Below are 121,896 nucleotides of genomic sequence, written 5' to 3'. Positions count from 1 at the left end.
CCCCAGCCGTGCCACGCCATCCCAGCCATGCCGTGCCGTGCCATGCCATGCCCCCCCGCCGTGCTCCCCAGCCAAGCCATACCGTGCTGAGCCGAGCCGTGCCGAGCCGAGCCGTGCCGTGCCGAGCCGTGCCAAGCCGAGCCGTGCCGTGCCGTGCCGTGCCGAGCCGAGCCGCGCCGTGCCGTGCCGAGCCGTGCCGAGCCGTGCCGTGCCGAGCCGTGCCGAGCCCCCCAGCCATGCCGTGCCCCCCAGCCGTGCCAAGCCATGCTATGCCCCCTGGCCGCGCCGTGCCATGCCCCGCCCCCCAGCGGTGTCATGCCCCGCCTCGCCCCGCCCCGCCGCCATTTCGCGGGCTGCGGGCGGGCAGACGCGGGCCTAGCCCAAGCCCCGCCCCGGAGCGCGCGCCGGCAGCTGACCCGGAAGCACTCAGCAGGCGCCTCCCGTCCCTGCCGGAGCGGTAAGATGGCGGCGGTCTCCGTGCTGCAGGCGCCGAGCGGCGGCTTCAGCTTCGACAACTGTTCCCGGTGAGGCGCGAGGGGAACGCGGGGGCTGGGCCCGGGCGGCAGCGGGGCGCGGGGGGCGCGGCCGGGGCGGCCCCCGCCCGGCCCCACTTCCCGCCCTGTGTTGCAGGAACTCGCTGCTGGAGGCCGAGCTCGGGCAGAAGGGACAGCGGCTGCCCGCCGCCCGCAAGACGGGCACCACCATCGCCGGCGTCGTCTTCAAGGTGAGGCGGGCGCCGGACGCGTCCCTCTGGCGCTTGGCGGCGGAGAGGAGGCCGGGGCGGACGGCTCCTCCGCCCCCGGGCCGAGCCGGGTCGGACTGGGGGCTTGGTCGCCCCTCGCTCCTGGGCTGGGCCCCGGGGAAGGGCCTCGCCGGGAAGCGGCGGCCCGGCCCGGCCCGGCCCGGCTCGGCGCGGCGGGTGGCGGTGGCTCAGCGGTGCTGAGTCACGCCCGGGGCCCTGCGGGCCGGCTCCGGCGATGACCCAGGCCCTGCAGCCGGTCTCCCCGTCGGTGCCGGGAAGGTCCCCTTTGGAGGTGGAGGCTTTGGGAATAATTCTCCCTTTCTCTAGGATGGCATTGTCCTCGGAGCAGATACGAGAGCAACTGAAGGAATGGTTGTTGCTGACAAGAACTGTTCAAAAATACACTTTATTTCCCCTAACATCTAGTAAGTACTGGAATTATTTATTGTGTAATGGTATTGGTAATAGTATTGGGACTTCTAGCCATGTCCTTTGCTAACAGCAAGTATTAAGATGTACTTTAAAATTGTAATTTATTAGCAAGACTTGGGGATTTTTTGGTGTTTCATTTACACTTAAATAGGCTATCTTGTTTCAAGTATTGATTGTATGAGAACTTAATTTCCTCAATTTTACAATGAGAACATTTCTACTTGTGGGGTGAAGCATGGAGTTCTTTGTTTTCCCTGTCGTCCCCACCTTTTCTTAACTTGTGCATAATATTTTCCAGTTGCTGCGGTGCCGGAACAGCTGCAGATACTGATATGACAACTCAGCTGATCTCTTCCAATCTGGAGCTTCATTCACTATCCACTGGACGACTTCCAAGAGTTGTCACAGCTAATCGAATGCTAAAGCAAATGCTTTTCAGGTAACTAATTTCTTGTTTATTAGCAATGCTGTTAAAACCGCCAGATAATATCTAAGCTCCTGTGAAGGAGCATCCTTCCTTGGCTTACGTAACCTTCGTAATAAGACTTCTAGAAAGATTTAATAATTGCTTTTTGCTTCATAGGCTTTTGAACTGATAAGGAGTGGAAATCAAGTCTATGGTGTTTTAGAGAATTGATGCTATAGTAGTACAGTGTTGCTAGTGTTTATACGGCAAAAACAGGAGGCCAGTAGTTTAATGAACTGTTGATCACACCTGTGAAAACTGAGGTGTATCTGTGGCAAGTCGGCTGGACCAGTAATGATCTTGTAATGTGCAAGCTTGTAAAATTGAGACTTGCAATAGAACCACTACCTCAAAATGCATTTTATTTTCAAAAGAATAAAGTGTTTAACCATTTGAAGCCCACAGCTGTTAATATTGAACTCTGCTGGTTGTATAGTGAGATAGGCAAGTAAAATGGTTGGAAGTTGTACTGCAGTTATCTTAAGACTGTATTTGATCGCTTTACTGATTGCAGGCTGTTAATATATGGCAGCTGAACTTCCTAACTAGCAGCATGACATAGAACATGCCCTTAGACTGAGGGCATACTCTCTAAACTTAAGTATTCTAGCACTGGCTTTTGTAGAAGTAAAAAATGCTGTTGAAAGAGAAGAAAAGAACGAAACGCATGTATTAGATTAGTGTTCAAGCTATTGGAAAGCCTTCAGGAAGGTGAAATAAAGCGATGAAAAGAAAATGCTTTGTGCAACCGAGTGACCTAGAGAAATTAGTCATTCAGCTCAGTGGCCTAATGCTGTATGGATGGACAGTTTGCCTTTTCTTAAGTGTGTCACAAAACAATAAATTAAAAAGTTAAAGCAGCTGAGAACATCTCGTGGGGAAAATGAAGGAATACACTTTCTTTGAAGTATCTATTTAGACACGTAATTGCGAATACAGGAATTTCATTTAAGGCTTGAAAACTAATCTGAATTCTCTCCCTGTTAGCACAAATGTATCATCCAGCCTGCTTGCTTGTTCTGCTTGACACTGAAATACACCATGTTTTAGTAAATTTCTTAATTTAAAATGTTGGTTACTGATAGTGAAAGTGGTCTTTCTATTAGAGATGTGTACCGGGTATAATTATGGAAAAGTTCTCAAATGCATGTGTTGTGTTAAAAAGAACGACAGGTTTATTGTGGACCTTCAGATTCACATATAAACTTTGCTCCTAGGTATCAAGGCTACATTGGTGCTGCCCTGGTTTTAGGGGGAGTAGATGTCACGGGGCCTCACCTTTACAGCATATATCCCCACGGATCGACTGACAAACTGCCTTATGTTACCATGGGTAAGTGATACTCCCTCAGTATTGTAACACAATTGCCTGGTAAAAAGTGTGAACGTCTCAAATTATTATTTAAAATATGTTTTAACTTAAATTCCATTGTTTGCTGTGAGCTGTACAGACCTCAGACTTGAAAGATAAAGTTGAACCCATATTTGTAAGGCAGGTGTGCTGTTCTGTTTTAAAACTTGAAAATCATGGGCTATTATATGACTTAATCTAAGCTACCAAAAATCTGGTAATAGGAAAGTTGCTGTGTGTGTTCCCCAGCATACCTTAAAGCAAGAATGTTGTGGGACTCCCAAAAACTTGCTATAAAAAAAAAATCCTTAGAAATTGGTTTGCAGATAGTCCTTAACTCTTGGTTCATATAAAGTCTTACTTGGGGAATTACATTCTGCCTGAAGTTTTTTCTGTGGCTTCATTAGGGGAAAGGTGGACCTTGCTTCTCCTTTGGGACTGTTGTACTTCTGTATTTCTTACTATGTGGCAGCTGTATTTTACTCAAGAAGGTGCTTAATTGTAGTGAAGCAACACCTGGTTTAATTACTACATACAATAATTGGTCTTTACTGTCTGGAGCTTCTCAGTAAAGAAGTTTCAATTCTGTCTGTTGTTGGGGTCAGCTTGGTGTTAGTAGCCCACCATCAGGTTAAGTGTTAGTACCCCAACTCTTCTGTCTAGGTAACATTTTCTGTAATAACAATTTGAGCTATATGTATGTACACAGAATTGTACATCTCGTTCAGTTTCCTTTTAGGGAATATGATAACATTGAGAGCTGAAACAACAGATTTTTTGCATGTTTTTTCTGGCATTTAGGTACTACCTTGTCAAGACCAGTGACAAAAGCACTGTTTAGGACGTATTGTGAAATATAAGGGTGGTAGATATATTCTTGTTGTCTTTTCAACTATAAACAAGGATATAGGATAACTTGGAAATAAGTACTTTGTGGTAGCAGAATTCAAATCATAAGCAGCTATTCTGGAGTGCCTTGTGTTTCTCACTTTAAAAGGAGAAATGTTGCTCCATTATTTCCTGGTTCTACAGAAGAAAGTGAAGAATACCTACAGGAGAGAATTAAACTTTTGAACTCAGTGCTGCTTTGCAGTAGCAATAATTTCAAGTTGTGAAATGGCTCTTGAGCATATACCCATTTACCTGTGACCTTGCTAAACATCCCAATTTGAGGCCTCCTATGAGTATCTTTAGGAAGTCACTGTATTACAGACTACAAAATCTGCATTCGTCTCTAATCTTGATTTGTGAGTTTAACTTGTCATTCCTCCTATGTCTTCTAACTATCTTTGTCCATGTCCTCTAGATAAAATTGCTTCTTTAGACATCTTGTTCTGTCCCTTAATTATTGAGGGATGCTTGGAGAGTCCCTGTGGTAAGAATCCTGAAGTAATAAGCTATGAGAAGCTTTGAGACTTGCGGGAGAGCCTTAGTGATCACAATCATCCTCTTATTTTTTTTTTGAGAAGGGAAATAACACATGCATTGCTGAAGGGAAGGACACGCACATCTTGAAATATTACAGAACTTGCCCGGTCTTTGGCAAAGGGGGTGTTTTCAATAGTAGTGTCAAGCTTGTTTGATTAGTTCTGGATTCTTTTGTGATTTTTATAGACAATAATCTGGGACTAAAGGGTAAAAAATGGTAAGAGATCTCACTGAGACACTGGTAAGAGATTAAACTAGTCCCTTCTTTTTATCTGTGGCTTTTAAGGTTAATGCCCTACTGAGATAATCATATATCTGCGAAAAGTAAAATTTCAAACATAGCCAGGGTTGCAATTACCTTTGCTCTCTGATCGCTCAAGAAGAGACTATCATTTCAGGCTTGTGTTTCGTTTTGAATACTTGGATGACTGAAAGCTTGGTTTTGGTAGAGATATAGAAGTATAATGGAGAGTCCAAATAAATATATCAGGAAAGAAAATTGATCTGAAACTGAAGGGTGTCAGATCAGTAAATTGGATTCAGCCGATGTCTGATGCAGTTTTTCTGCCAATGCTGTGATGGGAATATGTAACTTTAATTTTAGATAATCTCTTTCTGTTCATGGCTGGCATCTCTATATAAAACACCTACTTACTGTATGCTTGGAAATGTTAAAGGTTTGTTTTTTTCCCCTCTGGATCCTTGCACTACTGAAACAGTGCAGCTGTTGAACTGAATCATCTGGTTAACTGTAACAAGAACTGTGATTAACTTGCAGTTTCTGCAGAGGTGGTATTGGACCAATAGATGGTGCCATTACCTTAGCAACTGGCAAATGATGTACTTGGCAAATAAAATCCATGTAGTGGTCATGTGATGTCATTGTTTAGCCTTTGATATAAAAAAGTAAACGTCTGATTATTATAATTGCCTTATACCCAATATTGTAGTTAGCTGTAAAACTATAACTCGATAGCTGCTATTAGTTGATTGCCTGAATAAAGTCAGTTTGTTACGTACACGTTTACTTTTGTGCGTATGTTTTAAAAGCTTTAAAATGCAGCATTTCTGAAAATCCTGGCTACTCCTCTTTCCCTCCTCAAACAGCACAGTAGCAGAATAAGCTCAAGCAAGTAGGAAGTGGAATACCAATGGGTTAAGTTTATTGTAGCTTAAACTTTGATTTGCTGTGAGCTGCACCGGGTCTGTCTGGTGATTACATGTTACTTTTGTCCATGCTGTCAAACAAAGCCCTTCTCGGCATAAATGTCCTTTACCTTCCTACACCCAGTACACTGATGCTTCCTGCAGTGACTAGGATTTATTTTAGTAAAAAGATTTGCTTATGCATATAAATGGAAGAGAGAACTGAGACAGCAGAAAAGGTAACAAAGGTCAAATTGGAGATAGTAGTTGGAATTCTATTTTGATCTTAGACTACTGTATTACTTGGGTTTTTTTTCCCCCAGATGTTCTAAGGGCAGTTTATTAAATCAGAGTAGGTATTTTTGGCTGGTTAATTTCTGAAAATTCAGTATTAAATAGGACAGGTTGTTGAGGTGTTGGGTTTTGTTTGTTTTATTTAGCTGGAGTCTGTTTGTGGATGGACGGAGTGGTGTCCTCCCTTCCAAGGGAGATTTAAAAGATACTCGGTGCTTACTCAGGAGTGAAAACATCAAATTAAACTGTTTGTGCTGACAAAGGACAAAATTGGATTTCAGCAAACGATGCAAGATTGTCTGATTGCTTGGCTTGTCTACGAAAGCTTCTGGCCAAGATGTATAATGAAATGCATGCATAAAATTAAAGCACTTGAAGTCTGTAGTTCAGCTTTCGGAAACAGTAAGTATGTTCCAGTTGTCTCTAGTGGCTAAGGCTAGTCCCCTGGTACCAGTGTTGCTTCATATTCATAAATCAGCTCTTCATGCATTGGCAATGTCGTCCTGCAGAGCAAGCACTAGCGCTGCTGAGACTCAGCCCCTCAGCCAGGAACTGGGGTGAAAAATGATCCCAATCGATGGGGCTGTGGAGATCACCGAATTTTTACCTGGAATGAACAGCAAATTGAATAACAATGAGTGCGTGTGAATAAATGCCCTGTCAGGGAGCTCTGACACTGATGGATTAGGAAGTGCTAAATGGTACTCTCTCAAGGCTCTGCGCATCCTCCAGCGTGGCAGGCTGAGGTAGCAAACAGGTCCTTGGGTGATGAAAATGGACTGTGCTTAGCAATAAGAAGTTGTCATCAGTGAGTGTTCTGCTAAAAAGATCCAGTTCATCTCTTTTAGAAAAGCTACTGCAGTTGCAAAACACATTGGAAATTATTGTTGGCTGGAGTTTTTGCTATGTATCAATAATTTTCTTTCACTTTAAATCTATACTGAAGTGGTACAACTCCTCCAGTAAAGACCGAATGGGATTTTAAAAGTGAGTTTATTATAGTTTAGTTTAGAAATTTTTTAAAGTAACTTGGTTGTTTCATAAGTTTTCACAACTGATGTTTCTTAAAGAAAAGATAAAATCTCTTAGGGTCTCAGCTTCCCTGGTTCATGCTCATTATCAGACTGAAAAGCATTTGCCTCAGAATACAGCTCTGCATCTCAGTTTCTTTAGTTCTTTATAATTGGTTTGGCAATCGATACTTTTATATATTTAGGTGCTAGATTAATACTTCCTGAATGTTTTTTTTTCTGGAGTGTAGCTTACTGAAAAGATCTGCAAAACAAATTCTTAGGAATTGATATGGCATTTTTTCTTGATGATTTTGTTTCCAAGGTGGTTGAAGTGTAACCATTCATAGCAGTTAGTGTTTTTTAAAACTCTAGCTGAAAGGTTCTCCCCCGCCGGTGTTATATAATACAAATACATGGTGACTTTACCGGTTATACTTTGTTTTAATTATCTTTATTGCTCATGCACAGAACAGTTGTAACCTTCAAACATTTTAAAAAAAATTTCCAACAAAGAAAAGTTCCTATTTCTGCATTGGTTGTGTGTTGTCAAGATTTCAAACCAAAGTTATCTATCTGAGATAAATATCTGGTTTGGTATTTGCATCTGAGGTCAGTTAAAGACACTATTTAATGATGCATTATTTCGCAGCTTTCCTGATTGTTTTAATAGATTTGAGGTTGAGCTGCTGCATCTTAGCACTGTTGAATCCTAACTGGTAGCAACTTAAATCAGTTATCGTGTGTTTGAGGTGGGAGCATCTATCCCTAATTAATGGATGATGTTTTGCAGTGTTTGGATTTTACCCTTCTCCAGGCATTATGTTTGGGAATTGTTAGCTTGTTTCTACATAGAAGCAAAGTGTGCTTGTTAAAAATGAATTATTGGTGGGCACTGAACACATGGACAAGAGAACAGCTGTTTCCCCACATACAAACACGTTCTCCATAGACCCTTAATATCTGAGTTTTCTGTGCTTTTATAGGTACTGCAATAAGAAAACCATACTTCCAATGTTTACTTAAGTTCGCAGATTTTATTGCCAGCTCTCCTGTTACAATGCGTAGCTTTCACAAGTCGGTTGGTCTACTTGGAACATTGTGGGGTTGTTTGGATCGCATGTGGAATTTGACAAGTAGAGGGAAGTCGGTGTAATTGGATAGTGAAGTTCACAACTGTGCTCGTGAGCAACTGTCCACTGCTGGTTTTCTGTATTTCTGCAGGGATGGCCAAGGGGGGTGGTTTCAGCCCACCAGCAGCGCAAATAGGGGGAGTGAGGGGTTTTCTTAGTTAATGTGCTATGGCGAATATATGCAAATCATTAGTATCTTCCAAAACAGTTTATATTGCTGTTGTCAAACAGCAGATGATTTGTTTTGATGCAGGAACTCAGAAGTATACAGCTATTTGTGTTTCTAAAAACACAGTGATTACATCTGGTACTAGTAAGAGTAAAGAATTTTCATTGTGCTATTTAAGATTACAAAAATCTGTTCTTTCCGAGAATGCTTAGCTGTGCTGTGAGCCTTTTGCCGAGGCACTTTTTTAAAATGCGAGCTTATAAACCTTACATTTAGGATTTATAAGCAGTAGAGGAGAAAACCCTGAGTTTAGTAAGCTTTTCCAGCTTTACTTCCTGTTGTTAGAACCTCGTTGGGATTGTGCATTTTAGATGTAAAAGTCTATATGTAGGTTTAAATTAAGACTTTCAACAACTCTGAAAACTCACATTATAGAACTGTCTGTGTGTATTTATAGCTGATATTAAATTTGGCATTTATTTGCATCTTGGTAATATAGCTAGATAAATAATTAACAGTACAATTCTTTGTTTAAGGATTTCATGTAATGTAACATAGGGTTCCTTCCCCTCTTCCCCTGCCTTTGTCCTTTTTCTTTCATACAAGTCTGCACAGTTCTTGCCCTTAGGTACTTTTGGGAACTTTTTTTAAAAAGGACCTGGCAGAATGAATCCAGTCTGAGCCATGTATGAGGTTATTGCAATATTTGCATGATTGATAGTGTTTTTGTCAGTAAAAGTTTTGAGAAATTAAGACTTCTTCTTAGCTCAGTAGCTTTAATGTAGTATTTTCTGTCAAACATTACGTTTTATACTTTCATTCTTGCATGTTTTTTAGTCTTTATACTCTAATTTCTTTCAGAGAACCCTTACCCAAGGGTAAGATTTTCTAGGTTTGAGGCTTCCCATGCCGCTTATGGTAGGCCGCATTTGAGTGTCATAAGAATGTGGTCTTGGTCTGAGACTGTATCTTGGCTTTTTTTCCCCCTCATTAGAAATGTTCCTATGCCATTCCACAGTGAGAATTATTTTATGGTTCAAGTCCTGTATTTGCTTTGGGACACACCTTATCTTGACCTTTTTTGAAGGATGAGTAAAATTGCTTTTATTTGTGATTTGTTCTGTGATATCAGCTGTTTGTATCAGCAGTTCATTTCTGCTATTAGTTGCTTAAAAAAAAATCTTCTTTATTCCCAGTTTCAGCATTTAAAAAAATGGAGTCATGTATTGCTCCAAGGTATAAATGAATAGTCATTGCCTGTAATACAAGTACACACTTAGAGTGTCCTACTGCTTTTAGATGTGATGTATTTGGTACTGTAAAGGTAATGATCCTCAACCACAGCAATATTCTGTAACAGGAATATCTGTCATATTCATTGGGATTACCATGTTCATTGATTTGTGTCTGTAAATCTGCTGTTTCTACCCTTTAAATTTGATCTATAATTGGACCTCCTTAAATGGTTCAGATAAGGTAGTCTGTATTTTCTCCACAGTGTCACTGTCAGCTTCTCCTTTTTCATTATACATTCAGCAGACTTGATAAAATCAGCAGGACACCTCATTTGAAACTGTTTAATCGCTGCCTTTTTCTTTCACTAAACCATTGAGGTGGTCAAGCGATATACACAAATCATTTTAAATAGAAAATATGGCTTTCTCTGTGACCCAGCTAAACAGATAGCGGTATGCAAAACAAGTTAAAAAGTAATAACTGCCAGAAAATCTTCTAATTGGAGTAAAAAATTGCAGGTAACTTTATTCACTCCCCAAAAGTAGCGCGCTCTGAAATATGGTTAGGGCCACAGACAGACACGATATCTTCCTGAAGGCTCACTCTTTGTGAACAGAGCAAGTTTGCTGTTTCAAATAGTATCATACTGCTTTTCGTGTTCATTTACGGGAAGCACAAAACCGCTGCAGTTACAGTGCTTTGGGTAGAGATGGCTTCTGTTCTGTTGCTACACTTGCGCTGCGTCCTTTAAGAGAAGTAATGTTAAACTCGTGTTTTCATATCTGTCACTTTGTCTATTCAGCTGTTATTGTTCAGTGTAAAAATAATGGCACAACGTAAATGCATAATAAACTCTCTTAAAGTAGGTATGGGAAATAACCTGGTGGCAGCAGCCATTACCCTATTCACTACCCGTTGCTAGTTTACTCATCCCTGTGTGTGAAGGTGACTGTGCCAGGGCAGCTCGTTAAAGCAATCTATTCATTCCGAGTGTCTCAGTATTAAGTGACAAACCCTCTAATGTGGCCAGGCACGTAAGCGGGACAGGAGACGTGGGGTAGGAATTACAAACTGTGGCATTCAGTTAACTCTCTTTTTCTAACCTCATTTTCATATCTTAGTGTTCAAAATAGTAAAAAGAAAAAGGCTGTCGGAAGGGGGACCGTGACAAACCTGTGTACATGATTAAATGAGGAGCTGGACTCAGAGGGTAGGCACTCTAGAGTGTATGTAGTAAGCTAAGGTAGGCTTCGGTCTGGTGTGTGCTGGTGCTGTTTGTTATCTTGTTCTTTAAAAAAATACTCTATCTAAAGACACTGGCTAAATAAGTGTCCTAATTTTGTTACCATAGGTTCTGGATCATTAGCCGCTATGGCGGTATTTGAGGATAAATACAAACCGGACATGGAGGTAAGAATTTTTTTTTTAAGCTAAGAATTTTTTTAAAGCTGAGCATTTCTTCCCTTAGTAATTCTTGTGATCTTAAGAATTTAAGAGGTTTGAAGCTTTAAAAAAGTTAAATCTGCTGTAGTTTCCCTGCACTTAAAATGTACTAATGTCAGCTTACTGCAAAGCTGTAAAAGTTGATGGGTAAAATAAATTTAAAGAAATACAGCTTCTTGCAAATTCCTGTAGGGAAACACTTGTGTGATTTGAATGTAAGTGAAAGCTTTAAAAACGTACAACTTGCTGATTACAGTTGACTTCAGGAATTGGACGGCCCTTGCATAGTCAGTACTGCTGTTTTTCCCTCAGTAGTCAGTCCTTCTTTCTCTGTCTTGAAAAGAGAACACGTGGTGATGAAAGCAACAAAAAAATGTTCAAGTAGCGTGTGGAACCAATTACATTTCCAGTTCAGAATGTTCAGAACTAGTAACTGCACTCTTCGTATTTAATTAAAAGCTGATTATCAGAAGATTTATAAGGTTGTGAGTTGTTTTGCTGATGAACTTGATAACATAGAAAAATGTTTGGTTGCTCATTAGGGAGAATCATTAAGGAGAGCTGAAAGCTGGAGTGTCATGATTAAGGTCAGAATAAGTTATTGAGTTATTTTTTAATGAATGTATGCAGCGCATTATTGTTGTATTATCTATAGTATTCCTTAAACTTAGTTCAGTGCCTGGTAAACTGAAGAGTGAAAAATCCAGCTATCTGCAAACGGACTATTGATGAAAATAAAACCAAAACGATTAAAGGGCTTTCTGTGACCATACTCTGTGAAATGCCTCAGTAGTGTCAAGCCCTCATTTAAACCATGTTAATCTCTTCAGACTTTCTGTGAATGCCCCTTCTCATTCCAATTGATTAATAATTTCACAGTAAAGAAAAAACTGAGAATTGAACCCGATACTAAGTTGGGATCATTGCAGCCTAAAATGCAGATGGAACAAATCTTACAGCAGTTTACTATCACTGAATAACATGGAAAAGGCAAAAGTTGATTTACTTCAGAAAAGGTCTTCAGATGATCCTCATCTTTGTACTGCAGCTTCCGTGGGTCATTTCTTCCCCTTCAAATGTTGGTGTGACTGCAGTATATTTTCAGGTGATGATCCTGTAAGTCCACTGAGTTCCTCTCTAAATCTTAAATTTAATTAATTGACTTTAAAGTGATGTCATACCCTGTTACATCTTCTGAGTTAGTAACGTGCAGTTTTCCAATTACTCCTGGAACTGGCTGCTTTTTCTGTCAGTATATGTCACGTAGTCGTAGGTGTGCAAAATCATGTAAATGCAGCAAGATCAGGATTCTTGTTCTGCAACGTTTTGGGCAGTATCTGAGGACACTGGGCTTCTGGCCTCCAGTAATTTATAAATGCTATCAGAAACATTGGAATATATTTTTTTAGTAGGCACTCTAGTTTCTTCTGTAACTAGCATTACACTAGGTGGCTGATGGAAAAAACCACTAGATAGAGGTAGACTCTATTTTTTTTCCTCTCCCCTCATGCTGCTGTAAGAATGACAGAGTCTCTCTTTCCAGCTTCTTGTGTGACTGTGCACTTGGCATGTGTGCTATTCATACTGAAAGATGGAATACAAATCCTTGGAATCGACAGCCGCGGCATCACAGTCCGCTTTCAAAGCTACAAATGTCAGAGCTGTGCTATAAAACGCAAAATTTCATCATATTCTCAGCTAGATTTCAAGCTTGTGTTTTAATTCGTTCTTTGCAAGAGCAACCAAAAAAGGTACCAAAAATTGGTAGATCTCCAACCTTTCCTATTTAGAAAGGTCATCCTAATTAAATTGTCTTCATACACAACCATAAATGGCAGCAGATAGTCACTGTTGTAATAAGCATGTAGAAATGCAGCCTACCAGTTTCTTGAAATAGATACTTAGAACTTTGTGGCTTGGGTGCACCTTAACTCTTCTTTTGTTTTTACACAATTGTTATCTAGTAACAATTTAGTAACGGTGTGAACTAAACCAGCAAGGTTTAAGGTGACAAAGCTCAACTATACTCTTAAACACTTCATCTTCTGTTGTGGTTCCCAGCTTAAAATATTTACCTTTTAAAGTCAGATGTGGTTTGTTTTTTTTTTCCCAGTAAAGTAACAAAATAACAAATGATCTTTCTATTGAAATGAAAACAAACTAAATCCGAAGAACACTGTATTCTATGTAAAATTTGCTATGAAATGGCAATGGTGATAAACTCAAAATTCCTGGAGGTTAATTCAATAAAATGGGTAGAGGATTAATATTTTTCTGTCAAGATCAATACTGCTTTCTTTTGCACCAATTGTCAGAATATCTTGCTAGGGCTACTGGAGAGAAGTGGTGTGCTTCAAGACTATCACATCACAGAAAAATGATTCAAAGGCAAACTGTCCTGCACCCTCTGGTATCGACTTGCAAATTAGCATCTGGAATGTAATTAAACAAGCTTAATGAAAGTAGCAGCTGAATACTACTGGAAAAGACAATCAGCTTTTTTGCCTCTGATATATATTCTGTACTATTGAAGCTGATCACCAAACGCATCGTGTGAGCACAGTTAAAAAAATTAGCATTTATTTGAAGAATAGGAACTGTTTTTCATTCTGTTATGCTTTTGGCATGCACTGGTGTCCCATGAGAGCCATGCCACAGCAGATAGTGCACAATATTTATAAATCCATGACAGGCAATAATAGCAACTTGAAAAATTCTTTTGCTAGAATTTCAAGTTGAGAGCTGCCAAAAGCTGAGAGGATCAAATCTGCAGTGGCAGCTGCTGTGCCCTACAGTTAGAATCGCAGACTTTGAAGATGCTCAACTAAAAAAAAAAAGAAAAAAAAGACTGCAGGCTTAGCCAATTTTTGCAGGTTTCTAGAGCTCTGGCTCTCTGCCTTTTGAAGATGAGTTGCTGAAGCTTCTACCACTGCCTGAGGCATGCTAACACCAGCAGGATGTGTTTTTTTTCCATAGACTTAGTGTGTCTTCAGATTTAAGTAGCACATGCTTTATCAATGCCAACTGTGATGGTCCTTTCCCTGGTTGCAATGCCGGGAGATGATCTTTACCCAACATCCTTCAGAGAAACTGCTAAGATAGATGGTGACGTACATGAGTGCCACTTCTGCAGTCTGATTTATGGAGGCATGTTTCATTATGAAGCAAGTGCTGGCCTCTAGAGGAACCATTATAGATTGCTGAAGATGTGAACACTTTCAGCCCTGAAGGCCTGTAGATGCTTCAAAAATGTAATGCCAAGCACCTAACTACTGTGGAACAATATTAATCTGTCATATGGGCAGCTATAGATCTACTTTAAAAAACATAAGTGGAAGAACAGCACATCTAATAGTGTTTTGAGCTTGGATCTTTCATTGCAGCCAATTCTTCTTTCGACAGAGTTTCAATAGAGTAGCCACACGATTTTTAAACCTTTCAGTCAAATTTTGCAAATGCATTCATGCCGTCTGGTGTTAAACAAGAGTAAAGAAATACTCTGAGTCAGTGGATATGGAAACCATCACGATCTGGGAAAAAAGTCTACAGTATTAAATGCTGGAATTCTGGGTTTATCTACACTGTGGTGGTTGAATTCCTAGGGAGGATGGGGGGCAGTATTATATATTTTATTCCCATTATTTGGCTTCTGTTGTTTGAAAAGTAGAAGCTTTTTGTCTGTAGAAGAATTACTTGATGTACATCGAGGCTGTGCTGTAGCCCTCAGTTTCAGTTCAAGCTTCAGTTTAAGCAAGGGAATGTGCTGCTTTTAACTTTGTTTCTCTTCTGTATTTCACCAAAACAGCCAGGTCTAATAAAAGGAGGATCCAAAAGGCAGAGAATCGGTAGAAGCCACAGAAAGCAGAACTATTGCAGGGAAAGGAAAGTTAATCTTTGTGATGAGTTCAGGGGCATGAAATAGGTGGAAAAAAATGGAAGGAGGTAGCCTGGCGGATACTTAATAGCCATCTCTAAAATAGATCACCCCAAAAATGTGAGGTTATTTTTACAGTCACTTATTATACCACTTCTTTTAGTGTGGCGGGAAATCAAGCGGTGCTGAATGAAAACAAAAAGGCTGTGGAGGGGTAGGAACAGATTAAAAAGACGATGGGGGCTGTTCTGACTATATTCCACTTGGAGCACCGGCACTTACCCTCCTGCAGCAGCTATGCTGTCTGAAAAACTGTGTCTTGCTCTCCTACCAGAGACTTAAGCTCCTTCACCTGTTGGCCAGGTTTGCTTTGGTGATCGTTCACAGTGATTACTTTTGCTAACTTGCTGGTTTTGACAGACATGGGTTAGGGAGCAGCCTTACCAGCAATTGTTACTTTATGGGCGGACTTGGGTAATCCTCTGTGAAAGGAGAGGAGATGGGCAGACAGGAGGAGTTGGAGGTGGTAACCTTTTTCAGCTGATAGTTGCAGCTGTCAGAGTAGGTGTGTTCACAAAGAATTATAGGAAGGAAGAGGACTGGAAGCTGCAAAATGTGTGGACTCAGGCTGGTCCACGGTTTTGTTTCTGGCTTTGCCACTCATTTTTGAGGTCCTTCAGAGCAGCCCCATATCCGCAGAGTGAAGAAGCTGAGGCATAAAGAACGCTGTTCTCTGGATGCTCGTTGTGTGCTGAGGGTCTTTGCTGTATCAAAGTGGAGAGTAGCCTAAATTCAGCTTTCACTGTGTCCCTCTTATTGCAGCAAAAAATACATCAGGCATAGTATAAAATATTACAAAAACATGTCACTTTCTTCCGTTTTTAACAGGTGACGTACAAATCATTCAAATGTTTCTGTGCTCGTATTTCCTACTGTCCCCTCAATATGATGGTGGTATTTTTGTTTATTAACTACTGACAATAATACTGAGATATTTTTGGAAACTGCCAAAACTCTCTAATCTTCAACAATAGTTGTCTCATCAGTCTTACTTAGCCTGCATCTGTGTGGTTCGAGGCTCAAGAGTGATGACAAGCTGCATATGAATTCTGTATTCATTAGTGATGGTGATCAAAATGCCTGTGTCCCCGCCACAGGGCTCAGGTGTGGAAGTCTGCAGGCTAATCCCACCAGCTGACATTCGGAGGCTTAATGACTCTGTAGGAAGGTGACCACTTGCTGGGAGGTTTGTCGGCTGAACTCAGACAGCAGACAATAGAGATCAAGCCAGACTATCAGAGTTAAGCTGGAGAGCCTGCCTGAGATACTTGAACCCCTGTTGGTGTCAAACACAGAGATTAAGTAAATGGGGAGGAAAAAAAATCTGATTCTGTGAACAGAAATAAGAACTTAGTATTTATGTGCTCTGTGTATCTGTTTATTTCATTACCCGGTGACAATAACTGAGACTGTTAGTGGCATATCTTCACTGCCTTTTCTGACAGAGCTCATGGCGATACAGATTTCATGTTTTCCTTACATACCCGTGCTATTGTTTCCTTCAGAGGCTTGAATTTCCATGGGTAAATATCAGGTGTTAGTGCAGACTGTCATCCAGAAAAATAAAGGCTTATCATCCTGTCTCTTATTTTTAGATTAGATTAAGATTATTCAGTAGGAACCTGGTTTCTGCTGGACGCATTGGACACTTGGTCCCATTCTCATCTTCTTTCACAGAATTGTGCCTTGGATTGATTTCCTCTGCGGAACTCATGTTAAACAGGAAATACGAGGCTGATTTAAAATGTGCTGGCTAGACGTGCTCTGGAGTGGCTAGGATTACTGGAGGAGTGTGTGGAGGTGTGCTTTTTGAGTACAGCAAGGCACAATTTCTGTGCAGAAATTGGGTGGGAAACTGCCAACAGTATCGTTTTGAGCTACCAGTGATACCCAGTAGCATCATCTTCTGGTTTTCTATTTACAGGCTGTGTCAAGGGAAATAAATGTTACCTGAGTTTAAATTGGGCCTTGCTGCGTGACAAAGAGCAACGATTTCTTCACCTTTATAAAAGTAACGCTTAAACTTTATATGTAATAATGTAGTCAAGCTAGTTGGAACCACGGCTCCGTGTTAAGATATCATTTCACTGCCCAGGGTGGATGTAGGACAGGTAATTATTTCTGATGCACTTCTCAGGAGCAGGTGTTCCACTTCCAGTTGTTTCAGTTTGTGCATCTCCCATAACTGCAAGACACGGGCAAAGCGTACTGGAAAAAGCCTCGGGTGGCACGAAGCGCCAGCGCTGCTCCTGCGCCGAGGGCTGCGGCGGCACGGCGCGGTTTGGGCCCGAGCAGGGAAGAGCGACAGGGTGCGAGGCGGTGGGTGGGAGCCAGCCGGGGCTGCGAGGGGAGGGTCCCTCCACTCCGGCCAGTGAGCTGTATGGAGCGCTGTGGTGTGTTAGGGAGGAAGGATCACCAGAGGGGCCAGGACTTCTTGTTCCGAGTAAAATGTTGATCTTCATTCCCTTCCATCCTTTTTTCAGAGGTGAGTTAGTCATATGAAGAGAGATTTTCGTTATTTGAAGCCACACCTGTTATTGCTGGGCGTTCATTTTTTTGGTATGCAGGAATATATAGTAATTTTGTCATCTTTTGGATGGTTTACGTTTCTGGCTGCTCCCTGGTGGCCAAGGTGCAGTAGGTTGCAGCACGGTAATGCCGCTGTACAGCAAATTGAGGATTTTGCACTGTCAGAGCAGAACTTGTAGCCTGGCAGAATTCACAGCTCTGTTACTGTTGAGTGAGTTAATTTTATTTTGAGAATCAGCTCCCTTAAAAACCCACGAACTTCACCCAGCCATATGAAGTGATGGGTTAAATGAATTTTCATATTTCTTCTCCATTCAGACTATGGCAATAGCATTAAAAGAAATCCCGCGATTGTGAGAGGAGCTTGTAATTTAATTCTGTACCATTGGAAATACGTATTGTACTGGTCCTCATGTAAGGAATGACATATAGGAATTAATGTTATTGAATAGTAGTTCCGAAGCGCATAAGTTTCTTGCCTTGGCAGGTAATTTGGCATAAATTGTTAATGTAAATCCAGGTTAGTGGGGAAGACATTATTTTACTAAAAAAGATAAACTGCTGATTAATTCAGTATAGAACTCAATTACAAATTGAAAGTGTCTCTGCGGGACACCAGTACCCTAAAGACAGCAGATGTTGAATTGATACTCCAGCATATTTCACACTGGTATGAAATATTAACATGGTTTATTGTACTTGTGTGGTGTACGATATTGGAAAGGGGGAGGCGGTGAGGAGTCTGGGCTTGCAGGCATCCACCATCGGAACATGGAGAAACTGTAATCCCTGAGAAAAATAATTAGGGACTAAGATGCATTTTATTTGAAAAGGTCTTAGCAGAAAACTGTTAGAAAAATAAACATTTACTAACGTATTATTCACAACAAAAGTGACATCAAATGCGGCACGGAACTACCTGATCTGTGATCTATTAAGGAACGAATGCAGGCGCGTTTGTGTGGAGACTCGAATTGCTGCGTCCCAACGAGACTGCTGGGGCATCGCTACGCGCTTGGCACCCTCGGCGAGATTTCCTGCCCGTGCCGTGTTTGTGCTGAAGATGGCTACTTCCTCACAAGGCTCGTTTCTCTGTATTTTTGTGTAATGTAGGCAGCGCGCTAACCCTGGTGTGTTCATATCCAGGAAGTTGGGTTTTTGTCTTCTAATGTACCGCAGCGGTGACGGTGGCACAGGCAGGCTTTGCATTTGAGAAGGTACCAAGTGGTGAACAGGCTTGGGCGTACAGCGGCGCAAGGAGATACAGGAATGTAAGCAACTGAAACTGCTCTGTGCTGCTTCCCCCCCCCTTTCTTTTAAATAGAAGTCCGGCTTTGAAAGCTTCAGGGAAGTTAGGATTTAGACAAATGTGTTTAAAGTTCCCATTCCAAACAGAGGCATGTTCCACAGCATTTGAACAGGATGTATTCTGGAGAGAAAACTCTGATCATATTTAACAGTCCGTGAGTCTGTGACACTGTTTGTGCAAATACTGAGTCATCCACTTGCCTTCCTGCAAGTGAACGAAAGTAATGTTTCGGAATTTGAAGCATTTCAGTTTCTTATTAAATAAGGCTGTGGAAACAGAACTGGAAAATAGCATGGTACGTGTTATCTAGATTTAAAATAACTCAGTTGTTTAACACACAAAGTAATAGAGTTATTTCACTTCCCCCCCTTCTGTTTTGCTTGAGAGACTACTCAATTTCTGTTTATCTTAATCGTTAAGTGTTCCGTAGAACTAAATAAACCTGTATATGATACTGGAGGGTGTATTTTTCTTTAGATTTAAGCTTTTTCTTTAGAGCATACACAATTCCAAAGTAGCATATGGTTGAAATTCAGCAGAACAGAGGCAATGCCATCTTTATACCTATTACAGGACATAGTTTGAGTTCCAGATATCTTTAGATATCTTAATTTTTCTATTGTGTGCTGGGAATATTCTGAAAATTTCTACCCATTCTTCTTTATGCACAAACTGGTGGTTGTTCCCTGGACCCATCGTTGTGTTTTACAGCTCCGGGTCTCCCAGATGCTGCTAATCTTACCGAGTCTGATTTTTCACAGCCCTTGCCTTTGGTGTGGTCGTTGCTTTAATTCTTTCTACTTGTAACTTCTATCTTGTAAACGTTTCTTTGTGCTGTGGTCACTGGGCATGTCAGTTCAATCCTGTTTGTGTGATTGGCAATCCTGATCCCACATATTCATTACACGTATCTATTTTAAATTCCTGCTTTGCATTGCTTGGACTGTTACATCTCAGCGTTCTGCTCCTACCTTTTGTGACTTCAGAGCACAAACAAAAGATGGTGGGGGAAGAGCTAGAAAGACTGGCTACCTTTAAATTTCATTCACCAGATCAGAGATGAAAGAAAAGCAGAATATTTTGATTGTAGCATATGTCTATTAAAAAAAAAATAATGAAACAAGGCATGCCATTCGCCTGCTCACGAGGTACTACTTGAAATGCATCCTTTTTTTGGTGAAGACTTGTAAACCGGAGTGCTTTAAGTGACGTGTGCCAGCCCCTTTCCAGCTTCAAAGGGTAGCCGAAACAAATTCATTCTCACTAATGGAGTCTTTTCAACCTCCCCTTACAAGAAAAACACAAAGTACTTTGCTTCTCAGTTTTGTTACCTCTTTGGACTTAGCCAGCAGATTTGAGCATTGCTTCCAGTCAGATATTGATCTCTACCACAGCTTCTCCCGACAGGCGGACTTACATGTCCTCTCGCATGTTGTAGTCTGCTGATTGCTCTTCCAAAGTCTAATTATGCTTCTGTAGGTGCTGATGTCCTTCAAGAGGTATCACTTTCCTAGCCCCAAATTCCCAACACTCCTTTATAGATTTATTTTTCTGATTACCACCGTGTCTTTCCTGAAGCTTCTGATTCCCCCTCCTTCTCTTCCCACGCGAGTCTTGTGGATTTTTGCTTTAAGTAGGATCTACTTCTTAATTATAGAACTTGAACAAATGTCATTCTGTTTTAACACAGTTGTGATAAATATTTGAAGTTTATTTTTACAGAAATTACTACACACTGTCATATTAATCCTATACTAATATTCATTATATTGGTATATGAATGAATGCAATATATTTCAAATTCTTGGTAAGACTTCTTACTGGAGACCTGCGTTGTCTCTCGTATATCCAACAGGGTACTGGTGACCTGCAGAAGGTATTTCACTTTCGTAAGAATTAAAAAAAAAATAATAATCCTCTCTACAGTTTTTAGATCTGGAAAAGACATCTCCTGTGTAACTTCGCAAGCAAGATAAAAACTGTTGAGGAAATGCTATTCACAAAGCCACTCCAGCCGCTCCCTTTACTGCTGGAGTTATCGTGATAAACTTTGTTTAAAAGCTATTAGAAAAGGTAGTATCAATATGACGTAGAAATATCCCCATCTTCGGCAGGCAAGTCTTGCCTCTTATTTACTTCGGTAGCATCTGAAATCTGGAAACGGCGTAAGTGAGAAGAGGAACTTGATCCAAGTCATATACAAGAGTAATGTGTAAAAGTTCCTCATTGGTGCTGTTTGGGACTTGCACCATAGCAGCTGTAGAGAGGTAATCTATCAGTTCTTGAGTGTCTACAAAATGCAACTCTCCAGATAACAGGTTTAAAGTAAAGATTTAATACAGTCTCTATCTACTATGATGTTGCAGTGACAGTTTAAAACTCATTCTCTAAATCTCAGCAGACTTTATAGCTAGCAGTGGGCCCATATAAAGCTTAATGGCATTACAACACATAAATCATCTTTTAAAGACGCTACCAGTAGCTCCAATATTAAATGCAGACAATTGTCTGTGTTATAAATAATTTATCAAACACCATTTCAGATTAGCCTTCCATGCTGAGTTATTTATTTTAGCCTTTACTGTACTATTCCTAAGACACATTTTGAAAGATCCATTACTGGTCACTTTAATGAACTTGGGGGTCTGGTTTTTCCCCCCTCAAGCACCGCAGTACATCTGCGGTGACCATTACACGGCTGATCTGGACCTCTTTGCGCCTTTTACAAGTGCTGCCCATTTGTCATGTAGTGGTAAATGGAGTTGCACATTGGAGTCCTGGGACACATTGTGTGATGCGGTGATGGAGACAAACAGATAGCTCTATAAAGCGCTGCTTGTCACAGCTGACTTGTATTACAGTACATCACTCTTGCTGTAATCTCATTTACGAAGCAGTGTGGACCCGAGAGAATGATATTCCCAGTTAGCTTGGTCTTTGCAACCGTAAAGTAGGAAGCGCTCCTTTTATATACCCTGAACTTTTAGGGTTTTTTAAGATTAATTATTACAGTGACTCATTCGTGCCCCTGTACTTCAGCCTGTGTCAGCGCTTTTCATGATAAGCCCCTATTTTGTGACTGTAAAAGAGCGGTCCTCGTGTGCAGGATCTCTAGCCAGAAATGTGGTGGGGCCTTTTCCTTGTGGCTGTTCTGGTCTGCTTTCTAAATTATGAAGAGGGGAGGAGGAAGAGGGGAGTAAACAGCGCTGGAGCAGGGTTTTCCAAAACTGAAATTATTATAGCCCAGCCTAGATCATGAACCTGGATCAGCTGAAGGAGGTGAGGGTACAGTTTAGACTTTCTCAGCGTAGCGGGTGCCTCAGTGCAGTTACAGCTGAGCACTGCTGACTGTACTGCATGTCTGTAGAACTATTTTGATCTAGGTTGATAGAGTTCGTGTTGAAAAGTAAATAAAATTTAAATTACTGAGAGGACTGAGATTTGCATTGTCTAAAAAAGATTAAATGAAAAGGGAGAGTGGAACAAACCCCCAGTGATCTGCTCTAGGTTTCCTACACAGCGGTACTTTTCATACGCTCACACTCGCATAACGGCTTAGAGTTATTCTGGTTTTGCTACCACTTAATTTTAAAAACATACCTACGCGTACTTCTTTGCTTAGAATATTTACTTTAACTATAGTACTAAAATACCCTTAGCATGCAACAAATTGGTGAAATGAGTCTTCTGTCAGCTGAATGAAGAAATACTTGTTTATCAGAGTTTTTTTTTTTTTGTTTTTAACTAAAAACACCGAAGAAAGGAACAGGAATTATTTTTACATCATGGCTGGTTTGTTCTGGTCAGTGTGGTAGAAAGCGTGATTCAATTTTTTCTTTTTTTAAGAGTAATACTGAAAACTAGGGCTGAAGGAAGAAGTTTTGCTATTCCTATGGTTTACTGAAAAAGACGCCCCCCTCCTGGTCAGTACCTTAATTAAGCTGTTGTTGCTAATAACAGTATTCCTGTTCCCTCTTTTCTAGAGGGCCATCGGAGAATGCAAAGTATGCACTGGCAGCAGTCGCGACTGTAGCTGAGCTAATTTTGGGCTCCTCTTCAGCTGCACTTGTACGCTGGGGCACGTGCAGCTGCCGTCCGCATCGGAGATGTTCTAGTGCGGGCCGCGGCTCCTCGCGTCGTTATTTTCGTGCGGTGGGATACCGGCACAGACACCGGGGCCGTTAAAATGAAGCGGATTTCAAACGGCATTTATCAAAATTACCATTGACTATTTGCTCTTTTGTTCTTGATGTCTAGCGGCACGAGATCATTCAAAGGTGTGAAACGTCAGCGAAGCAATGACGAGCGGTCGTGGTCACTTAGTGTTCGGTTGTGATCATGCTGGGGAGCTGAGCAGCAGCGGCCATGAGTGACTTGTGGATAAAACAGCATCCAACTTTGTGTTCATTGATGGGTTTCAGTCTTATTCTTTAAGAGAGCAGACATGCTCGTTCCTTATACACCTTTGAGGAAAAAAAAAAGGGGTCTCCTGTGCTCTGGGCTGTACTTAAGAGGCTACTGAAAAGATTAACATGTGTGTGTGTACGGACGAGGTCTGGTTTCCTTGGGTTCCAACACCTCCCCCAGCTGACCGGAGCACTAGCACTAACTCCGTACGGGCTTCAGTGGAGCCGAGGGTGCAGGACACGTCCTCGCTGGTTTGTCTCTCACAAGCGACGCGGTGCCATGGGCAGAGGTGCAGGGCGGAGGACCGGCCCCCACGCGGAGGTGCGGGGCTCCGGCACGCGGTACTGCGTCCCTTCTCCTAAGGACGGGCACATGTAGGTACTGAGAAGAGCTGCCTGTACCTGCATTTTACAAGACTTCTAGAACTTCTGTGATGCCTTAGTTTTTTGCAACATTACTCTGTGCTCCCTGTCTTCAGTTACTGTGCAAAACTAAGGATTTACTGGCCGTGTCTGGTAGCGCTGGAGCTGAGCTGGGGTTTTTCAATAAGCTGTCTTTGAAATAAAACCCAGCCCTGCCTGGGATCTGTAGAGGGAGCCAGCGCAGCTCTAATAACTTCCTCTTTTCTGGTAAAGGCTGTCAGGCAGATCAAAACTTGTATTACTTGAACACATGAATTTTATTGGGGGGGATTAAGATGATTGCAGATCTGTTACAATATTCTAATGGAGAGTGTGATGAATATGAAATCTTTCCTTGTAGGAAAGACTCTTATCTGGATGTTGTGTGTAACACAGACGCTACTGCACTCTGTTTCAGGGTATTTACTTCTAAATAGTAGGTGTCCCACAGTTGGGTGCAGCAGGCATGTTGCAGCAGCTGCATGTTTGCCCTTTTTTAAAAAGAAAGCAGAGAAACAAAACCTGTAAGAAAGTAAACATTAGAACTTTTGCAGAATTAGTGCAGGGCTTCAGGAGCAGTAGAAATGGTGGACTTTATTTCCTGTTCTCCTAGTTGTACAAAGTAATTTAGAAATACACACGCTTTTGCGGTATATAAATACAATCTGCACAGATGACCTACGTGAAATGTTCTGCTTCAGTTACCTACGGAACATGCTGAAGCATGCAGCAGGAAAGAAACTAGCAAATTTTTCACTTTTTCACTTAAATGGCAAGAACTTAACTACAAAGTGCAGCGTTTCGACAGAGGTGCCTAGTTTGGCTAGTATTTTCAGCAGGCTTCTTTAAATTCTCTGCACTTGTGTTCAGGACTGGAATTAAAAATATTAGCCACTACACTTGGGTACAGTTAGTAACGGTGATGCAAAGCAGCCTATTAAGATGAGCCAACTAAATTTTGCAGACCAAGTTATGTTACAGAATCAGAGAAGTAAGTTTGGTACTAGAGAGAGTGCGTAAATAGTCCCGGCCTATGGAAGTCTTGTAACTAAACTAGCGTGAATCCTTGATTTGTATGCAGCTCTTACACAGAGGGCACGACAGGGAACTTGTAACATACACCTGCACAACAGCCTGGAAGATAAAAATTGTAAGATTTATTTTATCCATTCGTTAAGGCAGAAGTCTTAATTGTGCCTCCTTGGCTGTCTTTACTGAGCCAGATCCGTGCTGGGGGGTGGTGGATCCTGAAGAGGATCAAAGGTTGTTGCTGAAGACAGCCCCACTGCTCAGCAGACTGTTGCTAATGCTCTGCAGTACTCTGGTGATTAAAAAGGCGCTGGTATCTCATTTATCGTTCCGAGAGCTCACAGCTTCCACTGCCACACGGACAAACACTTCTGTGAGATGCCAACACCTGTGCAGTGACAGCTTTTTTACCTTTTCCAGGAAGAGGAAGCCAAGCAGCTTGTGAGAGATGCCATTGCAGCTGGCATATACAACGATCTGGGCTCCGGCAATAACATAGATATTTGTGTCATAAGCAAGAGCAAGCTGGATTTTCTCCGTCCATACGACGTGGCCAACAGGAAGGGGGAAAGGTTGGTATTCCTGCGGCTGTACGTCACCCATGCTCTTCCTAGCAATTCCTGTCTTCTGTAATACTAAACTTTGTCAGAGAAAGCTCGAGAGCTGTGTATTGAACTAAACAAGAAAACACATTAGTGGCTGTACCTGCAGTTGAATAGGGTGGGTGAAGGAAACACAAGTTTCTTACCTGCCACCACTTCACCACACCAAGAGGCTGCTCTCGAGGGTCAGGCACTTTGAGAAAATAATGAAGTTTCACATCTGTGACTGAGCAGATACTTGGGGTTCTTTTGCTTCAGGTAGTAATCTTGTTCTGCTGTGGCCTTGCTGAAATGTGTGTGGTGTGAGGGACGCGGGGCAGCTCTGTCCCCTCCGCGTTGTGCCGGACCATAGCGGGGGGAGGTGGCAGAGCCTGTCGCTGGCCACCGCATGCAAGCTCACGGCAGGGACACAACCAAAAACCAGGAGAGAAACCCACAGCTCTGCCCTGTGACTGCGAGGTTGTGTGTGATGCTATTTCTAGAGCCCCTCTCTAGCCTGTGGCTGGAAAACAGGCCCTGCGCAAGTGTTTTAAGACAACACATTGTTTTGAGTCTCCTCAGAATTGCCCAGAAACACAGGGTGCTGTGCTGAACGGCCAGGGGACAGTTAACAGCTCCAGCCAGCAGTCACAAGATTTTTTTTTTCTTTTTACTTAGACTAAACTTGAGTCCCATTCCATGTATAAATAAACTAAAACAAAAAATGCTTCCGAACATTCAGGCTTTTCTAATCCAACAGGCCTCTCTTAACCCTTTCCACCATTCAGAAACTTGTGTTTTTATTTTCCAGCTCTCCCATTTGACAAGCCACAGCAACAATGCTGATTTCTGTACAGCCCCTCCCCGGTTTACAGGTCTCAGCGTCCCTGTCCCGAAAGCACAGGGCGGGGAGGCTGGCACAGCCTGTGAGCCTGTTCTGTAGAGCCTTCACAGGGTGGTTATTCCCTCGCTTGGTTCCTTAAGGCAGGACTTCTGCAGCTCTCAAATGTTGTGTCAAAACATCCAGCTCTGGGAGCGTGGGCACACTTACGTACATACTGTGTGGTCTTGTAACACCGATTATGGTCAGGATACAGCGGTGATGAAAGTCTGAAGTGAGCATAATGTGAGCGTTAGTGGAGCTGGCAAATTTTACTTCCACGCACTCAAGTTGCTCAGTGACCTGTGTTGCCTAATGGCTGGGCTCACAGCCCCCAGGGTGGCTACGGCGTTTTGCAATATGTACTTTTATGTTAAGTGTAACAAGTTGTGCAACTTTTCAATCTGCTGCCAAAATAGTAGGGTTTGAAGAAATCGCTTTTTCCCTTCTTTCTAAGGCCACACCGAGTTGCGCTGCTCCAGTTAAAGGGCTTTTGGCTTTCTTACAGTGCAGCTTCATAAGCACAACGCATCGTCCTGCGTGGAAACGTCCACGGGTGGTCAGTGAGGAGGGAGGAGTTGTTGTACATTTTAAGTGAGATTTGGGATTCTGTGGTGTAGGTGGGCGAAGGGAGTCAAACAACCCTAGTCAGATGCAGTTAAGATTTCAGAAGCATGGCTTGATTGCTGTAAACGTTGTTAGCTAATGTCAGCACGGAAACCCAACACCAGTACACTGGTGAAATTATTCCAGAGTTGCAAAAAAAAAACCCCAACTAAACTCATTCTCCAACCCCTACACTGAAGTGAGAGCCCACTTACTTCGATAAAGTAGCTTTTCCAGTTACTCAGGAAACTTTTTTTTTAAAAAACCCAACACAAAAAATTACCCTTGTGTTTCTGAAGAATGCTGGTTTATCTGGAATGTTACCAGCTGCTGCAGTAAGTGCGGGTCCCTTACTTTCTCTGGAAGTTTCCTGTAAAAGCCCAAAGTAAGCTGAGCAGGTCTGAAGTTCTAAATGTGAGTCTCCCTATGCAATACTATCTTCTAGCTTAATTTTCACTTATTTCTTTAACAGGTATGGTAGGTACAAGTGTGAAAAAGGAACTACTGCTGTTCTCACAGAAAACGTAGCACTCCTGGAAATTGAGGTGGTGGATGAAACTGTACAAACCATGGACACTTCCTGAGGCACCACGTGGGGCCCCTCTGGGAAAGATGCAGCTGGTGCAGAATAAAGCGGTTCTAACCATTGTCCTAATTAGTGTGTTTATGTGGTGCCCATTTCTTCTGCTGCTTTTCCATTCTTACGCTGCTGAAAGCGTGAGGCTCGTGCAGAACCGAACTGTTGTTCTTAGTGTTGTGGGCTGGGAAAGTAAGTTGGACTTGACCCTAAAAGAGCTGTATGCTCGTGGGAAAGAGCCAGGCTGCTGGCGTCGTGAGCCCCGTACCAGCGTATGGGGCAGGACCACCACTGCTGTTGCGCTACTGTGCTCTGGGAACGAGAGCGGCAAGGGTAAAACCATTCTGTGTAAGCCCACTTTGACAGGTCTTAATTTAACATGTTCTTTTCTTGATGGGTAGTTCCAGCTCAAGAAATGGTATGAAAATAGTGGGCAGTGGAGGTTCTGAGCTGCTGCCCTTGACATACGGCGCCTGCTGCTACTGCCATTACTGCGGGGAAGCAATGCTGTCCTGGCGACATGGTCGTCTTTATTCGTCCCTGTTTTTTTGTAGATGGAAACAGGATACAGAGTTGCTCCAGCCTCTGCTCCTACACGCGTTTTCATTTTGAAAGGGCATGACCGAAGACAGCATAATTCAAAGCCCAGGTGTCTCGTTACGTGCCTGAACGGCACTTGGACCTTTTTTTGTTCTAAAATCCTGAGCTTGTACAATTTGAGATGAACTGATTTCAAACTGTTTCACACAGTTCCACATAATAATTAAAAAAAAAAACAACCAAGAAAAGCTAGCTGAAAATGCACCTGCAGCATTATTTTCTTATTTAGTTGAAAGGGAAGGTGTTACCATCACCAGGCAGCTTCAAAAGGTTAATTGGTACCAGTCCCTGGTCTTGGCATCCTGCAACAACCATCCACCGCCCCCGCTTTAGACATGCCGCAGCTTAGAGGGTAAAGATGCTCACGCCTAGGCTTCCATCGGAGAACTGACACAGCCTATGTAGCCCCTTTGTCTGGTGTCTGATAGCTGTAAGGAACAGTGTCACTCACAGTTAGGCCTGGGTTCAGTGGTTGGTTTGGGTTTCTTTCCCCATGTTCCTTTAACACTGGACTTTTTTTTTTTTTTAAACAAAAGGTGTTTATTTTGTAAATATTTTTTTATTTATCTAAAAATGCACAATTGCAAAAAAATTACCTTTTGAAATACATTTACTTATAAGCACTAGTAAGTTTTATGTAGCAAGAAAGTGACCAGACTTCTCAAGATACTCAAATATAAGCTGAGCTTCCCCGGAAGCCAAGGATCCTTTTCTGTGTTACACCAAGAAAGGCGCAGCACAACCATCCTGCTGAATGTGTAGCTGCCACCACGGCTTAAAGGGAACCTGCAGTGTAACAGTGACAGTCTTCAGGCTTAGGCCAAAGAATTGCTAAAGAAGCTGGGTGTAAATTAACACACGTTAGCATGGGAACGTTGGCCTCAATTTGGTGCCTCCACTACAGTCTCATGCTGATTTGAATTTCCCGACTCTCTCATGAGAGCAGCAGGCTCAACTTTCTGCTGAGAAGACTCAATAAAATGGCACCTTGCATTAATGATACCAACATTATTCACAGCAATTAATAGCTTTTCTTTGCTACCCTATATAAATACGCCAAAATTTGACAGGAAGGAGTTGAAGATGGCACTGCAGTTTTCCTTTAAGGAGCGCAAATTAGGTTTAAAAAAAAAAAAATCCACTAAAAGCGCATATATGTATGTAACCCTCTAACCCTAGTCTTATTTCCAAAAAATTAAGGATTGTATGCTTTTCTTAAGGAAAAAAAAAAAACAAACCCCAGGCACAGGCTGCAGCTGAACTGTCACACGCAAACCGACGTTTTGGCATTGGCCGCCGTGGCGCGGAAGCGGCGCAGTAACAGCACAGGCTCACCGATCCCCCGCGAGAGCGTCGGGTGCAGCCCTGTTCCTCTGAACAGGCAGATGAAATGGAAACACTGGAACGTGAATCCACGTTTGTTCCTAAAGCAGTGAATATTTTTCATCGACAGTAATGAAACAAATCATTGATTCAATGAATGAATTTAGTCGGTTGAAAATTTTCATGTAAAGAAGATGACTCCTTCAAATCAGGTTGAGATTTTATAAAAATTCACATTCTGTAAATTAGCTTTCACAGTTAAATAGACAGGGGCTGATCCTCATGTAGAATTAGATACACAAAGCATTTGACTTCTTTCCTTTTTAAAGGTTTTCAAAGCATTTAAAACACTGCTTAAGTTTTACCTGCAGTACCCAAGGTACTACTGACTGTGTAAAAGTATCTTTACCAAAATCTAGTTGGCTTCGATAAACGCTGGTTGTTAACAAGAACCTGTAGTCGAAAAAGAATCATGCCAAACCGGAAAGTGAGTTTGAAGAGAACTCATTTGCGGAAGCAATGCTTGTTTTCGGTTTGTTTGGCACACTTTTCTTCTTCCCTCCCCCAGGTACGTGCTTAACTCATCTCGTTGGCTGTAGCCAAGTTAACAGATAAATGCATCAGCAAAATACTCACTCTAAATTTTCAATTAGAAAAAAAGAAAACTTGAAACAAAAGTGTTTCCCACCCCAGCCCTTCCCAGTTCCTGCGTCTGAAGAGGAGGGAATTAATAAAAACACATAAATGGCTGCTTTAAAATACACAAAGTAAAAACTGAATTTGCTATTAACCATTTGCAGAAGAGGCAAAGTAGCAGTTATACAAATTACACAAAAAACTACTGTAATTCTTACATTAGTATAAAGTGATTTCACTGAAGGAATTATTTCAATATTTCACATTACGGTTAAGATAGAAGGGGTGTGCCAACCGCTTGGCCACCCTCCTTAATATCATCTATCCTAGATTACACACGACAGTTTTAAGAAAGGACCCTTAAATGATCTACATCTGTAACATGTTATTGGCCTTAAAAAAAAAAAAATAATCACTTGCAATACCTCACAGAATCGTCACTTTAAAGCATGACCATCGTGTAAGAGTCCTTGTGAAATAACCTGCAGAAATAATGGAGCATCTTGCTACGAGTGCTCAGCCCTCTCACTGGGTGACTAGGCACCAGTCGGTTTCATCTGAGAAAAAAAAATTCAAGTAAGACTACGCTGTGCTGGCTTCTTGAGAGTGTTTGCAGATGGTTCATGTGCTGGAGGTCCAAACATGCATTTGTTTTGCTATTTGGTGCACGTAACCAATGTCAGGCCTTTGATCTGGATCTGGGTATATGCACATGCTGACCAGCTCCCGCAGCTGAAAGACAGGAAAACAGGCATGCAAACGTGAGTGGATCCACTTTCTTCCCGGAAAAGGCTGCGGGAATGTTTGTCTGACCACTGGAGCCCAGGACGGGAGCTGGGAACCTCTTATGCAGACGTTCCTGGGCAGACTGCAGGCACAGGTCTGTCCGTCCATTTGTCCTGTCTTGTCCCCACCCCACTGCCCCCCCGCAAAAGGGCCAGGAAGATCCCTTCCCACCAAACCTTCGGCACGGAAGATTTAAATCTTCCACATGACCCAGCGGGTTTTACATCATCATTTACAATGCACTACTAGCTTATATATACCATGGGGTTCCCTTCTCAGTGCTTTAGCGTGGCTCTGCAGAGGATGCAGCCACCACCTCTGACCTGTCACTCCTAACCCTCTTTTCCTGACTGGTTCACTTAGAGCAGCGGTGGCTGGGAGTGCGCAGCTCAAGGCAGGGCGGTGGGTCGGAGGAGCGGGTAAGGGAGCCGGCGCAGGGCTGGGGAAGCGGCGCTGGGCAGAGGGAGGCACCACTGGCAGGAGCAGGATGAGATGGAGGAAGGAAGGACAAGTGAGATCACTGCTAGAAATCTGACGGAGCTGGCAGGCGGGGATGGAGTTGCCAGTGAAAGTGGACTCTGAGGAAAGGGGGAAGTAGAGGGAGGGGTTTAAAATCGTGTCCCGAACAGAGCTCTCCTGTACAACTGCACTTCCCTTCCCACACCAGCCCCAGGTAACAAACCAGTTCAAGGTTTTTCATGTAAGAAGTCTGAATGGTGCTTGTGTATCAGGGTACTGGAGCATGGCTGTCAAACAGCAGCGTTTCCTAAAAACCGTTGTGAAGGAAGGAGACTGGTCATTGATTATGTTTAATAAATAAAATGCAAAAGGGCTGAAGTCTCCCCACCTCCCAGCCCTCTTTATTGTGCACATGAAAGATTGTAGCTTTTAATTATACAGACACTGAAAGCTGCTCGTACCCCCGAGGCACTGGGAAAAACAGCCTTGAGCCTCTGATCTTCTCACATCCTCCCAGTAGCCACAGTGCCAATTATTTTAATGGTAATTAAAAGCATGACCATACAGCTTTCAAGCACACTGCTTCAGCCGCATTACGGAATGTACCCAGTGAGGCTCTCGGCTCTGGATGGAGCAAGGCCCCGCGCTTCAAGCTGTCACCGGGCCCGACGCACATTTCCAGGGGATTCCTGCGGGGCTGCAGGTGGCCGAGCAGCGACATGCAGGCAGGGGCGCGGAGGCAGCGCAAGCGGGAAGGACACGGTGTAATGGAGTTGCTGCTGACCACCCTGTCGTGTTGCGTGGGCACACCGAGAGCAATCCAAGCCGTAGCTGCCTCCGGAGCAGGCCCAACGCCACTGCCCAGCCCTGGCCCGGTCTCTCCAAACTGCTGCGGCAACTTAATTCATCTGAGGGCAGGGGGTGCTGCCTTTCCAGCAGCTGAGGCCCCAAAGATTTAACACATACCTCAGCCCTGATCGAACAACCCACCACGAAACGCCCACAAACAAATCAAAATGCTTCTAAAGCTCTGAGCAGAGCCTGTGCTATCAGTACAGTTTGCCCAACCAGTAGCTGTGCTCCCATGTAAATACAGCACTCGAGCACAGCCTGGGAAGTTCTGTCCTCTATCGGTGACCAGGGTAGCACAGGTATTTCATCCTCATCAAGGAGCTGGCAGACCAAGCCTTGATAAGCACCACCAACCAGTGTCTCCAATTACTAGCAGATTTGTTCCTGATACAGAAAACTAACCCTGGCCGGAGTCCTGGCTCCTCATCCTCCTGCTACAAGCAGCACGCCAGTCGATCATGGGAGGATTTGGACTGGTTAGCCACAAAAGGCTACAGAGAAGAGGAAGATCACTGAAAGGGAACGCCATTAAAGCAGGCATTCTTCAATAAATGCTCTGTTCATCTAAAACAATGGTGCAACTAAAATATTCATGTGATCAGCAGTCAGCCTGCAGCTGAAGCTTTGCTTCGAGACCGCACCACCGAGGTGAAGGGGAGACATGCCGATGGCTCTGGAGCACCACTAGAAGCTTTGGTGGCGTGGCACGGCCTAATCCTCACACCCCCCCACCCCCCCGCAGGCGAGAGGATGTAAAGGCTTTCACACATCACTCACAAAGCTGCAGCAGTGACAGTATTAAAGTGCTGGCACAGACTCTGCCCTTCCAATCTAAAACGGGGGCATTTACTCTTGAAGGAAAGCGTGTATGTCCAAGGCCATGATGGCTACCCACCCACCCGCCATGGGAAGAACAGGTTCTTTCTGGTGCCGCAGGCAGCTGCCCCTACCTTCCCAGCCTTTTGGAAGACGCGATCCTGCCTGCATGGTTTATCTAGCCTGGCTGCTGGGAGACACCAACACACCTTGCCCCTTGGCTGTCCACTCCAAAAGCATCTGAAAATCCAACCTTTAGAAGTATTTACTAAACCAAATACCATTCACGGTGGAGTCATGTTCTAATATTCACAGAATTGAAGCTCTTTATGGTTTCAGTCAGAAGCTGCAGCTAATGCAGCAAGATGAGCTACAGCCAAAGGCACAGCCCTCCTCAGACTTTGTCAAGCATTCTGTTAATAGTGTATGAATACCATCTGGAGTCTAGTTCTCTGGGACCTGGCGCCTTTGAGCTTTAAACCATCCTTCTCACCCTGGATTGTATCACTACACTACACATACTCTTTAGCACTGCCAGAGGGAAGCAAACAGACAGTAATTGTAAAGACAGGAAACACATCTGTCAGCTAACACTAATTCTTGCTGCCAGCAGGCATATCCTGAAATGCACGCTACAACAGCATGGCAAACGTGAACACACAGAGCCCGGACTTGCTGCTACGGCAGCTTGGAAGGGGGGGGTGGGGGGGAAAACCCAGAAAATTTTGAAAATCCACTTTTCCAAAACAGCACTCAAATAACCTTTTTGCATGAGTTACTTAGCAAGTAAAAAAAACTACTAAGGAAAACGTAAAATGTGTGGTGCAGGGTCCCTCTCAGGGTGGAGACCAGACCATCTGCTGCCGGCCGCGTACGGTATTTCCCCTGCATCCTGCCTCTTGCTCCTCAGAACTCCGAGGTAGAATAAAACAAAAGAAAACCCCCAAAGGATATGGTGAACATTTAAAATTACATTAGCCATTTCCTTTCAAATAGAAGGCAACTGTAACTGAACGAGGAGGTAAGGAAAAACAGCTGGTTTGTCTAGGTAAGAGAAAAGAAAGAAAAAAAAATTTAAAAGCCCGTCCCAAGAGGCCCTGAACAAAACCAACACGCGTGTTTGTGGGTGAAGCGGAACATCGCCGAGCAAGCATGCACAGCGACAATTTTTTTTTAAAGCATACTCCAGTTCAGCTACTGCTCTCCATCCCTCGCTTTCATATGCGCAAAAACCAGACTTCAAAAAGCGCCTGTGCAGCTGCTCTATAGATGCTTACTGCATTAAACTGAACAGCTTTCTTCCCCCTCTTTTTCTTAAAAAGAATCTTTACCCCCTTGTTACACACTGGACACTTCATAAATACAAATTTAAGCGCTGTTTTATGGTATGTTATTTCAAGGGAAAGGAAGTGAGGGAGAGGGCTTTCCCACGGTTCGCTGGGTTTTTCCAGCACCAGACTTCCAGTTTCAAAATATGCCCCAAACTAGGAACCTTCTCTGTCTTAATTTAGGTTGTCAACATTCAGAACCACGACGACAGCCTCCTTTGCCAGCCTGACAGGTACCCAGGACACTCCAGCCATCTCCTGTTCTGCCTTGGATGTGGGGGGGCCTCTCCTCCCCGGTTGCCTTTCCCTTCTGCAGGGAGGAACTTCGCTGCACCCACCACATTCCCCCACAAAAACGCTCCCAGTTTACCTTTTCAGAATAATGTTCAGCTGGAAGAGGTGGGTAGTCACATTGCTCTATTTTTTGGCAAAGAGAAAACAGATTCATTTTATCTCCATAGAAAGGACTCTGAAGAGCTGCCATCTGGAGGGGGAAAAAAAAAGAGACAATATTTCAGAAACGCAGAGGATTTAATAGCCCTCAGTACTACTGATTTACAAGAGCAACTTTTGTTGTTTGACAGTGAGCAAGTGACGACGTTGCTCTGAGACTGTCCACAGCCGAAGCTGCTCCGGAATCAGGACAGTTTTGCCCATCGCGCCTCCCAAGGCCTCGCTGTCCTTGCACGTGAGCGCACGGAGGCGCGGCAGAGCACGGAGCGGCCCCCGTCCCCGCCAGCCGCACCAGCGCCAGTTCTGTCTGCTCAGCACAGCCAGAGCCCTGCTCCGGCACTGCTTCACGGTGCACCGCTGCGACACCGGCCCCCGCCCCGCCTCCCGCCGGAGCGACCCGTGACCACGGCGCACGCCACTGGGCGGCACTGAGCCTGGAGAAGTCTCTACGTTTTCCTGTCACTGTGATACTTTCTGCCCAAAATGTTTCAGATGTGGGACATGGGGTGTGCACAGGCAATTCTACAGGTACAGAAAAAGTACCTTTTTTTAAAGAAACAAACAAAAACCAAGAAATCAGATATTTCGCCCATAGAGCAATCAGTTAGAAACCAAGTGGCTCAAAGATGACTATGAAAATCTCTTACTAACACAATTGTCTCTTTAAAAAGCAGAAGCTCTCTGTCTTTGATAACAAGTCATGGTTTCAGTCTTCCTCAGTTACGACCACATTCAGTTCATTTGCTCTCTGCGACTGGTAGGTTCGTAACAGATTGCTACAACGAATAAATGGATTAGTTTTGGACAGTTCGCTACCTAGAATATGAAGAATCTTATAAGCATGAGCAATGTACTTCAGCCTTTAAAAGAAAAGGCAAAACGACCTCAAAACAAACATCCCCTCCTGCCAGCAATCTGCTATTTAGAAAAGACTATGCTAGGCAGATTTGGGAACCAAACTGCTGGAACGTTTCATCATCTATCTGCTCTTTTTCGTCTTTCAATTGTTTTATGAATCCAGTATTTGCATCTCCAAAGATATGACAGATGTCCGAGATAAACAGGCTGTTCACACAGCAAAGAGAGCATGACGGAAGGCTCTGGGTGGGGAAGAATTCCTTCCAGGGCATGTGGAGACTCCTTACAGAGATATGTTTATATTATACTTAAGACTCAGGAAGGAAACAGCATCTTTGTGTGTGGAAAACCATTTACACTGCAAGTTCTCAACCAGAAGGTCTAAACAAACACTGAATGATGAGCGTCAGAAAAATGGCCGTAGCAACACAGGCGTTTCTGAACTTAAAATGTGGCATAAGTCGTGTCTATTGAAGGCACACGCGATGAGCGAGGCACCTGCCCTCTCGCCTTCCCGCCGCAGGACCCAAGCCCAGCAGACCCACCTGCGGCTGCCGGCCATGCTGGGCCCATCTGCTTATTAGTCCAGGGTGTTACTCGAGTGCTGCTCATCATCCTGCTGCCTGTCAGAGGCAGCCCCACGCAGCACAGCAACACCTCCTTTAACGAAGCACCGCTGGATAATTGTGGATATTATCCACTCTGTTTAGATCTTTTTAAAACCATTTTGCTATAAGCCTTATCAAATCGGCAAGCTTTTCATACTGAGGCCAGCTCAAGCTGATGCTTCTCGCTACGGCCTTAACAGGGGGTTATTTGATGATTATTAGTCTTTGCTCATTACCATGCGCTGTGAAAGCCATCTGAAGAACACCGTCTTGTTGCTGACACACACAGCAAGCTCCTAGCAGAATTAAAGAGTCAATACTAGATCTTCCACTCTATTATCCTGCAGTTAGGAATCAAGACTGATGGATTATTAGTGATTTGGTGACAGACAGGCAGTTTCCATTAGGGCAGGGTTTTGAAATGCTGCGTTTGGGCTGGGTTTCCAGCAGAAGGACGTGGCCCAGTGCAGAGGCATCCCTGAGCCACCCCTCCGGCACCAGGAGCAGGCTGGAGCCAGGAGCCTCTCACCGAACTTTGCTACCATTAACACACGTCAAGTATTAAGCAATGGAGGACACATCAAGACGAACTACCCTTGGTTTAAATCATAAACATATCTTTAAATAGTTTAAAGACATTATGTTGCTTCCTTGCTTATTTGGAAGACACTGGTTATCTGTGAAATTAGTGAAAACTCTCCTCAGCTGCAGGGGGCCCCTTTGTGCAAGACAGCCCTGCAGTGGTAAGAGACCCTCTGCAATGAGTTCTGAGCCATTACGAGAAGTAATAAGGTATATTCTGGCCAAGTCTCCTTAAGTACCACCAGGCTAAAACATTTTTCGGGAAGTTCTTCCAGATGTATTTATCCAGAGAGGCTTATAAATGGCAATACAGAATATACAAAGGTGTCCAAATTACACTGAAGGACCCAGTGAACTGAGTACACGGCTCCCAAAAACATCTCAGAAAATTCCAGGCTTGTTCAGGTTTCTGTATGTAACGCTCCACGCAACGCAGCTTGAGATATTTGCTGTGCTCGTGACATTTACTGCGCTTCGCTGCAGGCTGAGCGAGAAGAGGAATTACACCTTTACCAGCCACATACACAGCGGGCTGGGGAACAGGCGCGCTCTTCCCTCTGGTTTCACCACTACTATCAGCAGCAATGCTAAGCTATTCCTCACAACCCTACAGACCTGAGGTTGAAGAGCCGTCCAACAGGCTCGTGAATAAAGCCCCAACGGCCAGGCGAGAGCCCTGGCAGCCTGGTGCTTGTGGCCTTTTGGCAGGTTTTGAAGGCAAAAGGTGAAGCTGTATCATCGTTATATCAGTAATGGGCAAATCAGTGGGGAAAAAATTACAGGCTCCAATTAGAGAGACTAATCTCCAATTAGAGATTGATAGCAAACCGCTCCCCATCAGTTAAAACAAAACTGGAGAGCCCAGCACACAAGATTGTTCCAAGAAAAACACTAATGGGTGCATTAGGGAAGGCACAGAAGGCAATCAAGGGTTAAACAAGGTCTCCGAGATTTCAATACAAACATCAATAATGCCAGTAAGGTTGAAAGGCATTTTTCAATCCCCATTAACTTTTCTTTCCAAGTCTAGTTAAGCAGCCGTGTGTAAAAGAGGAGGAACAAAAAGGAAACAGCACAGGGTTTTGGGGTGGTAAATGTGGGGAATTAAAATGGAAGGAGATGGGACACACGTTGTGACTAAAATAGTCAAGTCTGGGGGAGTCATGACCACAGGCGCTCCAAATACCTCACTAATAACAGTTCGTGATGCTACATCGGGGTTTGCTCCTGACATTTTGATTAGAGCAATTACCACTGGACAGCTAGATCTCCATTTAAAATGACCACCATGCAGTATGACTGGTTAAAAAATACATACATACATATAAATATATATATATATGAAGCACTGTCAGTGTTTAAATTGATGGTCTTGCCAGAACTGCTGAAGTCATTGCTTGTAGCTATATTCTGGGAATTAACAACTTATTTTTATCCCCTCCAAGTTATCTTGCTGACAGATATCTACAGGAAGCGAGGGATGAAGACAGTTACTACTATATTGATAAGATTTAATAAAAATCACTGTATGATTATCAACGTCAAAGGTAAGTAGTGCTATGTGGCATCACATCCCAAACCCCTCAGCGTGCCCTAAGTGGATTCCAGTGGACACGCATGTCTCTGAAGGCAATTTGTACATTACATCTCTCTGCAGCTTATCTACACAATCTAACTGGAGAAATATCAGAAGTGACTCATAACCAAACAAACATCGCTTCCTTACTTTTAAGCCAAATGGAAAAACATTCTTGTTACAAGAAATTAGTGAAGATACAATAGAGCTCCTTCAAGAGACATGCAAATTTGATTTTTACATTTTCCAAATTCTAAAAAGTTTAAGAAGTCAAGTAGCTGGTTATCTGCAGAACACAGAATTGGTAACTGTCCAGGCCTCCTCGGAATTTGCAAGATCTCTCAGCTCCTGTTCACAAAGTTAAGGCTTACCTACGTAGGAAGTAAATTTAAAAACGCTTCGCGTGCCAAATCTTTCACGTTACTATAGTACTGCTACTCCTACCAGAGAATTATGTTTAGTGCGCAATTAAGTCAGCTTCTTGAAATATAGGGAGTACCAAGACTACTGTGCCATAAGGGGACCATATTGCCTGCAACAAAAACATATCTTAGCACAACGCTAAATATTTCTCTCTGCATAAATCTGGAATCCCATCTCCAGCAGAGCTCAGCCTCAAAAATGACTCAGAGCAGCCCGATGGAGCTGTACACTACAGCAGCAAACGAGGAGCAGTGTCCAACTTGGGTGCCTTTGACTGTGATTGGACTTGCCAAGTCTACCAACACACCGCGGCAGGGCCCAAGCCCTCAACTCAGCAAAGCCTTAAACTGAAAATTCCTCTTTAGGCCCAATACCTGAAGTGCACCTGGAATTGTTCAGCATAATGAATTACTGGGAACTCAGGCTTCCTTCCCTCTCCTCCCACAGAAGAGTCTCCAAATCCCTTTTCGAACGCCGCCACCAGACCCAGGTACATACAGCTATACTGTACCATTCCAGTGTTCAGTATCTCATTAGAAGCGTTACAAGCAGATCCATCCTTTACAAAAAATACCAGCTTTTCAATGGCATGTTGCTGCTGCTGTTTTGGGAATTACTGAAAGTGCCTTGAATTCCTTCACTATAGGCAATGAGAATTTGAGGACGCACAAAGAACAACTCAATTTAAGCTCACAAATTGCAAACATTTTTGATCAAGAACTTAGCAGAGTGCCTTACGCCCTTTCTCTCCTTCCTGTCCCATGGGTTTTTAACAATGTATCAGTGATACAACCACAGTTGGCTCCAGTGTCTCCACCAAAGTGGATCTTCCCTTCAGTAGATCTAGTGGCTCTGATACTAGTAAGGCCAATGCTGGGACTTGACACTGCTCGTGGTGACTTATGGGGTGACATTTATGCTTGACACCCAGATAAAGTGTTTTTCCTTAATTTAACACTACGCCACGCCGCGCGTACAGGAGAGTCGGCAGTTGTGAGCAGACTGTCTGAAGAGCCTTTTTGTCACAGATGGACACTGGTAGGAAGAATGGGTAGTTGTGGGGATTTTTACCCCAAAAAGCATTTTTTGGACCACATTAAAGTCTATAACTGCATCCAGGCCAGCTGTGCTGCTCTTACATGTGAGATGCAAAGGGCTGTTAGAGTCGAGCCCCCAAGACTGCTCAAGTCCCTCTAGCAGGATTCTATCCATTTATTTCACCAAGTTTCCAGCGCCAATCCCTCTCTCTGAAGATGCACGCCACATGGCACGTTCCCACTCTGCCAACAATAAATCAGCACCCATCAAACTGTATGACTCGGGGCTTGGTAGCGCACCAATGGCAGTAGGTTACCTCAGTGCACAAGCATTTAGCTCTGTTAGATGAGTGTATTTTGGGGAAGAATGCAGTGACAGTTATGGGAAAATTTACTTTTATGCTGTCTTGTCCTAAAAGGCTTGTTTAATCAACTAGCTGAAGTACATGCTTAACTCCAGTAGCTTCACATCTGATGTGCTCACAAAATAAACGACATTTCTGTTTATCCTCTAATTCCATGCGGTTATGAGAAGTTGTAGTGAGAAGCAAAATGCCATCAGTTCACATAGTTTATTATCCAAAGAGGATGTGAGCAATATTCTTATCACTAAATATCCCAGGGATTTTTAATTCTCTGGGCTGTGATAAAAGCTTTCTAAATGTTGCAAGGCACTTTCACTTGAATTCAAAGATGTATACATTTAAAAAAAGATTAAGATTAGATTATAAACGAGTACAAGATTGTTCAATACCCTTTGATCCCTGCTAAAAATGGAATGACAAAACTCAAAGTACTGTTATAAAATCATAGCACTTATTTCAAAATATACGTAATAGCTTTTACTAAAGAGTTGCACGCTAAGTGCATAGTTCATACAAAGCGTGCCTGCTTTGTATCTGCGCATGTGGCTACGAGACAATGTACAATGAGAACAACGAGACAATGAGAAAAAATTCCAGCTGTAGTCTAATGAAGTTAGAGAAACTGGTTTCACATTACATAAAAATTCTAGTTTCCTTTATTGAAAACTCCCCAAATTAAAATATTCCTGTTGGTCAGAATTCAATTTAACAAACCAGAAGCCTACATTCAAATGGATTTGCTATTTTCAAAACAAATGAAGTGTTATGGAGAAACTATGAAAATGCTGCCCCAATAACAGCTCGGCTCACAGTAGGAAGAACGAACGAGTAAGCCGGCGTGTTTATCTCTCAACATCTACTGCGTCCTACTAAACTGACTTTGTGTGAGCACTGTGCTGTATGGCACAATCCCTTTGCTGTTCATGCTCCAAAAGCACATGATGTGCACAAAAAGAGTTACTTTTCATAAGGTTTCTCAACAATTAAGTTAAAGTAAGTCTGACCTACTCAATTCCTGTACCGTATTGTGTGGTTAAGACAAACCTGGGAAAAAAAAGTTAGAAGATACTTGCCTCATACAATAAACAGCCCAAAGACCAGATATCAGATTTAAAGTTATAGCCGTTTTCATGTATTCTTTCTGGGGACATATAGTATGGAGTTCCCACTGTAAAAAACAAACAAACAAGGAGTTATCGTCTTAAAAAGTGACTGTGCAACCTGTATCATACAGAAGTTTGTCTTCATTAAAGGATTAGGTTTAGCACGAATAGCTAATTGGAAGAGACTGGCACAAAAATGTGGAAACAAATCATGGTTTCAAAGGCACAGAACCAAATATATCATCACGCATAGAGCTAGAGGACTGGTGAACGTTACTGAAAACGTCTTCTGCATTTTTGAATTTTGAGGAACATTTTCTTCCCCTTCCAGTTTTCCAAGTGCCTTCAGAGTGTCTCAGATGGACAGAGCAATCGTAAAGGATCATCCTCCTTTGGTTCACTCCACAGCATTGAAACTGCAAGTTAGATGTCATGAATGTGCTCTGCTAAAACAAGAATCCCATGACAGCTGATCAACTGAACGTTCACCTGACACCCTCTGCACTAGCAGCATGACAGAGCGGCGCCAGATGTGATGGGGGACCCTTTTTAAGGGTTCAGGAGACCATTTACTGCAGCAGAGGAACAGAAGTAACAAGCCAGGCACCAGACAGGTATTCAAAAACTTTCTGAAAGAACCAAGATAATCATTCTAAACTTTAAAATACTGCTCCAACTTGCAGTCATGTCAGAAGCTGTGGGATTTCTATGTACTTCCAGAAGCCTGTATTTTATCAAAAGAAATTTACTCCTGCATTTTGGACAGGAGTTACAGGAAATTATTAATAAATTCTTTATCTCAAAAAGGTTCTTTTTTAAACCCTAAATAAGTTTCAGTTGTGGTACTGAAAATACAAGACATCCTGGCAATCTCAACTACATCAAATAATCCTCAGATACATCATTTATTAAAACATCCAAGGACTTTATATGCTTTCTTTTCTCCTGCTTCCCCTGCTTGCCCGTCCCCTGTCAAAATTTTTTTGTGTGCTTTTGGCATTCCAGTGTATCATTCTCTTAATTAAAGATCTTTCCTCACAAGGTGGCAAATGTTTAATTTGCCTGTAACATTCGGTTTACAATTTCTCCATTTGAAATGCTGACTGCAGACAGCTGGGAGACTAATAAGCAGATGAAGGATGGTGTTAGAGGTGGAGGGGGAAGAACAGCCACCACCTTCCCTCAACGTTCCTAAGGAGGGCTTTGCACAATGTAGCAAACAAACGAGTTCTGGGGCAGAAAGCAACAGCTTCCCTCCTGAAAGGCAAAAATCAACCCCAACCAAGCACACAGATGGCCCGGCACAACGCTGCTGCCATCAGTGCGATACCTGAACAGAATCACTTTGGGTCCCTCCAGCTTAGACTGCGCCGTGCTAAGCACATACACGAATCCAAAACATAACTGCATTCCTCTGTCATCCAGAAAACACAGGCCAGGATCCCTTTGATACAGGCACCGTACAAAGCCTGTCCTCACAGGTAAATGAGGTGTTTACATCCCCAAAGTATTCACACATGTATATAAACCAAGACAGAGAGGAACAGTTAGACAATACCCGTTCTCCATCTGTGAGCATCCAAACAGAAGCTGGAAATCAAAGAAATACAAAAATCTTCTCTTTGGTTATTTAGTCAAAACAAAGAACATCAATTTGAAATTAGTACTGTCAGTGCTAGCACATAATTATCCCATTTACTCCAGTGCATCCCCAACACCCCCCTTATGTTTACCCATTACTGAAGCCTCACCGTATCAGTGTTCTGAAGCCCTATGTTTCCTGTGGGGCAAACTGGGATCACGTTGCACCAGCTACTCCACCTTAAACACTCAACTCTGGGGTGAAAATGAGGCAGCTTACCTCAAACCAAAACCAAAAACACTCCTGCCCCAACCCAACACCCTTCAATCTTTATTCTATATTTCTGTCACGCTTTTATACGCTCAAACCTCCACAATACGCTGAACCTCAACAATTTTTACTCAGAGCTGTTCAGAAGTATAGCATATATTGTGAAAAGAATCCTATGGCATCGGTGTGAAATGTAAGATGTTACAGGAACACATATATAAAACTGTACTTCCCAAAACAGGCCAAGTGACTAAGGGAACCCCTTCCCTGACTGGCTCATTTACTGGCTCTCCCAGGACCTTCAGTCATCAGTGGCCCTACATGATAAACTCAGCCTGTGCTTGCAGGTCATTCAAATAAGAAATTACTTCAATTTCAAGGTGAAGAGCACCCTAATGAGAAATTACGTTTTTGCTAATTCCACACAAACTACAACACAGGAAAAATAACACATGGAGATTATTATATTTCCATGCTCAGTAATACCATATCCAGCCTAGGAGCGTGCCAAACTGACCTTGTCCCAGATCTGGCTGGTTTTAATTGCCAGTGAAAGGCCTCTATGTATGGATGGGACCAGAGTTCTGTTAATAATTTTAAACAGACTGCACAGAGTAACTTCACAGAAGACCAAAAGCAGACAGGATTCATTCAAAGAATCCAACAAGGCCTTCCGTGGATCTCTCCCATGTGCTCGCAAGATGCACACAACGGACAGCACAGCTCTCCAAGTAATTCCCCCACATTTGCCAGATTTCTGTACAAGAACTGACTTGACTGGAATAGCATTGATTCATTTTCCTGCTTAAAAATATGCAGCTGCAGAAGAAGTGATGATTCATTACGGGAAGTTCTTAAAGACCATTTGGGAAGCCCCCACCGAGCACCAGAGTGAAGAACCTTCCCTGCCTTCAACTTCTCAGCACTGCTGCTTCTCTCAAAGCTGCCAGGAGAGTTAGCAGGGCAGACGAAGCAGAAGACAGGCTACCCTTCAGCGGCAGCGAGTACAGGAGCTGAGCGCGGGCGCACAGCGGCACGCAACTTGCAGGAGGGAACACAGAGATCATTCCCACCCTTGCTCCCCGAAGTCTTCGCGCTTCAGAGTGCTGGTGCCAGGGGCAGCCTCCAGCCGTAGCTGTTCTTGCCACCGGTTACTCTGGGTCACTGCGTGACAAGCTCCGAGCAAATAGGAACGTGTGGGCACTAAAGTTATGGCCTTGCCTTCCACGTTAGCAGGGGTCTGCTTGGTAGGCTAAAATTGTCGTTTCAGATAATGCCTTAAAACAACCTTCGATCAAAGCAGGATGACAGGGTTTATAATACGGATGAGTGCGTTACAGTCCGTACTTGATTTTCTGTGCGTTAGTCTGATCCATTATATTACAGGCCCGTGGAGCAGTCCACGCCTGAGCTGAGCTTATGAAGTCTACCTCGCACATTTACCTATCGTTACTGTAGTGTTGTCAGCAAATGTACGAACAAGCAGGTCTCTGCGTTTCAAAACTGATGCATTAATTTTTAAATAACCGTCATGCTAAAAGACTGACAGGCCCAATTCTCTTTATGGCCTGTCCAACATTACGTGGGAATCTCCTATAATGAGCATCTTCTAGAGAACCGCACAAGGCTTCCAGTGCAATCAGTCAGGGCTCCCCATTGCATTACATTAGTCAATTTGACAAGAATAGTCTAATCAGAGACTATCAATCAGAAACTTTCTTTGGTATTTGCCCTGCTGCAAATACAAAGGATCGTTCCGATTCAATATTAATCACCAGCTGGCAGAGTAATGCCTTTAAAGTTACAAAGGTTGCAAAATGATAAAGAAGATTATGACTAAGGAAGCATCTTCCCATTCTATTCCTGAAAGTTGAAACACTTCATGCGAATATCAGCATACTTCAGCGATACCAGCACAACATTTCTTCCTCCTCTCCCCAGCACTGTCTGTGTGCACGGCTACAGCACCACACGGGCCCAAACAGCTCTGGGGTATCTGCAACACCGAAGTTAGGGAAACGCTAATTATTCCTATAAATCTAAAAATCCATTATAGATTAAGAGCAGAGTCTCGTTTCACCAGAAACACACAGGCAAAGGCAGCAAAGTTATGCCAGAAATAAAATTCCAATTCCCTTCCTCTGACATATAGTTTGAATTAATAACCCTCCCTGCGCAGCTACAGCAACCAGTGTGCACAGGCACTCTGAGCTGACTTCCACGTCTGCCACAGCAACACCCTGGTAAAAAGCTACATTACTCCTGAACTCAGCAAGTCCTTCACTACGCAGGGAAGATCACGCTCACTCATTTTAAAAACATTTTTCAGCTTGAATCAGGAGTTTTGTTGTTGCGGCCAGGTTATTAGTACTCACACATGATCTCTGTCTTCTGTACCGAGCTCCTCCCTGTGCAAATACGGTTCAGGCAGGGATCATTGCTTCCTGTGAAATCCATCCTTAGCTGCACATAGGCAGCAACAAGAGAAAATCTGATTGATACTTTTAGGATGCTCTATCGAGAGTCGCATTCACTGAATTTGGTGCCCCACAGACGAGTCTCTTGCAGCAGCACTCTCCTGCACCTTTAGGCAGACTGTCATTCGACTGAAATCAGTGCAGAATATTTCCAAATATTTTAATAGACTCTGTATGTTGGTTTTTTAAAAAATGCTATAAAAAATAAGCATCTCTTGAAATTAATCAAACTCCATAGCCATATTTGGCTGCAAAGTACCAGAAGAACAAGTGATAAGGAATGCTTTTATTGTTCCACCTTCACCAGCACCTTCCAGCTAATCTTTAATACTGAGCTGAACACTGTTTCTGAATCTATCACTTTTCTTTTTCACAGCAGGGAACAGAGTTCTGAATATGAAAGAACCTAACAAATTCTGACCTTTAGTGCATCTTTACAGAGTATTCCCAGTTTCAAACCAAGAGATATCAGAGCTCAACACGGGCCTCAAAGGGGTAATACTGATTAAAGCATTCCTTCGTTCTAGAGGTGTTCCACTCCTGTCAAAACAAAGTTTGCAATGTTTTGAAATACTTGTGATTTTTGAAACATGCTCATTACGAATGAAAAAGGCAAAGAACTATGCTCAAAAACCTGAGATGCCATCCATGAGTAACAAAACCACCCAGTGTTTAAAATAATAATTATTTCCAGAACTATTAGCTTAGCTTTAGCATTTAAGTCTCACTATTACATAGTCCATGAAGATACATATAGTTTAAAGAAAATGTTTTAGTACGTTTTAATAATATCCGGTGGTGCAAACAGAGCAGGGAAGCAATTCTACTTGGAAATGGAAGTCCACAACTCTCACCTGTCTCATCTCTCCAGCCATGCTCGTAGGTTACCAAGAAAAATTCACAGCGCTATTTAAGAGGAGGCTAGTTCATAAGTACCTGTTCCTAAACGTTTGCATTACCTGGGGTGTATCTCCAGCAAGAAGGCTGAGGCCTTTCCCCAGGAGAATTTGGGAATTAGCTCAACTTTTGGGAATTAGCTAAAGTGAAACAGTGATCAAAGGCTCTAAAATATACTTGAACTTCCTTCAAATCTCAGTGTGAGGCACCCCCTCTAATGCTTTCAAGGGGAAAAAGAAAAAAAATCTACTTATTCTTACATAAAAGAATAAATATTTTGTGCATAATATCACAGCGGTTTTTACCAGACCTGTTGCTCTAAGCTCTCTATTTTTTCGTATTACTATTTAATTGCGTACATAACCCTACCCAAGTCCTCACATATTTTGGTTTTGGTTTGGTTTTTACACGTAGGTAGTACAAAATACCTGCAGAAATTCTGCCGCAATCTTTTCTTCTACAAGTACGGTACGACAGGCCCAGACCAAGAGGCCACAATTTCTCAAACCGCACAGAACACTGGCTGTTGAAATTTTAAGCAGATTTCTTGTGTCCATTTTCTCTTACCAGGTACTGCTGATTAGCCCTTTGCAGTACCATGATTTTGTTCAGATGGCAAACTGGCTTGGCAAGCAAAAGGAAAAAAAATGACGAATAGTCCATTTATAAAAGAGCTCTTCTCATGACTGCAGTTACTCCCTCTTCGCTCTCGTATCCAACAAGAAACGACACGGAACGTGTTCCACCCCACGTAGTCCAATTCACGGCTATTTGCATGGCTCTAAACTGGGAAGCTTTGGACTTATATGCATCCCCCAAAAGGAAAATGTGCTCCAAGTTTATTCTTGTCCAAGAATATATAATAAATAATCTGCTCCAATACAAGACTATTGAGTGTAAAATTGGGGTGATTTTTTGCCGTTTTGGGGGGGTTTTTTTGTCTCTCATTTCTTCAAAATTTAAGGCCAGTCAGAAGCTTTGGATAATGCCAAGTTTATTTGGCTAAAACTGGGCATTATACCAGTTCACAATAAAGTGATCCCTTTTAATATTAATGGAAATTCTCTATATTTATTACAGCTCCTAGTAAAACAAAGTTTACCAGCTAACTGCTAAGTTTTCCAAAGCCTATGCAGTTTTAAAATATGCTCTGCTATTTGTAATTTTTATCTTGTAACTAATTACATTTTATAGCAAGGTTAATGACTTAAACTTTCTAACAAGCACAGTAGAACAGCATTAACTGACAAGATACTCCTCTGGATGCCCACCTCGGAGATCAACAAAATAAATAATGGGTACAATCAAACATTAAAAACAGACAAAAAATACTCCTAGCCCTATTAAATATTGAATGAAAGAGATGACACCTGGAAGCACGTCACACCCCAGTACTATAAAATCAACCCAAACTGCACGGTGTCACACACCCAAATCCAGCATCCAGATGTCACTACTTCATGACTGGGTGCAAAGCCCTGAGTTAAGCATAGCCATTTTCTGTAGTGAAATAGCCGGTCAACAGGTATTGTATGGCTCCTATGGGGGGGAAAATAACCATAAAAACAAACGAAAGAAAAAAAGAAAAAAATTATGAATGTAGTAAAATGTTCACATTAGAAGTTGCAAAAGAACAGGCTCTAAAAGTTTTGCAAGAGAAGAGTAAGCAATACTGAAAATAAGAAAAAGTAAAAAAAAAAAAAAGGAAAGGATTATTCCTCCTCCTGAATTGCTCCCCATTCCCTCCTTCACCTCCCAGTAAAATGAAGTTTCTGTGATACACAAGTCCACCTCCATTGAACTGAATCCGTGAGCTGCTGCTCCAGGGGAGCTTAAATTAGGGAAGGAGGGACAGTAAGCCCCCATGCTGTAACAAGCAGTATTAAAATTCCCCTTACCTATACTTATTACCTCTAAAACATGGAAGTTTTCTGGTAAAGCTTGTGCATGAAGAGCTCTCCCCTATGGAAAAGCATCTCCAGTCTTCTCTCACAAGTCATACAGGGAAAAGGGAAAGGGCAGAAGAGGTGCCACCAGGTGAATTCACCCACACCCTCCGGCTGGTTTCGGGTGTTTATCACCCATCCCATAATACTGCTGCCTTTCCCAACACACTTTTTGTTACTTAGTGAGACAGAAGGTGTCCACATTTCCCCTCTTGCACGTCGGTCCCTGGAGGTTTTCCAGGGTCCAGGGCCCTCCCTGCCTCCCGACCGCCCGCTGCCCTGGCGAGGCTCCCGACTGTCCGTGCCGCCGGCCAGGCGTCCTGCTGCTGCGCCGAGCGCGGCGCTTGCCTGCATCTCCCGAGCTGTGTACAGGCAAATCTTTCATTTTTCTTTCATTACCCCGGCATGTACTGTCACTTAATTTTTATGTATGCAATCCTTCCTGACAAATATGATCTGCTGCCTGGTAATTCATCTGACGTTCATTCTGTTCCTTGCTCTAATTACGGCTCCCATCCCTGACACGGCGGCAGCCACGCTGCCGCAGCCCGGTGGTACACCTGTCAGACGGGTTGTGGTACTGCCTAATGCCCTTTTATGCCGGTCTGATGCTAGCAAATACAAAGAAAGAAAAAAAAATTAGATGAATATATTTGCATAAGCCGCCCATTCAATTCATGGGTCAGCAGCCAGAGAAATGATGGTTCAGGGCGGTTGCCGGGGCAACGCAGCGACGGGAAGTGCCCGGCGTCGCAGCCTGGGTCCGTGCGGGTACCCCGCTCCGCTTTGCGGGGCGCTCACCACTCACGGCTACTTAAATGAATGTCTTAAACCACAACCAAGATCAGTGGAATCCCTCCTCCTACATAATCTATACGTCTGGCAAAGTGGGGGGGGGAAGCTTGAAGCCTGCCTATTTTTTCATTGTAAAGATGTTCTTTTTTCTTGGACACCAGAACCACTGGAAATGGTGCTGTGCCCATCCCTCCCACAACACCACGCAGCCTCCACAGTATCACTCACTGTTACTCCTTCAGCCTTTTGCACCTCATTCACCTGTTTCCAGGATGCTGTTGACTCGCAGAAGGGCAAGGTTCGTGCAGAAGAGGCTTGACTCTTCCTACATGAGCTTTCTAAATTAAGAGAGTGCAACCCTGGTAAAGGTCACAAGCTTGGCTTACATGTGCAGCCAGTTTCCAAGCCCCAATTTATTCTTATTAATATAATAAGTGCAGCAGTCAGACTAGATAAGATCATATAATTAGACATTATCATATTTTTGCCTGTTCAGATGATGTGACTGTAACTTTCTGTGAAGAGGATTTATTTTAATCTATTAAGTATAGTGCGTATATAACCCAGGATAGCTTTTGATGCAAAGGGAAATCTCCTAATATTTTACGAAAGTAAACTGTAGGAATGCCTCTTTTTTTTTTTTTTTTTTTAAGCACACACAAAATAAGGCATAAATCTTCCTTTCCTGTGCACCGAGAAGCCCCAGTGCTGTTGGCAGGTATTATCAATTAAGTTTCTATGCAGAAACAATCGAGCAAGACTCACGCTCAGTGGAGGAAATTGCACAAAGACAAATAGTTCAAACACGCTCCATGTTCCAAAATCAACTGAGAGCGCTAAATGTAAAAGATCTTACATACGGCACTAAAAGCCAAAGTTCCTTCAGTGCTGTAACACAGAAGTACCTTTGTGACTGGAAAAATTCAGACCCATTAATAAAAAGGGAAAATCAGCCACCTCTCAAGAGGTTCCAGACAATTATGAAAGGCTTCATACTGTAAGACTTAAGGATGAACTGTGGGTACTTTTCTATAGCATTGTAATTAACACTAAGGGTAAAAACGAGGGAGCGAGGAACCCAGATGCCCTAAACCAGTCAACTTAATTTCAGTTCCCAGAAAAATGCTGGAGGTGTAATCATGCTACTTGTAAAACACGGGGGGGGCGGGGGGTGGGGCGGGAACCAAACCAAACCAAGAAACGAATCATCATGATGACTGGTCTACAAAACAGCATGACAAATCATACAGTGTTTTTCCATAAGAGGCTACAGAGGGAGGGAAACAGCAACAGATTTATTTCAACTTTAATGCTTTTATCAAAGGCTTGTGTAACTTGACTTATAAGCAAACTCCTAAACCTGTCTAAATGAAACTACTTAATGGATGCAAAATTGGTCAGCAAAACCACTCCCTGTTGAAGCAGGAGGCGCCTCCAAGTGAAGTCCTGCAAGAGAGCCGATAGCTCTAGTTCTGTTCAACACACGCATTAACACGGGGGGGGGACCATGGCAATGCTATTGCCTTTGCGGATAACAAGAAGCTGGGATGAACCAAAGCACAGCAGAGTGCACAGAATAAAAATGCAGAGCGATCCCAGGCAGGAGAGTCTGGAAACGGGATACAATTCAAGAAGAATAAAAGCACGGTGTTACGCTTTGGCAAGAACAGATAGCTGCACCAACAGAGGAGCTGGGGAACAACCTGGAGATACGTGGAAGACATTAACGAAATGTGGATCTTTAAAGCCTAGGCTGAGTTTCAAGTGAAGTGCCTTTTTGGAACAGATGAACTGTGAGGGCTTTGAACACTTTCCTCACCTCAGACGACAGTCACAACCCCTGTTCAGGGTAAGCTGCTGACCAGCATCTGCTAAAAATGGTGGTGCTGTAACATCTGATTCCAGTAAGCAGAGCGCAGCCAAGCATGCCCTTCGGAATGGAAAAGCTGCATTTGTTACAGTTGCTATAAATCATGCACTTACCATGCCAGACCTTCCAGAAAAAATAATCAAGTGGAGTTTTAAAACAAAAAATACCTGTTAATTTTATATGAAGAGTATTTAAAGCACGTATCATAGAAAACACCGTAAACATCCACCAAATCAAGCTTCTGTCACGGGAGGACAGACAGCACTTCTTTTGAACATCACAGCTGACAACTGTACAAGTACCGCCTTACCTAAGGAATGTGCTGCAGTGGTTTTAGAACTAAAAAACCGGCCTAATCCAAGATCTCCCAGCTTCACCACCCCTGTGGCTGTTATAAACACATTGGCTGGTTTTATGTCTGCAAGAAGAAAAAGGTAAAAGGTCAAAGCCACAAAAGGTTATTTGGTTCTAACACTGCAATAGAAACATAGCCTGGAGCGCGCTCTCTACAAAAGAGGCTCGAGCAGAACCGTGTTTCTTTATAGCTTTGATAGGCTGAATCTTCCAAGACTTGAAGCTCTGCACATACACAAAAATCAGAGTACGCTTCCCAGCACACAAGAAATACCAATGAGGGAAAATGTAAGAAACAGCACAACAGAATAGAGGCAACCTCTTTAACTGATGGAAATCAAAGAAATAAGTCTGCTTCTCTTTGGAAATGACTGTCTTCCACAGAAAACTCTACTGCCTGCTGTCATCCCCTCACACCAAGGGCAAGTTACTGTCCCACATATACATAAGTTCTAGGCTCTGTACAGCCCAGTTTGTTTGTGGCCAGTAAAAATTACTAGACCCCAGCTTCCCAAGCAGTCACCTCAGGACTGAGTTAGTGAGGCTCCTTCCTCACGTTGAAGCAGACTAAATGTGTGTGGCTCCAAATTTCAGCCACCATTTACACACCTAATTCAGGTACGACTGATAAACTGCATCAGGGGATGTATGAAGCAGCAAAAATGATACAGCATTGCTAGGGGAAAAAAAAAGGGTGAAGAATTCACTGCTTCAAAGGAGAGAGAAAATAACAAGCAGCAGAGATTGGTATCGGTGCCTTTTGGGATATTTGCATTTCCTGGGTCAAGTCCTTCACAAAGCATTTCATTTATGCTGAAAGAAGCAACATAAATTTTGGATAGAGTTCAAAGTTATGAAAAGTTCTAAGATAAGAGATTCAAAAATAATTAATGAAAATGGAGAACAGGTTATAAGAGTGTGGGACATATTTGTATTAATATTTCAGAAAAGCTCACAAGACAGAAAAACTCTTCTAAACTCTCTTAAGGTCACAGCTAATATAATGAAGACTATTTCTTAGAGTTCACTGTATCCAGTAGTCTCAGCATTTTACTTCTGACACTTTCCTAATGGCAAGTATGACACTTCTACTTAATATCAGTGTCTGGAATACAAAGCAGCTCATCTTCCTAATACCACACTCACTTCGGACTGAATCCTTTAACAATGAGGCAAAGAGACAGAAGGAGAAATCCATCTTGCAAGCTCCGGCCTCTCTAAACATGCATTGGCTGAACATCAGCATAATTGTTTTTGAATGTAGGCGCTTACTAATTGGAACATTATATTATTATTCAGTGAAAAGAGACTGAATTAATGTTACCTCTGTGCATCACCCTGCGGGAGTGCATGTGTTCAACTGCACTGCATAACTGCACAAAATATTTCCACACCGTCCTTTCCGGGATTAACCGTTTCTGCTTTTTAAAATACTGTGGAAGGAAATAAATAAAAGATCAGTGAAAAAGCAACATATTTGACTCGTTCCTGGACTCATGACAGTCAGCTGCAGGTTGCTCATGTCTTCCAGATCTGCAGCAGCACGACTTTTTCTTCTGATTAGCTTTTAACTCCTTCTCTCTGTATGGAAACTTCAATGCAGTTCACTAATTAACAACTATTACGAAAAAGATGCTTAAATAGGTTTGACATTTTTGAATGGACACCAATTATAATTAGCTTTAATCTCCTTAATTACCTTGCAAAACATATTTAACGCCTCAAAACAACAAATGTCTCAAATATTTTGCCTTAAGTAACAAAAGATCATTAAAAAAATCATTATTACGTTCATTATTGTACAGTTTATTAACAATAATAAAGAAATCTGTTTCCCCCTTTTAAAAGCTGGCCAGAACATAAATAAAGTATCCATGTTTCTTCTGTGATCAGGTAGAATAATATATTCTATTTCATGCATAGTAGGAATAATAAATTAACTGAACCATCTATAGCGAGACAGGAGGACACTACTGATCAAGAGACACACAGATCTGGAAAGAGACCATTTTGTGTGCGTTTACGCAGTGCCAAGCAAAGTTGAGGCCAGATTCGATGAAACTCTGGGCGCTAATAGCTCTCAAATAAAATAATCACAAGCATAACACAATACAAAGGAGTACAGCACGGCCACTGGTCTCTGCAATACTGAAGTCTTCCCGAGCAACTTGTTACAGGAATAAATATGAAGGCTAAACATTATGTATCTTCAACTACTTTTTCTCTATTTCAGAAACGCGCAACAGCCGTGCACATCACACGCAAAGCGTGACCTCCTCCTCCAAGGCATCCCAAAAATCGCACTGCTTCAGGTTATTGATCCCTGACTTCTCACTGCTTCTTCCTGTGCTAGGTACTGAGCCAGTTCGTCACGCAGAGCGTTAACAAAACCCACTTATAATACGCTTCCAGAGGTTTAAGATTTATCCTCATCCTTTGATATACAAGGTGTCATTGGATAATGACTATCTCTGAAGCGCCGTACGCCCTTCTAGCACACTGCAACTGCGTTTCTTTTGCATCACACCCTTGAGAATCTCCACCAGCAGCATGCAAGAATAGAGGAAGGGAATTGGTTGTTGCCCCTTTCTGCATCTTGTTTTTTTTCCTCTCGGTGCAGACATCTGATGTCCGTTGTCACGTTTTCTATTTTATGTGAAATGCTGTTACTGGTTCGTGTTTGACTCGAGTAATGGGAAATTTTCTTTTGCAGATCAGCTGCGAAGGGGCACGACCGTGCAATTCCCCAGGCAGCAGATCTGACAGATTGCAACAGTCTCAAACCAAAACTTGATAGAGAGCACACAGGAATTACAGAGGGTGAGGGATAAAGTGTTATATACACAATAATATTATTTAATTCTCATTAAAGTATTTAAGAGTAGATATGCAAGACCACAAGTGATAATTTTCTAAATGTCATGTCCAATAAGACTTGCCTGACATTTACAAGAAAGTCCCAACTCTCCAGTGGGTTATCCTGCAGCACTCTCTTACATCAGCTTTACAATACCTCATAAATAATGCAGGCACCAGGGGCGTGACAAAGACAGTCCCGGTTTTTATCACTCTCGCACCTTCAGAGTGTTGTTACTGCTGTTCCTACCACCTCGATGAAACTGAAAATCCTCACATAAGCTTAAATTCCCGAGGGACGGGTGGGGAGTGGGGGTGACGCAGAGGGGCAGCCGGCAAACTCTGCTTCTGCAGCTAAAGCTGTGTTGAGGATGAGACTTTTGTTCTTAAGTTTGGGTTTGTTTTTTCTTTTTATTAAAAAAAATGGAATTCAAATATTTGCACCAATGGAAAAACATCATTTACGTGACCCTGGAAAAACCTAGTGCATCTTCCTCATGCCTGTGATAAACGCATGGGAAAACAGACCAGAGTGGGGAGCGCTGGCGGAAAGATTGCAAGTTCAAGCTATCAACCTAAGAATCTACGAATTATGTTTTGGAAAATGTAACTCCTATTTATAATAGCATCAAAAGTAATTTTAAGAAAATTAAATTACCAACCGTGATAGATAAACTAACATATTTATCAGTAGGGAAAGTTTACACTAAAAAACTGTAAATGACCAAAAAAACCCCAAATATTTGTATATGATGATATCTAACAATTATGTATGTAAAACTTTTATAGGCTAAGAATTAAGAGTCAAGCAAAACATCGCACACCCTGGGACCATCACAGCCCTATTCCTCCTCTTACAAGCCTCGCTTTTTCCCCATCTTTAACCGCAACTACAGAAAGTCTGAGATAAACTGCAAGTTTCCCAGGATCTGCTGGGAAGAGGGTAAAACATACAAGAAGCCACAAGAAAACAGTGAAAGATAAAAATACACGAGCTCTCCCCAGGCAGAGGGACAAGGTCTGCCTCTGAGCACAACCGAGACCCCGACGCCCACGGCTGCAGGAGGCGGCCGCTTTGGCGCGAGTCACCGCGCACTCGAGGTGGCGGCACCAGCCCGCGCGTGGCTCCGGTGTCCACCGGCTCGGCCCTCGGGTTCGGGCAGGACCCACCGTCGCCCCTGCTACGGAGTACGGCTGTACCTGGAATTCTGGGGCCCTCCCTAGGAACACCTCTGCCAAGTGCCTGTCCCCAGCTCGCTCGCCCAGAGGGACTCTCCTGTGAGATGGAGCAGATTTACATGGGTACTGTAAATTTAGCCGCTGACTATGGACTAAATGGGTAACTTGTTTGACAGCCTTTGGCCTAGTGCCTCATAGCTCTGCTGGCAAAGAAAACAAATCTGTTAATAAGATATTTTAACTGTGACAACAAGGAGGAGGAGAACTTTGCAAACATTCATTTATGATAATTACAGAATAATGATGGCAAAAAACAGGTAAAACATGGAGAGAAGGTTGAGAGTGCTAACAAACATGATATAACACATCTGTTCTCACAAGGGATGTATGTCTAAAGATTAACACGTCAAAGAAAATATAAAAGCAGGTGGTAACAGCTTAACTAAAGCTGGTTTGCAGCAATACGAGTATTCCTAAGAGCAACATAAGAGAAGAACAAGTACTTGAAACATTTTCTCAAACCCAAATCCCCATTGCAAGGAAAGTCAATACACTTTCTTGAATGTCTTCAGAGTGGCAGACAGGCTATGTGAATAGTGAATCTAACAATAATTAAGTGTCCCCATCCATCACAGACTGGATAAATCAACCTTGCAAATAACGCACACAACCCACCAGATCATTCAGAGGCTTGCTCCCTTCCGAAGCCGCGACCAGAAGCAAGTGGCATCGCCTGGCATATTTAAAACGCCACCAGACACTTCGGTTTAGGCTCTGGAAGCACCCCGTGGGTGTGTAAAACTGCAAGAGGAGAATAAAAGCGCTTCTGGCACAGATGTGCTTACCCCCACCGCCCTGTGACTCTGCCTAATCCTGACAGTCTGTAGCACCTCTGGAACTGACACGTGCTTACCTTAATCATCTGAGACAGATCACCAGCGTCAGCCAGTTCCAGGACAATGTTAAGTTCATTGTCTTCAATAAAAGAATCCAAATACTTAATTATATTGGGGTGGTTCAATTGCTGCAGATACGAGAGAACACAAGAAGAAAATCTGTAACGCTGAGGTAACGGCAACTCCAAGACACACCACCTGTACCGTGTTTGTAACCATTGTGCAAAACAGTTCATAACAGGTACAAACAAACACTAACTGCACGCTGGGTTATGATAGACAAAAATCCTGTATGAAATATTGTTTATTGCAAGCACAGCATAATAAAAAATCTGGAGTAAAGAGCAATACAGCCCAAAATACGGTGAACCTGCTTTGAAGTATTTTGTGAGTTTACAACAGAAAAGGCTGTCCTGAAAGAAACTTTGTTAAGCAATAACTGATTTCTCCCCCGCTGTTGATTACAGTACTCCCTGAGATCCCTTTGCCCCTTAGAATAAGAACAGGACTAAATTAAAACTTTCATGGAGGAAAATGATGCACAAGTTGCATCTGTCTATTTTTCTGATTATTTCTGCTTGTGTCTTCACTAATTACTTTTTTCATTTCAGTATAGCTTTTTCTTATATTCACAACTGGTATTTAAAATTTTCCCCCCCCTTCTATGTTTCTTAAAAATTTGCATCTTCTCAGATTGTTACTCTTTACTCACAGGACTAATTTAAGAAACAGGCTCAACAAATTAAAATTTCTATTTTAATATTTTATGTCTGAATTTCTTAAAGTGGAAAACTGCTCAGAAGATGTCGTATCTAGACCTCTCTGTTCACTCTCCCTTGCTCATTTTGCATTAGATTATCTTTCTCTTGTGCTCTTAGAAATGCAGTAAATTTAGAAACGACTAAAGTGAGCATTTCGTCTACTAAACAGCTGTGACTCAACCTGTCTATTCCAGGGGTTACAAAGCCAAAAGAAACACTGTTATGATCCATCATGCTAATCACGCCTCTCTGCATGCACATTAGGGGATAGATTCTCCTCTGCGATGCCTCGGCACTAGCGCGCATTAGCCTTAATGGGATCCATGTGCAGGCATCAGGAGAAGAACATTCCCACAAGAGCAAGCCTTAAATAAATAAATAAATAGCACAGGCCACCATTTCAGTTGACATTTCTTTTAAACGTCTGGTTTCAGGTACATCGATCAAAGACCAACTTCCAGCCCCAGCAGCACCAACATCCCAAGCAGAATGGCTGCCGACACCTAACGCGCGTCAGGGTGCCCTCCTCCCCCCGCACACGCTGTCCGTCGCGGCTCCCCGATGCCTGGGTACCGCACGCTGCTCTGGCAGATACGGGTACGCCTACCCCTAAGGCACCGGGAAGTCCGAGCAGTCAAACGAGCCTTCCTCTAAGCCTCGGCACCACATGCCAATAACACACAACATCAAGCTATGACCACTGACACACGGAACGAAGACTGTGCACCTCTGGAGAGGTGGAAAAAACCCCGGCGGACTCACACCCAAGCATCACTTAACCGACACAAATATTTCACAGGTATTTTTTGTGAGAGACTGCATACACACTTTTTCCTGATTGTTTGTATTGGTTTGAAGAAACTCATTAGATCTAAAGACAGATGTTTCTTCTATTATGATAAAGTCATATAAAATTAAAAGCAAACAAGTGAAACACCCATGCTACCACGCTAACTTCTGTGGCTGCTCTTTTGATGAGGCCCTCCATCTCAGAATGGGAGCTGAAGCGGAGCAGAGGGGGGAGCGCTCTAGAAGGAGCCTTACCGGACTCTCCTCTCTGCTGGAAAGCACAGCAGGCTGCCCACGACCCTGCTGAGGTGTGCATGCAGAGGCATATGTTCTTCTTACAGTTTATTTCACTGACCTTGGGACTCTGTTTTCCCAGAACAGCCAGGTAGACCACTCCGGATTAGCCAAACTTCCATTCTCCACTCTCCTTTTTGCCAATCTCATTTTATTCAAATATGTTGACTCCAGGGTTATTTTTATATCTATCATATTTGCCTGGCATGGAAAGGCTATCTGGAATTTCTTTTGTGGGAAGGAAAGTACATTCATTCTCACAAATCCTTAAATGCACAAAAGATTACAAACACTTAGCTCGGGTTAATGACATTTCCTAGTTCTTTAATGCATCCTGGAAGTTTGATGGCAGTTAATGCCTGATGCGTATGCACAGCAGCACTGTCAGCAAGAGGCATGTGGAAGGGTAAGCCACCTCTAAACGAGTGAGCGTGGGGGCTGGCAGCCCAAATGCTGATTACAGCCATATTATTGAGCTGCTTTACCTAAACCTTTTAGCCAGAATTACAAAGTAATACACAGTTTTGTCTGGCTTCTGCTACATTTTGAATAGTTAGAATTAATTTAGAAATCACAAAAAACTCCCTGTGTTTCCATGGTCACACGGAATTCTGATGAAAAAAGACAAAGTGTTATTTTGACAGGGGTGGACTACAGCAAGTCTGTGTAAATCCTTCACAAATTCCTCAAGGGTCTACACTAAAAATAAAAACAGCAAAAAGAAAAGCTCTTGTAACAAGCTGTTTTAGTAATAGTCTATAAATACTACTTTTAAACTGGTGTCTAGCATGAAGTAACAAAGTTTTAAAAATATGAATACCCCATATTAGACAGCCAGACACTGGACACAACTGCAAGGCAGACCTACTTCACATCACCAGTGATGAAAAAAAGTGAAATTGAGCAAGATCTAAGCAGACTCTGAAACACTGTGCTGAACTGGGTCCTCACACACTTTACAGTTTCTAGACACAAGAATACTTTAATCGATAGCTTTAGGAAGTGAAAGGTATTTTATATTTTAATAATGACACTAAAAATGCTAAAATTAAAATTACTGAGAATAAGTCACTCATTTGAGAAAAATACAAACCTGTCCCACTTTCCTGAAGCTGCACACACTCTATTCTAAAGGAAAGCTGAATGTGAAAAGCTCATGACAGAGCAAGAAGCCCCATGAAATTTCATTAAAAGCCAGGCCAGAGATCACGTGCTCTGCAGCAAGGAGCGGTCTCACTTTTAAAATACTTCCTACTTGCAAGCAGGGACTGTTCTGCCCCATGCTGCATAAATCTACCGCCCAGCCCCGAGAAGGGACCCGTGTCTTACTCTGACCCAGCAGCTCTGAGGTTTTGGAACAGGACTTTTCATGACCGTCCCCGCACATCCAGACACAGACCTTCCGTTACTTCCACGAAGCTGCGAGAACAGGCAGCATGGGAGCGATCAATTAGCAAAAGATGAATTGCAGATATATTGATTTGACAAGTTATTCGTCTGGGGGCACAGAGTGACGTGCGCTCCAGCTGCAGATGCTGACCACACCACTCCAGACAAACCTTGAGCAACTCCGCCTGGCCGCCGGCGGGAACGGCCTGCACCTGCCCTGGGTTCGCAAACACGCTGACCAGAACAGCGTGGTCGGCTCCAAAGCTGGCCATTTCAACTTTGATTACGTCTTACTTATTATCTGCTGATCTTCTCAAACCAAGCTACAAGTACCTTGGATGAAATTCAATGGACTTTGCGGGCTCTGACTTGAAGACTAGTAGCCTTTTGAAGGAAGTGAACTATAGGCAATATTAAGAAATGTATCCCCTTGGCATCTGTAATACAATGGGATTCATCAAACTGGCTTTTTAACATCCATGAGCCTTCACAACTGTCCAAGCAGGAAGATTTGTTGACATTCAACAATAAATAATAATTAAACTACCAGCACAGTAATGTTTTGCATAATAAACAGCATATTAGCATGTTTCTGGAGACTGTCAGCAACGATTCCTGCTCCTCCCTTCGCCCCCAACTAAATGAATTTAGTAAATGTTTCCTAGTCTTCTATAAAATGTTGTGCAAAATAATCCAATTTTATCAACCCTAATTTGCTCAACGTATCATATTCGCTTTCATAACTCGGCCACCGTGGCAACCGTGGTTTGATATCTGGTGCCTTGGTGAGCTTCATGCAAGAAGAGCTTCATGCCTCTGGTCACCCCACGGAGGCGGATGGCAGCTGACCAGAGCCTCCTGGCATCGTGCGTATTTTATTTCCATTTTCCTCCAATTCTGATAATTTGCACATTCCGCTCTGAATAAATCCTGTGCAAGTTTGTAACATCTTCCATAACCAGAGTTCAAGACAAAACCGCTTAGATTATCTAGAACCCAGAAGTGTCACAAATTCTCTTTTTTGAATGCTACTGTTGGCATTATTTTTCTCCATGCCTGTTAAGCGACTGGATCACGTTCACACAAGCTGCTACCTTCATGTTTATCCTGTATGCCTTTGCTAAAGTCTCGCAGGCTCAAGCTTTGTCTGCAACTGCATGACTATAAATCAACACTTTAAACAGAAGTTACCTAAAAATCACATTTACAAAATGAATTATTTAATAATTTATTAAATCTGACTATCTAAACTAAAATTTTAGTCTTCTGCAATCTGTTGCATTTACTCAAAATAGATATCTAAGGCTCAACGAACATATATTTTCTGCCAACGTTTTGAAATAGATCACTGAGATGGAAAAAACCCCATAGTTGGTTCAACCACTTAAGAAACTCTAGTTTCAGAGCCTCTATCTAAACTACCATTTTTAATGTGTGATATGCATACATATACATACACATGCAAAACTGTTTTCCCATTTAGCTAGTTCATTAATTTATTTCAAAGTGACAAAGAAAACAAAACACATGAAGGGCAGAATTTAGTTGCCCCTCTGGAAAAGGAGTACTGGTGGGTTTTGTTAGGGACAGAAAGACTTTTAATAGACCCCTCAGACTATGGGCAGAAAACTCAATGAAATTAAGCTTCAAGACAAAACTCTTGCATGATGTAGGCCTCCTAGCTTGCCAAAGAAAGATCACCGTGTGTGCTATATAAGCCTTATTTGCCTTAAAAGGCAAATGACTGTTGCCAACCTGAAAACAGTTTTTTTCTCAAAATGGAAAAAGTCATTGTAAAAATTCTTACCTTCAAGAGGTCAATTTCTTTGATGCAATCTTGCCTAGCCTTGGCATCCATCATTTCAAAAATCTTCAAAGACAAAAAACATAGATCATGAAAATGAAACAACAACAACAAAAAGAATATTTTAACAAGAAATTGGTCTTTCCTCTCCCAATTTGTCTGTCCTCTACTGTAATGAGTACACACACAATCCCCAGATCAAAGAAAGATCAATGCTTTCTTTATTGCAAAGCCACTAAAGGGCTACCGATAGGGTAAAATTAATTTTAGAACCTGTAGGCAATATTCTAATATATTCCAATATTCTATTCTTATAACGAAAAATAAAGATACTAGTTTGTGAATTTGCTGATGTGATTTTCAAAATAGTTTAGTTACTATTAATTTAACGTGGTAAATAAAAGATATAATGTTTACTTTTGTCTTTTAAACAGATATATAGCTTCTACTGATTTATCTGTAATAATTAACAGTAATATTGAGCATTAATATTCATTCTCTAATAATCAGAGTAAGTCACTAGAAACAAGAGTTAAAGGATCTGTTGAAGGATTAAAGGCAAATTTCTTTAAACAAAATGCCGAACACTTCTGAACACAATACGTGAAGCCAAGTTACAAGCCCGTATTGCTTGCATGAAAGTTTTTCAGAAACTCTTCTAAAACTCCACCAGCAAGCGCAGGCTTTTTTCCCTCTCGTGCTCTTGTGCTCTCCCGATTCCCCTGTGTCGGATGGCAGCCTCCCCACCATATGACTATGGTCATTAAGGCCTCATGCTTTCACTCCCATTTAATAATAATTTAGTAAACCCCTTTTTATGAAGTAAAAAGTAAAATTAAAAATGAATATCCAATCGCACTACTGCCTCGTAATTCTGATTTAGAAACATTATCCCTCATCATCCTGGAGTGGGTTTGAGACCATGAAGTGCGAAGAGATTGCTCAAAATGGAAATAGGGTCCCACAGAAGAGACACAGGCTACAGAGGGAAGACAGCCACAGAGGATACAGCCGAGGGGAGGCAGGAGTGCAGCGGGGCACTTGGCCTCTTACGTCCAGATGTAAGCTGAGCACCACGAAACTAACCTGACCTAGTATTTGTCAAACTGCTTTGAGTTCTTCAGAAGCATTATTCTTTACTTTATTATTTCAAGATAATGAATTAAAAAAAAAAGAACACCACACACCAAAAACCAAACAAAACAAACCTCTAAAACCCACTCAAACCTTAAACTCTCAGTTTACAAAGCATTTTGTTACATTATTACTGCTGAGAAAAGAATAGTCAAGGAGGTATCTGACTCAACATGATCTCTGTAGACACTTAAAACCTTTCCATTCTACTTGCTAAATAGTAAGACTTTGAACTTAAACGCTCACCTGAACTTTCTTTAATGCCACAGGTTTTCTGTCCAGAAGACAAGTTGCTTTGTAAACTTCGCTGAATTGTCCTCGTCCAATCTTTTTCTCTATCTGAAAATCTGCCAACGTGCAGCGATACGGGTACGACGTTAGATGTCTCTGTTCAGGTCAAAAGAAATTAAATCAATGAACTAAAAGAAGTGAGGTAAAAACATGAACTTGCATTCCCCATCTGTCATTATGACCGCAAACTAGTGGTTTATATGACTAATCATATTGAGGAAGGTAAATTCCTCACAGTAAGGATTGCCCAGCAAGAAAGAGAAAGAAATCTGGTGTTGATTCGGTGTACAAGGGATGACGGAGTGGTCTGGCTTTCCTTTTCCCACCTTCAATTTTCTTTGTCTGGTTCAGACAACACTGTACCAGAGCAGCCGCAAAACGGAAGCGCAGCATACAGCCGCCAGCGCACGCACACTTAACAGAAACTTGCATAAAATATTAAACAAACTGGAGCATAAAACCAGTAACAGCTACCAAAAGCGTACGACACAGAGTTACGATCCCCAAATGCGCATACCCTCTTGCTCTCATTTCTGATGGTCAGGAATTTAATCTAAGCTGATCAGTCTATAGATAATTCTGACCACAAACGCACAAATTCCTAGTAAATGTGTTAGTAACATCGGCTGAACTGAGTTAAATGACATCTTGCCTTCCGTGTAAGTAACTAATTAGCCCCAGACTACCGTCTCCCTAGTTACACACCCTCTCATCAACTCTGCCTGCCAGTGTCGCTTGGGAGATGCTGATGCCTACCTCTGAGCAGTCTCAGGTAAATACCCAGCCAGGCAGGTAGACACAGCGTAATGAGGATTACGTACTCCATGGACTAGGAATTGCTCCCTAGAGCCATTCTGGTCTCCTCTGTAATTAACATGACTGCTAACCAATGTTTAAAAAAGAAATTATGGAAATTAATTAAAGTTGCCATGCATGCCAAGCAGAATCTTCTTAAGCTTCAGCATCGTGAGCCATCTCGGAATTCCCACACACAATAGGAGTTGGGGGGAAGGGCTTCCCAGGGCAGCAGCCCTCGTTTGGAGCTGCATCTTTAGCAGACAACCCCAGCACAAGTGTCCGGGGAGAGCAGGCCAGGAGGGATGGACGTTTTAAGGAGGCGATGATCGCTGCCACTGGCATTTCCTAACACAGAGGAATGGGGCTGGAAGTAAGATTTAAAATGCAGGTAAAGCTCTCGGACAGCATCTTTTGCCAGCACTACATACCAGACAGCGTTAGGATCTCTAACAGGGCATATTTATTTTGACGAGTAAGTAAGTTTGGACTTCTTTTCTTTGCAAGAGAAATAAAAACGACTAGTATTCAACACACAATAAAAAGTATCAATCAGACATTTGAAAAAGCTTCCAGATTTCAAGGTGTCTGTGCAACTCGGAACTACAATCACAGTTATGTGGCAGAGGTTTTGTAAACAAAGTTGTAAGATTTAACGCTTTTTAAAGTCCCCTAAATAGTAATTTCAGACCCACAAACTGCAATCAATCAACGGAAACAAGCTATTTCGTAAACTGTCACCTTTACAGCATCTTTATCACAACAAACGCAGGAGAAATCCCCACAACAGAAGCCACTCTACTGCAGGCATACTCAAGAAAAAGGATTACATTTTATAAATGCTGATGATACAGAGATGCAGATCTAAGTCCCAAACCAGACTGTGAAAAGACTATCAGGTCATTCTGCTGCCATCTTCCCCCTCACCTCTCAGCAGTGGAAGGCTGTTTGCTGCAGGGGCTTGCCCGGCACTTCCCACCACTGCCCCGTGTCAGCCGCTGAGAACTTACTGAGGATACAGCTCTGCAGTTACGGAAAGAGCCTGTTGCTAAACCAAAAAGCTGAGATGGTTTGAACTCCAGAGAAGACACAAATGCAACACCATAATGTCCAGCCAACCCCTGCTAATTCAAGTAGGCACATAACTGGAAATTTAACTCCAGGCCATCACGATCACCAGCTTTCTCAGTTTAAGCTCCCTAAAAGAGCAAACCCACTCCTTTTCAGATGAAATGGCACTTCGAGTGATTATTTTTGAAATGCCAAGGCCACAGGTAAGTTTTTCCATCTACCACCATGAGCACTTCAACACTCATACTACGAGAAACGGCTTGCCTTTCTCTAGGCTTAAACACAACACAATAAACATTTTAATTCATGAACAATAACCTACATGAGTAAGAAGGCTGCATTAGTATTTGCAGTTATTCATGAAGGCGAGTCACACAGAAATAGGAAGCTAATTTAGTCGAGTATTTCCTTTAAACAGTTCAGGGAGCGTTTCCCTCCTCAGATCCCTTCAGCCTCCCCTACACTCTGAAAGCAGCCCCGCTGCCCGCCTCACCACGCAGCCACCATCGGCTGCTATCAAACTTGGCGGCAGCAAGCGCAGGAAGGTCACTCTCAGTACTTGCGCTTGAAGTTATGCTGCGCTTACAGGCTGTAACACAGCAAAATAAAAATTCCCATGAAGATTCAGGATTCATTTCTCTAAGTTTTGCCACGTATACAATACACTAAAATGGGAGTATCCTTTCACTGATGAGGAAGGTAGCCTATGGGTCATCAGACGACTAGCAGAATGTTAACATAACACTGCTTTATTATTTAAATACTTCCCCCTTTAAGTTAGTAAATTATCAACAAAGTAAGGTAACATGGGATGAAACCACACATGCAAATATTCCGAGTAATCAGCCCCTGCAGCTTTCTCAGTTTAAATTGGCTGCAATCTCTCTTTGCAGGGATTTGATAGAGAGTAGGACTCATGAATATACATCACAGTAAGACGGGAACCCCCATCTCATTCCAGGGAGCACTAACAAAACATCAGTTTACGTGCATTTGTTGTGTGATGAAATCACCAGAAGAACGTCTGAACACAAGTATTTGTTCAGCTTGACTGGCAACTAACCAGGAACATCTCCATTTCCTGACTTTTTTACATATGAGCTGATAGGCAAATTAATCGAGCTGTCCAGTCAAATCACTTCACCCAGCCAAAACAAAGGTGTCAGTGTGTAAAATCACAAAACATTTTTTCCTAATTAAAAAATAAAGGGATCAAAGCATTTCCTTCACCTTGAACACGTACCTCCTGAGCCTCGCTCTTCTTGAGTAGTAAGAAAGTTTGAGCAAAAGCTTGTCCAGCTTGGAGTTAACGTTCACAGTAGAGGTAGCTGTTTTAACAAGATTTTATGAAGCAACTACCACAGAACTTTCTTTTTTAGGAAGAAAGCCCTGCTGCAATCAAGGATGGTATCCATTTGCCCTTCATAAATCATTAAGTTGTGTGTTTAAAGCAAGAGTGTTTAGGTGTAAATTAATATTTTAAGCATGTGCCAAGAAATATCTAGCAACTTCTTAACTTGAAAATATAAATACATGTTAGGCAAGCGACAGGGTGTATGTGTGTGTCCTAACCACTTTCACATGGTTAGCACATAAAGTCTGCTTGCCATGCTGGAGTTAATGCTGGGTGATGACTGGACACCTTAGCTGATATGTTCTGGCATCCTCCAGGACTACAGCTGCACATTTACATATGCAATGACCTAGATTTGCATTTGCCATCACAACCTATCAGACCTAATTAAAGTAATGGAGCTTTCATACAGGCTAGAAGATGTTTGATTACGGTATAAACCGGAGAGCAGGCTCAGGTTAGACCACACCATCCCAGAAAGCTCCCCACTGATCCCGGCAGCCCCTTTTCCCATACGTCTGTTTAAAATGAACCATCTCTGATGCTTTACTGTACTTAAACGTAAGCAGGTAACTCTTCTAAATACTGTTACCAGGAGACACTTAGAATACCTGAGAAATGTCTACCTCCTGAGAATATCATCCCTACAGTCTGGCCTCATGTACATTTCATGACTTTTGATGGGGGGAACTCCATTTTTTCAAGTCCTTCCACATTTAACCACTACAATTTCTCATAAAGCTGTCAAAGAACCAATACCTATTCATTCAAATAACCATGATCTTTATTTCTGTAAATCTCAGAGTTTTCATATGTAACTATAAATTGTGTGTAAAATTAGATACCACCACCACCACCTTCAAACCTGTTCAAAGATAGGTGTTCTCATTTTCAGGACAGATTCAGGCTCAGTGAAGGGTTCAGGTCTGCATGAATACAGGAAAACCAAGCCACTGGCTCTGCAGAACAGGTTTCAAGGTCAATTGTGGCGCTTAAATAAATGCATAAATAAATAAACAAATAAATAAGGGGGGGTGATAAACACCCCCACCCCCCAGACCTCTAACAGCACTACAAAAATCAGGCTGTTTGCACACTTCTGTTCCCGGGGCAGCTGTAGGAAGGGGAGAGCCTGGGAAGAACTAGTTTTGAGACAAAGGCTGTTCTCTTTTCCACACAATGAAGACTCATTCTTCTACTACTCCATTAAAAAAAAAAGCCAAAGATTAAAGTCAATTAATTCCTCATTCAAATAAAGAGGCTATTCATTTTTAAGAAGAAATGCAGAGATTATTCCAAGAACAAGCTTTTCTGGACAACGTCTCTGGCATACACGTTCTCTTTGAGATGTAATCACTGATGCAAAAGCAAACATTTCAAAGCTGGCAGAAGTACTCAATGACAGCCCTCATCGCAATGCTTAATGGAGAAGTTTGCCAGAACTTTCAGCCTCAGGTTCTGAGGTGTTACGAGATTTTCTGCAAATAAAAATTAGTAAGGTTTTATAATGCAAAAAAAAAAATAATCCAATTAAATAAAAGCTTCAGCTATATTATCTTGTATTCTCCTGAACTGATATGCTGCAAGTGTAAGAAACTTTATTAAAGATTAGTAGGAGTCTCAATATATCAGATTATAAAGCAACCTGGGCAAATATGGAGGACGACAGTAGTAGAAAGGTTCCTTGCTGTATGCTTGCTCCTGGTGATAGGATGTAGTTTCTACTTACGCTTCCACATTGTCAGGGATTCCAGTGCCCCCAGAGGCGCCTGACCAGAGGCGACCCTCTGAGCATGCCGCAGTACAAACACGCCAAAATTTACAAGGGGAAATTTGATACAGTTTCCCTCAAATCCTTCGTACAGGGCTATAACCGCGTGCAGGCAGGACAGCTACATGACCTGGACAGAATTTTTTATATTTTTTACATGAGTAGTTGTACAGCTCAGAACTTGTATTTTGGGATAAGGAAGAATAAGAAAAAAAACTGTTCTCTGGAACAACTTTCAATCTCCAGAACAATTAATGTCTGGCCAATAAATTTACCCCTTTGTAATTATTTGAGAGCTGGGGAAAAGCTGAACAGTCCCAAGAAAACTGTCCAAGCAGCCCTTCCTGCAGCCTCTAACGCGGCGTTTCAGGCACAGGCGAGTACTGAAAGACTCAAGACAAAAATATCAGTAAAACACTAACATGCTGCAGAGCATTGCCTGTATGACTGCTTCCCCCAGAGACACAGGGAGAAATAAGGCTGAATGAGCCTAAAAAAGGGGAATGTTCTCTGCTAATTGCACAATATATAAACGCAGAGTACTAATGGTAATTAATTAATAAAGTCAGTTGTTTTGCTGCTGTCTGATTGGCACGTGGAAAACAAGCACTAGTCATCATTCTGCAGAAACAGCTACAAGGCCAGAGACATTTAGATTATTTGTAATCAGCCTAAATATTGTTAAAAATTGGTTAACCAACAGTTAAAGAGTCAGAGACACTACAATCTTTAGATGCCAATAAAAGCATCTTTCGTGCAGAGCCATGAAATGAAATATTCTTTAGAAGAGTAAAAACATACTCGCCCAATTAATTTTCTGAAATCTCATTAAAAAATTTAGCCCGACTAAGTCATAAACTTCTGACCTGAATTTTAATTATCTTTATGCTGGATGTAAGTTTTTTTTTTTCCTGATATTTGCAATGCATCATTAATTTTAAAGCAATGGTTTCCTTGCTTCTAAAGTGCATACTTCATCTGAATGACATTTACCGTAAACTAATTTCACCTTTAAAAGACATCTGGGGTAGGAGACGGGGAAGCTTCAGCCCCTCCAGTTGAACACGTATACATTATAAGCAATGATTTACTATCAGCACCGGTGTTTCAAACCTCTTTATGATGTCCCAAATTATACACCCATCTCCATTCAATAATGCCTACCTGAAGAGAATTTTGCATACTTTGAGGTTGAAATTCCAGTGTGAATTTATGAGAACACATTAGAACAGATTGATTAAAAAGAGAACTTCTAAGCTCACAAGAACTGAGGAAACTTAAAATATGGATTATCCTTCAAACAGGTAGTCAAGTAATTATTGAAGAATACATCAGGTTTTTCAATTTGCAGCTTCAAAACCGGACTACACAGTCATCATAAAATACCCTTAACCTGACCTGTTGCCTAGAATTTCAAGTTTGATGAAGAACTTGGCTGGAATTTCAAAGTTTTAACATCCCCATCAGCAGATATTTGTACTAACTTATGGAAAGGAAAGAAACACCAGCTTGAGAATAGCATTTCAGAACACAATAAATTGAAGAGTCTTTGCTGCCAGATGACCAGTCCAAATCTACCTTCAACTTGCAGACCAAAATGAAACTACCACCAAGAGCTCTGCTGCTAAGCTGTGTGTGGGAGTATATAAAAGGGTTGTTTAAAAGTGAGTTATTACATTTATATAGTACAAACACTAAGCCAAAATTATAGCTCCATATTTTTTATCACTGATTTACTCCTAAATAACTTTTTTGCTTACTGCTATAAACACTAAGTAATCTAGAGACTTCAATAATTGATGCTTTCGCTCTGGAACATTACTAGAAAACAGTCTGTCTCTTGCTGGCAAACTTCATCAGGGTAATGCTGGGCAGGTAAGGGAGCAGGATTTTATTGGGCATTTTATATATATTTATAGATTCACTTACTCTAATTAGAGAACTAAATATGAAGCATTACTCAAAAGTGTCATCTTATTACTAAACTATACTAGTTAAAGACAAAAAGTCTGATACACTTACCCATAGCTCTGTACTAACTACTTATAAAACAGAAATAACACCTATCAGAAATAAAAATAAAAAAAAACACCCAAACATAAAAAAACCCCAGACCTTTAAGGAGCAGCGTAATTATAGGAAAAGTTTCTACTAGAGGAGCACACTGTTGCTCTGGTCTTCTGGGGGGTGACACAGTAGTTTTGAATGAAAGGGCTGGAAGGGAGGGCTATTCCATACAAAAGCCCCTCCTCATCTGAGACTCTAAAAGCTCAAGCTCTGTTTTTTTCTGCTTAAGCTTTTATCCCTGCCATGCACGACACTTATTCTAAGACAAGTTTGGTCCATTTTTCATTTCCAAAGCTCTCTCTCTTCCACAAGGTATTATATAGCATGTCTACATTCTTTCTTCTGAAGAGATAAGTAAACGATGTAATCTTGGATTCTTCCAGATAATAGGTACCAGAAAATTCAGTGTGATATATAATTATGTTCCTGCAAAATGGAAAACCAGAAATATGTAATAAGCAATCCTATCATGCCATCAACGTAAGGTGGCCTGTCCTCTAAATAGCACCGTTTTTGTTAATTTCTAAACTGAGTTTGCTGAGGAGAGGCATTTTTTTAATATTCTCTAGTAGACTATATTTTTGTTATTCAGCTCCTTTTTTTTATTATTTTAACAGCAAAAACAAAGAAAGTCTTTCTGCAATCTTAATTCCAATTTAGATCATTCTCAGAACAGTTAATATACTCAGAGACCTCCATTAACGCAACTCTGCTATTAACAGAGTTTAGGGGAGGTTTCACTGAACAATGACCATACAGCAAAATAAGCCCACTTAGCATCAGCAAAACAGCAGAACACAGATTATTAGCTACTAATTACACTTAACTATGTCATTACAAATTCTACCATGTGCTCCAAGATGCCATGAATGTATCTGCTGCACAGGAACACTTCCTAATCTTGTTCATGAAATAATTACAGGGGCTCTATCCTGCCAAATGAGGCAGTAATTAACCTTAATTGCTCAAAATGCAACTGGCTAATTCTAGGAGATTAATCAAGGGGATTCAATTATTATTAAATGACTTAATATGACAAATTGCTACATTAGGAGAGGGGGGCTTTGCTCCATACAACATTGCTTTCCCAGCAGTGCTGCATAAGATACATTCACCATTGTACTCTACGTGTAGGCAACTTGGGGCTTTTGCAAATCCTGTCCTCCGTTTGGATACGGCTTCCCTAACAACCACTTCTTGTTCAAGGAGCCTTGATCACCACCGGACTGCACGGCTGGAATGACAAATTAACACCCACAGCCCCCTCCCCAAGGTAACGTCACACCACAGTTGCAATAGTCTTCTTCCTGACAGCTTTTCCATGCTGCTTCGGTAGCTCCTTAAAATGCCTACAGGTAAAACTTAATTGCTCTGATAAACAGACAAACAGCCTAAAAAAGGCAAGCAGCCAGGAGTCAAAAAACTACAAGTTTCATGATTACAGTGAAGGTATCAACATTACTTTGAATACAGGTCCAACCCTAGCTTTAGCCCACTTCTGCGGAAAGGCAGGGAAGAGAGATATGAGCCTCTATAGTGAAACCTGAGAACAGTACAGATAAAATACATTATGGGACAGATTCCAGAGACTCACAGAAAATTAAGCCAGAGAGCCCAAAGGTTTGTGTAGGATGAGCTTTTTCTTGTATTTGGTAATTAGCTCTTCAGCATTTATTATAAAAGGAGATAAAATACATGTATTCACTTGCACAATCAGCTGCTTTTCTTTGGCCTTTTCTTCAAGGAATCAAAGAGAAGAGAAAGCCAATACAGAACATATTTTAAAGATGATTTAAAAACACTTGCTTTAAGCAAAATTCAAAGCATTTCCTTTTTCTCTTTTTGTAATCAAAGAACTAGATTCACGAAACTCTGGCTGGCTGGCAGAATCACAAACTGAATATACCCTAAAACTGCTGTAGCTGCACTATAAACAAAAGGGGGCGGGAGGAGGGGTGGAAGGCTAAATGCCGAAAAATCTATAGACCTTTAGAAAAGGGGTGGAAGAAAACAGAGAAGGAGAAAGAGTGAAGAGATGCATGCACTTACCTGAGGATCATGCTGATATTCCTGCCCGGGCAGCTTGCAAAGAGGGTTGTTCTGGTCCCCTAGATGATGTGGATGGTTATGCTGCCCTTCCATGGTATCATACCAAAGTCCGCCTCACAGTTCTGCTGGAGTTAAAAGAGGGGAGAGAGAAGTCTCATCACTGTCCATGCAGCGCTGAAAGCAAGGAACTCTTTCTAGGGGTGTGCCTACACATGGTCGTACATCAAGACAGCGAGAACCGATTCCTCCCCTTTCTTCCTTTGCATTGACTCACGCGAACAATTCTCAAAGAAAGAACACCCCGATCCACCCCCAGCCCCACAGAAGCTCAGCTCAGCTCGGCAATGACAGACCAGAAGGCACCCGAAGCCTCCTGCAAGCTGAAGGGACACAGCACCAGGCCAAAGCTACCCCAGCGCTCACGAGATTACAAAGCAAAAATACCAATATCACAAATACTACTGGTATCATTCTGTAATAAGCAAAACAGCAAGAAAGGGGGTTTATTTGGGCAGCGGTATGTTATCTACAAAAGGCATTGCTTTTGTCAACTGTAACAGAGGCTAGCGTTACTTCCCCTAGAACTACTGAGCCTAGATGACCCCCGTGGTATCAGACACTCAGACAATTCACACAGAATCACAGGTTGGAAGGGACCTCAGGCATCATCTAGTCCAACCTTGCATCAGGTTAGCATGTTTCTGTTTGTAAAACAAACGTGACAAAAAGTCCCACCAGACAGTTGTAGCTTTCTTTGGCCAGGGACAGCCTAAAAGCGTAGCTTTACCCACACACTTTCTTCCTCACCCCCAAATCAAAAGTTTTCATGCAGATGGGTAAACCACAGGAAACAGCAGCTAGAAACCGTATTAGATTCAGCGAGATCAAAGCATTATTCTAGGAACAAACAAACAAACAGGGGAAAATTCCGCGAATCAATTTGTTCCATTTTTACCTGCAGCAATTGCTAAGCACAGCTGTCCAGCAGAATTTCCTACAAAAATTTCAGAAATGAAAAGGATGCAGTGTTGGAGAAGAGAACCTAACAAAAGTTACCAGATACAGAGCTTACTGTAAAGAGGCAAAAATAAATTCACCATCGCTGCCTGCAATGATCCTTCATTTTCATTCTAAAATTACCCTTCACCCTACAGAGACCAGTGCGGTCTCCCTTCCCTTTAAGTATAAAGGTCTCGTTTGTGAAGTTCTGAGTCACAACGCAAAACAAAATGTAACCTTCATTTATGCTGGTAGCACAGCTATGAGGAGCTACGAAACCTACCCCCGGAACATAGAACTTCTACACATCACATCTTGGGTCTACCTTGAATCAAGTCATTTCACCGTATGACAAGATTAGTTTTATTTTGAGCAGTATTATAAAACCAAGCAAAAGCTTGTGGTAACAGGAAGGAAAGAAGGACACAAGTACTTGGGTGAGAGGGCTCAAAAAAGAGGTTATAATCAACCATAACAAAACCAATTAGAAGGAATTGCAAGTGTGGTAGTCAGTTTTCACTTCTTAGAATTTTAAAAAAAAAAAAAGCGAGAAAAAAATTGAAAAGTTAAATTCCATAATGGCTGAACGGGGCAAAGGAACTTATTTCCCAAACTGGATGTACCAGTCTTGTCATTATTTAAAGAGGATGCTGGACGTCTGAAAACGCCACGTGAGCCCAACAGAGAGCAGCATGGGTATGACCGCTCATCGCCCATGCAGAAATACCACGTTCCTCCGAGTGCGTGTGTGCAGCTGCACCACCTCAGCCTCTGGACCAGCCACCCTTGGCCACGAACTACAGCTGTGACATTAAGACCACCCTAAGGGGTTTCCACACCTTTCCCCTCTCAAGGTCCCTCCCTGCAGCGGGAAGGCTCGCTCAGATGCTGCCCTTTCCAGGCCAGCACAACACTGCCGCCTGAAATGATGGTCTGCTCGCCTTCAAAACCTGTACCATGAAGTTGTACAGAGCTGCCCATCAGGCAGCTGAGATGCTCCTAGTGCTGGAGCAACAATGTGATCCCAGTCTAACTAACCCTCCTCTGACAGAGCTGTGCACGGTTTTCAGGAACGCTACAGTGAACAGTAACGGGGGCAGCTACGGGCTTTTGGCTGAAAGCCTGCCAAAAATATCTTCTGTTTGCAGAAACACAAGAGACCAGGCATATACATATTTTCTAGCCCTTCTAGGAAACAAAAAAACCATACTTGAACTAGCAGTGTTACCATGTCTGAGCCTGACTCGGGGACAAATCCTAGTAATTTTATCAGCTATGCAGGGGACACCCAGAGTGGATCAGAGCGCTCCTTGCTCCAAGCCCGTCCTGGGGCCAGGCTCTGGTCCCAAGAGCAAAGCCAGTCCTCAAAATACATTCGCAGCATACACAGAACACGCACAATAAATACACTAACGTCCTTTCCTCACAAAGGACTGTATGCAGGTTTTTTGGGCTTTATTAAATAATGTTATTCATAGCTAGTTTTTCATTATCCACACACGCTCTAGGTAATGTGTCATTCAGAGTAGCATTTTTGCTGTCCTTAGCAGCAACTAGAAGCGTAGTGGTGACAAGGGAAGATTTAGTGGCCAATGCAAGCATTTCCCGAAACTTGTTTCAAGAGTTCTGGCAAGTATTCACTCAGTGAAAGAGCACAACCTGACTTCATTAGTGTATTAATAGTGCATGCCTGGTACTTGGGCAATGACTAACTCTTAAATTAAAATACAAAGGTATTTTAAATATTTGGGGGAGTGGGGGAGAAAATATGATGCACAAGAATTTCTGTAGCAAGCTGCACTTGGTTCTTTTAACAGTTGTCAGTGAAACAAGCCTTTAGCTCTGGCAGATCTGTCCCCACACCAGCTACCTAACACACACACACACACACACACACACACGCAGTTATCGCGGAGAAAGCAGAGAAAAGGCTCTTGTTTCTTAAGCAAATGAACTTTCACTAACAAACACCCACTAGAAAAGAGTTGTGAGAGCTGGAGTACCTGCTGCATATAAATAGGCTAACACATGGGCTGTCTCAATAAAAACAGGTTTTCAGAGTTGGTGCTATGAAACTCCAGTGGAAAAGGGTAATCACTATTAATACAAAGAAGCCTGGTTTTAAGATTCCTTCAGTATAGGGCATCCGTAGGATTAATAGTAACCAGGTGAATACTTAAAAAATAAAAATACATCTCTTAATATCAACATTAAACTGCCCTACAAAATTTCTACCTTACGTTACACTGCCAGAATGATCTTAATTATTTTATTATTCATGAGTTGAAGAAAGGCCTTTTACTGAAGGAAGAACATAAGACATGTTCTTTCTCTTCCAAGTCCTCAAGCAGAGAGAATACACAGCTAGGGACTGCAGGCTGCTGACAGCCTCGCTTCTCGCCACTTATCTCCAAAGGAATTCAGAAATTTCACATTCACAGCCTCGAGATAAAAGGCGTGTCCAGGCAGTGTCATGTGAAATATCTGCGGTCTAACGCAGATCAAACATCATATCTGCTGCGTCCTGCCTTCGGAAAGGACTACAGCTCAAAAAGAGAAAAGGGAGTTATTTCTGAATACGAGAACCTGAGTCATCTGATCATGCACAAATCTGGGACGTTCCTAAGAGAACCATAACTTCCCAGCTGCCATAAGGCAACTCCAGGTACAATTACTTACCGTGAGGGTTAGACAATGGGAAGGCAATTAACAGCTCAGAACAGCCTAGCTGCCAGGAGCCTGTACAGGAATGTATTAGATGGAGTATTTGGGTTTGATCACTGTGGTTTAAAGCACTACAGCTGGAAGCAAAGGAAGAAGTAAGAACAAAATATCAGCTTTGAAAAGAGATACGGCACAGCTCACATGACACCAGCTCCGAGCCCGCTGACACCTACGGGACAGCGTGTCCTGCTCCAAGCTGTCAGCTCGGCTATTCTTGGGCTGCGGGCAAGCGCGTTATAGGTAGACTGTAAGGGGGATCCCCAGGAAGGGGCTTCACAGAGGGTCTTCAAATAGCAGCCAACAAAACGAAGGCACTTTATTATGTCAAAAAAGTACACAGGTTGCACAGAACTGTAATTCTATAAAATTCTATGGGTTTTTTGAGATTCTCTCTGTTAAAAAGTCAAACAAAGGAACCTTTAAGAATTTTAAACATGAAACTGCTGAGCAAAGAACATGGCAGTGTCTGACATAACTGCTTAAAACCACTGACTTCCACCCCCATTCCAGATACTTGCACTCTCCTGAGGAAGCGACCATGTTTTGGGCTATATTGTACTAATCCTGAAATTAATTTGGACATTAGCTGTAACATGTTAGATCAGAGTTATTTTAGACTGCTGAAGAAAACCAGAAACACGTAACAAGTGTTTAAATCTGTTTAGCCACCCCCTATTCCATCACTCCATTCAGGCTACACAATCTGTGCATTAAGTTATCTCACAGAATCCAACAGTTACCATGAAACCCTTCCTTGTAATTAACAGAAAGCATTTGAATGAGATGTAGCATACCAAAAGCTGGATCTTTATTCCTTTGAAAAGGAATGATCTTCTCAAAGTCACTTGAATGACTTAAAACCTCCCACCTCACTCAGGCTACACGGCTCAGGACAGAAATACCTCATGCTAAGAGAAGCTGTTTCTACATACAGCATCACAGGAATGTTAACCACACCGCAGAAAAAAGGCTGGACTACGTAACCTTTCAGCTTAGCTAAAGCATGTAATGCCTCATTAACTGGCGGTGTTATTAACAGGTAAAGGAATTTTCCTTTAATAATTTTTTTAAGTAGCAGTCTTAAATGCAACACTTAATTCACAGACATCCAGAACCAGTGGTCACCATGTCTAAACTGAAGTGGGAGAAAATAAGTCTACTATCCTGGTGTATTTTAGGATGTAACTCTAACAGTTGGACCAAGATCAACAAATTTACTTTACATGTCACTTCTGAGAAGCAACAGTGTCATTGATGCAATACAGCATCAAAGAAAGCAAATAGGGAAAAAGAAAAAGCTACTGGACACAAAACCAAGTGGTGACAATAACGCTCCAGATCTGCTCTCATTTCCTTATGGGGGCATGGGAGGGGAGCAGTTGCAGACAAGTAATTGAAGATTTTTTTAAATCTGTTTAAACAGCCAAAGACAATAGCAGGAAATAAGAGGTCTTGGAATAAGCTCTCTTAACATTGGCACGTTTTTACTTTACATTGTTCTCGCTCTGCACTTTTACTTCTCAAGTGAGAGGCCTTTTATTGCTGCTTCCAAATTTCCTACGAAGCTTTGCAGTGTCAAACATTTTCAGACCAGGTCTTGACCATGATGGTAAATTAAAATATTTTAAAATTGCATGAAGCTCACATGTCTTTCCGAAAGTGGATAAAAGAACAGGCTCATCATCTGTGAAAGGCATTACAGGAACAACCTAACAGCTTTCTGGAATTACTATGAATACTCAAGTATCTCATAAGTCCCCAATAACACACACTCCTCAAACATCCACATGCACAAAAGGACTGTATACAGTTAAAAAAAAATCTCTTGCAGCATTTTGCAGCTTTTGAAGAAAGATTTCCACCCTACTTTAATCAAATGTGAAGCATTTACCTCTACCTCCGGAAAAGCAATTATCTGCTTTGGGAACTATACACTAAAAAAGAAAACAAACAATAGCAATTGGGTTCCAGTCCTGGAAAGAGGAATGGGTAAGCAGAGCAGATAACCATGTTTGTGCCTACTGGTAAAGCAAGCGCAGGGAAGGTTTCACCAAGCTCTGGTGATGCAGCATTACTTCCAGGATATTCCAGCCAGGTCATGTTAAAGATATATCACAGTTGGTTTAGTATTTGGGGTCAATTTTAATCAGCCAGCCAAATTCCAAATTACTTGGCTTGGCTACCAACCAATGTAACAATGTTTACAACAGGGAAAGTGTGAGCAGTTCAGGTTACTTTCAAATACTAGAGTTTATGGTCATTCAACTTTAGCAAAATCAGTTCCCTTGTATACGTGCCCTCTCTGGTTTACAGGAACAGACACAGGCTCGCTTCCCGCCGCACCAGCCACAAATGTACCTTTATCATACCAAAATCAGAGGGAACTCTGATGAATACAGAATCCACTGATATTTCCAATTATTAAAATATTGGTACTTAGCTGCATAGTATAAATAGAGTCATACATTGTCTTGGTAAAGCTTTTAACTTTCTAATACATGACAGACATCATGGCAGTGTAGAGCCACACACAAAAAATGGCAGCTCCCACATAGCTGAATGGTGCAGGACTGTTTGCCCGTACCTTATCCACTGAGGGAAAGAGCTTCCAAAAACAATGAAACGAAGTGAAAGACTTCAGTTAAATCAGAGGCCAACTTACAACTGAATTCAGCATAGAGCTGCTTCACTTTTCCCAACAGCTCTTAAGGTATAAGCTGAGAAATTTTGAAAACGATGCACTGAAAATACCCAAAGTACCAGCAACTTCCATCTCATTTTCTTCAGGTTTGTATCTCAGTAGTTTTGCAGGCAATTCAGTTATTCTCTAAGAATTCAGAGTAAATTTAATAACATAATGGAGAATATGACCAAAGCCCACGTGGTATGAACAGCTTATTCTCTCAGACTACAGGTTGATGTAGGTTTGTCTGTCACCACGTGCCCTCCACTCCATAAGGGAATAATGCAAAAAGGAGAAACACAAACCTTATGTCCAACTATGCCAAAACACCTTAAAAAGAAAAGGCTCCACCCACACAGTAACGTAAGTGACTGGCATCGTTGTCTTTAAGCATTCCACCACTTACTGTCACCCCTCTGCAGTACAGGTACCACTGCAGCAGTGCATACAGTGGCAGTATTCACAGGTAACCTGGAGCTTTTACAAAGCAAGGGAAAATAAAAACCCTCCTGTGCAGTCAGGTCCCCTACCCCATCCCGAGCTGCAGCCCTCTGTGGGTACCTAACTGTCCTTATGCCCCATCCGTCCCTCTGATGCCTGAATCAGTAGAAAGCAAAACAGAACACAAAACCCCATCGAACCCTGTGGTACCTTGCAGGTACCTGACAGGTGGGATTCTCACAGCAGAACAGCCATGGGCACTTGGTAGCAAAGGCCAAGATCATTAGTTATGAGACACTCATTAAGTAGCAGAACCTCATCAGCATCTTGGTGTTCAGTCTCACACACCCCATCGCCCCGGGTGCAGCTCCTCTCTAATCCAGCTTGGCGAGACAGCTGTGACCTGTCTAATCGGGTATCACCATGTGTCTCTGGATGCCTCAAGCCCAACTACAGGCCAAATTATTTGCTCCCAGATGTATAATCAATGTGATAGGACCACGCACCTCTAAAGTAGACAGCAAAGCAGCAGTATGAGCGCTCACTGTTACAACCGTTTTCTGCAGCAATACTCTTCACCTTCCTGCAAGACACATCAGGTGCCTCCACGTGCCCAGCGTTGAGCTCTGCTGCTGCCCACCGCTCTGGAGGAGCCAGCAAACCCCAACGCCCCAGCCAGCGACACAGCAAGGGGTGGCACTGCACAGAGCAACCCCCTCTGTAGTACATACTAGGGACTTCACAGCTTTGGCAACGCAGAATGAGTCACAGCAATTACAGCTTTCCCTAGTACTGCCACAAGAAGTATTCTGCAGAACAAACTACGAGGTTTTCTGCTTTTGCACGGCTTCCTACTGTAAAAGTGACATGACTCCATCTCCAGGAGCCTCAGCGTTTCTGGCTGTGAAGTGGGTGCAGCTGTGCCCTTCCTGGAAACACTACGGGGCTTTCTGTACCTCTGACCTGCTCCAATGCCCTCAAATATCATGCAAGATATATATACACGCTTTTCCACTCAGTTACTATAGCCCTCTCATACCCTCTCGCTACGCAGCAACTTGGGAGGGGGAAGCAAGCAGCTCTATTTGAGTACCTTGTGTAGAACAAAACAAAAAGGCAAGTCTTGTATAGCTCCAGAAATCTGTCAGTTGTTTAAACACAGTCAAGTACATTACTTAAACTACTGCAGAAATTTCCATCTTTTAACATATACAAAAAAAATGGAGTTTAACGGTGAAAATAAAATGTGCCAGTGCACATAAGCCTGGCTCCTAGGTCAGCTGTCGATACGTGCAGCGACACGCTGCCAGTGGGAGCCCAGGCTCTCCCGCCTCCCCTGAGCCACCAGCACGCTGTTCACCGCAGAATCCCCAAAGACCGGAGCAATGCAAACTATTTTACAAAATAAACACAACCACATCAGTAACACTTTCTTCCTCTCTACTGCCCAATAATATTCCTCCTCTTGCTTGCTCATAAAATAAATCTGTCAGGATACTATATGAGATTACCTATATATTTAAATTATGATCTTGGCTTATGTTTACATTATCGCTCTGGTTCAGGGTACATGCCACGGGGAAGGCAGTCCAATCCTAGGAGAGTATTATTTTCGAGTGACTTTTATTGTCCATTATCTTACACCATTTCTGTCAAAGCTATGATGTCTGGTAGGAATAGTTCACAACAGAAATATCTTTGTCGTTAGTATTCTCATTGCAATTTAGGCAGATCAACCTTTAAATCTCATCCATCATACTGAAGAGCTTTGGCAAAGCAAGCAGAGTAATATATGCTTCCATGCAAAACCTAATTACAGGCTAGGTTAAAAAGCCTACCCCATTCCTTCTGCAGTGCAAGGTGACGGGAAATCCTGAGCATCCCTTGGTTTCTCACTCTCCCTTTTTGCTGGTGAAGTGCATAACCCGTTCATTACAGCAGACTGATTCTGTCTGGCACATGACAAACTTACTTGAACCTAACAATTAAACTTCTGACAGCGTTTCCAAAAGCAGGGAGTATTTACTGTAAATGCTTGACAATTTTTTCTTCTCTGCTCATCTCTCTCAACAGTCACCTTATGATGACTGGAAATTACCATAAGCAAATAGCAGTCTAACATCCAAAAAACCCTCATGTTAATGTGAAATACACACCTGCCAACACTGAAAAAAAAATATGAATATGAATGTTAAAGGAAACGACATGAGGAATGCCACTGAAATGCATGAGACAGGAGGGAACACCGCAAGAGCAGACTTAAGTAATACAATTCAGTAAATATTAGTTCAGAAGGAGCTGCCTACACCACGGCCAGCTGACTGGGGCGCTGCGGTGGCAAGGCCGGCTGCGACCGCCGCCGGCCCCACAGAGGACGGGCTGTGCGGTTTGTCTGAGCAGCGGCTCCAGATTGCAGCACGGGAATCTAAGCAGGAGCAGAGGAACGGTTGAGTAGAGAGCACAGATATATCACCAGTAAAGAGTTTCAAAATTTTAGGCTAAGCATTAAGATGAAACTGTATCTATAAATATACACATGCAAGTGTAACACAGCATGAGTTATGTACACCTGCAAAGCCTGAGAAAGCATAATATACATGGAAGTGTGAAGAGACTCTTAAAAACAATCTATTAAGACTGCTCAGTTACAAAGCTTTGTTAGATTTAGTAACGCCATCCATGACCGAAGTGCTAATCTATTATCTAATATAACTTTACTCATCCTCATTGACATAAGCTTTAAAGATAAATGAAAACTGGCAGAAATCAACTTTCCCAGCCCACGGAAGCTTTAAAGGGTAGGCCCTGGATCTAGTACTGAAAGTAATAAAAGCCTCAGTCACCACACACAGTTAAAGACAATAGTTGCGTTCAAAGTAAAATTTTCTTTATCAATATTTTTAAGTACTAAGGACCCCAGCTGTGTTTAACTCAAACTTTATTTGAATTTAATTTAACAGATGGATATTTTTTAAAACTTTCAGAAGCACTCCTCACCCAACCTTAAATAACTCCTGTTAAGAGAAGTTACAAATACTCAAACTATGGAACTGACCTCACAATAAGAAAATACAAAAATATATTTATGTATTTATATATTCAAAAATTTTACAAGTAGCTGCTGCCCAATCAAAATGCAGAAACCAAGTCGCAGCCCTCAGCGAAGACTGTACCTGCAATTTATAAACCCCTAAGAAGGATGAGGATGTTTGTAATAAATTGACCACAGAGCGAAACAGTGTTTTAATCACACCTTGCAGTTTATAAGCGTTGGAATTACCCTGAAACAGGTGCAGATGGGTTTGTGTCAAGACTTTGTGCAGACCTTTTGTTAAGACTTTGTGCAAACTAGATTTTCACCAGCCAGTAACGGAGTGCTGGCTTCTCGAAGACCCAAAATCCACTGCCTAAGAATGTTTTAGTAAAATGGCTGAAAAGCCCTAGAGCTTTTTCGTACTATGTCAACAACTGATATTCATTAAACAAATGCTGTGACAGACACTGTAATTCATTGTTCCATACCTAGAAGCAAAATGACATTAAGTCAACTATTTAAAGCTGTTCTGAGCTATCTCACTGTAGATGTCAATAAAACAAATGCTTTCTGCCAATAATTAAGTATCTGTGTCAAACTTCCCACTCTCTTTCAAACCACTCTCCTCATCCAGCTCAGGTCCATATTCCCATTTTAAGCAAGCAAGATTATAATTTCAAATACTCTGTATTCTAGTTTGTGGAAAAATCTAGTAAAATGACTTGAAAATAGCAAGGTCTGACAGGGTATTTTCCCCTCCATGACTCTATTACTGTGCCTGAAGATGCTGCTTGAGTTTATACAATGCTTTCGATGGAACCTTTCATACACCCATTACCTTCATCAGTTCTCACCACCAACCAAGAAGGTAGCTAGCTTACTTCTAATTTTGGTTTTAAAAGGTTTGATTTAAGGATTGTGTTGGTTTTTTTTTTCCCCTGCGTGTAGTATCAGCTCCCTAGAACTTGGTCCCAAATCAAAAGACATAATTGTTTGAAAAGCCTTCTGAATATTCTTTAGATGCTATTTAGCTCAATCCATCCACTACAAGGGATGGTTTCGCACAGCTCCTATTAAACAGTCCTAGGATCAGTGCCAAGAGTACTTGGGGATTTATGGTTATGGCTAAGTAATCAATGTGATAAGGTAAATGGTCCTTTTCACCAGCCTAACTGGACCACTCCTACCTCTTATTTCACTGTTTGGGATTTCCTAGTGCAACACCACGTGTAAATATTTATGTACTTTATATAAGATGTAGAAAAACATCAAACACACAATCCCATCTATCTAAAACTGAGGATGGATGGCAGTCAGCAGCGTTTAAAGTGACAATAGTTCCTCTGAAGACAGGTAATACTGTAAACGCAGTACAGCAACACCAGGTTGCCTTTTCCCCCACAGTTTTCACTTACATATGCTTGAGATAAAGTAAGAAGCCAACATACTTTAACTTCTATTCTTCCTAGTTGCAATTTTGAGCCTTCCAGAAGTATTCAACTATATTCATTTTCACAACCTTTGAAACTTTAGAGATAGACCTCTCAGGCCACTACTGGTGCTAATGAAACACATGTTAAAAATAAACACATACTAAATCTACCTGGAATTTTACTGTATTGCTTACTAAGCATGCAACAACATGCTCACCTTTTAATTTATAATGCAATAAAGCTTTCAAGCCTGAAGCCAAATTATTTAAGAACATTTCTGTTACCCTTCTCAGAATTCATTCATTTCTGATGAAGGAAAGATTAAATATAGGCTGGAAATATATTCATAACGTATACGTTCACAGAAACTGCCAGACATTTTCACATCATTAAATCATAACTGAAATAAGTAACATCACATACAGCTACGAAATGCGCACTGTCTGTACCAGTAACGTCAACTTCATTATCACACTGGCTGTATGGTCTCCCTTCCACATCAAGGGAACAATCAGCTATTTGCACATAAGTAAGCAAACTTACTGTACTACCAGCAAGTTGACAATCTACATGTGAAATACAAACAGTTTCCACTCTCAATCGACATCTGAAGAGCCCTTGTAAAAAAGAAGAGCCAAAAATCAAGTAGCAGGGAAGACTGATTGTTCCCAACCTATGGCAAAAACATCCAATTTAAGCCAATCCCTAAAATTAGTTGTGCGCAATGGAAACTTAGAATCCAAATTACTTCCACAGCTTGTTCCTATCGAGACACCTTTAGCAACTAACTATCTCAAACAAGAGCACAAGCAAATGGATCATCTTAAGCCAGGGAGACGAGAAACAGAAGTAACATCCAAAGTACAAAATAAAATAAAAAAATTAAATTAGCTCTGCTGCTACAGCCCCAAAATCCAAATGTGGGAACTGTTCAGCCTGGTCTGTTCTCAGTAACCTTAACAAACATATGATCTTAAATCCTAACAAAGCTTTCTATAAATACATATATACATATGTGATTAGAAACACCACCACTTAACACGGATGAATCCTGTTTAATGAGCATACTTCCAAGCACTTGACAAATATTAAGCAAACTTCACAAAGATACTTATGAAATACTGCTGTAATTTCTCAAATGTTTAAGGAAAGCTTAGGTGGACCAAAGTAAAAGAGCAAGCCCATGTCAGATGGGCTCAAAATCCATGAAACCTGCTGCAGCCACTCTCTTCCTGCAGTTTCTCTCTAGAGCCATTAATTTGAGTCTTTAATAGCCAACATATCTGTCTCAAATACAGGGGAAAGGAACAGAGGAAGATATATATATATACACACACAGAGAGATAGCGATATATGTTCACCCAACTTCAAAACATCGGAACAACAGCTTGAAGTATTTACATTTCTCATAATCAGAAGTAAGAGGAAATGATGCCGAGAATTTATGCAGCCCAGCCAATCTGAAGATTCATACGCTTCAAATCCAAAGGCAACTTCAAAGCCACCTCATAAAACCCTACGCAAAACCTCCAAGCAGCCAGATGCCAGCACTGCAGGAAGAACTTTCACAGCATCTGGATCTTGCAAGTCACGGCCAAACGGAAGCACAAACTCTTCCCCCTGTAAAAAGATTTAACATTTTTTCTACTTACAAAAATAGCTACGTTAGAAATATGTTTGTACTTCTTCCACCTCAAAATATGCTGAATAACACTGTATTATCAATATTGCTATAGGGTATCTTCGCTAGACTAAACAGTCAGCTTCCCTACACCCTCCTGAGTATCCGGAACTAATGGCATCGGTTTTCCGAACATTAACGGAGCTCTTCAGCTCATATCCACACTTCTGTATTGCTGTAGATAACGCATCACCATCTCCCTTTCCACATGGGCACAGTTTTCCTTAAGAACAAGGCTCATTCACCAGTGCCTTGCAGTTCAAGGCTACAGGGTAAAACACAAAAGATCTGTTCTTTATGAAGTCTGCATAGCTACTTTTATTACTTATTTTGATGACAGACAGGGTTAATGAAGTTCTTGTGGGGAACTCTCCCTTTCCTGGGCTAAATGCCCAAATTCTTTTAGGATTCACAAGACTTGTCTATTTAAATTGGGTCCAATTTTTTCCCCCTACAGAAAGGCCTGCACAGAATGTTCTGAAGAGAAACTGGGAATTAACCTTTCCAGAAAATCATAACTAACTGTACAAGCTCTGTATAAGAGACAAATCACATTCCACACTATATTCTGCCCTCTATGTAACAATTTCCTATTATTCTAATAAGCTGCAATGTCAAAGCATAAACTCAGTATCAGGTTATTAAAAACCATAAGCTTACTCATGCAAACAAAAATCTTCTATCCCGCCCACCCTGCATTTCTTTCCCAACCTCCCGACTGCCAAGACACTGCACTAATCTCAGATTAATACTATGCTGTTAGAACAGAAATTCACCTATTCGATGGAGCTAGAAAAATTACGCTTTACTTAAGTCGACAGCTCCACAGTTTCAGTTCCAGTTTCTTGCCTGAAAAATCTCTACAGTATACCATGAGGTGCCTTTCAGATATTCCCAGCTCTACAGCAATGTATTGATCAGAGACCGAGCAGTTTTGCACCATACAGGTACAAGAAATCAGCAGAGTGGAGAAGAGTTGCCCTGCCCTGGTCCTTCCTTCCCCCTAAAACTGCAGTGCACCTCACAGTTGTTTTGCAGACGCTACACAGTCCTCCAGATAATAATATAAAAGACGGCACTTGTGTCAGAGAGCATGAAACTGAAGAAATAACAGACCTTTGCAAAGGCCTTTACATTGTGTTTCCAAAATGCTGCAACTGTTCTACCTACCACCAGGTACCTACTTATCAACCACAGACAGCCATTCTAAGTACTTAGGGTTAAAGCACTAATGCAATTAAAAGGAAGAAACAAAATAGTCCAGCTGAGGCACAGAATGCAATTTAGCTTTCAGCACTCTGTGAACTCAGTAAAATATAATTTTTCAACCATCTCAAATTACCAGTTTTTACAAGTAATTATGCAGAATGCAGCTGAAAATATCTACCATGGACCAGTTCACCAGCATTCAGACAACTGTGTGCCATCAGATATTTGCACAAACACAAAGGTTTGTTTCAGAAAGGAAACACAAATATTTACAGTATTTCAAAATAAGCTACAATATGGCTTAGTAATATCAATGCAAATTATGTTGGCGCTTTATTAATACCTGTGAATAACACACTACTACTCATCAATAGGAATAATTTTTCCAAGTTCAGCAAAACCCACACGCAGCTATCCTCGACCAGTGAAGCAGCAACACGGCAAAGGAAGTGCAAAAGCAGAAAAATTAAAAACTAAAGAACGGTGACAGCCAAGGATCAAACTGACCTAGTGTAAAACACAACAGCTTCAAGAGCCAGTAGAAAAATATAAATGAGTAGTGAGGTAGCAATTTATTTGGAAATGACACGAATTGCTGTATTTAGTGTCCAGGCTTGACTGGAGTCAAAGCTGGGACAAAACACGCCTGTCCCGACTCCTACTCTACTCTGCTCTAACCCCTAGCCAGTGTAACAAAATAAACATGGATCACCACAGTGATGTCAGCAGGATCCTGCAGGGATTTATAGATATTTGGAAAGCAAAAAGAACGTGTGGGCAAGGTTTCTATAAAAACAACAAAGCCGTTCCGGTAGCACACATTCTCCTGAGTGGACAGAGTTCCCACACTACAACCAAGAGCTGCATAACAACTTGTTTTAAAAGGGTAAGTGTGTGGAAAAGGGGAACACACACGTAAGAAAAATGAGATATTTAAATAAATAGAAAATATTTATTAATCAACTTGCAACATCTGCCAGTTGGTTGACAGACATGGACTATTTCAGATCAAACAAAGGCAAGGGAGAAGTGAATCCAAAGCCGCAGAAACACAGACCTTCAGTGTAAGGAGGCAGGGGCAAGACTACACCATCCAGTTTTAGAGGCCAAACCTAACTTTTAGAACACAGCAGATGGCAAGGAGAGTTGCTTTGGCAGAGCAGCTAGGGACCCCAGCTCCACTGCACAATGACTCACTCCCTGAAGGGTTTACAGCTTAAACCAAGCCAAAAGCCTACTAGTAAAATGATAGTTAGCCTACAGAAGAACACAACTGCCACATGCTCTCAGCAAAACGCACAGCCACGTACTTGCAAGCATCAGTATTTCATCCTATGGTGACAGCATGAAGGAAAAACTATGGACAACAGCAACTGAGCCCGGAGGGGCATCATGAACAAAAGCTACACTGGTTATTACTGCTGCCTGGTGACTTAAGAGTAGATACAAGTTTAGATATGTTCTTGTATAACAAATTAGAGACAGCCTCCAAAGGGAAACTAATCCCCACATCATCTCATTGCTTTTATCAAACCCATTAATGCCATCTATGTCACCAAAAAAGCAAGCAAGCTGGCAATCGGCTGTCCCCAGTTTCAGATGAACGATAGCAAAGATAACATGCGACTTAAGTCTGGCAAGACTCATGATGAATGATTCGTTTCAAACTTTACTTCCTTTGGAGGACCACATGTAAACAGGTTGTTTAAAAACACACACAACGCTCATCTCCTGCCAACCCAGGCTTCACTTTCACTGAAGCTTTTCTAGCTGACCAACTTCTCACATACCAGCTGGGAGAAACCCACTGCCAGCTTCTCCTGCCAGTCCCACAAACTCTGAAATAAGCTGACAAAAGGCAGGAGGGCACCTCAGAGACCTGTGCCGTGGCCACACTGTGCAGGAGAGAAGCAGCAAGCACAAAGCTCCTACACACAGCCGCCTTCAGGAAAATGTAAAACCAAATACTCCAAAGGTGCGCCTAGATGTGAATAAGGTGACTAGGAGAAGATGATCCGAGCAATGCTGAAGTATTGTTTTTCATTGCCTTGCTGTTGACGGAATGAATGATGCTGAGGCAGTAAACATTTGACCTTCCTATCCTGAAAATGAAGTTATTGTTTCCTTCATAACCCTTTGACATTTTTCTAATCCATAAGCAAACAGAATATTGAGGGGTTTTATGGAAAAAAAACCAAACCAACCAAACCAAAAACCAGGAAACACCATAGTGTGATGTGCTTTCAAAACAACCAACTCCAAAAAACCCCTGGCTGAATCTTTGAAAAACAATACGCACTTCATTGAGAACAACAACACACAGTACATTTTACCAAAAATGCTGCAACGTCTGTTTGTCCATGAGAATGAATCACGGTTTACCTCTGGGAAGAAAGAAAAGTGCAACTAGAGCACAGGCTCCTTCGGGGACTTATTACATGCTCAAAAAGCCATCACAGATGGTGAAACCTGCTTTTGCAGCAGAAGCTTCATCTTGAAAATAAACAACAGAAAAACAGAAGAAAGGTCTTCTCTTTGGTCTATTACACTTCAGCATTCACAGGTAACAAAAAGGAAGAGACTGTGGCACTAGATTATTTAGAATCTTTGGCCTTATCGACCTTAGACTTTCCAGAAAATTTCCTACCATCCTACTGTTCCCAAGAGCTAGTGGCTGCCCGAGCAGTCACGGGTGTTCCCCACACCCAGGATGTCCAAGTCACCAGCAATTTTCTTGACTACACATACCCCTCTCCCACCAGACAGCTCCAAACTTATGCTCAACAGGTGAAATGCCACAGAAAGAGGGCATGCGCCTTCGCGACACAAGGATCACCACCGTCAGGTCGCACTGCTGTGGTAACGCTGATGGCAGCAGGAGGAGCAAGAGGAACACGGCAATTTCAGGAAGCAGAACTCCAGTGCTGGGGAGATGCCTTTATTCTCCCTTTCCGTAGGCCAACTGAAACCCCATAGAGTCAGAGCAGATTTTCACTTTAACATGGACAGCCACAGTGAGAACATAAATTAAGCCAGCCATCCCTCCCTATTACAGGGCCAAACCCTCCCCTAGAGAGCTGTGTGCTCACAGCACAGCAAAATGCTTGACTTGTAGTAATCAGTTTCATCAACAGACATTCAAAAATATTTAAACATTATTTGCATTGATTTTGACTTAAGTAGCTGCAACTTGATTAACAGTCTTCTCAGAGAACTGCTGGGCGTTTTCCATCTCCCTGCATTAGTGCTGAAACACAAAAGCTAAAATAAGTCATCATAGTCACTTTGAAGTACAAACCAGGGAGACTACAAGAAATCCCAATAAATAAGTCACAGAGTAAGTTATTGCATACCTGAATATATATGGAACTAAGAGCAACTACAGGTAAAGAATCATACCCAATGCTGTTTACCCTTGGATGGTAAAGTTCTTACAACTGACATAATGTTATAAATTGAGTAATTGACCCACGAGGAAGTACGGAGCTCAAGAGAGTTAAAAATTACCCTATAAATACCATAAAGATTAACAGATTTGTAATACCCACCCAAGAAGCACTTACTCTAAGTAGAATGATTATGAAAACACAGCAAGAATATTTACTACATAGTACCGCGTTCAGTATATACAGACTGCCACAAAAGGCAGCACTGGTTCTTAATATAGTGACAGCTGAAAGTCACCACTTAGATTTCCCGACTGATTAAAGGGTAGCATACAGACACACACACACTTGTGACTTATTTGCTTCTTTGGAATACATTCATATGTTTTCAAAAACCCTTCTCAAGGTCATTTGGGGTTTTTTTTTTCCATTTCAACATTTTTGAGACTTAGGTTTTGCACAACTCTGACAGAAGAGCTAATGAAATTCTGACAGCACAAAGCAGAACTTGCATGAACAAAAGGAGGGAATTTGTGCGTCCATGTTTTGTTGATACCGATTCTACCCCGAGTCCCCACTCTTGGAGGAAAGGAACCTGAAAACATCTACAGCTTTTCTCCCCACCTCCTCGCTGTAACAACATACGTACGCCCTGAGAACCAGAACCCACCACAAACCCTCCAAGACAGGCGTGACATTCAGAGCTTTCCTATGCAAGAAACAAGATGTTCCAACAAGGAGAAAACCCACTCCTTTTCAGGACAGCAGGGACAAGTGTCCACAAGGTTAAGAATAAGACAGAGACAAACTGAAATTCCTGAAAGGAATTGTATTTAATGTACTGTGAAGTTGCAATCCACCCTGTAGGTCAACATTCCCCAATTAGTGCACCATCTGTAGTGGTTCTGATCTCCAACTCCACAGTTTAAAAATCACTAGGTTAAAAAAAAAAGTTATTCTCCCAAGTGAAAAAGGACAGTTGGCTCTAAGGAAAGAAGGAAAATTGGAACTTCTGTTATCCTGTACCACTGGAGCCAGGAGATAGCGGCTGCCTCGGAAGCAAGCACCACCAAGCAGTGAGTATGGACAGAAGAGCTCAGGCTGTGCTACCTCCCAGCACACCCGGCTCCAAGAGGGAGCAATCCCAACTATCCAGCACCCGTTTTTCCTGTCAGCATGGACTTAAAGCTCCACTTCATGCACGCCACGAGTTTTCAACAGGGTGGTGGATATTTCCCACCTCATAGCAAGTGGGCTTCTCAAAGACCGAACGACAAAAGTAACTGGAGAACAGTATCTGTCACTGAGCTCTGCAAAATGAAAGACTTGCAAATCCTCCCCAGGGCGTGGAGCAACACCTGCTCCATCAGCAGGCTGGGCCAGGCGCAGGGTCACAGCCCTTATCAGTTCGGTTTTTGACCCCTGAAATAGTAGCGTGCTAGGTGAGGCAACTATGAGTCACTCGGATATAGTGCATGGAAGAGCAGGATGGCAAAAGCGTCCCCCAAATGGATGGCGTAACCAGTCCTGGGGAATCCCACCCAGACCAAATACCAAAGGATGTTTCGGCCCCAAAAGGTGGGATGCTGTGTTGAAACAAGACACTGAGACCTCCTCAGGAAGGTCCCTCAGCTGTCTCCTGGCAATGCTGAAATGCATGTCTGGGGACGCACCAGCCAGGCTGTTGACAGCAATTCATTTTGTAAATAGCTGTGGCAGCGCAAGACATCATCATCCCCCTCCTCAAAGGGGAATCTCTGCCCTTTCCTCTAGCATGGCCACCCTCGGGTTTATTACCCTTGATTCCTCAGATAAGTTGCTTTATAAGAGGTTTAAGCTCACTGAACTAGCATTGCCTGAAAAGTGCCAGGGAGCACTCCCACACGTCGCTCCGCCACCGGCAACGCAAGATCAGGAACCAATAACCAGAGGGCTTGTTTCCAAAAAACAACGCATCCACTGAACTAGAACAACCAACCAAACAAAACCCACCACCACCAAACCAGCATATTACACATCATACTGAGATAGATCAGTCCACAGGTGCAGCCACATTTTAAAGACACGGTGAGCTGAAACAAGCACAGACCACTGCGCCTGCCAGCTCCCCACAGAGAAGTCAGAATAGCTTCAGAATGAGAACTGCTTGAAATTATGACCAAAAACCAGTCAATAGTTTGATAAAACAACAAAATAAACTGCCTTCCTAAAAAGTAAATGCATTGATTTGTCAGGGTTGGTGCCTGAGGTCTGCCCAAAGGCAGGGGATGGCTTGGCACCTACTTTGATTCATCATTGGAAACACACACAGAGGTTGGAGTCCAGAACTGGAGACCGAAGTTACTCAAAGCAGATAAACACAGAAGCTTTAAAAAGTGTCTACAGATTATAACATACCTGTTAAAAGTCTGGGGAGGGGAGAAAAAAAGAAAAAAGAAAACAAGATGGCAAGGAAACAACTATAAGGGAAAACGCTTTATGGCGGCAGCAGCAGAAACTGTTTAATTTAAAAAGAACAATCTTACCACCTTCTGCACTTTGTGATCGAACGTGCTGTAACTATTTTAATGTTTTACAACTGCCATGGTGCGCTACCATGTAGATAATTAAAACAGCATATCCAGTTTACAATCTAAAACGAAATTAACGTAGTACTACCCTTTTCTGCCATCTTGAGATGTTAGCAGAAAACACTCAGCTCTAACAGAAACCATTACACCTTTCACACCTGCTCTTTTTCAGACTTCATTGCACTTGGACTTTCTTAAAAATATGGATTTGCTACAAACCTCAAACGTCCTTGACTGTTTCTAACCTACCCAATTTCGTTGTGTAAAACAGAGTACAACAGGACAGACAATCCCACCTTGTCTTACTGAAACACAGCAGACTCTGAAGAAGTAATTCATAAACTACCTGCAAGTCTTTTTTTTTTTTTTTTGAGACGTAATAAATAATGCATTCTGACTGCTAAACAAGCATTTGTGAGGTTTCAAGAACGCTTTGGAGTACAAAATTCCTAGAGTCTCATTCACTTACACCACTTGGTTTCAAATAGAGTCTGCTGTCGGTTCACTTAATCGTGTAACAGGAAACTCAAATTTGACTAAAAGGTTGTATTATATTACTACTGGGTTTATATGGAAACCTTTTGAGAAGTAAGAAGCTACGGGGAAGTTTTTTTTTCCTCTCCCATCTGCGACAGACAGCTGTTCGTGGCCTGGAATCTCTGATAGCAGACACTTAAAGTAGCACCAAGCTGAAGTAAACACTTTAGAAATCTAATTTCTTTAATTGTACTGACACCGTAAAATTATTTGCAATTTATTGCATCGTGCCACATGACAAGCTGTATCATATGACTAAACAATGGCAGCTAAATATATGGTTTTAATTGAATAATTTTTTTTCTGAAATATTTTAAAGTGTTAAAAAACAATCCCAGAGACTTCTCAGCCACGTACGGCAATGGTGCTTACAGCAAGTCCAGATGTTCAAATACTTAGCACAGGTTAGAACTTGAAATAATCTTGATCCAATCCAATATGCATATAAAAGAATAAGGCAAGATAGAAAAAGACCTATCTACCCATAAAAAGATTTGACAGCTTTACAGACTTCTGCATTCAAACCACTATTAAAAATAACTCCCTGTGGTTTTCTGTTTTTAAACAAAATTTAGCTAAAAGCTCTAGAACTGCCCTCTCTGTTACACGCTTACACAGAACCTCAGTTCTCCCTGTCCTACATTTCAGCCAACTAAAGACAGCTGCTGCCATTCCGGCTTTAAAAACCAAACGCGCACACCTCCACACACACCCCCAAACCTGTAAGACATTCTTAAACAAGTATTTTATAGGACTTAGTTTTCTATGTAATTTAGACACATCACAGCAATTTCAACCTGCTGGGAAAAAAATGCTATGACTTCAAATTCGGTTTTAAATCTGGATTTTGCATGCAATTTTTTTGGCTTCTGTTTTTTTTCCTTCAAAAAGAAAAATATCGCCTGCGCCAACAGCACCTCTCAGTTTGAACACAGCCGCCTTCTATCTCCTAGATACCCTTTTTTCCCCTCCTTTTAACTTGAGAGACACAGTTCTACACTGGAACATGGAATTCAGAAGTGGGAATCACATCACATCACGTCCAGCGTGCTCTGCACCCGACAGACTACAGTTCCCTTAAGAGCATCAGGCCAGAAGGGCCCAGCCTGCTCTCCCAGCGCCCGTCCCAGTCCCTCGTGGCAGCAGTGCTTCGATCCCTCAGTGGGTCAGCTCCTCTCTGCAAAAAGGCAAGGACACAGCCAGGGAAAACACAAACTGCCCTTTCAGCAGCCACAAAGAGAACAGTGGTTCAACTCTCTTATTTCATCAAACATTTTTGGGTGGGTTTTTTTTTTCTCCACTCCTTCCTTCTTGGTTCCTTAGTTTTACACCAATTTACCAAGCTGAGCCAACACACCAACATTCAGAATGCCAGCCCTGGCACAGGGGAGCAGAGAGCAGGGGGCAAACCATCCAGTTTGGTAGCACCAAGCTGGCTGATGTTAGCTCAGCCATCCAGGGACTCTACGCGATGCTGAGACAGACCAAATCTTCCCAATTCTGTTATCCTCAGCTTTCAGATAAGCCGTACTTATCTTCCAGGGCACTTAGCGATCTACCAATGAAAAGTACAAGGAACTTGCTGAGTACTTGCATGCACTTGCACTAAAGGCTTTACAAAGGGAAGGGTGAGTGTAATAAATGCAGCACTAACAGGACTTATTAACAGAAGAAACCATTCTCAAGGACTCTGCCTTTAACAGGACAGCGTGTTAATTCTGTCCATTTTAGACAACCTTTAACTTCCACGATTTTATACTGGGAGAGGCCATTTTGTCCAGTCCACAGCATGTGGCACAGACGCACATAAGCTTCCTCTGCCTCCATGCCTGTCCTGTAACCAGTAGCAGAGTGGGTCACCGTTTTCTTGCCAAAAGCCACACTTTCAGGGTCCTCAGCGAACCATATTTCAACTGCACAAGTATTTAGTACTTACTTTCAAAATTGCAAGAATGTTTTTCTTGCACCTTGCATTTATACTGGATACAAAGACATATATCACATAATTTCCTACGAACAACCCGGTCAAGCGCCTGGAGAGGTGTACACTGAATTAGTCACCATCATTCCCATAAAAGGTAAAACAGCCTGGTTAAGTGAGCTCACAAGACAAATGCAGGGGTGCATGTCACAGGTAGAATGGCTATTTGTGACTTCCTGAATCATAATTCTGTGCTCAAACCGTACAGAGCATCACGGCCACCATCCAGCCAGGCATGCGTCAAGCTGTAGTAACACCGAGGAAGTGGCAATTAAAAACACGTTCACTCACTGGTAAAGAGGAGCCCAACTTCTAAACTGAAGTTCCATGTATTTGTTTTTCTCATTTGCTGGAGATCACCGTGAACAACCCCTTCTATAAAGAAGACCACCTGAGAAAAGCAAATTAGATTGACAAAAGCTAAAACACAAGCTAGGCTCTTAAACTCCTTTTCTGTAAGGACTGTATCCCAACAATTTTGTTTAGCACAGAGAGAAAAACCAAGCCCCAGAGGTCACACTGATGCCCTCTTTCATCATTTCGTTTTTGAAATCTTCCTCTAGTACTTCCTCTGCTCTTCCAGCAACATACAGTCAATGTTCTTGCTTTAAATTCGGAATGGACAGGTTTGATTTCTACCGCCTGCCCCCCTGGTTGGCTGCTCTGGTTCACATGGTCTAGTCTGTACCGCCACAGAGTTTCCTGGGTGTACATTCTCCACAGCCTTGGGGTAAATACATCTGGCACCACATAAAGCAGGAAAAGGTGTTAAAGTGCATCCACTAATTTGTCCTCCACACATCTAGGAAGCGTGCTCTGAAGGTGCACGGGAGGTGGACTTGTGGGCAACTACAACTCATTTTAGGGCTCAGAAAGGAAAGGTAGAGCACGAGAAACACCACACACACACACCCTGGGTATTTCTGGCTTCTCGCCCCATGCTGAAAAAATATTCATTTTACCCTGAGTAAACAATCATTAATAGATCGTTCAGTATGCAAAACAGTCTTTAAAGCCATTGAGAGAGGCCTTCAGACCAACGGGTGGGTCTGAATAAAGCCAAAAAGCACGTTGTAAGATAAATCTCAGAATCTCCTGCCATTTTCTCTAGCACAGCCCTGATTATTACAAGAAATGAGAAAAGCCAGCGTAGACTCAAAATTTTCAATGCGCATTTAAAGTATTACATATTAACATAAAACTTTTCCGGTAGGATAACAGAAGGCTAGTACTACCAAAAAAATCTGTTTCCCAATGTGGGTTTGGCGTCCAAATTATTCATCTTCACCTGATTTTCTCCCAACAAAGTAAATACTGAAGGATCTGAAAAGGTGTATTGAAACTCCTATTCAAATTATGCGTCCGTCCTCTCTTGTGAAACACGTATTTGTCAAGAAACTGAATTCCAGAGGAAGGAGGGAAAACAAAACATGCAGAAGTGCTTTATATTTCACAGGTGTAAGACACCAAAAAGGTTGATTCTGTTCTCTCAAGTCCCTTTTGGGTGACATCAGTCACTCCCATTCCATCTAGAAGTCTCACTTCCCACAGAAGATGCTCTTTTTCCACCATAACAAAAGTTCCTCTCAGCCCCCATTTTTTTTTTAGGTCTCAAAGCGCAGAGCCATAGGAAACAGGGGCAGCAGTACTCTTATCTAGAAAAAGTTCCTCTTTTTTTTCCTCTGCTGTTGCTTAAAAGAATATAACTGCCACAAAGAATGTCGACAGGAAAAAAAATGACAGTGGAAAGAGTTTGACTCAATGTCAAGAGATGTCTCAAAATGTAAAAACTGTAGAAATGCTGCAGAAGTTAAACGGTTGGTTATAATGATTCACACAAAAAAAATATTAACTTTTAAAGGAGACACAGAAACAACAGCAAGACAGTCATAACGTGTCAGGAACTTGCATCACTGGACTTCTAACTGCTACAATATTTCCTATCAAACTACTTATACTGTGATAAAGCCATAGGCAATCACCATTGGCAGAAATATTCCATGTGTGCGAACAGACAGACAAACAGATGGAGCTCCGAAATCCACCATTATTCTAAAGAAGCATAAATCACACTTTGGAGGGAATAACATGCTGGGAGGAAGAAAAAATGGTATTTCATAGTTCGGCTCTAACGTGCTCTCTCAAAAGCGATGCGGTAATCCCTAAGGCGCCGGGTTTATCTCGGAGTTCCCATCTCCTGAGACAGCGCAGGGGAGAGCGCCCCGAGAACAGGTACCGCCGCTCTCCCGGGAAGGGTGCGGGGATCGCCCGGGGCTGCAGCCTCCTGGGGGGGTCTCAGGGCAGCGCCCCGGGCCTCCCGGGGACCCCGGCGTTTTCTGCGCCAGCCCGGGGAGCCCCCAGAGCCTCCCGGAGGGGAGACGAATTAGCGAGAAGCACGTACCGGGCTCTCGGTGGGCAGCGGGGTATGCGGGGCGCGCCTGCGGGAGCCGCTCCGCCGGGCCCGGGTCTCGGCAGCACCGCCGCTGTGCGCGGGGAAAGGGAGAAACAAAACCAAACCCCAACCAGAAAACCAAAACCCTCCAAAAACAAACTCTGCGATGACGCCAAACCCCACAAACATCCGTATTTTTATACGGGTTTTAACTTCGCTCGCACCGCCACGCTGCCAGACACCCCCTCCCCGACCGGAGCCGACGCCGCCCCGCGCAGTTTTGGTGACATTCCCGGTGGTTTCCCGCTCCTGCCCGGGCACGTGTTGGCCCCGGGGCCGGCGGCTCCCGCACCGCGGAAGGCCACGAGGCGCCGCGGCCCGTACCCCGCGCCGGGACACCCGGACCCCCCCTCCTCCCCGCACCCTCCGCTGGCCCCGCGGCGCGGGACCGGCCGGGGCTACCCGGTGGGGACGGCGGAGGCGCGGCAGCACCGCCTGAGGGGCCGCGCGGCTCAGGGGCCCACGGCGGGCACACCCCCGCACGGCGCGGCGCGGCCCGCGGCGGCAGGGACCCGTCGTGCTCACCTGCGGCCGGCGAGGCAGCGGGGAAGCGCCGGTGCCCGTGGCGGAGGAGGCGGGAGGGAGGGGAGGGAAGGGGAGGGCGGCGGCCCCCACAGCCCCTCAGGCCAGCGAGCGAGCGGCGCCGCGTCCCGCAGACAACTTCGTCGCGCGCCCGCCCCACCGCGCGCGCGCGCGCCCGCCCGCCCTGCCCGCGCACGCACGCGCCCGCCCGCCGTCGCCGCTCGGGAGCGCGCGCCCCGCCGGCTGCCACGCAGGCCGGGCGGGCCGGGAGCGCGCCGCGGGCCGGGGCCGTGCGGGGCCTTACCGGGCCGGGTCCACCCGCCGTCCCGCCCCGCCGCGTACCTGGGCCGGCGCCGGTCCCGCTCCCCGGGGCGCGGACTGCGGGGTTTTGTTTTTTCCACGTCCCGCGGTGCGTCAGCGCCGAAGCCCGGCGGCCCCCGGGGAGCCGAGCGCGAGCGAAGCCCTCCCACCGCCGCCGCGGCCTTTCCTCCCCCGGAAAACGACGGTTTCCCCGCGCCTCGGGTGTCGGAAGAAATGCCCGCGGCTCCCCCCGCCCTGAAAACCGACCCGGCGCCTGCTTGCGGGGTTTCCCGTTTTTAGCTGCAGGCTCGCGATCCCGGGATTAGCTCCTTCCGCCGCCGCTTGTGCAAGGCGCGGGGCGGCGGCGGCGGCCGGGGCGGGCGGCCCTTGCACAACGGCGGGGCCGCCGCCGCCGCCGCTTCCTTCGCGTTCCTTCTTCCGTCGGGGCTTGGGCAGGACGGGGATCTGGGGGACGCTGGGGTCCTGCACCCCGGTGGGCCCGGCGCCTGGAGGGGAGCGCGTCGGTGGTTTTGCAGGAATAAGGGTCTAAACGGGTCTAAAGCTCTAAAATACATTCAACATTTCAGGTGGAGAATCCTTAATTCACGAATTGCTGTGTTTTGCGGGTGAGGATAAATGTTAGCGCTCTGTTTAAGTTGAATTCGAACTTGAAATTCAACAGGGTTTTTTTTACAAGTGAACAAAAACCTGAAAGTGAACTTAACAATAAATAAAAACGAAACTAGCGAGTCTTGTCTAATTGTCTGAGCTGGGCGAAAGGCGCAGGGTAGCAGCATAGCGGGTGAGAAACGTGGCTGCTCATAATTTGTCAACTTTTGTGCTCCAAGGCCCAGCTCCATCGGAAGGTGTTTGCTGGTACAACTGGGAAACTCCTAGTGCTGTCATAGCAGAAAGCGCTAGTGCCGACGTGACTTAGAGCAGTTCAGCAAATGAAACACGCTCTGCCAGCAAAAGTACCTTTTGCCGGTATATTTTCATTTCTACTCAGCCCTTTCCCAGCTAAAAATAATCCAGTTGGTTGTTGTTTTTTTTTTTAAATGAATCCTCTAAGCGAGGCCAGTTGAGTTGCTGTAAGCAGTTCGTGCGGAGCCGATTCCAGCTGCCACCTCAGCTGGGAAGGGAAACGCAGGTACGAGGGTGGGGGTTCAAGTCAGCCCAGTTCATTAATTAACACCAGGCACCCAAACGAGGCCACGCGTGCGCGGGGAGCCCCCTTCGGTGGGACGCGACTGACGGCTTCAGCCCGTTTGTCCTGTGCCTCGGCCTTCACATGTTTCCAAATTCCCTCAGGTGCCCTGGTGCGGCGCATAGCTGTCTGGAGAGGACAGTGACGCCCTGCCCAACGACAGCACCGAGGATTCGTTATTTCCATTGCCCGGGAGCAGCGGGGAAAGGCCCCGTTCTGCGCTCTGTGCATGACATTCACAAACATACAACTTCTAGGGAAATGCTTGCAGCCCACGGGGAGCATAATGCTCAGCTGCGGCATCTCCTCTCTCTCGACCGATCGCATCACCTACAGCTACACCTACACCTACACCGGAACTGCGGGGAACCTGCTATCGAAGACATTTTGGTTCAGATAAGTCACTTTTTCCAGCAGACTCCACTCACGTAGTTTAAGCTCCAGAATAAGCCTCTGTATTGCAGAACCTGAAAAATCATGGCAGGTCTTTGCTCAAATGGCATTGTTTATCCATCAAAGCTCCTACTTTTAGGAAAACATTCTTGCTAAAGCAGTGCCACCTCTGGCATCCAGCGAGACAAGAAACTGCAGCAAATGTCTGCGAGGTACTCAGGTGGTTTTGCAAGATTTGAACTGTTTCGTCTGGAAATGTCACTAGGTTTTGTTTTCGTTGTAAAGTTGTTTACACAAAGCTAATATAAATTCAGTGCATTCAGTTTGGGTGAATATAAACATGATCATTCCAGGGGCTCAAGTTTCTGATCCGGCTCGCATTTAAGACATTGTAAAACTAGATTCTCTCTCCCTGAGCATTTCTGATAGCGTAAAGGGTTTTCTCTCAAGGGTACAGATGCCTGCACAGCTATGCAATGCTTCTCACTAGAGACAGAGCAATAGACACAACAGATGGAAACTTAGAGGCCACCTGGTTTTAAAGCAAATCATATCATCAATCTATCAGTACAAAATCTGAAACATGGGAAAGTGCTTAGAGAAACAAAATTAATTCAATTTTTTTCTCCAAACTCAATTTTCCCAAGGTCTGTTGATGTGCCATTTGCAAAAATGCATTTCTTTCTCTTAAAAAGAGAGTGACAGTGCACTGAGGTATAAGAACGTAAGTGTTTTACATCAAAACAGCGACAAAAAAAGGATCTTTTGTTACGCTGCCATAAGTTACCGTCTTTCTATTCAGGAAAGCTGTTTTTAAAAATCTGGTAAATTCTTGTGCACAGCTTCAAGATCCAGGTTTTTCATTGCTAAATTAGACAGACCAGACAGAATTACTTTAGATTATCAACAGCAATTCAGATAGGAAAGAAAATTAAATTTCCTCAATTAAGTCTTGACAGAAATAGACCTTCTTGTATATTCTATCCTACAGCTCTGTGTGAAATTCTCTTTTAAACAACCCCCCAAGTGAGAACTTTCAGAAGACGTTTACTTTACTTCTCCCTTGTTTGGATCCCTGTCAGAACAGCCGTGAATCGATCCTGCGGCCTGGCTTGCCCTGGTGTGTTTAACACCAGGCACATCCGCTGCACAGCGACGCCTCCCTTTGAACGTGGCAGTCTGCGCCCAAGGCCGGCAAAAGTCGGCATTATGTCTCCAGATCGAGTCTCCTCGAGTGTAAGAAGCGTATTTTACACACACCCAACTAAATGAAGGTTGCACCATCCACAGATCTCAGCTAACCAACTGAATTACTTTATATGGTTCAAGGACGGGTTGATGTCCATTTTAGTCTACAGTATTTAAAACCCCACTCATACTGCTGCTGAAGCAAACTCTTAGTAGCTGGTATAAGGCTGAAGATCAGCCTGTAAGGAATGGAGAACTACATAAATAAAAGTATTTTAAATAATTTTTGACCTAAAATACGAGGAAATAGTCTTTTATGCCTCTAGAGCTTTTACGGCTAATGCTTACATAGTTGTAGAGCAGCCACCACCTCCTTATTATTTGCAGCCCAAGCGTTTCAGAGCTGACCCATGGCGAGCACGGCCACTTTATTTTATTTGTTCAAACAGAACCGAGCACATACTGCCAGTGGAGGCTGAGAAAAGTAAACAGGAAACTTTCTGCATTACTTGCAGGTATGAAGATTCCCGGTAACAAGTCTGTTTCAGGAAAACTAGAATGATCCTGACCCAAATCTTCAAGGATTTTAAATCAACATCCAGTCAATTTGATTGATTTACTTTAGGCCGAGTGCTAAATGCAACTGTCACTGTATCCTTCATCCTCAGTCCATTATTGATAAATCCTGGCCTTACTGACTTAATATATGCCTATTGACTTATTTGTCATTTTCCATTCTTAATAGCGTACACTGAGGAAACTCCTGATAGAAGTTATTCTCAGGGAAAAAACCCCAAAGCCTTCTTCCTCAAAGGAAAATGACAGAGTTTAAAGAGATTCCATTTTCCAGCAGTAGCTAGAGAAGATAGGCTGTGAATCTTTCTTTCCACAGACATAGCTGCAGCATGTCTTCTCCGCACACACACTACATGCAGGCTGGCTTTCATAGTGTGTCTGCAGCCTGCATGCTCGGTTCTCATATTTCTGTAAGGTTCGAGTCCCAGAGGAAGCATTAATGCTAAAGGAATGCATACCAGTGTGGAACTAGTCTAAAAGTCAGTACAAAATCTCTCCAACAGATTGCTCAGAGAAACACCTCTTTTTTACCATATTTAAGATCTGTAGATTGATCTCATGAGCATTTGTGCGGCAGTTTAGTCTCAAACTGATAAGAGTGCTGCAAAAAGAGAGAAATAGAATCAAAGGAGATTAAAAAGCGCTGGTCTTCAGGAAGATAAGGCAACCTAGAGCCGCCACGTGACCCAGCAAACGCTCCAGCTCAGCCGCCTGCGGATCTCATCAGGGAACCAGATGTGACCAGTGGCAGAATATCCTTCGCAGCATGAGATCTGGAGTATGTGATTGCCATCCAGGAAAGGGGAGATGGGAAAGTATGATGGAGAAAATGTCCTTTTTTTATACAGTTTAATTGCTTAGAAGAAAGACACGTTTTCTTTTAAAGAAGAAGGGATGCTAGAAAGCAGGCTCAGGAAGGTGTCTGGAGGAAGGAGCAGAAGGATTTTTCACATGGACAGAAAATTGAACATTGCTTCCTCTTCGCTGGCGATTGTGTATTTTAAGTGATTAAGTGGCAGCGGCCAGTTCTCATTCATTTCTTTGGTCAGTCACAAACAGGGCGGGGCGGTAGAGAAAAAATAGAAGGGGCCTTTTGTCCCCTACAATATCCTACTAGGATATTGTGAGTTTTCATTCATGAATTTGCTCGTCCCCCCGTGAGGAGAGGACAGCCAGGGCGAGGTGTTTCACCCCAGCAGAGCCCCTCTGCACAGCTAAGGGGCAGAGGGAATGCACTCTCCTTGTTATATCCAGGAGGAGGAGGAAGTTTGCTGTATAGAGCTGAAGCTGGGGCACAGAGAAGGCTGTGTGTCCTGTACACACAGATTTCACTCGTGTGCTCTTGAGAGAGAAGGAGTTGTGGATGCCTTGTCTCAGCCCCTAGCAAAGGGTTTGGAGATGAAGTCTGAGCCATTGAATTCGTATTCAAACAAAGAACAGAGAAGTAGTGCAGGGAGCAGAGTGCTGGGGTGAGGCCCCCAGCAGCCTGTGTTGCCAAGCAGATGGGCTGCCGTGTTCTCAATCAACTGCAGTTTTTAAGGTCATGCCTAGATAATGAGCATCACAGCACTCAAGCCTACAGATCATGAATATATGGATGAATATTGACTCATGCATTTTCCTTTCTGCAGCTCTGTTCATGTAACTTCCCCTCTGTTCCAAAGTCAGCACATCCTCCCTTTTGGTGTCTCTGCAGACTCTGCACCACCCTCTGCCCACTCACGACTCCCTGGCTTTTGCAGCACCTCAGCCCTTGGCAGCATGGGGTCACTAGGATCTCCCTCGCAGCCAGCATCTCCCATGGTCCTCTTCTCAGAATTTTATAATATGGAGGGGGAAAGCAGATAGGACAAATAATGCCAAACAGTAAAAGGTTTCCTTGAGTTAGATTTCAAAGCAGAAGTCACACAAAAAGGTAATACCCAGCTGCAGCACCTGCTCCTTAGAAGCCCTTCATCACCACTAGAAAGTTGTAGCTATGGGTGAAATGCAGGTGTGACTGCCTTTGCCGATACAGCAGGACCTGAGCAACAGGCTGAGCAACCAGCAGCCACGCTGCACTAGGAGAAGCAGTCTGTGTGTCAGTGTAAGGGCAATGCAAGAGGGGGTCAGAGGAGAAGCAAATATCTAAACCACATCACCACACAGAGGCCAGCTGGTTGCTGCTGCTGCCACCACCAGAAGGGGCTCCAACAGGGCAGAGAGAAGGAAGGGCAGTGGAGAGGAGACCTGAACTGTGTCCTGCAGGCTGTGGCTGGACCCAGAGCAGATCCATGTAGTAGGGAGAAGGAGCCCCATGGACATCTTGGTAAGGAAATGTCTAGCAAGGAGTAACTCGGAGAGTTGGTAGGAGTCCTTGTGGAATTGGAAAATTATCCAACCTCCTGTGATGAGAGGGTCACAGATCTGAGACGGGCTGCGTGGCACAGAGCGCAGGGAGGCAGAGGCATGTCGCTTCAGTACTTTCCGTGCTGCATCCCATGGTGTGCTATCTGTTGCACCAGTTTTCTTCACTTAATCATCTCGTTGGCAGAAGTGTCTGTACTAAGTCAGCAGGTATCTAAGGCTTGCTTTGAGAAGCAAGACTGACCACACCACAGAAGGAGCAATAAATATCAGAAGCAGCGCTATTCTATTGCTGTTTGAGCTCTAAGCTGTGTGCCACACTACCTGTGTTACAGCTTACGCTGCCGTTTGTGCTGGAGTTTGAAGCACCTTAATTCAAATGAGTTGCGTTCCTCTTGCTTCTCTGGGTAGGGTTTGAATGTGGCTCACTGGGCTGGAGCCATGGAGCACACTGACACACAGGCAGTATGGGTGACTGGAGAGCTTGGGCTCAGGTGTGAACCCATCCATATGTTAGGCTGATAGTAAAGATACCCCATTCTAACTGCTTCATTATTGTGTTAGCAAAGGCACAAGCTTTACTGCTCTGTCTCCCCTGTTTTCGTGATGAACTGTCTTAAGCTGGTCCCTGTTCAAATAGTGTCTCTGGTCATTAGCGATACCCAAATGCCTTCCCTTACTCAGCCATGCTGGAGTTCTCATTTATTTTTGCAGAGATTTGCTTTCTTACAGTTCCATGAGTGAATTTCTTGAAGAAGAAAGAGGAAATAGAAGAAAGGGAAAGGGCAAGGAAAAAGGAAGAGGCAGGGTGGAAAAGGGAAAGGGAAAAAGAAGATGAGAGAAAAGAAGAGAAAAGAGAAAAAAGAGAAAGAAAAGAAAAAAGAAAAGAAAAAAGACAAAGAAAAGAAAAAAGATAAAAGAAGAAAGAAAAGAAAAGGAAGAAAAGGAGAAGAGGAGAAAAGCAACTGAAGCCAGACTGAGCAGCTCTGGCTTTAGCAGTCGTAGGCCCTTCCCCTGTTTCCCTGACATTCCTCCTCGTGACCCCTTCCAAGTGTTCTGGGCGAGTTTCACAGGAATGCACAGTTACGCTCAGTCTCCGTGAGCACGGCCTGTTATTCAAAAGGAGTTGGCAGAGCTTTGCAGCTTTCACAGCCAGGTGTTACAAGTGTGACCCTGCCAGAGCTGCATGCATGCACCTTCCCATTCTCAGCCCCCTTTCACAGGGGATAGTTCCTGAAGAATCTATTCTGGGCAATACTTTTGTGATTTGTTCTTCACTTCTAAGATGTGTTTGTAGCACCAGTGCTATATAATTCCACAGCTAGAGAAAGTGGGATAAATTTTGCCATAAACTTCAGTGGAAGCACGACAGATTAGTAATGTTGTAGGACTTCGGGGTCCTACTTGTAAGTCAGGACCAAAACCGTGCTTGGTGTTGTGCAAAAGATACAGGACAAAAGAAGACTCCTGCCCAGAAAAAGCTTGCAGGTTAAGTTTTCAGACTACCGATATGGATACACAGAGACAAAAGAATGCAGATGAAGAATGAGGCAATATTGAACAGCATAACACGCAGAGATCGTACAATATCAACATCATCTTCTTCATTCTTCAAAAAGATGGATTCTTCCATCTTTTCTTCTCACCTCTTCCACATATTCCTCTAGCTTATTAACAGTTACGGTGATACATACACTGAGATGCACAGCCGGGATCCAATTCTTTAGAGGTGCAGCAATATATCACTACACACTGAATGACAGCACTACAATTTTATGATTATAACTTCATGTGCCACATGATGTACGCTTACAGGAGATCTAAACAGTCACGATTGGTCTTATCCCATCTCCTCCTTTCTCTTCTGCTGCTTTTCTAAGTTTTGAACTAAACTATAAATTCTGTGGGACAGAAACTTTGTCCTTTGTAGCAGCACATGGGATTCCTGACCACTGTTACACTCTCTAAGAGCTACCACGCTACAAACACTTAACAGGCATCTGAGAACTAATGACTTGTCACTTCATTTAATTTATCAAGTTGTAAAATGGAGGTTATACCTCACCTCCAAATGAGCAGAGATGGTGGTGGAAATCATGAAGTTTAAATTTAATACCATTTTATGATCCCAGGAAACAAATGACAAATTTGACCTTTAAAATAATATTTTGAAAGGAAGTTAAAATAATTGCATAGCACAGTTCTTACTGTTAAAGTCCTTTCTGTCCCTCTAGTGAAAGGTGCTGCAGAAATGCAGAGCATTATGTTTATTTATTAATAATCCCGCAAAGAAATTTTCATGATTGCCACTGGGGACTGTCTGACAGGTGACACAGGCGACCTCCTGCCAGGAGTGACATCTCTCCCCTACAATTTACATTCTCTAAATGATTTGTGATCAAATTACTTACAGCACAGATTAGATTCTCCCCACGCTATTCACTCACACAGCACCATATTCAACTGTTTGTTCCATAGGGCCATAAAAATAATAATATGGAAAGTCAGTGCCTCTGCTTCCAGGGTATTCCAACATGGAAACAGCGCATTGGCCAGGAGATCGATTCCTGCACTCATTTTCTCAGGCACTGGGATTTGCATCTGGGGGAGATGCAGGTCATTGGCTTGAAAAGAGCATTCTGAGTTCACGTTTTGATTGCACAACCAGATAAACAAATGAAGTGTCCCAATTAGAGGGAAGAAAATAAACAGCCTGTGGTTTGGCGGCACAGGAACTGAGAAGACTAAGGAACAAACAGATTTGGAACACTGAAAAGGGCAAATCCCAGACATTTATTGGATGTTAGGGAGACTGGAACCATCAGCGGCATGGAAATGGTTAAGAGAATATATTGAAGGTGCAAAGGGTCTCCCGACCTCTGCCACTGTCAGTTCTGTCAATGGGTCTACCGACGCCAGTGGAATAATTATGGCCTATATTTAGATTATGGATGCATCGGGCAGGGTGAAGGTTGAACATGGGGAACATGGTTGTTTGCAGTTCATTAGCGATAGGAGCAGCCTAGGGTGGGAGGAGGGCACTGAACTGGATTCATCCCACCTGGAGTGCTTGTGCTGAGCTGCATAATGTCAGGGAAAGAGATCTGATTATATGTGGAAACAAAAGCAATAAACAACTGCATTCAGACTGTCACACCCAGCAAGCCAAAGAAAGGAAGGAAGGAAAGAGAGGAGAAAGCAAGACCAGCCTTTGGCTTTCAGCCACACTGTTTCTGTACGAATGAATGCAACGGCCTCTGAGAAACTGGCCGGGTGGAAGATGCAGAGGGGCTGATGAGAGCTTTGTGTGTGTGATTTTTGGTGTGGTGTTTGCACGTGTGTGTAAGACAGAAGAATTGTGCAGTGCATAAAAAGTTGTCTCTAGCTGTATCCTGAGCTCATGGTACAAACCTGCGTGCCTGGGAGTGCTGGGCAGCCGAGGGGAGGGTGCCTGTGGGCTGGGCAGCACGTACGTGCTGAGGTGTGTCGTACTGTAAGCTGGACGTGTGGATGCACAGCAGTAAGACATAGAGGGGCTGCATAAGTAAGAGCTAGAGTTCAGGGAAAAGACATGACTAGTGAGCTCAAAAATGTGTACAATGCCTGGACAGGAAAGCACTGAGGCTGTCACTGAGAAATAATCTCAGGTGCCTGTTGTGCTAAGGCCTGTAGAAAAAAAAATCATTGACACAAAGTAAAGGATGTAGAAAATAAAGTGACAGTGCAAAAACCATAGCCATGGCTCATTGCAATGTGATGGAGTCCTTCTCCATAGCCTCTATTTGAGCATGTCAATGATTCAGCAAAGCTAGGGGAGCTAATATCACAGCTACAGCTCAGGTTAGAAGATTATGAATTCTCCTTTTGCTAACTACTGGGCCTCAAAACCAGAAGCAAGCTGAGCCCCAAATGAACTAAAGCCCAGAGCACTCACGGGAGAGCCCACTGTTGCTTATTTAGGGAAGAGGAACCTGCAAGCTCTGTGTTCTGCATTTCCCCTGCTGTTCTTGTGGTTCTTTTTTTGACTGGGAAAGCAATCCTTAAAACCTTGTGCTGAAACTTTCCCAAGTTTAAACTCACCCCTATTATTCAAGGCCATGGCATCAAGGTCTGTTGTGAAAGGCAGGGGTTTTATTGTTCTAGTCCTTTATTCACATCACCATGTTGTTTTGTCAAGGTCCCAGGTCTTTCTGAAAAAGCCAGCAAACAAGACCAAGGAATGCTGTGTTGCAAAGTAAAAAATTCCAGCTCAAATCTACAGCATGTTATCTTTAGCGGAAGAGAAGAGAGAAGGAATGAGATCTGAACTGTTTTGTGGCATGTAACACCACTGCATATGACCATGCCAACACTGAAGGTCCTTGGGGGTGCTGCTACGCAGCTCTTCAGCTACTGATCTGTTGACACAGCTATTAGTAAATATCCAGTCAGGTAAAGAAGAGGTTGTAGAGAATGTAAAATGGAAACCAGATGCCACAGCATCACATTATTTCTTCAATGCAGACTAAAAATGACTGACAGTTTCCCATCATATTGACTGCACAGGGCCCCAGTCAAATGGCTGGCAAAGTTTCTCCACTTCCAGACATTGGGGGGAATGAATTCAGAAGCTCCTGAACAGCTGCTTTTCATGGATCATTTGGAATTTGTGATGCAAATATGAAAAACTCATTTTAAATGCCCTCAACTAATTGAGTACAGTGAATACAAAAGAATAGATCATTGACCTTGGTAAAAACAGCACCAAAACCTTGATCTGCCCAGAGAGACCAAGAAGGTAACTGAGGAGTAGAAGAGAGCAGAAGCCTGCGTACTCTCGCTCAGGTTCCTAATTCTGCTTGCCAAGAGATAAATACCAGACCTTCCTCTCGGGAATATGCAACAGCCCCCTAACTCCCTGCCTTACAAACCACAGCAATGGAGAAAGAGGTGGGTGGGGACTGGGATTCTGCCAAATTGCTAGTGTCAAACTTGACAATTCAAGGCAGAATCTGACACTGGGGGAGAAGAGAGAATAGTTGAGGGTATCTTTTAGGAAAGGTGGGGAGGTGTTTTTTAGTAGCGTAGAAGGCACAAGATGAAAGAAGGCAGGCAGGGCTGGGTGGGAGTGGGGCGGGTGGGAAGCAGGACTACCTGGACCACTGGGGTTGCAACACTGACGCTCACTTGCAAGTGAGAGATGGATGATGCAATACTGGCAAAACTGAAATCAATGGATAACTGTGGCTTTCCAGACTGGCATGGCAGAGCTGTTCACCTTGGAAAAGCAAGGAGTTCATGTTGCCTGGCCATGTATTGTAAATCCCTAACATTTTTCCTTAGCTACGTGTATGCTCCAAAGGTATTGTTAACCATCAGCTGCCTGGATGAGGGGCTGTTATTGCTGAGTAGGCTGGACAGATAAGACATCGCTTTCCCAAGGCTCCCTGTATGGAAAACAGCAGCAAGGTCCAGCAAGCGAGCAAGTCTCCCCAGTTGTAGTTTTCTAAAATTGGAACGTCACGTCCGCTGGGCTGCACATACCAGCTCTGGTCCTGTCAGCTGTTCCTCACTTTATCATCATGTTCCTTCGAGGGAGACCAGATAACTGCTCTCTCGTTGCTACAGGCACCACCACACCTTCCCCAGGTTGTGTTTGTGAGGAGCAGAAAACAGAAACACTGGGAACAGTAAAGGCCAATCTATTATTTATACCCAGCTACTCCCTTTGGGCCTGAACAAGCAAAAAGCTCTCTTTAAAGGCTTATAGTTCTTGGTCAGATTCCAAAAGAGACAAAGGGATGTTGTAAAAAGAGTTTCATATGAGCTTGGTAAAACACTCTCCTAGGGAAGAGGCAGCAGGTTTCCTTTGTGTGGGAAGGCAGGAGGTAAACAATTTTGTTTGAATTTGCATTCACAATGAAGGATTTTCCTGTATGTGTTTCAGTGGCACTCCTTCAAATGTACATTTCTTTGAGCAGCTTTCTGCATTTGTAGGGGTTTGGTGCCAGATCTAAAGCAACAGCCCTGTTTCATGCCCTCTTGAGTCTGTATCATTCAGGAAGTTGAAAGTGCTGACTCAGCTCTCCGGAGAGCCCATGAAGCATCTCTGTCCTCACTGTTCGCAGTTCTCAGTTGTGAATAACCACAGCACAAAAATGGTTTGGTGCCCCTGGTTTGAATGCTGGGCAGATACGGAGCTTTCTTTTAAACAGGAAGGAAACTGGGAGGTACCACAGTGGTGCCATTGTCAGAAATGAGCAAAGAGCAGAGAGCAAAGGCAACTGAAGCAACCAAGTGTTGGGAAGAAAGCACGGCCGCAGTCAGGTGTTGTGCTACAGCCCAGGGAAAACACTTGAAGCGTGCTTTTGCTCCGCCGATTTCAGCCAGCTTTAAATGCCCAGACAGGATCTGGAATGTTGCCAAGACAACAGTGTTTTGAAAACTGCAATGTTCAGGTTTGGGTGGGGATGAGGAACGTGTTCAAGTTATCCTGCAGTACCTGGAGTCAGAAGTCAGCAAGAGAGTACACGCGGTTGGTAATGCCCAGCAGGAGCTGACACAGCCATCACAAAGTCCTATTATTCCTTTTACTCAGCACAAACCACATGTTTTTCATTAGGTCCAAATTGTAAAAGAAAATACATACATATTAAACAAAAATACCCGAGTTCTGTGAACGTGTGTTTGGCAGTTTGCATTCAGGTTACAAATACTCACACTGTGTATTTTAGAAAAAAGCTGTTTTACAGGGTTGTGATCCACAGTCGAATAATGCGAGACATGCCATATTCTCAGACATGATTTCGGCCCACACGTCCTCAGAAAGCAAATAAACAAAACCAAGTAAACTAAATCATCCTGCACTTCAACAGCTTGGTTGGTTTGGGTAGATTAGTGCCTTGGAACAAAGGGGTTTATGGATCAGAGACCTCTTTGGTTTTCTGAACATTTTAAGCCTGGTTTCCTAAGGATGCAAGACTTCTGCATTCACACCGTCCATCTGTCATCTCCCCCCACCTCCTCCACCTCCTATCTTGTTAACTCACTGGCCAATTTTAAATATTTCTATGTAATTTGGCAGGCAGTCGAAGGCGGCTCCAACACAGATTTCAGTTTGACAAAGTTTGTGAAAAATTAGCGGACTAGAAAGTGATCAAATGAGCGTCCTTGCTGAGGAAAGAAGCCGGACAGCTACCTCTGCCTGTCCTGCCGGCCAGCCGCACGCACAGCCAGGAAGGCACAGTCCCTCTACCCCGTCCAGCCAGGGAACAAGGGGGGCCTGTTGTGCCCCAGAGGGGCTGCGTCACACGCACACATCGATGCACTTGTCACCGTAACTGCGGCTCATGCCACTGGGGTTTGGATGTAAAATTCTGCTGCCCCTTTCTACAAGCACGTTGTTCACTGGCATTGTGCGCGGCCCTGGATTTCGCTGTTGAGAAATCTGCGAGAACAAGCAGTAACTGTTCAGCAGCAATATAAGTTAAGGTAGTGTTTACACCATAAAAGTACGCTGTGCTGGTGAAACATGTATGGAAGGAAGCAGTATCTGAGAAGGGATTGTTTTATGAGGGGCTGACTTTAAAATGACTCATTTAGCACAGAGCAGCAATTGTGACTTTATTAAAAATCACCATGTTCTGGAGTGAACTCCTTGGCTCGGCTGCATGTCCTGCCAACTTTGACTTCATCAGAAAATGGGTCTTGCTGAATTCCCATGGAAAAGTTCTGGAGCGGGTCCCAGCTCTGTCTCCCTCCCTGGGGACGCCGCTGGCACCCCGTCTGTGGCTCATTTCCTGCGTGCGCGGCGGGGCCGGAGCCTGATCCCACCGTGGAGCAGATCACATCTTCTGCTGCTTTTGTAACAACTTCCTGTTGATATTTTTGTTCCTCCACATTCATTAGGTGCATCTTGTGCAGTGCTCAGACACTGCAAAGCGCTGGTATTAAATTAAGCGAAAATGTTTGCTTGAGATAAAAATTGGACTTTTCACAAAAGATTTGCAAACTGCGGCCCCTTACCAGCCTCTGCCAGCGGAGCAGGTAACAACTGCTGCATGCTCGGGGGGGCAGGACGACTAGTAGAAAGAGCACATAACCAAGGAACAGCAAGTGTGGGAAAAACAGGACTTCTCGTATTTAAGTTTCCATAGCCTTTAAGAGGATCCAACAAATTCAGATATAAAACAGATTGCTTCATATTTTAACTTTTAAGTGTATGGACTTTACATGGCCAATTTAAAACTCTGCATCAAACTGCTTTCTCCTCTCCCTTCTCCCGAAAATAGGTTTTGGGGATGGAAATACTGATCTAAACTAAATCCCAGGAGCCTGACAATCCTTCTGCAGAACTTCCCTGAGACCCTGGGATGTTGCCAGCTTTAAGCGATGGAAAGGAAGACTGCCAGGTCACAGGGCATGCCACAGATGGGATTTGACTTCTAAGCAGTCATTTAATTTAGGCCTGGAACAAGATTTATGGGAGTCTATCTGAAATCACAGAGAAAGAAAAAGATACAGGGCTGGGGGGAAGAGTCAGGTAGATGTGAATTCAGATGAGACAAACTCCATCTGAAGGGTGTAGAATATTCCTGTGAGGATCCTAGTTTCCATCTCTGTTTTACGGATGGCGAAACTAATGGTTCAAGTAAAAAAATCCATGCTAGCAGAGTGAATAATAGCAGAGGGAAGAATAAGGACATACAAGTCCTGCCGTCCAGCTTTATGGTCTAACCTCCTCCTCCTTCTCCACACACTCCCTCTGCAGGGAGGATGGAGTGAAAAGGCAGAAATTTTGTGTTATTTTCTGCTTGTACCAAACAAGGCGCATCCACAACTGGAGATTTAAAATCGGGTTGGTCTTGCAGGCACACTAGGCAGGAGACGTTCAGCCAGCAGCCACGGAGAAGCTCCCCCAGCATGATCCCTTCTTGCAAGTGGTCCCAAGGCAAATGAGCCTCAGCATAGTGAGAGGCACAGGTATTTTAGTCACGTTCCCCGGAACAGTTTCACCAGCTACCTCTAAGGCATTTTTTGTTGCTCCTACTGTGCAGCACCTGGCCCAGAACCAAGCTGGTCCTCCTGAGCGCTTGTCATTTTCTCTCTTCCCTCTCCTCCCCTCTTAAACAAAAAAGGAAAAAAAAAGAAAATAAAACTGTTTCCCCGCAGGCTGCAGACATAAGTGAGTTGCAGGTGCAGGCTGCACAAAGCTAATGAGTTCAAATCCCAGCTCCCCGCACACCCTCATACAAGGTGCCCAGCCCTTTGATGAGTAAAAATGGAAGGAGAACAAGCACGAGTGTGTGCACCTGTAGGAGATGGTGGGCTGCTCCCTGCTCCAGCCGGTGGTGCAGGTGGACAGGACCCCGCTCCAGGATGCCACGCTCGCTTCATAGTAATGCCTTTTCCTGAAGAGCTTAAAAGCACGACTTAAGTATCAGCCTTTGTAGCACTGCAGTGAAGATGGTTGTTATTACCTCCATTTTATAAATGTAGAAACTGAGGTGCTGGGTAGAGCAGGGAGCTTGTTTGTCCAGGTCAAGTCGTTTGTCAGGGCAAAGACACAGGGCGCCTGTGCCCACTGTTGTGTGCCAGCCCCTTCCCCATCAGCTGTGTTCCCTGAGGTTTCAAAGCTCAGCCAAGGAACCCAGTTCCCTCCGTTTGTGGCAGTGACTGGCCACCCTGGCAAATTTAATGTAGAGGGAGGAAATGAAAACTGCTCCTTTCCATTTTGGAATAGCAGGAGCCAGATGAGACTCCAAACCAGGCCAGGTGTAGCAATGTGCCCCCACCTGTGCTGTGTACAGCACAGCTCACAGGTCCTTTCCAAACCAGGACCCACAACCCCCCTGCAAGAGAGAAGCCCAAGTGAGGACCAACTGTGGACAGAGGCAGGGACCAATGCCTCCTCTTCTGTCTTGCTTCAAATCATTGTGAAGTCCTGTACCTCACCCTGTCCCACAGGGAAACCACCTAACTGCAGCTTTACTGAGGAGTCCTGGCAGTGATGCGTGTGTGTCTTAATCACTGCAAAGTTTGAAAGTCAGTGGGAGGAGAAACGTGTTCCTACAGCTTTAGCCGGTACTTTCCAGAATAGTCTCTTGCTTTTCTGCTGGCAGCTTAGGCTCCTGCTATTATTTTGCCTCTTTGCTACATATGGAGAGAAAGGGAAGCTACCTCCTTCCCCTGCCCTCAACAGGCCAACCTGCTGCCAAGCCCTTGCTGCAGAGCAAGCTCCCTCCAGGCCTGCAGCATTACACTGCTTGCGCTGCCCTGCACATCACTGCACTAACCAGAAAAACAAGAGAGGCTTCAGCCCTGCCCTTGCAGAGACCCAGCTCCACATCTGTGGTGTTCAGCTGTCCTCCCTGCCCTCCCAAGGGTCTGCCTTTCCTGCTGCCTCTGCCCAGCATCGCCTCTGCTCCTCCAGGCAGTGCTGTGGGCAGTCAGCCCTTTCCTGTGCTGCGTTCCAGCCCTGCACCCCATGGCGGACCCTGACTCTGTGCCCTGTTTGACAAAGCCTCGTCTCGCCCTCCTCTCCACTCTCCAGCCACCAGCCCTACATATGTCAAGCTGCAACATGGCAAACTTCACCTAATCCTAGAACACCTCTCCTGTACCGCAGGCTGGTGGGCATGCAGCCTTTCACTGCCTGACATTCACGGTCACGCGCCTGCCCGCTCGCGGGCAGTCCCACGTAGCTGTGCGGTTACGGTGCTTCATATCCAGAGACTGTAAATGTGCAAACCCCAGGAACAAGGACGCAACGCCCACACCCACGTGCCAGTGCCTGGATTAAGACAGAAGCCATTAGATCCTGCAGTCAAGAGCAGACGGGTGCTGAGATTCCCCAGAGACCCGCACATGTACCACTTCACAGGAAAAGAGCAGCCCCCTGCGCCCTTGCTTGCTCTGACGCGCGGCTCTGCGGGGCCATGCCAGCACGTGTTGCTGTGCGGGCCCAAGGCCGGTGGAAAGCCTCCCTGCCTGGCTGGAGGTCTGGGCTGCTCTGCAGTCAGTCAGGATCACACCTGGGTTTGCACGTCCCTCGTGGCAGCTCCCGCCAGTGTGTGGAGCTCCAGCACACGGGGCAGGGCAGGGCACGGCTCTGCTGCCAGGCTGCTGGAGAGGCTGGGGTGCCCAGGCTGATGGCAGCACTCAGCCTGGGTGTGCTGGGGACACTCAGGCCCTCCTCCCCTCCCACAAATCCCTCTCCTGCCTCCTCCTGTCCCATATTAGCTGGTGGAGAGTTTCCTTTCTCTGCGGTGGGTTTTTTCTTTTGCAAAGCCCTGGTTTATTTGAAGCACATGGTCGCACAGCAGGCTGCATGGAGGGAGTGGAGGGAAACGAGCTGGAACCAGGGAGCAGGCAGTGCTGTGCAGGTGATGGCAGGGTGGTAGCCCGACAAGGGGCCCCAAATCCTGTCTGGTTCCCCAGAAATTTGGCTCTAAAAGCCCTGGGGGTTGGGAGATCCAGTTATCTGCTGGACAGATTCCCCTTGGCTGCTCTACCCAGAGGGCAGGACCCTGCTCCTTGCTTCTTGCTGGGAGCAGCTGGTACTGGTGGAAGTTAACCCTTTCACCTGCATCACATTTAGTGTCGCACTCGGCAGCTGTCTGGGCAGGTGGAGTCCCGCAGGCTGGGCTCTCCGTGTGGCTGGCAGGCTGGGGAAGCCCCTGCGGTGTGTCAGCCAAGCGGCGCTTCTCCACAGCGTTCCTGCCTGAGCAGCTTTCCCCACCTTGGCTGCTTTGCCATTTACTCACCAGGAAGCTTTTCAGCTTCGCAGAGAGTTGCAAAGCACTTTCTGCCTCTGGTTATTAACCTGCATACAGGGCTGCAAGGGGTGGTAGAAAATAGGACAGGAAGCCGGGGGTGTGCTTAGCCCCAGTTCAGGCGGTCCTGTGCTCATCCAGCCACAGCGTCACAGCTGGTGACAAGGGGCTAAATCCATTCTTGGTGCAAACAAGTGTGACTCGCAGTCCAGCCCAAAAGCCAGCATAAAACCAGACCTGAGCCAGACCCCGTGGGGTGGCAGTATGCAGAGCTCTGAGCTGAGACCAGCTGCCCATTTCCTCAGGGAGCTGAGCCGGAGCTCTGGCCAATGTGCCTGATTTCCCTCTCATTTATTTTAGACTTTCAGCAAGACATTTCCACAGCTACTCCTGATTTACACCAGTGGGAGTAAGTGATGGTCCAGGCCCCTCCTCCCAGAAGCCTGGCTGTGGTTCCTCAGATTTCTTCCTTGCAGAAAGCATTGAGAGTCCATTTTTTCCCTGTTAAATCATCTGATTTTTTTGGCTCCCCTTTCGATAGGAATTCTTTCTTTCTTTTGCATTCATTTTGCCTGGTTCCAGCACTGACCCATGTTTATGAAAGGGGCTTATGAGCTGTAATGTTAACTAGCCTCAGTTTGCTGATTCAGCAGCAGAATAAATAGGTAATTACACTCTGCCATATGTGTCTCTGATTCCAAATAGATGGTGTCCAAAAGGCGCTGTGCATTACCAGCGGATGACTGGAGTTGGGACTGTAAAAATGAGTAAATTGGTCCCCAAGGCCAGAAAAAGCTCTGTCAAATCCCACTGTTTATATCATACTGAGTGGCTGACTTGTGGTTATTTTGTAATTTAATACTGCTAAATGTCAACGGGAAATCCTTTCAACTACAGTTTGATACCTAGTGACAGAAAATCATTCAAGACTTAGACAAAGCAGCTAGCTCAGAGAGGTGCTTTTTTTCTTTTAATCTTTGCATAAAGAGTGATTTTGCAGCAGCTGCCCTGCCCTGGAGGGGAGAGGGCAAACACACTGCTTGCATCTTCTTCCCTCAAAGATGCACCCTTCCTATGCCGCCCCCAAGGCAGTGCCTGTCGGGTGTAGCGCAGGGATGCCTGTACCTCTCTTTCCTAGAGCAGGAGTCGCTGAGCTCGGCATTCTCAGTGCCTTCCCAGTCAAGCCCAGCTGGGCAAGTTTTTTTACTCATTGTCCTCCACAGCCCAGCGTATGAGACCAACTCTTTTGCCTGCATATTTGTTTATAAGAAAACAGAAAACCCAGAATGGCCACATTCTCCAAATGCTTCCTGTAAACAAATCCAAATTCTCACGCACACGCAAAGGCTGCTCAAGCTACACTGGGGAAGGAGCTGCAGAGAAGAGATTGCAAGTGACTTGCGACGTGTCTCTTTCAGATGATGAACTGAATCTTGTGCACCGTGTTAAACGTATACACCTAAACTCAGCCAAAGCAGCCTACTGCACTGCATTCAAGGTGCTGTCCTGCCCACCCGAAATGCTCCTTGAAGGGCTGTTGCTGGGGAGCCATCGAGACAGCAAACAGAAGTCATCTATTCCAGTGCTTCCAGCTGCTGGTCATCTCCTCAGGCAGGGACAACCGTCCCCTTTTCCCTGGGATCAGAGCATCGCAGTGGTGCGTGTGGCTAGGAGGAAGAGACTCAGCTCAGAGCTGGCACTGCACAGCCCAGGGAGACCTGCCATAAGCTCTGTGCTTTGGCAGGAACTTGAGCCCAGCTCTTGCCATGGGAGGGCACCAGCCTGTGACACACATGGCAGGGAGGGACACTGAGCACAGCACAGCCCAGACATGCAAGGGGGGAAGAGTTTTTTCTTCTTTATGTGCAAACACAGAGCTCTGCTTGGTACAGGTTTGGGCTATATTTCAACAGCTCTTTGTGCTGGGCAGCAGCAGCCACGTTTTCCAGGGCTGCTGTCCAAGCAGGGTCTGTCGCACCCGATATTCTTTGCTCAGCCTGTCTCCAGCAGATCTGCATCTCTAGGGGATGAACAGGATAATTAGAGGTCTGAGAGCTGGACAAAGCCTGTCTGGTGGATGGGGTAATTTACAAATGCTCAGACTGTCCGCACTCCTAAGCCAAAGGGGAAGCTTAATTAGAGGCACAGGAGAAATTCATCTGGGAGAAAATTAGGCAGAGAGAAGCCCCACCCCACCAGAGGCAGCAGGACACCCTCAGTGCAGCCTGCCCCTTCAGAGAATCCTCCTGCTGCCACGGGCCAGGGACCAGGGCTTTGCTTGGAAGCAATGGGCAAGTGGCGGCTGTGTGCCTAAGAGCAAAAAAGGTACAGTCGTCTGCTCATTGACTCTCTGCTCCCTCCTGCTTTGGGAAGCTCTGATAAGATGCGCTGTACTAGCTCAAGCATCTCTCTAGGGCTGTGTGTCCTGGCCTTATGTTGGCAATTGCCAGCTCAGGCTAATGGGGTCTGCGGGGAAGCTGTTTCACACTCAATTCTTCTGTTATACACTGTTAGCTGTAAAGCGGGGGGAGCTGCACAAGCTGCTCAGGCAATATGTCTGCACAGATCCCACAGGATCCTGTCTACTGCTCTTCAGTGATCCCTTAGGATCCAGTCTGCTTCCTCAGGTTTAGGCCAGTGGCTTCTAGAAAACAGTAACTGAACAGCTCAAACCATTCTCTGCCAGGCTGGGGGAAGACCAGAGTCGCACAGCAGGAGCTGCCTGGCTCCACGTAGCATCAGGGCAGCGGGCACCAACATAAATTCAGACCAGGCTAGAGACTGTCACAGTACCAGGAGTGCAAGCGGCTTGTGTCACAGCTTCTGGGGCTGTGCCAGTACTTATAAGAAAGAACTTCAAAGGTTAGTTCCTTACAAACTCCCCAAAAATCTGGAAAAGCCCTGTGATTTAGGAGAAAATATTCTTCTCCCAGTGTCTCCTCTCCCAGTCTGGGGGATGGAGCTATTCTGTGGCTAAGGCAGCCAAAGGCTGGGGCACGGAGTCCCAGATCTGCTCCAGCGATTTGCTCTGGGGCTTTAAGCAAATCCTTTTTGGCCCAGCTTCTTGCAGACACCTGACAGAGACAGGAGCCAGTGTCTAAATGCATTCCTTCTCTCAGTCTTACTTTCCCCATTTGTAAGCTTGGTTAATACTATCTCACCCCTTCCTGGGGTGGTGTTAGTCTTCATTAGTACATTTGAAGGATGCCGAGATCTGCAGATGAAAGAAATACAATAATGCAACGATACTGCACGATTATCTGTTGGACTTGGAGACTCAGCCCTCACCCTGTATCCAGACTCGGCAGCACCTGGCGTTCCCAGAAACACCAGCTAAACAGCTGGAGCACTGAGAGGAAAGTCAGCAACATCCATACCATGGCTGGGGAGAGGTGAGCAGCTACCGTCCTTGACAGCCCCAGTACAACTGTAAATATTCCTGTTTCTACAGGACTGTCAAATCCTAATTCCTGCTACGTGGGGCAAAGGCCTGAATTCACTGTCTAATCCTGCAGCGCAGTTTGAGGAGAGGAAGATGCCCATCACACAGTAATCACGGTCAGCCCTGGAGCCCCAGAGGAGTTCCCCTCCCACCTCTGGCATTCTGCCGTGCTGAGGAGAGGTGGGAAGTTTGTTTCCTTGTGGAGCCTCATCTGGCCTCTTGGTTCTTCTGATAAACAGCTCAAAGCAGGACTTAGGGTAATTCAAAGCCATTCTCCTACCCTCCCCACCATGACACAGAGAAGGTTGAGGGTGGGTCCCCTGCTCTGCCTGGTAGCCTGGATGTAGCCTAAGTGCTTTCTCAGATAATCCTTATTTTTTCATCACAATGAAGTTAGGTCCTGTGCGGGGCTCATCCCACCTATTGCTTTCTAAATTCAGAAACTCAAGATCTGCAACCAGGAAAACAAATTCAACTCACTGGCACTTAGCTGAGCTGAAATAAGCCCTGTGCTAGCCCAACATGTGGAAGATGGAGTCACCTTTAATGATGATTCGGGGTGCTGTAATGTCACTTTGGTGTGCTAAGTACTGCCTCTCACAACTCACCATCGAAAACCACAGCTGTTTGTGGGGTTTTGGGCGCCTTAGGGGCAGTCTGGGAATGGCAGTTGTTCCCACGCACAGACTGACTCCCACTGAAAAAGGAGTAACTTCCCTAGCTCACAGACATTTCCATGGCAGGCCAGGCGCTCAGGTTAGGACTGGCTCCAGCACAACCCGCCACTGGCTTCTGCTGCCGCTACCTGCAGCCAGAGAGGCCCAGGAGGATCACGGGATGTCTCTAGCCACTAGAAATTACTATTATGTGATCTTTCTTTCCCCATGGCCTCATTTGGCCCACAACCCAAATTTCACAGTACCCACACTGTGCTGCATCTTCACACTTTGCTCTGTCTGAGGCTGCTGGGATGTGTGTTACATGCACACAGCCTCCTGCGAGTAGAGATAAGGCTGAGATATGATACGCAGGGGGATTTCCCAGCTTGTAACAATATCTCACATTTCTACTTCTAAGATCAACATGGAGGGGAACGTCTAGTTTGCACACTAGTCCCTGTAAAGCAAGGCAGCCACTCCTGTACAGCAGAAACAGCTTCACTCTGATGCTCCCAAAGCCAAGGTAACTCCTCAACTGCATGCCTCTAAATCTCCCTACAGCAAGATCCAGCCCTCTGGGGTGCTGAGGGGACCCATGAGGCAGGGGTGTGTGGCTCCCCTGTGTTCCAAGAAATAACAGCTGAAGACACCCAGTCCTGGTTTGTTTGATGAGGTCTCTGGGCCAGCCATACCTCCTGAAGTGAGGTCCGTTTTTCCTTGCATCCCTGGGCCTTATGCAGGACACTGCTGACTCGTGCATTTGGGAAGCAAGTGCCATAAAGAGGATGCCTGGGCACATGTGGTGGCACTGAGTCCTTCACACAGCATGGCTAGAAAGGGGGGCTTTGGCAGCCAGGTGCAGAAGAACAGCTTTGACAGAGTGTGACTGGCCAAGACAGTCATTTGAGGAAAACCACCCTGGCCAGGGAGGTAACATGTCCTGGCTCCAGCCCAGCGGGGTGGCAGGGGCAGGGAGAGATGAATGAACTCCTTGGACCTGCAGGGATGAACAGGGTTACAGGGGTCCGTGTGCTGTTTTCCCCGGGGTAAATCGTGTTTCTGGGGGAGGGCTCAGTGAGGGGTTGTCAGACACGCGGCTGCGCTTTGGCAGGCTAGATCTGCCCTGTCACCCCAGCCTGAAGTGACACCTGCCAAGCCCTTCCACTCCGGCTGGGAGAGATTAAAGGATGGAGTAGCTGGCGGTTAAGGCTCAGTTCATTAGAAAGAGTCCTGTTAATTGGGTATTAACTGGCCTCTGCTGGGGATCGGAGACACATGGGCTGGGAATACAGGAGCTGCAGTGTGATGCTTGTCAGACATTTGAACTTTGGCAGGCTGGTGTAGCTGGCATGGGGAGGGCAGCCCAGCCCTCAGCTGGCATGTCAGGCCATGCCCCTTGGAGATTCATGGCTGCTATTGTCTTGGCCAGACTAATCCCTCTTACTGGGATGCTGGTCTGGATTTTCCTCCCCATCCCAGATTGTGTATCACACCTCTTGGGTTTTGCTCAGTTTAAAAGTACATGTTTAGGGTTTAATCTGTGCTGCTCTAGGGCACAAAGACCAGGCTGGCCCTGAGATCACCTGACATTAAGTCCTGAAACAAAGCCCTTAGGGTAGAGTCCTCATACTCTGGCACTAAAGTCTCAATTCCTGTCGCCTGGAAACATAACAGGATTGTCTCCGTTTAGTGGGATTATGTCTGAAAAGGCCTTTTGTTACTGCCACTCTCTGCTCCAGGATTGACAGCTGAATCAAACCAGATGGGAGTCCCACGGTCAGAGCAAGGAAATGGTGGAGGGCTCCTGGCTCTGACATGGGTTGACCTTGGACAAGTCACTCCATTGCCCTACACTTGGCCTCTCCTCCCTGGGGCAGAGGCAAGGAAGAGGCCTTCAGAGATCAAATGCCTTTTGCCCTAGACATGCCCGGAAGCTGTGTGCAGCTCAAGGAGGGGCAGGGGTTATTCTGTCACTTCTGTCCCTCTTTGACCTGAGAAGTGAGTCTCATGTATGTCAGAAAGAGCATCCTGCAGTGGGTGCTGTTGGGGGACAAGCATGTGACTTTTGGCAATACAGCAGGTCGCATTCACAGGGGGCTAAGGAAACATGGAGAGCACAGAGATTAAATGGGAAAAATGAGGCTTGCCATAAATCATTCCTGTCTCCCCTTTATGTCAAACCACACCAGTGTTTCCTTCCAACAGCACCCTGTGCTGTAGGCCAGGCCTCAGCTTCCTTGGGGTTGGTGGCATGAAAATGCCCAGCCCAGAGCTCCCCCAGCTCTGCTCTGAGCAGCAGCCTGGAGAGAATGCTACCATAGGTGCCCTTCAACACAGAGTTGCAACCAACCAGCTCCCCCTGACACTTGGCAAAGCTGCAGTAATGATGGAAGCCTCTCTACCTTTAAGGCATGAGGTATGCTATACACAGCAAGAAGGTTTGCCTAATTAACTCTGATTGTATATGACATTGTCATGTTGATTTACTAAATATACGCGGGAAATCTCTTTATTTCACCAGCTGATTGGTGACATAATCTGGGGCTGTAAGGAGCAGCCTTGACACCAATTCCCTCTGGTTATGTTACCTGCCTTTTCCACCTGCAATTGCATCAATGAAGCCCACAAGGAACTTCAATAACTAATTTATTCATTTTGCTTCTGATTTATAGTAAAAAGGAAAGGATGTCAGGATACACTTGTCTAGAATGACAATCAAGCCCAGAACCCTTCCAAGCTCGCGCCTTCTCAAGAAGTAGAAGGCTTCACCTTAGCAGCATG

The 121,896-nt window shown here is 43.8% G+C and overlaps 2 protein-coding genes across 7 annotated transcripts; one reads left to right on the top strand and one right to left on the bottom strand.

Moving 5' to 3' along the window:
* The first annotated feature begins 365 nt into the window (after nt 1–365).
* PSMB7 (proteasome 20S subunit beta 7) lies at nt 366–27,181 on the top strand. The gene is made up of 8 exons (XM_075112247.1): nt 366–524; nt 631–724; nt 1,070–1,167; nt 1,473–1,613; nt 2,858–2,973; nt 10,759–10,817; nt 24,880–25,031; nt 26,999–27,181. The coding sequence occupies exons 1-8, from the start codon at nt 463–465 to the stop codon at nt 27,108–27,110; spliced, it is 834 nt and encodes a 277-aa protein (XP_074968348.1). The 5' UTR covers nt 366–462; the 3' UTR covers nt 27,111–27,181.
* Nucleotides 27,182–28,216: 1,035 nt separating this feature from the next.
* Nucleotides 28,217–97,994, bottom strand: NEK6 (NIMA related kinase 6). 6 transcript variants are annotated; one of them, XM_075112244.1, is made up of 10 exons: nt 97,819–97,994; nt 71,600–71,721; nt 62,448–62,588; nt 61,071–61,133; nt 56,048–56,158; nt 52,424–52,532; nt 51,056–51,163; nt 40,879–40,973; nt 34,274–34,387; nt 28,217–30,394 (listed from the first exon to the last, which is right to left on the bottom strand). In XM_075112244.1, exons 2-10 carry the CDS (start codon nt 71,690–71,692, stop codon nt 30,284–30,286), a joined length of 945 nt encoding a protein of 314 aa, XP_074968345.1. In that variant the 5' UTR covers nt 71,693–71,721; nt 97,819–97,994; the 3' UTR covers nt 28,217–30,283. The 6 variants fall into 6 exon arrangements, with proteins under 6 accessions (XP_074968345.1, XP_074968343.1, XP_074968346.1 ...); XM_075112242.1 differs by having other exon boundaries at nt 71,600–71,724; nt 97,594–97,897; XM_075112245.1 differs by having other exon boundaries at nt 71,600–71,724; nt 97,819–97,838.
* Nucleotides 97,995–121,896: the final 23,902 nt, after the last annotated feature.

The sequence above is a fragment of the Phalacrocorax aristotelis genome, chromosome 17 (assembly GCF_949628215.1).
Source record: "Phalacrocorax aristotelis chromosome 17, bGulAri2.1, whole genome shotgun sequence".
NCBI lineage: Eukaryota > Metazoa > Chordata > Aves > Suliformes > Phalacrocoracidae > Phalacrocorax > Phalacrocorax aristotelis.
This window is presented reverse-complemented; position numbering and strand designations above follow the sequence as displayed.

What these genes read in the sequence shown, in the direction of transcription:
- PSMB7 (XM_075112247.1), top strand. Translation starts at nt 463, where the DNA reads ATGGCGGCGGTCTCCGTGCTGCAGGCGCCGAGCGGCGGCTTCAGCTTC. An exon ending in AGCTTCGACAACTGTTCCCG is followed by an intron (nt 525 to 630) that starts GTGAGGCGCGAG and finishes CCTGTGTTGCAG; the next exon opens with GAACTCGCTGCTGGAGGCCG. An exon ending in CTAAAGCAAATGCTTTTCAG is followed by an intron (nt 1,614 to 2,857) that starts GTAACTAATTTC and finishes CTTTGCTCCTAG; the next exon opens with GTATCAAGGCTACATTGGTG.
- NEK6 (XM_075112244.1), bottom strand. Translation starts at nt 71,692, where the DNA reads ATGGAAGGGCAGCATAACCATCCACATCATCTAGGGGACCAGAACAAC. An exon ending in TGGCATTAAAGAAAGTTCAG is followed by an intron (nt 61,134 to 62,447) that starts GTGAGCGTTTAA and finishes TTGTCTTTGAAG; the next exon opens with ATTTTTGAAATGATGGATGC. An exon ending in CTGAACATTATTCTGAAAAG is followed by an intron (nt 30,395 to 34,273) that starts GTAAACTGGGAG and finishes CCTGTCTTTCAG; the next exon opens with CTGCGGGAGCTGGTCAGCAT.